The sequence below is a fragment of the Megascapheus bottae genome, chromosome 2 (assembly GCF_031878675.1).
Source record: "Megascapheus bottae isolate mThoBot1 chromosome 2, mThoBot2.hap1, whole genome shotgun sequence".
Lineage (NCBI taxonomy): Eukaryota > Metazoa > Chordata > Mammalia > Rodentia > Geomyidae > Megascapheus > Megascapheus bottae.
The window spans coordinates 81459404-81603582 of record NC_143510.1 but is presented as its reverse complement, the minus strand read 5'-3'; the positions used below and the strand labels follow the sequence as shown (position 1 = coordinate 81603582).

The 144179-nt window shown below is 38.8% G+C and overlaps 3 protein-coding genes and 2 pseudogenes across 8 annotated transcripts; all 5 read right to left on the bottom strand.

The window, feature by feature from the left end:
* Positions 1-3073: 3073 nt before the first annotated feature.
* Positions 3074-3950, bottom strand: LOC150067411 (axin interactor, dorsalization-associated protein pseudogene; annotated as a pseudogene).
* Positions 3951-28434: 24484 nt separating this feature from the next.
* Positions 28435-64122, bottom strand: Slc17a8 (solute carrier family 17 member 8). 2 transcript variants are annotated; one of them, XM_090357732.1, is made up of 12 exons: positions 63960-64122; positions 55041-55297; positions 49914-50028; positions 47578-47692; positions 46976-47063; positions 40482-40568; positions 39969-40108; positions 39684-39833; positions 37804-37936; positions 34038-34148; positions 31012-31139; positions 28435-28779 (listed from the first exon to the last, which is right to left on the bottom strand). In XM_090357732.1, the coding sequence occupies exons 1-12, from the start codon at positions 64058-64060 to the stop codon at positions 28435-28437; spliced, it is 1770 nt and encodes a 589-aa protein (XP_090213858.1). In that variant the 5' UTR covers positions 64061-64122. The 2 variants fall into 2 exon arrangements, with proteins under 2 accessions (XP_090213858.1, XP_090213867.1); XM_090357741.1 differs by lacking the exon at positions 39684-39833.
* Positions 64123-73765: 9643 nt separating this feature from the next.
* Positions 73766-75684, bottom strand: LOC150067409 (myotubularin-related protein 10-like; annotated as a pseudogene).
* Positions 75685-77949: 2265 nt separating this feature from the next.
* On the bottom strand, positions 77950-119924 carry Scyl2 (SCY1 like pseudokinase 2). Of its 4 annotated transcripts, none has more exons than XM_090328480.1 (18): positions 119672-119924; positions 108412-108609; positions 104131-104288; positions 102483-102627; positions 99555-99704; positions 97374-97595; positions 96915-97031; positions 96004-96129; positions 94762-94938; positions 92012-92134; positions 89726-89839; positions 88059-88191; positions 87263-87381; positions 84908-85008; positions 83152-83218; positions 82928-83023; positions 81261-81380; positions 77950-80300 (listed from the first exon to the last, which is right to left on the bottom strand). In XM_090328480.1, exons 2-18 carry the CDS (start codon positions 108586-108588, stop codon positions 79656-79658), a joined length of 2790 nt encoding a protein of 929 aa, XP_090184606.1. In that variant the 5' UTR covers positions 108589-108609; positions 119672-119924; the 3' UTR covers positions 77950-79655. The 4 variants fall into 4 exon arrangements, with proteins under 4 accessions (XP_090184606.1, XP_090184609.1, XP_090184608.1 ...); XM_090328483.1 differs by having other exon boundaries at positions 82928-83020; XM_090328482.1 differs by lacking the exon at positions 119672-119924 and adding an exon at positions 119567-119584.
* Positions 119925-121870: 1946 nt separating this feature from the next.
* Actr6 (actin related protein 6) lies at positions 121871-138550 on the bottom strand. 2 transcript variants are annotated; one of them, XM_090328478.1, is made up of 11 exons: positions 138424-138550; positions 136835-136952; positions 135736-135804; positions 134799-134922; positions 133410-133545; positions 133255-133311; positions 131584-131682; positions 131409-131487; positions 126539-126710; positions 123989-124127; positions 121871-122449 (listed from the first exon to the last, which is right to left on the bottom strand). In XM_090328478.1, the coding sequence occupies exons 1-11, from the start codon at positions 138489-138491 to the stop codon at positions 122320-122322; spliced, it is 1191 nt and encodes a 396-aa protein (XP_090184604.1). In that variant the 5' UTR covers positions 138492-138550; the 3' UTR covers positions 121871-122319. The 2 variants fall into 2 exon arrangements, with proteins under 2 accessions (XP_090184604.1, XP_090184605.1); XM_090328479.1 differs by lacking the exons at positions 136835-136952; positions 138424-138550 and having other exon boundaries at positions 135722-135800.
* Positions 138551-144179: the final 5629 nt, after the last annotated feature.

The window sequence follows — 144179 nt, the reverse complement described above, 5'->3', positions numbered from 1 at the left end:
CTTTCAGTTTTCTGTTGGTTAATTGGAGATAAGTGTCCCATGAACTTTCATACCTAGGCTGGCTTTGAACCACGGACTTCAGATCTCAGCCTCCTAAGAGGCATAAGCCACCAGCACTTAGCTAAAACGCATTTTATTATGTGTCTTTGGAAGTCATCAGGAGAGAATAAGCAGAGATCATGAGCAACTAGTTTAAAAAATGATGAAACCTGAGCCCACTGCGGCATGGAGACTAAACCCGCAGGGGTTGGAGACTCTGTCTCTCCACCCCAACTTGAGTCTGCCCATCTAGCAGCACAAACAATGATGGGGATGCTTTCTGGCCTCAGTTTCCTCATTTCATATGAGATGTTCACAAGAATTAAATAAGCTAGTGTCTACAAACCCTAGATTTCTACATGGCACACACAAAGTGTTTAAAGACACTACTTCTATTAAAACAGGTATATGTACAACAAAGAATTCTGTTCATGAATAGTCTCTGAGCTCAGTTTCCATGGGAGATAAATGAACATTTCTAAAACTTCACATTTTAAATGAATTTTCAATTGTTTCCTTTTGGTCCTGTCCAAGATTCTCGGTCATGTTCCATCACTGCCTCCCCGGCCTTGTCATCTAAGCCCTCTTGTCTAATTATAAACTAACTTCTGGCTTGTTAGCAGGAAAGATTTTCTCAGGCTCTGTTCTATAAACAATACCAGAGAAACCACAGATGCTTTGAAAAACAGAAGGACTCTCCCAGCCTGCAGTCATTTTTTTTTTAATCTAGAAGATACCACAAATGGCTCTGGCTTTAAAAGTTGTGTATTTGCCCTCAACAAGCGCAGCACATTAAGGCTTTCTGTCCAGTAGCGTGTATCACACTGTCTAGTAATTGTTTATCTCCATGTCCGCCTCCACCATGGTAAACGCTGTGAGAGCCAAAGCACGTGTCATTTGTCATCTATCTCCTAGACCTAGCTGGGTCACACACACACACACACACACACAGAGTAGGCATTGCATAAGTATTTGTTGGATCCATGAATAAACCAATTAATAAAAAGCTACCAGAAGGCAAGGACCATATCCAATACATCCTGTTAGCATCTAGCACACATCATAGTAAACAAGTGCCTGAATGAATGAGGGAATGAACGAATATCATTTACCAAATCCACTTGAGAATCAAGCAACTTTTTAAATACTAATAAACATAATTTTGGTCACCTTAAGCCACAAACAATGGCATTTAAAATGCCACCATCAATTTTTAGAGATCTTTCAAGCCATGTTATCATTTAAGAGTCTCCATTTTTCCCCATGACTATTTTCACCAAAAGTCTCAAACACCATTATTAACACAACAGTATTTATTACCTTGCTGTGGCCTTGTAGGTGAGTGGGGAGAGATGACATCCTGATCAGGCTGAATTGAGCAAAACCCACAGCTGGAGCCTGAGCCATGATAGAGGAACAGGTGGAAGAGGAGGGAGGCAGCCTACCAACACCCATCTTCTGTGATAACCCAGGAGACTTGGGAAATAATTCTTTAAACCTGGCTTCACTGCTCGTCGTGATGTTGCCGGCCCATAATCCTAGCATTTGGGAGGCTGAGGCAGGAGGATCACAAGTCTGAAGCCAGCCTGGGCTACACAGTGACTTCAAGGCCCTCTTGGACTCTATAGGGAGATCCTGATTCAAAAAGTGAAAACAAAACTTGAGCTTACAAGCAATAAGCCAGTTTAAAAGTGAGGGTAGTTCTGGGTCATCAGAGAATTAGTTCCAAAATCCCTGCAGATACCAAACTCTGAAAGCAGTTCAAGTCCTTGTATAGAAAGGCTAAGTAATGCTAGGTGCTGATACCCCGTGCCTGTAATTCTAGATAATTCAGGAGGCTAAGATCCAAGAAATGAGGTTCAAGGCCTGTCAGGCAGGAAAGTTCAGGAGGCTCTTATCTGCAATTAACTCCACCCCCCAAAAAAACCAAAGTGAAAGCATTGCTCAAGTAGTAGAGTGTCAATGCTGAGTGAATAAAAGGCCAAGTGAGAGCATGAAGTCCTAAGTTCAAGACCTACTACCAGCACAATAACAAGAAAATAAAAAAAAGAGATAGAGAAAAAAAAGTTAAGGGACAGATCCCAGGCCCCGAGTTTTTTAAAGTCCCAGTATCAGGACACATGTGCATATATGTGTATACACATATACACATACATGTGTACACACATAAACACACACACACACACCACACAAGCAAATCATTTGCATATGACCTCCTGTAGACCTACATCATCTCTATTTTACTAGGTTATAATACCTGATCTTATAGAAATACTGTGTAAATAGTTGTTACACTGTACTGTTTATAGTATAATGACATGGAAAAACTGTATCTACCCAGTACCTATGGTTGATCAGATCCACAGTCATCAGAAAGACAACCACACTTTCATTTGTGGATTGTTCGCTTTCTCAAGTGCTTCCCTTGTCAATATTTGCTCACCGTGGAAACTCCAATCCCCTTTTTATTTCTATACTCAAACTCACATAAACAACTGCAAAGGACCTTTCTCTGTGTGGTAGACTTAATATAAACAAAATCCCAAATTGCTTCAATGACGTAGGCAGGTAAATATCCAAACGCTTTTATTCTGTCTTCATGTTGTTGTTGTTTTCCAACCATCTACCTTGTCTTTTTAGTCATTGTCTTGCTATTTATATTTTTTACATCCAACCTATAAAGATATTCTCTTAAACAAAAGCCCTTTTTTTCCCTGAGAATAATCTCATACCTGATGCTGAAGAATTATGTTTGCCACCTAAACAGAAGTTCATCATGGTTCTGCAAGATCCCTTCTCCACTTTTTCACTTAGAACTAGTGGGTTTTAGGTATGTACACAGACATCCTGATTAAAGGAGCCTTATAGGTCAGTAACATGGTGAACTTTTGAGTTTTGTGGGACAGCTTTGCAATGGGCTCCTTGGTTGGGCACAGCTCACTTCCTGCCTGTCAAGGGAAATATACTACACAGAGCTATGATGGTTTCTACTCAGTGGTAAGCTTCACAGATGTTACAGGTTATTCCTTCAGGATCACTCCTTGTGCCATGTTTGATGTAGATGAAGATAAAGTGGTTTCTCTGTCAATAGTTGTAATTTCTTTCATTTAAAGTCAGTGGGTTTCTTGTATAGTTCTATTACAATTGGTCCAGGTTTTATCTCATCCATCTCCATGAAAGCAAAATACCTGGTGCTGGCAAACCTCTTTTTAGACTTGTAGTGTTTAAATTCAACAAAGATAGGTGCACCTTTGGTTAACTTTTCAACATGCTTCTGGAGCTCGATATCCACATGAAAATGGACATATGTGTCTTCTTTTCTTGCCATTCTATGCCATTCAAATATTTTACACTAACTGTAATATAGGCATCAATGCATTGTCCAGCGTCTTTCAGACCAATTTTCTCAATTCTGATAGTGAGTAAGGTCATTCCAGGTTCCAATGGCAATCTGAGTAATAAAGTACAGAGAACTGGAGAAGGGAAAGAGTCAGGAGACCCTGCTCCAGCTCCACCTTCTTCTTCATTTCTTCAAATTCCAAGTTCTCTTCTTCACCAGGTGCTAAAATTCTCAATGGTACAGGCTGCAGATCACATGGAAATTCTCAATTATATGTAAGAATATTCTTTAGTATAGGTTCTAGCTTCTTCAGTTCCTCCATTTTAAAATCTTCTTGGGACTGTGTGGACTAAAGCTGCACTTCGCAATTCCAAGAGTGTTGCAATTTTGCCTATGATTCTCTTTTGTTCTGTGAATTCTGAATTACTGTGTTGAACTAGGGCCTCTTTTTGTAGATGTCTTGCTAATATTGATCCTTGTCCATGGCTTCCACCAGTGGGCCCCATGGGTCAAAGTCTCTCCTCAAACTGGTGCCCCAGCACTGCAGCAGCATCCAGGTCACTTCTGACATGGCTGGTCCCCACCCCATCCCCTCAGAAGCAAGGCAGGGTTCTACCACCCATGCCCATTTGCTGCCACAGCTAAGCTTTTGAATTTAAATATTTTTAATATTAATTCTTTCTAGTTGTGCTTTTGTCCTCTGGTTAGGAAATACTCTCCAAAAAAAGAGAAATAAATAAATATAAATACTCTCCTGAGCAATGATGGGTTAAGCTGATTGAAGTTACATATGTGAAATACTTCAGAGAGACCTCTTTATACAACGGATACACACTTTTGAAAAAATGAATAAGAATGTTCTACTAGAAGGAAGAAACACTGGGAGAAAGAAGCATGAAGAGAGGTGGATGAGTGGAAGTAGTTTATATACGGGTATAAAAAGAAAACAGAGGCAGGGTGCTGTAATCCTAGCTACTCAAGAGGCTGAGATCTGAGGATCACGGTTCAAAGCCAGCCCAGGCACAAAAGACTGTGAGACTCTTCTCTCCAATTAACCTCCAGGAAATCAGAAGTGGATCTGTGGCTCAGTGGTAGACTGCTCTAGCTTTGAGCTGAAGAGCTAAGGGACAGTGCAAAGGCCCCAGCCAGTTCAAGCTCCACAAATGAAAAAAAAACAAACAAACAGAAACCAGTTGAAATTGTTTTAAGAATGGTGGCAGAGGAGTGATAAGGAAGTAATTTTATCAGAGAAATATCACAATGAAACTTTCCTCTACAACTAATAGATAATAATAAGAATAAATGAAAGAAGCAAGCAAGCAAGAAGGGAGGGAGGGAGGGAGGAAGGAGGGAGAGAGGAAGGGATCTGGGGCTTTAACTCAGGATCTCACACTCTTGATGTCCTTGCATGACTCTCTAGCACTTGAGCCAAATCTGCAATGTGGCTTTTTGTTAGTTAGCTAGAGATAGAGTTTCACAGACTTTCCTAGCATCCAACTGTGATCATCTAGCTTCCAGCCTCCTGAGTAGGAAGGATTACAGGTGAGAATCACTGGTCTTCAGGTCACTAAGCCAGATACTCATGGCCCATGCCTGAAATCCTAGCTACTCAGGAGGCTGAGACCTGAGGATCACAGTTCAATGCCAGCCTAGGCAGTCTGTGAGATTCTTACTTCCAATATATCACAAAAAAAAAAAAAAGCTGGAAATGGAGCTATGGCTCAAGTAGTAGAGCACACAAAAAAAGTGGCCAGGCCCTACGTTCAAGCCTTAGAACATCCCTCCCTCTAGTATGCACAATAAAACTTAAACTTTAAAAACAAAACAAAACAAACAAGGGGCTGGCAGTGTAGCCTAGTGGTAGAGGGCTCACTTAGCACCTGCAAAGCCCTGGGTTCTACTCCTTGAGACCACATACCCAGAAAAAAAGCTGAAAGTGGCAATGTGGCTCAAGTGGCAGAGTGCTAGCCTTGAGCAAAATGTATCCAAGAGCTAGGCACAGTGGCTCATGCCTGAAATCCTAGCTGTAACCTCAGCTGAGAGGCTGAGATTAGAGGATCACGGTTGGTTCAAAGCCAGCCCGGGCACAAAAGGACCTGAGACTGGTATCTTCAATTAACCTCTAGAAAATGGGAAGTGGGGCAGTGGCTCAAGGGCAGGGTGGTAGCCTTGAGCTGAAGAGCTCAGGTACAGCATCCCGGCCAAGTTTAAGCCCCACAACCCACAAAAAAAAAAGGGAAAAAAAAGTGTTCAAGGACAGTGCCCAGGCCCTGAGTTCAAGCCCCAGGACTGGAAGAAAAACAAAAACAAACAAACAAAAAACAAAAACAAAAAAACAAAGAAAAAGATCATTCTGCTATATTTTAACCCAGTAATTTTAAACTTTTAGTTTTCCAAAATAAGTATTCAATTTTGAGAGAAGCAAATAAATATACATAGGTTTGGATTTTTAAAATACCAAAATGATGTCTTTTGTGATATTTGAGAGATTTATGAATAAAAAAACCTAATTCATTCTTTTGAAAAAAGAAAAAAATTCAAGATTCACTGAAAGAATTCTGTATGTGCTTTGGCTTTCCTTCCTTCCTTTTCCTCCAGCGACCTTTCAGGATCCCTGTACCACTCTCTCACGCAGCTATGGTGGTTTGTGTGCTGAGCGGTTTATGCACCACCGCAGTCTTGGCCACTTGCCTTTCTTCCCCGGTGAAGCCAGCACAGAGATGGCACGTGTCCCAGCGACTGTCACTGCTGCTTCTTATCCAAGGCCTTCAATTTTCTCAGTCGTCCCCAGGGGTGAGAACCGGGCTTCCGCATGGAGCTGCGGGTCCAATCTGACTGAACCCCATGGAGAATGATTTTCTCAACCACTGGGTACTTCCCAAGGGGGCTGGGTTCTCAGCCAGCCAGTGAAAGACTGGGTGCCCTGACCAGCAAGTTTTCATCAGAAAGGCACAAGAACAAGCTTCCTTTCCACACTGAACTGCTTGGAGAAGTACCACACGTGAATACTCAAGAGATGTTCCAGGTAGCCAGCAAGGTTTTCTGGAGTAGGTACATCTAAGTTTGGTGACATGTTACCTTGTTTTCCCCTCAACCTGCTGGGTTGTCATCTCCTTTCCTTCCATCTTCTTTCTCGAGCATTGTAACTTTCCATTTCCCCCACCACACATACACACACACACACACACACACACACACACACACACACACATTAATGGCATTTAAATTTTTGCTTCATACTTTCTAGGAAGGATCCAAAACTAAAGACAAATTGTGAAAAGAAATTGATGTATATGTGTATGTCCATCAGTACTTAAAATTCACTTTAATAAAACTGGTAAATAGGGCCGGGAATTTGGCCTAGTGGTAAAGTGCTTGCCGAGCATGCACAAAGACCTAGGTTCGATTCCTTGGTACCACATACATAGAAAAAAGCCGAAAGTGGTGCTGAGGCTCAAGTGGTAGAGCTCTAGCCTGAGAAAGTCCCAGGACAGTGCTCAGGCCCTGAGCTCAGGCCCAGGACTGACAAAAAAAAAAAAAACTGGTAAATAGTTCTAGTAAAGATATTAAAACTATAATCAGTAAAGATAGTGTAAATAATCAGCTCATTGGGAAGCCAGTCATTTTGTGAATGGCTAGCTTCTGTGCAAGGAAAAATAAAGAGGAGTATCATGATCTGAGCCTTATTTAGAAGATATGTGGGATAGGAAATCATTATTGGCTAAGTAGAAGGTAGGACTAGATGATGCTAAGGTATACACAGATTCATGGCCTGTGCAAGGCCATTCATTTCATTACAACAGAAAGTGGAGGTTGGGAGTGGGGGCAGTCTTTAACATCTTCATAAAGCTTGCCAGGCATGGCTTATTCCTGTAGTCCTAGCTACTCAGAAGGCTGAGCTCTAAGTGTCACTGTTTAAAACCAACCCAGGCAGGAAAATCTGTGAGAATCTAATCTGCCATTAATCAACAAAAATTCAGGAGTGGAGTTGTATGGTTCAAGTGATAGAATGTCAGCCTTAAGAAAAAAAAAAAAAGAAACGTCAAGCAAGAGTGAATGAACTTGAGTTCAAGCCCCAGTACTGGAACACACATACAAAAAAATACTAGAAAACTATCAAAACGAACAATTTAGCCCTTAAATTACAAATGTTTTTTTAATTGGTCAAATGTACTATAAAAGAAAGAGGGGGGAAAGATAAAAAGGAAGGAAGAAAGAAAGTACAAGAAGTATAGGATTATTAAAATAATGAAACTGCATACTTCTGGGACCTGTATTTTTGTTTTGGCTAGTCCTGGGGCTTGAACTCAGGTCTGTGCACTGTCCTTGGACACTGTTTGCTCAAGGCTAGCACTCTGCCACTTGAGTCACAGCACTACTTCCAGCTTTTTCTGTGTATGTAGTTCCGGGGAATAGAACCCAGGCCTTCGTGCATGCTAAGTGCACACATTGCTACTAGGCCACCCTCCTGGCCCTGGGACCTGTATTGTTTTATTCACTTCATTGTTCTAATAAAAAATTTTGTTTGGAGCCATCCATTGAATAGATAGAATAAGCATCTTCAAATTCCATGCTTAGAGGAATAAGCATCTTCAAATGCCATGCTTATGAATTTCTGTGCTCCTATGGATCTGAGTCATGAAATTCACTTAGCCTGGACAAATAATTGCTTGTCAGTATGAAGCTAAGCTGGTGAATAATTTTGACAATGCCACAGACCAAATTAGTGAACTGGCCAACTTCACATTTCTCTGTTAGCTGCTGTTTTTGCCAAGCATTTAATTGTGAATGGCTATGATAAGCTATCCCTCTTCCTTCATTTAGAATAAATATTTGTGGGCTCGCTGACATTACACAATCCATATAATGAATGCATCTTTTTCTTTCTTGTGCTACTGGTAGTTTAAAGATAAGATACTCTGTTGGAAGACGTCGTGAAAGTTGAAGTCAGTGGATACTTTATGTGAGATAGTAGGGAATTTTGGAAATGTTCAAGGTAAACTCATTTAGCACAAGGAAGAGAAAATGGCATGGGAAAATCTTGGGAATTAGAGTGATACTGAATTTTAACCCATCATTTACAAACTAGAAACTACATTCCTCATGCTTTCTAAATCATACATTTCCTTCTGTCAGATGGGTATAATCAACTCTACAGAATTGTTATGAGAACTAAAACCATATCTCCCAAGTGCTAGGTAATGCCTAACTCATAGTAAATTGCTGATGAATAACCAAATATTTATTTTCAGATTGTTTTTGAGGGTAAATAAGCACATCTGTATTAACTTGATCAGCCTGTAGTCAATCATATTCTTCTGAACTTTATAGATAATCACTTCTTTGGGGCAAAAAAAAGTTTTATGCAGTTTTATTTAAGATTTCTTTCCTCAGTTTATAAATGGGAGAGGAATACATGTTTGTGAGGCTATTTATTTATTTATTTGCCACTGGGGTTTAAACTCAGGGCCCAGTGTGGGCGAGGCAGGTGCTCTAGCACTGATCCAGGCCTCCAACCCAGATGCTAACATGTGTCACTTACTAGGTTTTTGTCTGTCATCTTGAAGCCTGTATTCCTGTACCTGAATTTGTAATGCTGGGGCTGGAACTCTGAAAATCATATTTCTGCCTTGCCAGATGGCTTGGTACTAGATGATAACAAATTTTTTGTACTGTTTTGTGGTCTTCTTTCTTTCTTTCCTTTTTTCTTGGGTTCATTCCCTTTTGTCACTGTTTTAGACTTGAATCCTTTGTCATATACATAAGATAAGCTTATGACTTGGGGAGGGGAAGTATAGAAAGGATGGGACAATGGGTGAATCATTTCAGCTGTGGTACTCATTAGACACGGTGTTGGAAATGAACTACACAACTTGTGGGGGAGGAAAGTCAGGAAGAAAAAACTGGGAAAGAATAAGAGAAGGGGTGACACTGTTCACAAGGAAATGGACTCATTCCCTGACTTATGTAATTCTAACCCTTCTTTGTATCACCTTTACAATAAAAATTTTAAGAGGACAATAACAATAACAATGATGACAAAGAAGATGAAGAAGGAGGAGAGGAAGAAGAAAAGGAAGAGGAAGGAGGAAGAAGGAAAAGAAGGAGGAGGAGGGAGGAAGGATTTGTGTCTTCCTAGGCCTTCTATAATCTACCTGCTGTTTGCCTTTCCTTCATGACATAGCCCAGCAATGCTCTCCCCTCATGTAGTTACATTTCTCCCATTACAACAACTGAAGCCTGCCTGTGGTTCTCAAACACTTATAGAACCAGCCTCCTGTGCCCTGTCTCCCTGGCAACACAGACAGAGCTGGGGCGGTGCCCTTCCTCAGAGCTCTGGGTTTCAGTTCACAGAGCCCTCCTCCAAACTTCTGTGTTTGTGTAATCTTACCTTCTTCGCTTGATTCCTTATTACCCTGGGCTGCAATGGCTCTGTGCGGCTTCTTCACTCATGCTCATTTAGACTTCTCCATCTTCTCAGTCATCTCAGTAATATCTTTCAGTCTGGTTATCAATTCTTTCCTCTAATTTGGTTATTAGTCCACAGGTGGATTCGGTTTTGTCCACTTCTTCCCATCTTTTTATCTTAGAACATGTGTCTGCCTATTCAAGCGCTAGAAAAAAATTTTCTGTTGCTTTGCTGATCTTTGTTCATCTCCTCCAGAATTCATATCAAATGACTGTTGAAGTCACACACATATAATCACCACTGAATAAGGAGAAACTGCCCGCGTTCGCTCTTTAAATATTTATTGTGCCTTACATTCAGAAACTGTCTTTGTGTACTTCCCTTTTAAATTGGATAAAAATAGATGAAGTGAGGATTTTTTGACATTCGCTAATAGGATTCATTCCAGAGAAAAGAGGAACTAAGAAGTCAGCCTTACAATTAATCTAGTTTGCGACCTAAGTGGACTTTCCAGGATACAGTTCAACAAATATGACTCAAAAAAACCAAAACTCACTCAGCACTGTTTCTGAGTAGAGGGGACAGAGTCTTAATGTATCACTTTTCAACTACCAGACTGACAAAAATTAGAGTAAGACCACATTTCCTGTTGGCAAGATGGGAAGGGCACTGGGCAGAGGCCTCCCACCTATAATCCCAGCTACTTCAGAGGCAGCAGAGGCGGGAGATGGATCTTGAGTGTGAGACCAGCCTGGGAAAAGTTAAAAAAGACCTTACCTCAAAAACAAAAATCAAAGGCAAGGAGTACTGGAGGCATAGCTCAGGAGGTAGAATGCTTGCCTAATAAGCACAAGGGCCTAGGTTGAATCCCCAGTACTAACAAAACTAACTTGCAAAGAAACAACTAGGAATGAATATTGGTAATTTTTTCTTAATAGAAATCTGGTGATATGTTACTAAAATACCTCATCTTCTACTTCTAGAAACCTGCTCTGCAGATATGCTTCTAACAAACACACACACACACACACACACACACACACACTACTTATTGCATCACTGTTTATAATTGTAAAATACTGAACAACCTAAATGCCTTTATTAGGAAACTGGCTGAATTATGATGCATTCATTCAGTGGAGTATGATTGTATTGTACAAAGGAATAAGGAAGATTTCTATGAGCTGGCAAGAATAAGCTAGGGGATGTGTCCCAACCAAAAGAAAACAAACTGTGAAAGTTTACATACAATATGAAATGCTTTATAAAATATGCAGATGTGTTTTTACAAGAAAAACAATCCAGAAATGAATGAAGTTGTTACCTGCAAGGAGTAGGTGAGACTGAGGTGGAAAGGATGAGTAGAGTAGAGATGAGGAGAATTTGTGTATTCACTTCTTGAATATACCTTATAGATGGCCTTGTAAGGGTTCACTATTGAAAAATAAGCAATCAAATTGCAACAAGTAAAATAAGTGTATGCATGGGATTGTGGAGGAAGATATACCCTAAAGGGAATACAAACAATAATAACTTTATCTAACTATATTTTGTATGAATAAGACACCCATATTTTCTGTACCACTGAAAATCAGATCAGATGCCAAATAATATGGCAGGGATTGGACAAGCCTTAGGTGGCCTGCAAGCAGTAGATCCAGCTTCACTCCCATTCCTCCATGTTGGATCCAGCAACTGTCCAAAGAGCCTAGCACCAGGCCTTGACAAATAGGAGACAGAGAGTGAAAGAGATTGGCACAGAAAATTAGTGGAAATGGAGATTCTCCTCTTTTGAAATATAAGGTCCCATGTCAGAGGCAATTTTATACTCCTCAGTCTCTACATGTCTTTCAGATTCTTTTCATGCTCATTAATACAAATTTTTAAAGTTTTAAAAGCCGGGTGAGAAACTGTGTGCATGGTTTAATTCCTTAGTCTTAGGGACTTTTTAAGTTAATCACCATCATAGGTTAAAATATAATACTGAGGAATCAATAACGAAATCATTTTTTAATTTTTAGTCTGTCATGGGGCTTGATCTCTGGGCCTGGGCGCTGTCCCTGAGTTCTTCCTCTCAAGACTACCACTGTACAACTTGAGCCACAGCATCACTTCCAGTTTTCTGGTGCTTAATTCAAGATAAGAGTTCTAGAAACTTTAATGTCTGGGCTGGCTTTGAACCACGGTCTTCAGATCTCAGCCTCCCGAGTAGCTAGGATTACAGGTGGAAGCCATCAGCTCCCTTCTAAGAAGTCATTTTTTATGACAAATATTAACTTAGTGATTTCACATTCAGCAGTTTCTCATGAGGCAATCATCAAACGTATGCACCAATATTTATGCAAAGATTTTAATGGCACAATGATGGAAAGTACCTAGATAACCTAGATGTCTAGTAATGGAGAAATAGCTAAAATAGGACATCATAATTTTACTGCAATCTATTATTTATATCAAAATTATTTTCCAAAACTTTCTGATGATATGAGAAGTTACTCAGAATACCGGCTTTGAGCAAAAGAGCTCCGAGACAAGGACCAGGCTCTGAATTCAAGCCATAGAACCAACATGTAGACAAAACAAATAAATGACAATGGACAACAACTTGGAGAGAGACACAACCAACAGAAATCCTCAGAAAGCTTAAGAGAGTACCCCAAATTTCTCACGGTATGTGTGATGGAGATATAATAAGCCACTTAATTCAATATGAAAAGAAAAAGAACCTCAAAAGTCCGAGGAATGTAAGAGTATATCCACTGGGGATATGCTGAGGAAAAGTATATCCACTGGGGATATGCTAAGGAAAAGAGCAACTGGATGATGCCTTTGACTCTCTTGTTTAGAGGGGCTGCGGATTTAACCTAGTACAGGGTAGACAATTGCTTCCCTCTGAGCTAATTCCCAGACCTCCATGCTGTTTGCTAGTTGATTTCATGTGAAGATCTCATGAGAAGGGGCATTTCTCACACATTTCTATATCCACTATGCCTGCCACAAAGCAGGTATCAGTAAACATTTATAAAATAAGTGGATTAGAGAGGAAAGAGGCAGGAAGGGAAAGTGGGAAGGAGGAAAGGAGAAGGGAGAAGATGGGAGAGAAGCAAGATAGGAAGAGAAAGGGAGGACGGATGGGAGGAAAGGAAAGAGAAGGAAGGAGTGGGTGGGAGGGAAGAAAGAGAGAGGGTAGGAAAATTTTATGGAAACTAAGAATGGCTAGTGCTAGTGCTTTCTGAGTATTCGCTATACCCAGTTCGAAGTGTTTTTGCATATTCTAGAAATTCATTGAGTCAAGATTAGAACTCAATATCTCATCACCACCAGTTTTGTGTCTTTTGGGCGGGGGGGGGTCAGTTGTGGAGCTTGAACTTAGGGCCTGGGTGATGCCCCTGTGTTTTTGCTTTTGTTTTTGTTTTTTTGGTTGGTTGCAGGGCTTGAACTCTGGGCGTGGGCGCTGTCCCTGAGCTCTTCAGCTCAAGGCTACCACCCTACCCCTTGAGCCACAGCCACTTCCTATTTTCAGGTGGTTGATTGGAGATGAGTCTCACAGTTTTAGTGCTCAGTCTGACTTTGAACCTCAATCCTCAGATCTCAGCCTCCTGAGTAGTTAGGATTACGGGCGTGAGCTTTTATGCTCAGGGCTAGCACCCTACCATTTTGAGCCACAGCTCCAATTCCAATCTTTTAGTGGTTAATTGAAGATAAGAGTCTGACAGACTTTCCTGCCAAGGCTGGCTATGAACCTCAATCCTCAGATCTTAGCCTCTTTAGTAGCTAGGATTACAGGTATGAGCTGCCAGTGCTTGGCTTATTTGCTATAGTTTTACGTCAGCTTCACCAGTGATCAGATATATAGTACAAAATCATTCTCTAATTAGACTAGTAAACAAACAGATGTTCTTAATTTTTCATAACAAAAAAATGGATGGGGGGTGTGGGGGGGAGAGTAATGGGTACCAAGACATGTGAAATGGTATCATGTATGTGAATTAATGCACCTTCTATCTGGCAAATATCATGCAACCCTTTTACTAATTACAATAAAAAAAATGGATGGATGGTCCTAAAAGCTATTCTTATATAAGTTGTCCAGGTGCTACTGGCTTCTGAAAATACATATGAACACCAGAGGCTGGAAACTCTGAGGGGATGTCCTCATTATTCTGTTATATGAACAACCAGAGATGACAGCTGATGCAAAGCAATTATCAGTTTAATCCAAGCCTCTCCAAACGCAGCTTGCTTCACTGCCTCCCTAAGTAATAATTAACTTGACTCCGATCTATGGATTTTTCTCATGAGTCTTTGAGTACATTCTATTGCTTTGTTCATCCCACAACTTTTTTATTGAGAGCCTACTTAGAAAGCGTTAGGCACTTTTCTAAGTGCTTGGGCCCAGGAAAAAGCCAAAGTTACTGCTCTCATGGGTGTTTATATCCCTTCAAAATGGGGACTGCAATTTAAAAAATAAATAAAATAAAGTGGGGCTGAAGAACACACACACACACACACACACACACACACACACACACACACCCATTGAAGGTTCTTAAAGGTTCTTAAATTCTCCATTCCTTTGTCACATTGCTACATGACAAGTAGATCCTCAGTCGGGAAGGAATAGATATGCTTCATTCTTCTCTTTCTCTTTAGACCCTTAGCAAATCTTCTCCAGAACCACTTCTTCCACTCTAAGTCTCTAGCATCTCTCATCTAGATTACTGAAATACACACCCATCTGGTCTGACCATTCCTCTCGCCATTCATTTTCCTTGAGACAACAGCAGAGGGATGCATTCAATACGTGACTGATCCTGTCACTACTCAGCACCTTACAAAGGCCCTCTCGTTTCACTCAAAGTAAGAATCAAAGCAGTCACACAATGCATCCTCCATGCATTCCTCTCTTACTGTTCTCTCTTTACTCGCATTGTTCTAGTCCTAGAAATCTCCATATAGCCACCTCAGGACCTTTGAGCTACCTCTTCTCTGTCTCAAATGTTTCACCCCTGAGGTCTGTATCCTCACCTTCAGATCTCTACACCTGGGTTAGCTTCTTCACAAGGATTTTTCTGACCATTTCAACTGGACACCTCTAATCCCACTTCCTTTGCTCCGTTTCCTTTCCTCTTCACACTTAGCATCCTCTAAAAACATTATGCTTGCTCCTTTAATTTCCCCACAAGAGCATGAATTTGTTTTCTTTCAGTTATTATTTATGGATTCCTGGAAAACTATTAATGCCTGCTATTAATATAGGGACCCAATAAATTCACAAATGGCCATAACTACTGTTATCATCATCATCATCGTTGTCGTCATCATCATCATCATCATCAGTCATCATTGTGAATGTCAAGGAAAAGGAATTATAAGATTTTTGTGGTGGGGGTGGGTTAAGATTTTTCTTAAGATTTTCCTACTTGGAGATGTCATAATTCAGAGAAAGGTCAAAGATTTTCATTATCAAAGATAATTGGATTTAAATTCCAGCTCTGTCATTTACTGAACAAATAAGCCTCTGTGTTTGCAGTTTTTTGAACATAAAATTGGGAAAGTGATACCTGTCTCACAAGCTTTCTGTACTGATGAGTTGACAGAATTGATTTTTTAAGTCTATATTGATCAGAACACAATTAATATGAACTCTCTCAAATTAAAAATTTCATCTTACTTTAGCAAGATCTTATTTAACACAGTGGAATGAGCTCACAACTTGATCCTTGGTTGTCTGGGCTCAGTTCAGGCAGTTGTACAATGAACAGAGACTGATAGAACCTTTGGGCCTCCTAAGACATTGCTTCACCCTTCCTGAGGGGTTAGCTAATCTATGGCTATTAGTTACTGAGCCCTGCAAAAGTCAACAGATAATAACAGGAGATAAATAAAACCTTTGTCACTTACTGCTGCCTTGGTTTTATACAAAGGCTGCCAAAATGAGTTGCAACAGGAACCTTTGAACAGACTAGTCAAATGGTATGTGCTGATAAATGTTTATTTAGAATAGAGCTCTCTTTCCTGGAATTTCTCAGTAATGAACCAATTACTCTAAGATCCACTCAGATAGTAATTTGAAGCAGTTGATGCCAAGTTTAAGGTCACTAGGCACCTCTATCTCCCTCACAAACACCTGGGGTTTCCAAAGTATTCTGTAGAACATAATTTGCATAAATAAGGAATAATTTCTATATTTTTATTTATTTTATTTCATTTCACTATTTTGCCAATCCTGGGGCTTGAACTGAGAACCTGGGCACTGTTCTTGGGCTTTCTCAAAGCTAGTGCTCTACCACTTGAACCACAGCACCACTTCCATTTTTTTTCTATGTATATGGTACTGAGGAATCAAACCCAGGGCTTCCTGCATGCTAGGTAAGCACTCTACCACTAGGCCACACTCTCAGCCCTAATTCCTACTTTTTTTTTTTTTTGAGTCAAGCTGAACTTGATTGAAACTTATACTTACCAGCATGAGTTAGACAGTCACCCCCGCATGGCTGTACAAATAAATCTGATGTTATAAAGAGATTGAACAGCTCAATTTAAAACATGTGCACTCACAAATAACCCAATTATTAAAGGGCCAGCAAACTGAACAGTTGTCAGAAGACTACAAATGGCTGACAGGCATATAAAGCAATGTTTAACATCCTTAGAGATAAAGAAATGCAAATCAAAACCCACATTTAAACTCTACCTCCTGCAGGTAAGCATGGCAGCCATCAAGAACACAGACTGGCAAGGATTTGGAGGAAAGGGAACTGTCACACACTGTGGTAGGAGTGTAAGCTAATGCGAAAAACTAAAGATAGACTTCCTTCATGATCCTACCCTACCACACTGAGCAAATATCAGCAAGAGAGTAAAGCAATATATAAGACAGACCCAAATGGTGGAATCATCTAAGGTACCCAGCAACACACGAGTGGATGGATAAACTTACTACAGAATATGATACAACCATAAAGAAAAATGAAATCATGCCCTCTTTTAGAAAAGTGATAGAAATGGAGGACATTATACTGAACAAGTCCAGCACAAAAAACCAAGATTATAATATACACTGTACATCTACACACAACTATATATACACACACATATATATGTATGTTTATATCAATGTACATGTAAGCAGAAAATGTGAGTCTAAGGGATGTTAGAATAGTCTCTAGTTGGAGTATCTAGTTAAACTAGTAGCCTCCTATTTAGAAGGGGAGAGAGAAAAAAGAAAGAGGGAGAAAAAATTGTGGCTACTCTGCTGCATATATGAAACAGGATAAAGAACTTCAGTGAAACTTCAGTAAAGCTTCAGTGGCAGGTTACACAGAGGAAAGAGGCTGTGTTGTAGGGCAGGTACCAGTGACAAGGGATTGTGCTATGAAGGTGGGAGGAGAGATGTCCTTAAAGCAGGTTGTCGGCAAATATAAAAATAGAATAATAAAAGCTATTGAAATCATTTTAGAAAGGGGAAAGGAGAGAAATGGTGGAAAGACTGAGTGAAATACAGTGTCACAATCGGCACCCCCCCCTTGTATAGCTAATATATGCCAATAAAATATTCTAAATACAATATGTTAATTCATTCAACATATACATAATGAACATCTATTATCGGTGGCAGATATAATTCTAGACAGTAGAGATCTAGCAGGGATAGGGACACACAGAAATTCCTACCCTCAAGCCGCTTGCATTCTAACACAAAAGAAAACAACAAGACCAATAAAATATTTGGATGGAATAAATGGAAAGGAACACAGGAAGTATGGTGGGGCATGCAAAGTCTGGTGAGATGCTAAGATGTTCTTTCTAATAGTGAGATCACAGAAGGCTGGACTGGGAAGGTGCTACCTCAGGAATGACTTTATACCAGAAATGAGAGTGGACCCCTGAGAACTCAGGAGAAAAGAGAGCCAGCAGCAGAATAAGGCTGGGATAGGGAGCTTACCTGTGCATTTGTGGGTCAACTGAAGTCCACGGCTACTGAGGAAGAAAAAGGCTGGAGAGATGAAGCTATGAGAATAAATGGAGGTAGTTGAGGGGTCAGCTTTCCCTTGGAGTGAAAAGGGAGCCATTCAAGGGTCTTTTTTTGCCAGTCCTGGGGCTTGAACTCGGGGCCTGAGTACTGTTCTTGGGCCTTTTCAAGGCTAGAAGCTCTACCACTTGAACCACATCACCACTTCCAGCTTTTTCTATGTATGTGGTACTAAGGAATCAAACCTGAGTCTTTGCGCATGCTAGGCAAGCACTCTACCACTAGGCCAAACTCCTGGCCCCTCAAGGGTCTTAAGAAAAAGCATGTTTTAACATTCCAATGACACCATTCTGACTACTGTAGTAGCCAATTCACTTTTTTGCCAGTCATGGGGCTTGAACTCAGGGCCTGGGCACTGTCCTTGAGCTTTCTCAAGGCTAGCGCTCTACCACTTGAGCCATAGTAGCACTTCTAGCTTTTTCTCTGTATGTTGTACCAAGGAATTGAAGCCAGGGCTTTATGCATGGTAGTCAAACACTCCACCACTAGGCCACACTCCAGGCCCAAGAGTCAACACACTTCTGAGACTCTTGAAAATGATTTGAAAAACCATAAAGGCTATTTCAAAGGTATAAGGCTTAAATATTGTTTGTCTGCAGAATAGAAATGACTCAAATGCTCATCAACTGATGAATAAACAAAATATGTGGTTTATCTATACAGTGAACTATTATCTAGAAAATGAGATAAACTGCTGATACATGCTATCATAGGATGAAAAGATAATGCTAAATGAGAGAAGTCTAACACCAGAAGCCATATATTGCAAGATACTATTTATATGAAATGTTCACAAATCCTTAAAAGCAAAAGGCAGATGAGTGGTTGTCAGGGGGTGGTAAAGAAGAGGAACAAGGAGTGAGTGTTAATGGATACAAGGTTTCTTTCATGAGTGATAAAAATTGCCTGGTTGAGACAGTGATATTGTTTATACAACTCTGTGGATGTGCTAATAACTGCCTAATTGTACATTTTAAAATGGAATATTTTAAAATAATTGCATTGTTATTATTAAGGTGCTATACAGGGAGATTCCCATTTCCTAAGTCAGGTAATGAATGAATGTACTTCTTTTCTGGGGGGACAATGTCACCCCTTCCTTTAGTCTCCCCAAGTTTCCTCCTCCATCCTTGCCCACAAGTTGCATCGGTCATTTTCTGCATAGTGTACTGAATAGTGCAATTGCATTTGTTCACCCTTCCTCTCTGCTTTTTAAAATGATCATTTTTTTGCCAGTCTTGGGATAGAACTCAGGACCTGGGCACTGTCCTTAGGCTTTCTCAAGATTAGCGCTCTACCACGTGAGCCATAGCACCACTTCTAGCCTTTTTTTTTTTTTCTGTGTATGTGATACCGAGGAATCCAACCCAGGGCTTCGTACATGGTAGGCAAGCACCTGACCGTTAGGCCATACTCCAAGCTCCTTAAAATGATCAGTTTTATGGTATGAGAATAGCATTTCAAGGAAGCATTTAGATTTTTCAAAACTGGTAACAGGAAATTACTTTACCCTTCTGTTTCTTTATTTGTTACTCTTTTCCTCTCAAGTACCATGTGAGGAGAAATCTATTAAATCAATCAATGTTAGTACTCACTTGGGATTGTTCAACCTAAAAAAGTAAGGTTACCCTTCTCTTACAACTGTGACAATACTAAGCCATTATCATGGGTGGTAGCATTTCTTTTCTCTCTCCTTGACCTTGGCCTGGCACAGTAACCAAGATGATGTACAGTTGACATGGTAAGACATCTGAGACTTGGCCTCAAGCTGCCCTGACATGTCTTCTGCCCAGTCTTTACAAAGCTTTCTCAACTTGTATAAAGACACATACATAGACTCACTGCTGGATGCTTAGAGGTGGTGCAGAGCAGAGCCAGGAGCAAGAGGCATCATCCAATCAATGGAAAACCAACTATCAGTGAGGCCAACTAGCGTATCCAAACTTAGCCAAGTGAAAAAATTACTACAGTCATAGAGTGAGCACAGGACACACCAGCAGATCAACTGACCTGGCTGAACCCAACCAGAACCCATGGGCTGAACCCATGTGTTCTAAAAGCATAGACAATGAATAGTAAATATTACATAAATCCTTGAAGTTCTAAATTGTGAAGGAAATAAAACTTTTTCTGTTCTAATGACCAATTTTTGTCTCAAAATGCATTGATGGATCCATCTGTAAGAACATGGTCTGCCTTCAATCCTAAAACTACAAAGAAAATCTGAAGATTTCCATCAGAGAAAATGTAGCTTACGGGGCGCGATTGGACTACTGGGGCTTTAAACCCTTCACCTCAAAATGAAATCCTATTCTCAAGGAATATTCAAACTATGTGAAATCACAAACATTCCACACATACACAAACACACACACCTGCACACACACAAGTCAAAAATCATTTGACTCTTTGTCTCATTTGAATGAACAATTAAAAATTTCTGATGAAAACTAGGATCATATTTGATACCAGAACTGGTTAAGTATGAAGATAAGTCTGAAGCATCTGTGAACTCCAGGCTGCTGGTTTAATTCTATGATATGTTGTAACAATTGAGGAAGCATTACCTCATTCTTTAAAATGAAGATAACTAAGAGGTGATCTTTAAACATGCACTCTTGGAAATAACTTTGAAACAAGCTTTCTCAGGGCAAAAAAAATTATTATGTGAAGAAATCCCTTAATTAGTAGAAAAGGAAAAGAAAAACATGTTTGTTCTTGCTGTGCATAATTATATAATCTGCAGACAGAAGGAATTGGCTTTGATGATATAAATAGCATTGTTGTTTTTAACAGGTCTTCAAGTAGTAATATTAAACATCTTTTATGGCTATTAATTCTCAGTAACTCATAGTATTTTCCATTAATATTCAAGAATGTTAACATGATCTCCCTAAAGTGTTGTTCATTGTGCTTTATTATATATTAGTCAATTGAGAAGAAACAATGTCAGTACTTTCAAAGCCAACTTAGCTTCTTTTTTTCACCAGTCCCATTGCTTAAACTTAGGGCCTGAGCACTATCCTTGGACTTTCTCAAGGCTAGAGCTCTACCACTTGAGCCATAGCACCATTTTCAACTTTTCCTATGTATGTGGTACCAAGGAATCTAACCCACGTCTTGATGCATGCTAGGCAAGCACTCTACCACAACTTAGCTTTTTTAAGTCACTATCTGGAATGGTAGAAATGTTAGAGAAACTGAATATCCTCCCCTACCTGATTTCCCACCAGATTCCTTTGCTCTGTCACATTAGAGAAAAGAGAAGGAAGGTATAGAGAAGGATGAGAAATAGGACAAGAGGAATTCAGGTGAAGGCGCAAATGTGAGGAAATAAGGGGAAATACTGTTCGCTTTCCTTGTTCAAGTGGCTGAGAATTGAACCTAGGACCTTCCACCTGCTGGATAAGTTTCAACTGCTGAAGTTCATATCCAGCCAAGGCGAGGAAAAAAGAAGATGCGAATTTACATTTAAAAAAAAAGATGCTGAGCCAAGAAATTGGTACTTCAAAGGCATCATAGGCAGTAGCTACACGCCACTGCCAATTATCAGTTTTCCTTTAACTTAGCACACTTTTTTTTAATTTTTATTTTTTCATCTATATTTTTATTGTAATTAATAGAAGGGTTACATGATATTTGCCAGATAGATGGTGCATTAATTCCCATACATTGATACCCTTTCATATGTCTTGGTCCCCATTTCCCTCCCCCCCACCCCCACCCCTCATCTTGTTTTCCCCCTTCCCTATCCAATTTCAAATAACCAAATACAAATACATCCGATATATCAGGTAACAAAGTGAGATACTGTAACAATATGAGATAACCAAGGGACAGCAAAAGAGATGAGAGATAACATAGTACCTTAAGAACACCAATCATTCCTTATATGGCTTATGTTTCTATATCCTAGAGATCCTTTCATGTAGCGTCCTACTATATGGCCTTTTGTATCAAGGTTTTGCTCTATTGCAAATCTGTGTTAGGAGAGCCCAAGGTTTCTACTGATTATGACAAATGAGGGAAACCATTGAGCCTAAGTTCCTTTGAGTCTGGCTTACTTCACTTAATATGATTTTTTCTAAGTCTTTCCATTTCCTAACAAATGGGGCGATGTCATTCTTTCTGACAGCGGCATAGAATTCCATTGTGTACAAATACCACATCTTGTTGATCCACTCATCAACTGAGGGACATCTAGGTTGGTTCCATATCTTTGAACTTAACACACTCTTTAGAGCTCATTATGACATGATCTTAGTTACCCTCTGTTGGGTCATGGCAATGCTGAAAACATCATGACAGCTGGAGACCCTACGAATAGGCCCTCTTCCCCAGGAAACGATGAACTGACACACTGAAGGAGTTCAGTGGGCTCCACCCACAGCCCCAAGCAGAGAAGTGTGGAAGTCTCACCTCAAGGGTCTGGAAGGCCCAGTGGGAAGAGCACAGGCGTAGCTGCTTTAGGATCCTACTAGATAGTCACACCTTTCTCAAGATTCTCTCTCCATGTGAAAGAGTCTGGCGATGTGGGAGCTTCACCAGAAAAGCTCTTTTGCCCCTTGGTTTTGAAAAGGGAGATTTGTCCTGCTGTGCCCTGATGGTGTCAACATCTCCATTGAAGAAAGCTGAGGAGGAAAGGGAAGTAGAACCACCTGGCTCCTCCTTCTGGACAAAGGGCTGATCTGGCTGGAGTTCCTTCAAAGTTGTGCTATTGGCTTAACTCAGATTTTTTTTTCCTGAACCCCTGACATCATGAGGATGTGTTGTATGTGGAAAGAGGGGGGTAGGGAGGAAAGGAGGAAAAGAAAATGAAAGGGGGGGTGGAATCATTATTCCAAGATACCCTTGTGTTGCAGAATATTCTTGTCACTATAACAAATACTTGTACTAAACAACCTAAAGAAGAAGATTTACTTTGGCTAATTTTGCACATAATCCTGCCCCGTGGACCACTGGTCTGCTGTAACTCAGTACTACTTGGCAAGAACATAATGCAGAGGAAACTCTGCCAGGAAAAGGGTACAGAATACACAAGAGACTTGGATCCCATTAGCTCCTAAGAGAGCCAGGTAGGGGGACAGATCTTTAACATACAAGCCCTTGGGGGCTATTCTAAACAGCAATATCCATTAACTGGTGTAAACTAAGTTAGCTACTTCTGAATAACAAACAACGTAGAAATGGAAAGTCAGGTTGATTTTTTTTTTCTTGAAAATATCGCTTACAAAGTATACAGATTTATAATCAAGGACTTTATCACTATTTATAATAGTGAGAAGAAATGGAAACTACCAAAAACTTCTAACCACTGATCTAAGCACCTTATATGAAATAATACTATTCAGTCACTATTAATCATATTCTCATTGGTAAGGAGATGCAAGACACAGTAAGCCAGGCACCAGTGGCTCATATCTGTAATCTTTAATCCTAGCTACTCAGGAGGCTGAGATCTGAGGATCATGGTTCAAAGCCAGGCAAGGCAGGAAACTCTCTGAGACTTATATCGTATCTCCAACAAACTACTCAAAAAAGCAAGAAGTGGCATTGTGGCTCAAGTGATAGAATGCTTATATTGGGCAAAAAAAAAAAGAGGACACTGTGTTCATAGAACTTCTGTTCACAAATGCCCAGTCAACTTGTAAAAAACCACAGCCAGAACTAATCATTTGCTGGATTTAATCACTGATAATTTAGGGTTTATTGCTTCAACACCCTAGGAAGGATAAAAACCTATAAAAAGCCAGGCTCAGTGGTTCACATCTTTAATCCTAGCTACTCAGAAGGCTGAGATCTGAGGATTGTGGTTCGAAGCCAAACCAAGCACTAAAGTCCACAAAGCTCTTATCTCCAATTAACCACTAGAAAACCAGAAGTGGTGCTGCGGCTCCAGGGGTAGGGCAGTAGCTTTGAGCTGAAGAGCTCAGGGATAACGCCCAGGCACAGAGGTAGGGTGGTTGCATTGAGCTGAAGAGTTCAGGGACAGTGCCCAGGCCCAGAGGTCAAGCCCCATGACTGACAAAAAAAAAAAAGATAAAATAAAAAGTGATTTCAGTGTCCCCTAGGGAACTCAGATCAACATTCCTAATAAGAACATGGACAAAATTATTTTTTTAACTTTCTACTTGGAGGTATTAGAGAGACACCAGAGTAGTGGCTATCTGAACAACTATAAGAACATAAAAACCCAGGGCTGGGAGCATAGCCTAGTAGTGGAGTGCATGAAGTTTGATTCCTCGGTACCACATACTCAGAAAAAGCCAGAAGTAGCACTGTGGCTCAAGTGGCAGAGCACTAGCCTTGAGCAAACGTGCCCAAGAACAGTGCCCAGGCCCTGAGTTCAGGCCCCAGGATTGGCAAAAAGAAAAAAGAAGAATAAAAGATAAAACCCGAGAAGCAAGTTGAATATTTTGAGGCATCCCTCGGGAGCATTTGTTTATTCTGACAAAAAAAAAGAAAAAAAGCAGAGAGAGAGAGAGAGAGAGAGAGAGAGAGAGAGAGAGAGAGAGAGAGAGAGAGAGAGAGAGAGAGACAGACAGACAGACAGACAGAGAGACAGACAGAGAGAGAGACAGAGAGAGAGAGAAAGAAAGAAAGAAAGAAAGAAAGAAAGAAAGAAAGAAAGAAAGAAAAGCAAGCAAGCTCAGTGATGTGGTTGGAACCCAGAAGTTCCTTTATAAGTGGAGATGAATTGGAAGCTCAAGAACCTTTAGGTAGCATGTAGCCAACCTCCAATAGCTCTGGGGCCGAGATTATCTCCACACCCTGAGACTTGCAGGACAAGCAAAGGCCTGGGAAAGGGGAGGAGGAGATTTTAAGCCAAAATGTATTTCTTCAAACTATCTTTCCAATACAACATTTGATTCAATTAAAGAAAACCAGGCCGGATGTGTTGACTCACACCTGTAATCCTAGATCTCAGGAGGCCGAGATCTGAGGATCAAGGTTCAAAGCCAGCTGGGCACTAAAGTCTGTGAGACTCTTATCTCCAATTAACCACTAGAAAACTGAAAGTGGTGCTGTGGCTCCAGGGGTAGGGCAGTAGCCTTGAGCTGAAGAGCTCAGGGACAGCACCCAGGCCCAGAGGGAGTGTGGTCACCTTGAGGTGAAGAGTTCAAGGACAGTGCCCAGGCCCAGAGTCCGAGTCACAGGACAGACCAAAAAAAAAAGTAAAAGAAAAAACCAGGCATAGATACAGCTGGGATTATATAAACAAACCCCAGCAAAATAAAAGAAAATAAATAGAAACACAATCACCTGATCTCCTAAAACTGACACTAAGCACACTTTACAGCAATTAGCTTACTCTGTTGCAGGAGATAAAATATGAGGCTGAACATTTTGGCTGAGAATGGAAAAAAGTTTAAGAAGACAGCATAAATAAAAGAGTCAATTTTTTAAATTCTAGAACTGGAAAGAAAACCAAAATTAAGAACATAATGAATGACATTTCTAGGACATGAGATCTTGTCTGAAAAACAAATCAGAAAATTTACAGAATGACAAACTAAGCATGGTCGCGCACACCTGTAATTTCAGCAGTCCAGAGGCTGAGGCAGGAGGTTGTATCTTCAAAGATCAGGGTGGAGAATTTCCAAATCCAGTGGAAAACATGAATCTTCAGATCAAAAGTTAAATTAATGAACTTTGCAAAGAAGAAAGAGGGCAAGTTTTGTAGCATGAAACTGAAATAGTAGGTTTTGATTTTTATTTGTTGAGTTTAATATCTAGGCAAGTCTAACAACTAGTGTATTGTCTTTTGAATACTGGTTATTTTTTAATACTGATCATTTTTCTCCTGTGCTCATTGTTTGAAAGGGACAATCAACACTTTATTAACCCAAGCATCAAACTCCTTCTCTCCCAAGCTATGTCTCTCAGTGGGCAGGGTAGGGGGTGCTCTAGGAATGCATGTTTGCAGGAAAATGTACAGACTTGTCAAATGTATTTGGTGTTTCAACATAATGCCACTTACACAGAGAAGTGCCTATCGTACCAAATATTTTTTTTAACTTTTTAACAGCATGATCCAGGATCCAGTTTTCTCTATGAGGGCAAAGTAAAGGCAAAATGTGAAATTTATGCAAGTGATACCAACTTAAATTGAGATAAATACAACTTTGTGATGCAACCTACAATAGTATCTAATGAGGGATATATATATTTTTAATTAACATAACATACAACAGCAAAAGCCACTGGCTGCCATAAATTTCTGACTTATTTATTTAGAAAACATCACAATTTTCACAATAAACTTTGTGACTAGTGAAAATAATATCGCATGCTGTCTTTACAGCTCAAACTTTCCCCTCAAAATGTTAAAAGCTGGTAACAATGATGACATTTATTAAGAACTTCTATATGCCAGAAACTGTCCTTGTGCATTCACTCATTAAAGAGATTTAAATATATCTGATAACAAATTATTGAGGATATAATAATATTGTTTAATGGAAAGTCAGACAATTATCTTTTAATCTGAGAATGTTACTTTTAGAAAACACATTACAATTCCACAGGCACAACAAGGGATCAGATACATATGTGAGAGAGATTAGGGGATTAAGGAACGCTTTACTATAATAATAAACTACAAGTAAATCTATAATGGCTTTCCATGATACTAATTGTTTTTGAAAATAGAAATAAAAATGTCAAAACCAAAGGACAGGAAAATAATTTTATCTTTGGGTAACCCTTTATGAGCCAGTCTTACATTTTTAAGTATATTTGGAGCGAATCCACCTTATTACCTGGTAGAATCACAGATGAATTTTTCAATACCAACTACCAGTCTGGTTGCCCAGGATGTAGTCACTCTAGCATTCACTTATACAACTATTGCTATATTATTATGCTTCCTCTGAATATTTCAAACAGAGTTATTTGAAGTACTTTCAACTATAAGGTCAAATTCCTTATTCAGCAGCAGAAAAAGCTAAGATATATGTGTACTTTAAAAATTCACAAGTATTTTACCTAATAAAGTGCATGAACATAACATGCTTCTGAAATCCTCACATGTCTTAAGGATTTAGAAGAATCTGGGACATTATTAAATCACATTCTTGATTATTATAGAAAGGTGCAATGTAAATGCCATGGTGGCCATTGGATTCTTAGAAATTTGGTTATTTGCCTAGTTTATTTTTTCTTTCCTTCTTTCTTTCTCTGATTTGAAACTCTCATGTAGTTAGTCTGTGATGTTTATCAAACAACCATAAATTCATAGAACCTCTTGATTCTTCAAGTAATATAGGATCCTAAAGCTTTTCCAGCTCACACTCTTAAAGAATGCTTGAACCCTCTCTGTTCCATCACCACACATAAGCGCCTCATCCCCACTCCTGCTCAGACAGGGAATGACACACCCATTCTCTTTTCAGTCGTCATTCAGTTACAAATGTCTTTTTTTTTTTTTTTTTTGCCAGTCCTGGGACTGAATTCAGGGCCTGGGCACTGTCCTTGACCTTTATTTTGCTCAAGGCTAGCACTCTGCCACTTAAGCCACAGTGCCACTTCTGGCTTTTTCTATGTATGTGGTACCGTGGTACTGGGAATGGAACCCAGGGCTTCATGCATGCTAGATGAGCACTTGACCACTAAGCCAAACTCCTGGCCACAAATGTCTTTCTTATATTGAGCTATCTTCATTCTAAAACTGCCACTGAGGAAGCTTCACCAATCTCAGCCCTAGCCTTGACAAGATGACTTTGGGCAAGCCAAGCTCTTGTGCTTTAGTCTCCCTTGTTGTAAAGTAAGGATAGCAAATTATATTCTAGGAGTGTGGAGATTGAATAAGGATGCACATAAAGCACCTGGCACAACAGAAAGCTTCTGTGAGCGGCAGCATTCATCAGGAAGAGGAAACCCTCTTTGCACAGCTACCCTGGAAGATACAGTGGCAACTCTCATTTACTCTCCTCAAGCCAAATTGCTATCCTTCGATATTTCTTTGAGCAACATTTTGCACTTGTCTTCCTTATTCTCCTAGTCCTTCCTGTCTGAGTAAATTCCGTTCTTTGAGAGAAGGGTGGATTGCCAATTCAATTTTTAAACACTATAATCAACTCTGTGTGTGTGTGTGTGTGTGTGTGTGTGTGTGTGTGTGTGTGTGTGTGTGTGTGTGTGTGTGCGTGTGTGCTCCTGCGCACGGGCCTGTAATGGAGTTTGAATTCAGGGCCTGGGCACTTTCTCTGAGCTTTTGTGCGCAATGCTAGAGCCTTGACTCAAGGCTACCACTTGAGTCACAGCTCCACTTTTGGCTTTTAGATGATTAATTGGAGATGAGTCTCGTGGACTTTCCTGCCTGGGCTGGCTCAGATCTCAGCCTTCTAATCAGCTGAGGATTACAGGCATAAGCCATCAGTGCCCAGCCTATGATCAACTACTGTTTCAGCTGAAAGCAAATTCCATACATATAAGTGTCACTGCAAGATAGCATTTCTCCTTTCTCTATTGCTGACTGGTTTCCTCTCTTCCTCTGTGACTCCTCAGTTATCCCCATACTTGGCTCTCTGGCAAGCTGGGCTATGGAAAGTAATAGGTATGGTTAGCTTTGTGGTTCCAAGGTAAGGAGATGGAAGACGTGCCCCTCCCACATTAGGATGAGTCTGAGAAATGTCCCTCCTCGTTCTGGTAAGATGTGGGCTCTTCCTCCTCCACAGTGGCTCCTCTCTGTCTGCTCCATTCCTTCTTCCGGACTTCACAATTCTGCATGGTGGCACCATATGACATTTTCTTCCTGGGACTCACAGAAGTCTCATGGTTGAGTTCTGTCTCCTCAGCTAATTCATCCTGGTCAATGATTCCACATTTCTCCTCAGAAAGGTTCTCAGGGTCAGCCCATTCCTGCTGCTCCCCGGAGGCGAAGACTCCATAGAAGATGACACCGCTGTAGTGCACCAGGGCGGCTATGAGAAACACATTCTGCCACTCCTCACGGGTCTAAACGAAAGCGCCAATATTAATGTTTTAGCCCCAGATAGAAATCAGTAGTGTGTCATAAGCTCTAGATCTGATTTCCTGGGAGGACAGATGTCTGACCCCACGTTCAAGACCCATTCAAAAGTTGAACACATAAAAGTTAAAGGCCAGGCAGAATAGTGCATGCTTGAAAGCCAAGCTATGAGGGAGGCATAGATAGGAAGCTCAAGGATGGCCCAGAGAAAAAATGTGTGAGATTCTACCTATCACATAACTAAAAGCAAAACAATAAAAACAAAAGCAAAAAGGACTGCAAGTATGGTGGCTCAGATGGCCCTGAGTTCAAACCCTCAATTACAATTCATACACATTTAAAAAATTTTAAGAGTACATTTTAAGATAAATGTAAAACAGGCACTCTTGGCACATGCCTATAATGCTAATTACTCAGGAGGCTGAGATTTGAAGATCATCCATCAAAGCCAAGTCAGGCAGAAAAGTCCTTGAGACTCCATCTCTAATCAACCAGAAAAATGCCAGACTGGAAGCATTTTGACGTAGAATTCTAGCTGAGCAAGCAATCTGGTGAGTATATTATCCTGAGTTCAAACTTCAGTACAAAAAAAAATACTTAAAATTCACAATATAAAATCACATGCCATACCATTGCACAGGTGTGTTAAATGTACAAATGAGGGCTTTCTCTCACATAGTAGACTAAACCAGCATAATTCCTCATTATTTTAAACACCATGGTTTTCCTTCTTACTTGCTGTTAGACACATAGCAATATCCAGGCCACTAAAGTGTTCAACCTTGGAAGTAATGCTGTGACTCAAAGCGATAGAACAGTGGGCTGGAACGAAAGAGCTCAGGGATAGTGTACAAGTCCCCTGTTCAAGCCCTGCGACTGACAAAATAAAGTATTCAACCTTGAAAGCTATAGCTTATTTATAATCATAGTCTACATGTTTTTTTAAAAAGTAAACCAAAATATATTGGGAACTTGCATTTAAAATTAGAGGGTAATAATACCTTGGGGTTTTTTTTATCATATCATAAAGAAAGAGAACACAGATGTTCTGTCTACGAAATCCCCCCAAATGCCATCATTTTTTCTGTCATAAAGCAAAAACAGTCACATCACCTTTTCTTCTTTAAGAAGGAAGAATTTCTGAAGTTGTATTTATAAGTAATCCAAAAAAGTAAGTAGAAACCCATGATTTTGTTAAGCATCATCAGTCAATAATTCTTATTTAAATAAAGCAACATCCTACCTTTTTTCAGTGATAAATCTACAGAAATCCTAAGGCCTGCAATGGAATTCCCCTCTACCACCCACACTAGCCTAAACACACCAAGTTTGGTTCCATGAGGACTGAGTGCCACAACTTTGAGAGTTCTTAGAAAGGTTATTAATGTCTTGCTTCTTCTCTTCTTAACCAGGAAGTATAACAATACTAATGCTTTTATGCTGGAACACACTAAGCCATCGATAGAAATAGGCTATAAAGTTTAAGCACTTTGAATTATAAAACAATCTTGGGTAATTCATTTATCCTGAATTGATCACCTCAGTTTCTTTTTTGTGTCCCTCAACTGTCTCTATGGCCTTCACCCTTTCCCCCCTAACATTTATTTCCCAGCTTATAAAATGTGGAGTCAAATGACATTAGCCCAGATGCCATCAACAAACAATGCCTTAGTCAGGTATGGTGGTGCCTGACTGTAATTCCAGCATTCAGGAGCATCAGGAATTCCAGGCCAGTCTAGAATACATAAGAGCTTTATCGGTATGATTGTTGTTCTTAATGTACTATGTTATTTCTCTTCTTTTTTTGCCCTTTGGTTAATCTCATGTGGTTACTATATCTGACTTTGTTACCTGGTATATTGTACATTTGTTTATTTGTTTATTGATTGGGAGGGGTAGAGGGAGGTAAACAGGGACAAAAACATGAGGGTTATCAATGTTCAAGAAGTAATGTACCTACTACCTGATGAATGCAACTGTAACCTCTCTATACCTTATCCCAACAATTTTTAAAAAAGCAAAAAAACAGATGTAAATAAACAATGACCTAAAAAGTAGAAAAGAAGGTAGAAAGGAGCAGGAGGAAGAAGCAGAAGAGGAAGAGTTCAAGATTGATAAGGATACAAATTTAAGTTGGGGTAGGGCCTTGAGATCTTGAATTTGCATGGTTCTTCTTTCCTATGCTATTATAGCCCATACCACAAAAAGGAGAGCATTACCTTGTGCTTGGTCATTGCCCCAACGATGAGAGGGCAGACCATTCCAGAGAGGGTCCCCACTCCATTTGAGATCCCCATGAGAATGCTGGCATAGCGGGGGGCGATGTCCAGGTGGTTGACATTAAAACCTACAGTAAAGCCAAAACCTCAAAATCAGAGGGAAGCCCAGAATTCCAAATAACCCTCTGTGAAACATGGCTTACCCCAGCTCTCAGCAATCTCCTCAAGCATGACTGATACTCTCCTGAGACAACCCAGTGGAACTATCTGCACAAAGCAGTATATAATATTCATAAGTGATTGGGGAGATCTATATGGACTTAGAGTTAAAACTACAAAAGAAATACAGTGCTGGAAACCAGGAAAAGGGCAAAGCTACAGAGGTGGCTTAAGGCAAAGGAAACTGCCATTATTGTCCCCGAGGTTTGTTTTAAAGTTACACCTCAGCTTAATTAAGATGCAAGTCTGGGCAAAAGATCTAAATTTCCTCAGTTTCTTAAAAAGCTATAAAATTGAGGCACTCGTTCTCATAAATGTGTTTTAAGAATTAATTTAAGTAACATGTTACATTATGCCAATATTTATGCTTTTTTATTTTTTAGCTTTAATCAATTTATTCATTTATTTAGAGATGGTATTTCACTGTTTTGCCCAAGCCCTAATTCATAGACTCATGATTCTTCTTCTACCTCTTGCATAGCAGAGATTACAGATATGTACCACTAAATCAATCAACCCAAAGAATCTTTGATGTGTAATTAATGACCACCTGTCTTGTTTCCCACTACCTTCCCTAAACCAGTAAAGCCTCTACCATATCGTAATCCCTCAGTGAATAAGCTGTTTTTAGGAATTGTCAAAGTGAGCTACTGATTTTACCATAACTATTTTACCTATGTTTTCCTTTGGCTTTAAAAAAAAATTCCTCTGATCCATAGTCAGACGCGTTATCCATTGCGCCACTGATCTCACTTTGTTACCTGATATATCGGATATATTTGTATTTGGTTATTTGAAATTGGCTAGGGAAGGGGGGAAAACAAGATGAGGGGTGGGGGTGGGGGAGGGAAATGGGGACCAAACATGTGAAAGGGTATCAATGTATGGGAATTAATGCACCATCTATCTGGCAAATATCATGTAACCCTTCTATTAATTACAATAAAAATATATGAAAAAAATCTTCTGTACAAAGAACCTAAAAATAGTTTTGAAAACAATGTCTTCTTCTAATCTGACTCATTAGTTGATTATTTTCCTACTTCCATTTAGGGAGAAATTTTCAGAAAATCTTTTTGGAGGTAATAAATATACCTTTTCTGTTGGATCACAGTGCCAATCAGAATATGAAAGTGCTGCAAAGTAATTGATCTTACTGTGATTTGAATGTGATAAGTGCTTTAGTGGAAAAGAGCTCAAAGATAAGAAGCAATTAATATAATCGGTATTATATTTTGTTACAAAGCCAGTGTTCACATCTGTGTTCGGTTAAAGATATTGTAGGAAATGCCATTTAAGTATGTAGCTGCACAATCTTGGTGTTCAATAGGGAAAAATTACCAATAGATTTCTCAAAGCAGATAAAAAAATTATTCACAAGCTGGGCAGATCTGTCTTTTCTACCTAGGACATTTCTCAAAGCAGCCACCAATTACTCAGCCCTGCATCTATCTCACCTCACCTGTCCTGGTCCTGATGTCTATAATCAGCTCCAAATTGGTGCCAATCTTCCCTGATAACCCTACTTGTCCTTTATGAAGTTTGCACACAGCAGATCCTGAGTAATGACTTCTCCAGGCTTGTAGTCCTTTTCAGAGTGTCACTGTTGAATCAGATCTTTATTCCAGTCTAAGCACTCAGAATACTTGGGCAAGTTAAGTCACCTCTCTGAGCCTCCCTTTCCTCATCAGTAAAACTGATGTAGCAATGTCCTTTCCACAAGATGGCAATGAGGATAAAGTGAGATCATAGTTTGAAAGTGGCAAGATAAAGTAAGTGCTTTTAAAAGGCAGATCGTACCCTGAGAGTACTGGGTACCTATCCTTCTGCTTGTGACTTAATTGGCAATCCAGGAGAAAGGAAGCAATATGAACTGGAATGATCCCGTATCTCCAGGAACAGGATATGAATCTCTTTTGCCTCACAGAGTTATCCAGGGAGGAAAGGCGTTCCTTAACATCCTCCTGGAGGCAAGTCATAATTGATCTCTCCTCACCATTCAACATGTGGACTGTCCCCCACATGGTAACAGCTGTCTATAATCCCACCACTCATGAGGCAGACTGGAAGAGCACAAGTTCTATGCCAACCTGAGCTCTATAGTAAGTTCAAGACCTGGCTGAGAGATACCTGTTGAGATTTTTGTCTCAAAAACTCAAGGGTTGGATATGTAATTCAGTGGTAGAATGCACATATAAGGCAATAAATTCAATTCCCAGTAAACACACACACACACACACACAGACACACACACACACACACACACACACACACACACAATAGTATCACTCGGCAGAGCTTGTTAGAAATGCAGAAGCTCAGAATCTACACTGAACCACTAAACAGAATCTGCCCTGGTGACCAGCTCGAGTTATTTCTCTTATAATAAGTAATCGAGAAAGGTCTCGAATCCACTTCTATGAACTTCCAAATCCAACTTCTTACCTGTAAGCTACTTTGAAAATAGACATTTTTCCCTCCTAAAAGGAATAAATAGCCAGGGTCCAGTGGCTCTGGAATCCTAGCTACTCAGGAGGCTGAGATCTGAGGATGGTGGTTTCAAGCCAGCCCGGGCAGGAAGGTCCATGAGACTCTTACCTTCAGTTCATCCTCTAACAGCCAGAAGTTTAGCTGCAGTGTAAGTGGTAGAACACTAGCCTTGAGCGAAAAAGCTAAGTGACAGTGCCAGGCCCTGAGTTCCATCAAGTTCTAGGACTAGCAAACTACTACAAGCAGGGTCTTGTCTTTCCTTCCCAGTAATATATGATAAACTATAGACAAGATTCAGAAACACAAGAATGCTTTACCTGAAATAGCAAAGCCACTAAATCCTACAGCAAGCACCAGAAAGGAGATAGCCACCCCTTTGGTGTGGGAAAAACCAACCACCAGGAGCAAGGTGGCCTCCATGCCAAAACCTGCAAATAGAAAGAGAAGAGGGCAATGTTATTCTCAGATCGGTCAGCCCAATGTTGTTTATCAAGTAAGCAGCCATCTTTCTCCTGTCCTAAATTGATACAATCTGAGACAGTACTTACAAGGTTACCCAGGTGCTTCAGGGCTACACGACTATGTTCATATTACCAGGATGTTCTGTGATCTTTCTAACTAGTATTAGAAATACCAAATGGTCCCAGTCTGTTCCAGCAAGGCTTCCAGCATGAGGAATGCGATCAGTTAATCCAGAGATGGTTGCTCTTTCCATTTCTAAAGACTAAAACTCTCACATAAAGCCAGGTATTGGTGGCTCATGGTTGTAATCGTACCTACTCAGGAAACTAAAGATTGGAGGATCAGATTTGAAGCTAGCCCAGGGACAGTGACCAGGCCATGAGTTCAAGCTCCAGAAAGAGAAAGAAGGAAAGAAAGAAGAAAGAAAGAAAGAAAGAAAGAAAGAAAGAAAGAAAGAAAGAAAGAAAGAAAGAAAGAAAGAAAGAAAGAAAGGGAGGGAGGGAAGAAGGAAGGAAGAAGGGAAGGAGGGAAGGAGGGAAGGGAGGAAAGGAACTTTCACATAAAACATAACCTCTCACATAAAAACAACCTAACGTTCCTCTAATACTAACTGCTGAAAGCAGCCAGATAGCTGTAGTGATCACCTGAAACAAAACACAGTATCTTACTGCTTGGAAAGCATAAGAGAAAATTCTGCCCTTTTATAAGTTCACCAAGTTCTCAGGCCTCTTTTTTTTAATGGGATAACTGCACAAAACAGAAGGACAAAAGTATTTTCTGTCCCTTTCATTCATAACAAGTCAATCTAACACAATAAAATATGATGACAAAATTATGAATAAGTTTCTTCTCACCAAAAAAAGAAAGGAGGGAAGACAGAAGAAAGGAAGAGAGAGAAAAAAGAAAGAACGAAGGAAAGAAGGGAGGAAGGAAGGAAGGAAGGAAGAAAAGAAGGAAGGAAGGAAGGGAGGGAGGGAGGAAGGAAAAGAAGTTCAACTAACAGCAGGCAGAATGATGGTATAAACACTATTTGCAGTATGTGAAGTGAGGGCAGAGGGGATAATTTGCAGGGTTCTATTTTGGAGACTGTGTGCTGAGTCCAGCTATCTCTGTGTGATTGAACTACAGTTAGCTCTAAGACTACATGCCAGATTAAGTCTTAGTTCTCCTTAATTCACTCCTAAAAAGCCAAAGCAAACCAATCACCAAGTTCTTTCTTTTTCTTCTTTAGGTTAGGGCCTAGGTTTAGACCCCAAACCATAGGCTCAGACATAGCTGACTTCAGATCCACTCAGAATCACTATTGTGTGACCTAGGAGAAATCATATCACCTTTCCAATTCCTCACCTAAAAGCATAAAGGTTAGGTGCCAGTAGTTCATGCCTTTAATCCTAGCTACTCAAGAAACTGAGTATCATGAATTCAACGCTAATCCAGACTACATAGTAAGAACCTATCTAAATAATAGTAATAATAATAAACCAAAATAGTAGTAGTAATAGGCCTAAATGGTTCCTGCTGACAGTTAAAAATTTGCAAATACGACTGTGTGTTTTAAGAGATTAAGGATAAAATGTAAACCCAGGTAGCCAATGCATCCTCAAATGAACCTAAAAGAAACGTTTGTAGAATTTTTAAACCTAAGAAAACTCATTTCATATTTAAAACAGTTTGAAGCTCACACAGGCAACTGATTCAACAAGATTGTTTTTCTGTCTTTTTCTTTTTTACTTTAGTCATACTTCACACATACTCTAGCAAGGCACTCAAGAATATGACATTTGTCTTCAAGGATCTTGGAGCTGTGCCTACAGAATATCATGTCTTAAGGTGATGCATTTGTGCTAAATGTTGGTAAACTCCTAGATTCCTGGACTATGGGAAGAAAAGAAGGATGTGATAGGACACGTGTGATTCTCCTCAGATGACAAGTGTCCTCTATATTTGTTCTTATGAAATGGGAAGTTCCCTAGATCATCGGTATGGCTTTGCCTCAACTTGCTGGTTTAGAAATACATAACTTTAGCCACTGAATAGCAGGCATTTATTGAATGCTTCATTTGGAAAACTTCTGGTATTTTTGTTTGGTTTTGCTTTGTTTGCTTTCCTTTGCTTTGCTTTCCTATATAGCCTAGGCTGGCCTCAAACTCAAAATCCTCCTCTCTTACTCTCCCCAGTGGGGACTACAAGCATGTATAATAATGTCTGGTTATTATTCTAGATCATTAGTCACACTGTATTTCCATGATGATGTAGGATCAGATTGTACCTGCTCCTGAATCTCCCCCTTTATATTCTTTACTTCCAAATAGATTTGACTTATCTAATTTGGAGTGAGAGCAATGAGTAACTAAGAGCTCTGGCAATGGGATCAGTCAATCCTCACGTCTTATACAGGATCAGCATTTGTCTGTAAACTACATCTAGAAATAGCACCTCTTCTACATGATAATTCTGTGGGTTAAATTAAATAATGTATGTAAAGAACTTAGTTAAGGTTGGACACAGACAGCACTCAGTAAATACAAATTTAAAAAGGAAAATAAATGAGTTAGGAAGAAAAGGAAGAGGTTAGAAAAGGTAAACTGCCATGAATACTATGGGAGTTTATAACTAATTACACCTTCCTCATTTAAGAAATTGCCTTTCACTGCGTCGTTATGAAATAAAGCAGGAACTACCCAAAGCAGGGGAGTGGTTGTATGAATTTGTGTGTGTGCGTGTGTGTTTGCATGCACTACCCATGCACAGCATAGAAGAAATGTAGAGAAGATAGACAAAATGCTTTTCTTCTGTGCCTCTTCAAATTATACATATGTGCAGAACAGGAGAAAAAAGGAAATAAAGTACACAAACAATAAATATGGCTGAGTGTAGGCAACTCATGCCTGCAATCCTAGCTCCTTAGGGAACTGATATCTGAGGATTGTGGTTCAAAGCCAGCCTGAGTGGGAAAGTCTGTGAGATTCTAATGTCCAATCAACTACCAAAAAGTTGGAAGTGGAGCTGTGGCTCAAGAGGTAAAGTGTTAGTCTTGAACAACCAAAAAAACCCCTCAGGGATAGTACCCAGATGCTGAGTTCAATCCTAGGATCAGCAAATAATAATAATAATAATAATAATAATAATAATAATAATAAAGAAGGAGGAGGAGAAGGAGAAGGAGAAGAAGGAGGAGGAGGAGGAGGAGGAGGAGGAAGAAGAAGAAGAAGAAGAAGAAGAAGAAGGAGAAGGAGGAGAAGGAGAAGGAGAAGGAGAAGAAGAAGAAGAAGGAGAAGGAGAAGGAGAAGGAGAAGGAGAAGAAGAAGAAGAAGAATGATGCATGGAAAAGATAAGCAATAAACAGATATATAACTGGAAGTCATTTTATTTGGGCTTGAGGATAGATAGAAGAAAGATTTCTTGGGTTTTAAGTGTGTCCTGATTTATTAAACTGTACTGCCTTGGGTTAAGTTGGGTATAGGCTGATGCCAGGAGTCTAATATAACAGATAAGCTGGGAAGATGGACTTAGGGGTCTTCAAGATGTGTTCCAATAAATATATCCCGCCTCTAAAGCATGTTCTGAGGCTCTTCTACACTCATTCTATAAAAGCCACAATGCCTCTGAAGTCCACCATACCTCCACAGTTCATGATCTTCCTGACTGCAGTTGTGGTCAAAATTTTCCTGCTTCTTAAATAATCAGCCAGTTGTCCTCCAATGGGCACAACGATTGTCATCACCATGTGAGGAACGGCTGACAGAAGACCCACCTGGAGGAAAAGAAACAGTGAGCCATCTTTCTTGTCTCCTTACTTTGTAGCTTCATACTTCCCTGCTCGCCCCTAGGCCAAAGCCGTGGGTCACTGCTAAATGTAATCATCTATAATGGCCTCAAGGAGATCTGGATTTTCTGATGAAGGATCAGTGAGTGAATGATGTTCAGCTTAGACGTATCTGTCTCCTCCACCAGACTGGAAGTTCCCAGAGATGACTTTCACTAATCACAGAAGCCCCAAACACAAGCAGCATGTGGAGAGTACAGAATTTGGCCCAGCGTGCTCACTGCTGGCCACCAGCATCGTGTGGCTACGATCCCTTCTGACAGTCTCTGCAGCTGTTCTGACATCTACCTCTAGTCTACTGTTCTTGCCCTAAGAAGACGGAGGTTTCATTCTCTTATGATGAGAGTTCATGTTTCCTCATTGTGAAAGCCTGTCTTCCTCAAACACATTGACCTGACAGCCATGGCTGGGAATGTTAAAGGAGTTCTTTCTGAGCCATCATACACAATGGTTAATTCTATAACCTGCATTGTGGAGTGAGGAGTTGTCTAAAGACTGAACTTTAAGGTTCTTTAAACTACTCAATAAGTAATTTGTAAGGAAGGCAAAAGCCTACACTATCAAAGCTTGTTTTTTTTTTCCTTTCATACACAGTCTTTGTACAAACTTTAAAAAATACTTTAAGGTGAAGTAAGCCAGACTCAAAGGAACATAGGCTCAATGGTTTCCCTCATTTGTCATAATCAGTAGGAACCTTGGGCTCTCCTAGCAGGGATTCACAATAGAACAAAACCTAGATACATAAGACCATATAGAATGACACTAAATGAAAGGACCTCCAGGATATAGAAACAAAAGCCATATAATGAGTGATTGTTGTCCTTGATGTACTATATTATCTCTCATCTCTTTTACTGTCCCTTGGTTATCTCATATTGTTACAATATTTCACCTTGTTATCTGATATATTTTATATATGCTTAATTGGTTGTTTGAAAGAGGAGAGGGAAGAGGGGAAATCAAGTTGTGAGGGGGGATGGGGGAAGGAAATGGGAAACAGGACATGAAAAAGGGTATCAATATTTGTGAAGTAATATACCTTCTATCTGATGAATATAATGTAACCTTTCTATTAATTACAATAAAAATATATGGAAAAAAATAATTTAAGGGCTGGGAGTTTGGCCTACCCATAGAGTGCTTGCCTACCATGCACGAAGACCAGGTTGGATTCCTCAGTACCACATGCATAGAAAAAGCTGGAAGCGGTGCTGTGGCTCAAGTGGTAGAGCACTAGCCTTGAGGAAAGCCCAAGAACAGTGTTCAGGCCCTGAGTTCAAGCCCAGGACTGACAAAAAATACCTTAAAATTGGGTATAATTTAAATTTTTAGAAATAGCTTAATGAAGCTTTGATAAGAAAAATGAGAGAGCTATTATACTTTGCAGAGAATATTGTACTTTTCTGAAAAGAGGCTATTAGGTGTCATAGAACTATTATGAATTATTAAAAGCTATTTATTTCATTATATAAAGATATTCTTGGCATATAATGTATATATAAGCTTATATGCTATAAATATGTATATAACATATAATACAAATAAATATAATAAATCATGTGATACTTAAACATAATGTAATAAACACTGTATTATAGGATTATATAACATATGATTATATGTTTATTTCAAGAAAGCTAAAGTTCAAGAATATTTAAAACATCTTTGTGTTTACCTTACTTATTGCAAATCCAAAGACCTCTTCAAAATAAGCAGGTTGACTTATTAAGAGTAAATAAAAGGTCCAGCTTCGGCAAAAATTTGCCACAATGATTGCATAAACTGGCAATGATGTAAAAAATCTTTTCCATGGTGTATGAAATTTCTAGGGAGTAAAAAGAATGCCATGAGATTTTTTTCAGTAAAAACATTGACTTTTTTTAAAGAAAATAACACCATCACTGAGAGAGATACCCCAAGAAAAAAAATGCAAACCCTTTATCCCTCCATTTATACTTACACTTAGACTAACCAAGTTGGTTCCTTCCCCTATGCTTGTCTCTATATAAGTCTTCTCCTCACTGGAGATGGTCGGATGCACTGCTGGACATTCATAGGCCTGTAACAGCCAGAACATGTACCAAATAATCCCAAACATACCTGCAGTTTAAAAAAAAAAAAACAACAAACAACGAAAACCAGGATGATAATGTCTCACTTTCTTTCATCTCTAAATTTTTCACTTTGTGTGATATTCCCAAACAGTGGTCTGTTTCAGTTGGGACATAGAATTATGTTGAATTTCCTGTTGTTATGAACTAGAATTTAAAGGAAGATAATGTTCTACTCATTTAAAACAATAGGCTCTAATATAAATATTAAATCAACCACAAGTAGACAAGGGTTGCATTTACAAAATAATCTTGTCTTTGTGATAACAGTTTTCAGAGGACAAACTCACAACCAGACCTTTGTACAATAGAATACCATCTCTATGCCTCACTTTGTGAACTGGTAAAGTCAGATCACTCACCGTAAATATAAAAGACGGAAGCCCAACCAATGTACTGCACCAGCACCCCAGCCAAAGGCATAGCCACCACTGCCCCTGCATAGGAACCTGCAGAGAAGAAAAGAGGAATAGAAATTGGCCCACTGGCATACAAGCCTTCTAAAACCATAGTGAGTTCATGTGGCACTGGAGGCTCACCCTTACAGTCCTAGCTACTCAGGAGCCTGAGATCTGAGAATAGGGGTTCAAAGCCAGCTCAGGCACAAAAGTCCAAGAGATGCTTATCTCCAATTAACCACCAAAAAACAGGAAGTGGTGCCATGGTTCAAGTGGCAGAGTGCTATCCTTGAGCTAAAGAGATCAAGAACAATGCCCAGGCCCAGAGTTCAACCCCCTATGCCCCCTCCAAAAAAAGAACAAATCAGAACTGAGTCCAAACCAAACTATCTGAATGAGAATAATCAGGAAAGCTCCCAGTACATCTTAAAACAAAGCTCAAAGTAGAAGCTCACCAACATGCCCTTTCATTCTACCTGAGGAGCATCCAGATGTTAGACAAAGATTTCAAGTACCATAACTTGGAAAGATATGAGAGAACAAGTGGAGAAAATGTAAAAAAAAAAAATGGATGACCCAATATTGGGTGACAAAGATCACAAGTGAAGGAACCTATGGAATTTAGTGTTTAGAGCTCATAGATCAAAGGATTAGTACTACTGAAAGGATTATGCACGGCAGCAGCTTGATTATTTTTAAAATAATTAATCAGGAACTGAATTACAGGAAAACACAAGGAACTGTTTTCTCCATCTATTTCCTAAATATGCATCCTTTTATTTCTAGTAAATAAAAATTACACAGGGCTACTATCTTAGATAAGATTCTTGCACTGATTCCCAACAGACCAGACTAAAACTCAAACTGTGGTCAGTTATGTGTAAGTTCCACAAAAACTGAGCTGTTTGCCTCACTTTTCAAGAATACAGGTATATCAGTAGACTTCCCTCTATCTTATTCCTTACACACAAAAACTTACCAATCAGTTATTTTTCTTTTGCTCTGTCTTTGTCCCTGGTACCATACAAGGAAAAGTAACTTCAAAATGAGCAATTGGCTTTATATTCTGTTTCTTTTTTCTGTATTCCTGTCTCTTTCTGTTTGTTCTATCCTATCCTATTTATTTTTTTCCAAATAAGATTACCATTTTATTTCTTTACTTTTCAAGTATAGGGCTTGAATTCAGAACAGGGCACTGTCACTCTTTGTTAGCACTTTACCATTTGAGCCATAGCACCAGGTGCAGTTTTTTGTGTGGTAAATTGGATATAAGAGTCTCATGGGGACTTTTCTGCCCAGAATCCTTAGATTTCAGTCTCCTTAGATCTCAGTCTCCTGAGTAACTAGGATTACAGGTGTGAACCACTGGCACCCAGCTCGTTCCATTTTTTTATGTATTATATTTTATGAAATGAACTGTTGTGGGTTCTCCAACTGAAAACAAGTCCAGTTGCTAGGTGTGGTAGTGCACATTTGTCATCCTTCCTGCTCAGAAGGTAGAGACAGGAAACTAGCAGGTCAAAACTCACTTAAAACCCAATCTCAAAAACAAAGGAAACAAAATAAAATTACAACAAAAGCTAATGCTGTAGTTCAAGTGGCAGGGCCCTGAGTTCAATCCTCCAGTTAAAAAGAAAAGAGAGAGGGAGGGAGGGAGTCAAGGAAGAAAGGAGGAAAGAAGGGAGCAAGGGAGAGAGAGAGGGGGAGAGAGGGAGGGAGGAGGGAGGGAGAAAAGATCAATTAAGGTTTTTAAGTTGTAATTGTATTCTTTGATATTTCTTGCTTTGTAAATACTTACCCTTATGCAGAAGATGTTACTCTTGTCTAGACAAGATAATAAGATCAAGAGGCAGTGACCTGGCCTCTCTGTCTTCTGTAGCTATAGGATATCTAGTAGGGAAACACAAACCCTGCTGAACTCCCAATAAATCTTAACTGAAATGAAACGTTAACATCAAAAACTTCTTCTTGGCTATTGGTAATTAAACTGTGGCTTCAGAAATGAAGCATGAAAGGAAATTCTGCATTCTATGATCCAATGTTAAGGGTAGACTTGAGGCAAGAAAAACATTGGGAGTTTGGCCTAGCAGTAGAGTGCTTGCCTAGCATGCATAAAGACCAGGGTTAGATTCCTTGGTACCACATACATAGAAAAAGCCAAAAGCAGTGCTGTGGTTCAAGTGGTAGAGCCCTAGCCTTGAGAAAGCCCAAGACAGTGCGTAGGCCCTGAGTTCAAGCCCCAGGATTGGCAAAAAAAGAAAAAAAATAGGGGAATCATCCAGAGAAATAGATGAAATCACATCTTTCTAAAACTAGGCCTGCCCCCAAGAAAGATATGGCCTTGGATCTGAGATTTGAACCTAACATCTGAGGAAGTTGATTCAGAGATAAGATAGGAATGAAATATTTATCACCTTAGGGATTAGTTTGAGGGCAAACTAATTTTATCTGTGAAGTTGCTTTGTAAGCTAGCTATAAAGATTTACATGAATGCCAACCGTTACTGCTATATCATAACTCAGAATAACAAGGCACCCTTCTTGGGACCTCAGAATTACTTAAGTAATCAGGGTATATCTTAGTAAAGAGCTTCAGATCAACTCTGTTGTGTATGGAGAAAATGATCTGCCAGCCAAATTTCCTGGAAGGGGACATGGGAAAGAAATGTGGCTTAGGTGATGTAGGAATCTGCCTGGAACAGAGAAGATGAAAGCTAATCAGCCCACAACAAAGGAGATGCTTTTTTTTCTCTTTTTTTCTTTTTTGGTCCATTGTGGGGCTTGAACTCTGGGCCTGGGTGCTGTCCCTGAGCTCTTCAGCTCAAGGCTACCACTGTACCCCTTGAGCTACAGTCCCACTTCCACTTTTCTAGTGGTTAATTGGAGATAAGAGTCTCAGGTCCTTCTGTGCCTGGGCTGGCTTTGAACCTGGATCCTCAGATCTCAGCCTCCTGAGTAGCAGGATTACAGGCGTGAGCCACCAGTGCCTGACCTCTGCACCTAAACTTTTAATTATCCTATTTACCTGATAAGGTAGTTACCATGTTAGCCATATGTTACAGGAAAGGGCAAGTAAATGATTTGAGGTGACTGAGGAATAAGGCCATGTTTTCCTTAGAAGAACTCAGGTTTGTGAGAGTCCCTTGCACTACAATAATTCAGTCCTGCCTCCTTCACCACAAAAATGACAACAGTGCCTCATTGTAAGAAGCATTCTTCCAGTCAGGTCTATTGATGCATATCTGCAGGTGTGGAAGAGCAGCTAAGCTAGGAGTGGGAAAGAGTCCGAAGTTCTAGCTTCACGAGGCATGAGAATTTACTTTTTCCTTCCCAAGCCTCAGTTTCTTCAACTGTAAAACAATATGGTGTGACTAAGTGATTTATGGAGTCCTCTTCTCACACCAATATCTTTTCAGATTAAGATCTGATTAGCTCCCAAGCTAGGGCTTCCTTCTGATGGAAGGCATTTACTTGGACTGGTCTTTGAGCTGAGGCCACTCCTTAGCTGAGACATGTAATAAGGCATGTGACCTTGATCGTGTAACTTTTCCTTGAGAGTCAACCTTTTCTTAAATCAGTCCTTTTAGAGCTATAAAAACATAATATGGATTGGGAGTGTCCATTAGGCATTCTCAGTTTGCTGGCAAGTCAAAATGAAAGGCCCTACAAATAAACCATCCAGAGAAAATAAGGCCAAGGATCTAACAGCCCATATTCAGCAGGCAGTCTTAAACTCTCCTAGAGTTGGTATGAGCTCAGTCATATCGAGGGGGATATTTTGGCTGAAAAAAAAAGGTTTTTCAGAGAGGAGAGGCTAAAGACATTTTGGCTGTGCATACAATTCTCAACTAGGCACAAAAGCAGGGAACATTTCATAACAAATCCCCAGGAATATTTCTGGTTATTGTCAGTGGTATTGTTTAAGGGCTGGTGGGTGGCTAAATTGGTAGAGCAACTCTCTAGCAAGCCCAAAGCCCTAAGTTCAAACCCCAGCATCACCAAAAATAAAAATAAAGGAGAGAATAACAAAGAAGGAAATTAAAACACAGAAATGAGGAGGAAGATTTATAAGTGAGGGCCAGGAATTGTGGCCTAGTGGTAGAGGGCTTGCCCAACATGCACAAAGCCCTGAGTTTGATTCCTGGGTACAATATACAAAGAAAAAGCCAGAAGTGGTGCTATGGCACAAGTGGTAGAGCACTAGCCTTGAGAAAGCTCAAGGACAGTGCCCAGGCCCTGAGTTCAAGCCCCGGGATTGGCAAAAAAAAAAAAAAGTATAGGTAAGCTGGCCTCAGAAAAGACATGCCAGGCCAGGCAGGTGGCTAACACTTGTAATCCTAGCTACTTAGGAGGGTGAGATCTGAGGATCAAGGTTCAAAGCCAGTCCAGGCACTAAAGAATGAGAGACTCTTATTTCCAAATAGCAACTAGAAAACGGGAAGCAGTGCTGTGGCTCCAGGGGTAGGGCGGTAGCCTTGAGCTGAAATGGTCAAGGACAGTGCCCAGACCCAGAGTTCAAGCCCCATGACCCACAAAAAGAAAAGAAATGACATCCCATGCCATCCTCATAAATGAGAACTATGAAGAGAGGCAGAGTAAGGTGACATGAGTATAAGATTTCCTCCAAAAATCATTTCTCTACAGAGATGCCCATTTGAACAGCTATTCAACTCTCCAAACCACCTTCACAATAGCTGATGAATCTTCCTTAGCAAGGAAGAGGAATAATAACATGATTAAGAATAAATTCTTTCGTTATGAAAAATATAAAAGCAATCATTTGTGATCATGCTATGAAAATATTGGCCTACATGGACAAAGACATGAAATGAAAACTCAGAGATTTCCCAAGACCAGCTCTTCAAGAACTGAAACTGACAAAAATAAATAAAGATTCTTTTTCAGGCAGAACTTACTTTTAAAAACTCATATTATTTCTTTCATGACTGTACTATAATGCGTCACTAAAGATAATAGTGTAAAAGATAATGGGACAAATCCAATCCTAACAGCCCAGACCACGTTCTGACTTTTAGAGTCTAAAGCACATTTATGTTCAGGGAACCTTTGCTCTATGAAAACATTTTAAAATGCAGTTTACAGCTTACAATGTCTTCTTTTTGTTCTTATTTTTGTTTGACAATACTGGGACTTGAAGCTCAATGCCTGGCACTTGTTAATAAGCAAGCTCCCTACCACTTGAGCTATGCCCCCAGCCTTTTTTAGCTTTTCAGATACGGTTTCTCACTTTTGCTCAAGTCAGTCTCAGCACCTATCCTTCTTCTTTTTTTTTTTTTTTTTTTTTGCCAGTCCTGGGCTTGAGCTCAGGGTCTGAGCACTGTCCTTGGACTTTCTCAAGGCTAGAGCTCTGCCACTTGAGCCTCAGCACCACTTCTGGCTTTTTTCTATGTATGAGGTACCGAGGAATCGAACCCGGGTCTTCATGCATGCTAGGCAAGCACTTTAACCACTAGGCCAAACTCCCAGCCCCTATCCTCCTTCTTTCTGTGTTTCCTAAGTAATTAGTACCTCAACAGTACACAACCTCTCCTGGCCTGTTAACAAGATGAAGTTACACTTTTTAGAAAGGCTAGCCTCAAACCAGACACGTTCCTTTCTCTACCCTCCAAACATCCAGAATGGCAAGCAGGGACCTCTACATGTGGCTATGTTATTGTGTTTCTTACGTTAGCAAAATTTGGAGACCCAGGAATTAAAATTGCATCACTTCTTGGGAGCCACAAATGTACTTTGAGTAAGATGTAAAGTTGTTACAGTATGAATTTAAATATCTTTGTGCTGATGTCCATATGCTAGTAGTAAGAGAAGTGCCATATCAAGAGAGTGGTAGTCTCATTGCAGAACCTGTATTACCTTGAGTAAGTAATTGCACTTCAGTTTTAATGTTAAAAAAAAAAAAGGTCTTGATAATCCCATCTCTTTCACTTTTGGTCTTAGCCAATGTCATTTGTTGACTCATCCAACAACTACCTCCAACTGCTTATCTTTTCTCCTTTGCTACTATAGATGCTGGAAAAAGCTAGGTACTTGTTCCTAACCTTCTTAGAATGTGATACAATGAAGACCAAGGAAATGCAAATGGAAGTCTAGTTGGAACTGTGGAAAGATTTTATTTTCCTGATAAAATGAACAGAGGCAAAATGAGGACTTGTCAAACAGAAAGTATGAACACACTAGACTCTAGATGACCCAAGAACAGAAATTAGTCACTTTGGGACTCCTATTATATAAAAAAGAAGAAGAAGGATGAGGATGAGGATGAGAAGGAAGAGGAAAAGGAGGAGGAGGAGGAGGAGGAGGAGGAGGAGGAGGAGGAGGAGGAGGAGGAGGAGGAGGAGAGAAAGGAAAAGAAAAAGACTTTTCAAGGTTCTTTGAAAATTTTTTTCTTTCCCCCAAAGCATTCCTAAATGAAACTTGTTATGATTCTAACATACTTACCACAGAAAGAAGTTGTGGCCAGTCGGCTTCTCTCCAAAGGTGGTGCCCACTTACTCCACATCCCGTGGCAGGCTGGATAGGTCACACCCTGGCAGAAGGGTTGAAAGTCAATCATCTGCTCAAGTAGCAGAGTACCAGGCTTGGACTTAAAAAAGCTAAATGACACTACTGTACACGGCTCAAATTCAAGCCCCAGTACCAGCATACAATTTAAAAAAAAAAAAAACACAGTTTTGAAATTGAAAAAAAAAGTCAATCATCACTCCCATTTCATTTCCAATCATGACTCCCATTTCTCTCTGTGCTTTAAACTCAAAATCATTAGAAGATGAATGGTCCTTTATTGTATATAAATGTGAAATCATGTAAGACAATGTAATTGAAGTAGTCACAATCAGAGCCATCCCCAGAAAACTGAGGTGGCAGGACATGATGGAGATTTAAAAAAAGAAAGAAAGAAAGAAAGAAAGAAAGAAAGAAAGAAAGAAAGAAAGAAAGAAAGAAAAAAGAAAGAAAGAAAGAAAGACTGAGTCAAAGCAGTTTTTTGAGAACCATGCTGTTCCGGGCAATGTGAAAACCTTGAAGGAAAGTCTCTCTCCTACCTCCACTAGGCCCTGCAAAATTCTGACACCCATGACACAGCCATAATGCACTCTGGCCGCAGAAGGAATGAACATGTTCAAGGTTGATGTTAAGAAAATGGCAGCTCCAAAGACCCTAAGAAAACAAAACATGGTGTTATTGAATCGTACAATGAAGAATGAGGTTCTCCAGTTAAACCAACCTAACAGTTCATGAAAGTTCACCGTAGAAATTACAGAGGCATTAATTGTTGGGATCCAATATGTTCAAGCTAGACTCCTGGGCTGCTTTGAGCTCCAAGTTTAAGTCCATGGACCAATTAGGAACACCTGTATAGCAATGCAGGGATATCCTGCTTAGAGGATGCCTCGGATTGGTACAGAATGACCAGGTTGAAGAGAATTCACTGGACATCCACCATTCTACATGCTTCCATCCAACTGAACATCTCTTTTACCTCTGACTTCTTTATGTTTGGAACTATGCCACTTGCTCTCCACTCTGCTTTCAGTAGACCACAAGGGGAAGTAATGACTATCTAGTAATCATCTTATAACCTAGGACCAGCCAAGCACCAAACAAGTTGTATGCCTGTCTCAACACACCAGTACCACCAGCACCCTGCCAGTAACACTTGCTTTTTCCTCCCTCCCCTGCCCAGGGTTCACTGGTGGTCAAGAGAAGGAGGTAGCATCTTGCCTCTTCCCACATGCTATCGGCAGTATGCTGTAAAAATCACATTATATGTAATTTTATTTGGGCAGAAGTGTAACCGAGACAAAAGCAACCCATATTTGATTTCTTTAAAAAAAAAGAGTACAATAGGTAAGTAACAATAAGAGATACAAATTAGAGAAGAACATAAGGTAGAAGGAGTGGGTGAGAATGTTGAAAAAGGTGGTATTGGCCAAAATGTACTGTGTTATGGAATGAGGAAGTGATGGATGACTCAGTGAATGGCAACTCCTTTGTACAACTACTTAAAGATATTCAGAACGAACATAGGAAAGGCAGTTATAGTTCTTGCAGTTTTAGATCTCATGGTGGTGGCTTTCAAATGCCTTGACCTTGACTTATAAAATAGAGCTCACTTCACAGCCCAGGCTATCCTTACACACAAATGAAATAGAAATAAGTTTCAATAATACTTCCCTTTATGTTTCTATCTTATTTTCTGTCTCATTTGACTATTTTCTCTTCCATCCCTCTCTCTTGAAAATGTTTATTGGTAAATCACTATGTTGATTTCACAACCATAGAATGAATTTTTTTCTGAGTTTAAAAAAAAATCAGTTTATGTAAAGCCATATGAGAAACATATTAGAAAGGACCTGAAAATATTTGAGGTGCATGATACATTTTACAACATCTCCCCCAAGTGGCCACCTTCTTGTGCTTGAATATCTCTAATGGCAGAGGCCTCACTACTTTTGAGACAACTCATAATTATTAAAACACTCAACTTCTCAAACCCCTTTTATGGGCAAATCTTTGGCTGGAGACAAGATTCAAGTGGTAGAGCCACTTGCATCTAAAGCACTAAATTGGAACTTCAGCCCCCCAAAAAGGCATATTTTATTATCTAAAAGCCAGCCCTTAATGAACACAAGGTGGAACCTTTGTGTTACTTAGCATAAGTACTTAGCATAGGTACATAAATTCTTAGCATAAGAATCACAGACCATCATCAGTGAGAGGAACAAACACAATTTATTCCAATGTTTCCTGTCATAGATGAGAAACTAAGGGTCAGAGAGGAAAAGAATGCAATTCTATAGCAGTAACTCAACAAGCTAATGAGGAGCCAAGAATGGTTTTTCCCTGGCTCAAAGTTAATTTCTCTTTTGACCAAATGAACAGTGAGTTGCAAGTAACACTGATATTTTTTGGAAGGCAAGAGATTCAAGAGCAGGTTCATTTGAGAGCCACATCTCTAACATATATCTATCTGAATAGTTCCTGTTTTTTTCTCCCTGAATCTCCTAAATTGAAAACCAATTGTGCAGATTTTTTTTTGCCAGTCTGGGGCTTGAGCTCTGGGCCTGAGCACTATCCTTGGAATTTCTCAAGGCTAGTGCTCTACCACTTGAATCACAGCACCATTCCCAGCATTTTTCTATGTATGTGGTACCAAGGAATTGAACCTAGGTCTTTGTGCATGCTGGGCAAGCACTCTACCACTAGGCCAAACTCCTGGCTCAATTGTGCAGATTTATTTTAAAGTACAGATTACATTGTAAAAAGATTTATAACAGTCTCAAATATGAACCATTTCAATGGAAGCCAAACACTCTACTAGGTATTGTGGAAAGGTGAAATACAGCCTGGTAAGCACTCATGTCAATATATGTCTTACCTGTTCGCAGCAAACTTGTTTGAAATGAAGCCACCTGGAATTTGTGTTACTATATAACCCCAGAAGAAAGATCCATGGATAAGGCCTACTGTCTCCGGATCCCAATTAAATTGTGCTATCTGGAAAAAAGAAATGAGATCCAGATGTGTTGGGAAGCCAAAAATAAAGCAAACATAAAAATAAAAACAGTCTCAAGCAGGAACCATGATGAAAGTAAGCCAAATACTCTACAGGATATTGTGGAAAGCTGAAGTATATCCCCAAAAGATATCCCCATCAAATTTCTGAAACCTGCTACTTCTGCTTCATTTAGAAAACAGGTCTGTGTGGATATAAGTCAAGGATCTTGACATAGGTATCTTGGATTATCCAACCAGGTCCTAAATCCAGTGAAATGTTCTTAGAAGAGAAAGTCAAAAAGGGAGGGAGGGAGGGAGGGAGGAAGGGAGGAACAGAGAGAGAGAGACAGAGAGAGACAGAGACAGAGACAGAGACACAGAGACACAGAGACAGAGAGACACAGACAGAGGCAGGGGAAGGATAGAAGAGAAGACACACAGAGAAGAGAAAGGACCTGGAGTGATACAGTCATAAACAACTGGGCTCCTGGAGCCCTGGAAGCTGAAAGAGGATTTAAAGCACTATCAACATTTGATTCCAGACTTCTGGTCTCTGCAACCACAAGCAAATAAATTTCTGTTGTTTGAATCCATCAAGTTTGTGGTCATTTTTTTGGTAGTCATGAGGAACTAAAATAGGTACTTCATATAAACAATCTCATTTTGTCTGCAAATCAGTCCATTTATTTCCATTTTACAATGTGGTAAAGGCAATGAGCACAATTAAAATGTCAGTCCTGCTCTCCCATTACACAATTCACAGTTCCAAAAGGATTCTGTCACCCTTCCAATCAGAAGCATATTTCTCCCGGCTGACCACCACGGTTGACTGGACAGCAGAGTAGAGAGAGCTAACTCATAGGCTAGACTCACTCAACACCTCCCTTCTCTCTCTCTCTCTCTCTCTCTCTCTCTCTCTCTCTCTCTCTCTCTCTCTCTCTCTCTCTCTCTCTCTCTCTCTTTCTCTCTCTCTCTCTCTCTCTCTCTCTCTCTCTCTCTCTTCTATCACACACACACATACACACACACACACACACACACACACACACACACGGAGATCAGTCAATTACTTAGAAACTAAGATTCTAGTTAAACAATAGCAGGTACTTGAACTGAAGTCCCAAGGAACATGGAATCAAGACTGAGTAAATCAGCCAGCTCTCTGCCGAGGCAGGTTGATGGAATTCAGCTCTAGCATGGAGAAGCCAGAGAAAAAGTCAGAAAGCAGTTCATGGAGAGATCCAGAAAAATGGAGCAGACATGGAGAAGCAGGTGAGAGATGGCAGGTGAGGACTGGCTGACCAGAGACTCTAGCAAAGCACTTTGTAGACCCTCTGAGAAGAAAGCCCCATTCTGCACTTCTCTGTTCCTACTGAAGGAAGATTTACACAGACTTGTCTTCCTTCCTCAGTGGTACAGCGGACTTCAGTGCCATCGTAGGCTGGGTCTCCCTGTCCAGGCCACAGCATACACTGACTTGCTTTCTGCACACAGCTCTCATGAGACTTCTTCAGCCCTGCAGTAATCCCTTGTCAATCTGTGCTTGTTTTGCTGCACTTCAATTTTCATAATCAGCAGTCCTTGATCAGGACACAAGGGCAATATGCTAAAGACTTCAAGGCTAAAAACAAGTCCATTTTTATTTGTGCCCAGTATTAGGGCTTGAACTCATGGCCAGAGTGCTCTCCCTCAGTTTTTTTGCCCCAGGCTGGTGCTCTACTACTTAAGCCACAATTGTGTTTCTGGCTTTTTGCTGGTTAATTGGAAATAAGAGGTGTACAGGACTTTCCTGTCCAGATTAGCTTCAAGTCACAATTCTCAAATCTCAGCCTTCTGAGTAACTAGGATTACAGGCATGAGCCACCAGCACCCAGTTAATAGTCAATTTTGAAATAAGTCCTGACCATAATAGGAAATAATATCAAGATCTCTTAAATCCTAGTCTAAATGGACATAAATTCTAGCCTAAATGGATACGTGTTTATACACACACCAGTTAAAATCAGCCTTCTTACCACTTTTAGGACATATATCAAGTGTGTGTGTGTGTGTGTGTGTGTGTGCGCGCGCGCACATGCATGTATGTTTGAGCTGCTAGGCATTAAATGAACCCACTAGGCAGATGATGTTACCCATAGCCCATAGACCACATATTTCAAAAGATTTATCTATCTGTGTGCTGGTGGTGTATGCCTGTAATCCTAGCTACTCAAAGGATCGAAATCTAAGGATCATAGTCTGAAGCCAGTTCAGGCAGGAAAATCCATGAAACGTTTACCTCCAATTAACCACCAAAAAAAGCTAGAAATGGAGGTTTGGTTCAAATAATAGAGCATCAATCTTGAGTGAGAAAGCTAAAAGACAGCATCCAGAGCCACGCCCTGTATTCAAGCCTCAGCACCAGCACAGGGGAAAAAACATTCACCTAGTCATACTGAACATGTCGCTCCTTTTGAGAATGAGGATTCCAAACTATTTGAGTGCTAAGTGCCTAGGTTTTTCCTACATAAAACCAACAAAAAAAAATATCATTTGGGAGCACTTTGTCATTCTAGCAGGCATACCTAGCTGACACCTAAGTTTTGTCCTATTTGAACAGGAGAGAGAAATGACCGCTATAAACTGGAGTTAATGCAGGAGCTACTAAACTACTCTTGAAGCCAGACACGATGGCATAAAACATAGTTCCAATTTTAATCATTTCTTCTAAGACTCCAGAGGACAAAACCATAGAAACTTGAAACGACAGACTATCATTGTTCCTTGGGTTTATCAAAATGTCTTTTCTATATGCCTCAAAGCCAACTCTATTGACCTGGGCCTATCTTTTCAAGCAACAAACAAATGCAAAACAGCATCTCATTTTGATCTGGGCTTCAGCAGACATGCTTTAATTAGCTGGCCTTGCTCACAAAAGGCTGAGAGAATGCACACGATACACATCTGAAACCTCACTAATATACATCATTCTTTATTTAAGAAATACATGATAAGCTCCTCTACCACTATCCTTCCCTCCACTTTAATCCCCCCACCCCCACAAATAAAAGACAGATTCTGCTGTGGCATCAAAAGGAAACTGGTTAGAAGAATCTCTATGGTGCTATTTTTGTTTGGCAGAATAATCTTTTTTTTTTTTTTTTTTGTGGGTCATGGGGCTTGAACTTGGCCTGGGCGCTGTCCCTGAGCTCTTCAGCTCAAGGCTACCACCCTAGCCTTGAGCCAAGCCTTACTTCTCATTTTCTAGAGGTTAACTGGAGATAAGAGTCTCAGGTCCTTTTGTGCCTGGGCTGGCTTTGACCTTGATCCTCAGAGCTCAGCCTCCTGGGTAGCTAGGATTACAGGCATGAACTTTCTCTGCTTAGAATAATCTCTTAGTGAACAAACAAAAATCCTGCAGCCCAGGGCCGGGAATTTAGCCTAGAAAAAAGCCAGAAGTGGTGCTGAGGCTCAAGTGGTAGAGCTCTATCCTTGAGAAAGTCCAAGGACAGTGCTCAGGCCCTGAGCTCAAGCCCAGGACTGGCAAAAATAAATAAATAAATAAATAATCTATTAAAAAAAATCCTGCAGCCCACCAGGAGTTTGACCTAGAGGTAGAGTGCTTGCCTAGCATGCACAAAGACCTAGGTTCGATTCCTTGTTACCACATGCATAGAAAGGACTGGAAATGATGCTGTGGCTCAAGTGATAGAGGTCTGGCCTTGAAAAAGCCCAAGGACAGCACTCAGGCCCTGAGGTCAAGCCTTGGAACTGACTAAAAAAAAAAATCCTGCTGGCCAACTAAAGACTTCTTTTAATGGACCAATATCAAATTGTCCCAGGCCTATGTTTGGCAGGAGACTGGTTCAGATAATGCTAATAGATGTGGCAAAGAGAGCCTGCTGCCATCTTTTTAGTCCAGAAAAGAAGACATCCTACAGCACACGCCTTGGAAAGTCATATAGGATACAAAACAGTACAGGCTTTTGGTCACGTAACACCTTTCAAGCACAGCTTGTAGAGTAATAACTTCCTTTATAATCCTCTGGACTTTAAGAATTTATTTTTTTGATTTTATTTTTTATTATCAAGGTAATGTATAAAGGGGTTGCAGTTACATTCGCCAGATGGTAGATGCATTACCTCTCACACACTGATACCCTTCTTCTGCTTTTGTCCCTATTTCCCTCCTCCCATCCCCTCCTAATCATCTTGTTTTGGACTTTAAGAATTTAAAATGTGCGGAGTATGATGGCTCAACACTTGTAATCTCAGCTACTCAGAAGGCTGACATCTGAGGTTCAAGGGTCAAAGCCCAGGTAGTAAAGACCCTAAGACTCTTATCTTCAATTAACCAGCAAAAAAAAATTTTAAAGCCAGTATTGGAGTTGCAGCCCAAGGGGTAGAGTGCTAGCCCTGAACACAAAAGCTCAGGAACAGTGCCCAGACCCTAATTTCAAGCCCCAAGGCTGGTACACCTGCCTCCCAAAAAAAGAATTGAAAATGTTCATTTTAATAAAGGGTTCTTATGGTATCAACAAGTTTCCAAAGAGGTTCGTGCATGGCTGTCTGAGGTCCTGAAACATATTATGTATTCTTGTTCTATTTCTCTCTCTTCCTCGCTTTCTTCCCCCCCCCCCCACAATAACACACATTCTTCAAACATTCTTCTTCCCACCTCATCAAATTCCTCTTCCTCTAGTCCATCCATCATTTTCTCTGGGAATTCTTTCATGACATCAGGCTGTGCGAGATCTTCACATGAACCTGAGGATTCTGTGTACCCCAGCAATGGAGCAATGCAACCCCCAAATTGTCATCACTTACCACTGAGCTGCAACCTCAGCCCTAATTCCTAATTATTAAATTAAAAGTGTAGACATATTTTTTTGTCTCCATGAGGACAAGGGCTCAGTCTGTGTTGTTCATCATCTAGAGCCCAACACATGATTGTCACTCTACATTTTCATCACAATGAATGACCTGCAGTCCTGTCTTTCATGCAGCAAAGTCTGCCATAAATTGATACCAACCTGAATCTCTGGTTTCCCATCCACATACACAGTGCTATTGTTGACCATTTCCACAATGGCCACTCCAAGATTGCACCGAATCCCAAAGGAAATGCAGAATCCTAGCCCACTCATGATGGCGATGATATAACGCTTGGGGATGCCACCGCAATGGCAGTCACACCATGGGGGGCTGGGCAGGGCTGTCTGCACGGGCCTTCCCTCTTCATTCAGCTCAATGTTATCCTCTCCTTCACTGGTCCCATCAATTTTTCTACAAAAGGAAAGAAATGGACAGAAAACAAAAGCCAAGATTAGAGGAATAAAACAGGTACTCCGTGAAAAGAAAAATTATACTGAGTGGGATGCAGCCTACATTTTAAGTTATTATTATTATTATTGTAATCATAATGGTCAATATTATTGATGTACCAGATATTATGTTGGGCTTTTATGATATTAAATCATTTAGATCGCATAACACCCCCACAAGTTAATATATCATTTTTTTCAACCCCACCCCAATATATCATTTTTATAGGTGAAGAAACTTCATTTGAAATGGAACATAAACCCAAATTCAGAGTTTATGTCCTGCATTGAACTTCCACATGGAAGATCCAGCCGTTTTCTTTGATCTTAATTGGAGTCACTGGAAACTTGCTGAAAAGATACTCAGAAAAACATCAAATAAACGAACTTTCTTGACTAAGGTTTAATAAAAAAACAAGTTTTAAGTCTTCTGCTATGTAAGGTAAGGAGGCATATTTTTTAAATCACAACGGGCTGGCTAGCCTTTCTTCTTTGGGTAGATCTTTTAAAGAGGTGATCCTTAAGAAACATCTTTCATTCAAGCTGAGTTCCCTTCTAAAGGGGATGTAATGGTCCTTCAATGAATTTAACTTTTCTTTTAATTTTTTTTATTTTTTGCAGTAGTGGAGTTTGAACTCAGGGTCTCAAACATAGTAGGTAGACATTTCTTTGTGTTGGTTGTTTTCAAGACAGAGTCCCCATCCCCATCTTTCAAGTGGGCTAATCATAGTCTTATTTCATAGGGTTAATGAATAACATTTAAATGATTTAGTGCAGAGATTTATATTAATAAACAGTAAGTACTGTTATTTTTGCTACTAATAATATTACTTGTCCTAAACTTAGCATGAGCATGCAGATGCTGTAAATGGAGAGTAATAAATAGTGGTATTTTCAGGCACTATAGGGCTTTTGAGGAGCTTAATTGAAGCCAGCCCCAGCTGCTGCACTCTGATTCTACCACAGCTTTGGCACTGGGACAGGCTTTTCTCAAAGCAAGCAGCCTTGCTTTCTCATAAGGTTTGCAAGAACTTAGGAAAGCCCTTCCCTGCAAGAGGCAAGACTCCACTAAGGCAACTAGTTCCAGGACTCCCCACTGGCTTTGCTAAAACCTCTTAGTACTGCCTCAAACTCTTCTACCTAACCTTGTCTGAATGCTCTCCTTGCTCACTCTCATCTCCATTTTCCCTCTGTAAGTCTCTTATGTACCTAGTCCAGTCTTGCTATGCTTCTTAGATGGCCTAAGCCCCCAATTCCCTGAGAGAAAATACAACACTCTGGGGCAGGGGCTGGAGAAAGAAGGAAAGTAGTGAGAAAAAAAAAGCTATCCACAAAAAAAGAAGAAGAAGAAGAAGAAGAAGAAGAAGAAGAAGAAGAAGAAGAAGAAGAAGAAGAAGAAGAAGCAGCAGCAGCAGCAGCAGCAGCAGCAGCAGCAGCAGCAGCAGCTGTGGCTCCCTGGTTTCCAGGGCCTTGACTTACCTGATCTGAAGCCACCTTCTCTTAGCATCTGCCCAGTGGGAGATCAGATATGAGGAATAAATATGGGACTGCATATGAGGACTGGGCATCAGTCCCAAATCTCCCTTACCTGCTGTGAAAGCTAAGCCACCACTTCAAAGAAATAAGAGATCAGGAGAAAATGTGGATGAACAAGTGGAGATACTTACTGCCCCAGTTGTCAGTGAGTCATGTAGACCCTGTCTCCATGAAGCAACATGGGAGTCACCCAGACAGACTGAAATTTACTTCCCAACAGCCAGAGCCTCAGAATCAGATTCAATTGTTTTTAAAAAACATTTTACTAGCATATATTAGTTGCCCAAGGGTTCCATTGAGACATTTCAGTATATGTTTACAATGTTAAGACTCACCTCCTCCATCTTTCTCCATCACCTCCCACCCTTCTTCTTATGACATTTTGAATAAGTCTTCTTGCTCCAATTTGTTAACTGTATAGAAAGTACCATGACCACATGCATCCTCCTTCCACCCTCTCCATCCTCCAGCCCACCTCCCACTAATAGCTACCCCCAAACAGGACTTTTCTACACTCCTGCCATTCATTTCTTGAAGTGCTTTGCTTTAGAAACATTAAAATACTGGCAGTGAAGTGAGCTTGCCTACCATGTTCAAGGGCTTTGATCCCTAATAAGGCAAAACATGTAAAGTAATAATGGCAATAATAATATTTTATTTCTTGCAGAGGCAAGCTTACGGAAGAAGACTGAGAAGTAGATTGCCTGTATAAGGAAACACACAAGGCTTTGGGCAGTCAGGTAAGCTAATGTGATTCTCAGCTCTGCTGGCTCTGAGTTTAAGACAATTAACTTAGTCTTTCTGACCATATTTCCTCACTTGTATAATAAATACAGTCCTATCTCCCAGAGCTTCTTAAAAATTTCATTTTATTTGAACATGCTAAAAAAAATAGAGGGGTTACAGACACGTACGCCAGGCCAAGAACCCTTCTTTTGAATAATCTCACCCTTTTTCCCAGAGTTTTTGTTAAGATGAAATGTGGCTATGCTACCAAGAGTAAACTGTTACTGCCAAAGACTAAATGTTAGAATCGACACATCTTTGATATTTTCCTTTGGGTTCTTTTAGTTTTCCATTTCAGGGTCCCTGAAATCAGTCCACGACTGCAGGCATGCTAACCACATACTCCACCTTGAAGCTACACCAGCAGTATTTTACTATTTATTACATTCTTCCATTATAGCACTTAGCAGTATTTTACTGTTTGTTACATTCTTCTCTTATAGCACTTGTCATATTCAGTTAGTTTTCATGAGGGTAGTAGGTAGTAAGTAAATACTTGCTGATTCTTATACACAAAGATTTCTCCCACATTATGAATGTGCAGAAGGCAAGAGCCATCTCCTCATCATCTTTATTCTCTGGGCTCAGTAGGGTTTCTGGACATAGGGAATTCTCACTCAGCTGAATAGAAGAATCTTTCAGGTCAATCCCAGCCATCATTGTGGACTTGAAAAGCTTAGAAACAAGGTAAAGATCTATTCATCCCTGCCCAGAAACAAACTTTATAGAAGGATGAGAGAGGGGAAAGTTAGTGAAGAATAAGAAAGTAAAAAATGAAGTCTTTTCTAAAGAAATAGAGGACTTTAATTATCTATAATAGCTAGTTACCCCATCCAGTGTTCTCTCCATGTTTGCTTGCGTTGTCTTTTAGATCAGAGAATCTTCATTCTTTCCAGTGACTGTCATTGTTGTTTCTCCAAAAATAGAAAGCTGCAGATTGTGGGTTTCCAGCCCTTAACACAGGAGGGGAGGCTCCCGACTACTGTCCTCATGTATCATTGTCCAGTAAGTGTCTGAACCCCATGACCTAATTCCTTCAGATATGCTAAGTAGACCCTAGGCCCTTCCAGAACTAACCCAAATGTTCTCACCAGTTCTGGAGAAGATTTGGATTTATTTTTAGGAAATAAAATCAATGTTTGGAGTACAAAGTGAGAACTTTGCTGATAATTTCACCAGTTTTAAAAATCTACTTACTTGCTTATTTCTGGTATTCATTACAGGATAGATTCTGAGCTATAAGACAGATATAGCTAAGGCGCAGTGGCTCACACCTATAATCCTAGCTACTCAGGAGAATGAGATCTGAGGATCATGGTTCAAAGCTAGCCCGGGCACTAGAGAACCTGAGACTCTTATCTCCAATTAATCACTAGAAAACTGAAAGCGGAGCTGTGGCTCAAGTGGTAGGGCAGTAGCCTTGAGCTGAAGAGATCAGGGACAATGCCCAGGCCCAGAGTTCAAACCCTAGGACCCACAAAAAAAAAAAAAAAAGATAGAGATATAGCCTCCATCTCAAGACTATATAGAGGGGGAAGGGAGATCAAATATAATTAATAAAACCAAACAAAAACCTCCACAGAGTGCCCAGAGAGGAGACAGTGGACAAAGTCTTTTCATCTCTTTCCTTCTTCCAGTAGAATAGCAAGTCAGTGACGATATGAGGAAAACTCAAGATTTTTTTTTTTAAGTAAATATGACCCTACCAGAAGGCTGCTTCGAAGAGTAAGCTTGCTTACTGCTACAACAAAACACTACAGACTGGGGAGCTTAAACTATAAAAGTTTCTTTTGTGAGTCCGGAGGCTAAGCATCCAGGAGGCAGCTATCATCAAAGTTGGCTTTCCCGAGGCCTCCAGTTGTCTTCTCACTGTGAGATCACATGGCCTCTCACATCCTGATGTCTCTTTGATTTCCTCTTCTTACCAGGACATCAGTCATAAGCCATCCACTCTGTCACTCAATCCTGTATTGGCTTTGTTTTCCTTCTGGTAATTTTGTTTTATCCTACCTCCCCCCTCCCCGCTTTTTTGCCAGTCCTGGGGCTTGAACTCAGGGCCTCGGCACTGTCCCTGAGATTCTTTTGCTCAAGGCTAGCACTCTACCACTTGAGCCACAGCGCCACCTCTGGCTTTTTCTGTGTATTTGGTATTGAGGAATCAAACCCAGAACTTCATGCCTACTAGGCAAGGACTCTACCACTAAACCACATTCCCAGCCTCCTGCCCCAATATTCAACCAGATCTGGTGTTCCTTGCCTCAGCAGATAGTGTGAGAAAGATTCATTTTGTCTGTTGTTTTATTCATTCCCAAAGCCTGGATCACTGGTGACAAATCTGCCAACCTCCAGCTCTCTGTGAGTGTATATGTACATATAGATGTAAGACATCTATAATGTCAATATATAAACATAAACATTTTGTTACGTACACATGAACTTCTATATTATTCTGTATGAATTTCGAGGTTTTATGCCTGAGCAGCTACTGGCTGTAGAACATCAGGACTGTTCCTCCCAGGTTACTTGAGCGCTTCCTGACATGATTTCCTAAGTTCCAATCCACTGTAGCTGAAATGGATCCTGTTGATTACAGCGAATACTTTGATGAATGCAGCATATTTGTCAATAAACGTAGAGAAAAGTATATTATTTCAAAAACTATAATGTGGCTTCTGTTACCCTTACGCTAAGATATATTTAAGAGATCATATTGGGCCTCGAAGGCCACTCAAAGGACATAGGCTTCAACTCTGGGTGAAGTGACCTGTAGGTGAGGTGCCCTTTGGCAAAGGCAGCTGACTTGGTTAGAAAGAACCATGCTGCCTTCAGCCAAATGATCTGACATCACACATGCAGGGAAATAAAAGATGTCAGAGCAACTGGAACCCAGGGTTGCAACATGCAACTGTTTGTGTAAAAAACAGTTTGTGTAACAAATGTATTAAACTGCCATGGAACTAACCTCTGCTTCCTGACTAGCTAGAAATTCAGGCCTGAGCAGCTTCTCCCAGATTCCCTGATTGAATACTTGCAAGTTGCATACATGTGTCAAATTATTACACTAAACTTCATAAGTATGCACAGTGATTATGTGTCAGTTAGGAAAGCAGGGCACCAGTGGCTCACACCTGTAATCCTAATCAGGATTGAGATCTGAGGATCCCGTTCAAAGCCAACCTATGCAGAAAAGTCCATGAGATTCTTATCTCCAATTAACCACCTGAGAAATATAAGTGGCACCTATAGTTTAATTGACAGAGTGTTGGCCTTGAGAAAAAGAGCTCAGGGACAGCACCCAGGTCCCAAGTTCAAGCCCTAACACTGACAAAATTAAATTAAATTAAAAAAAAAAAAGATGAAGATGGAACTCATCTTTGGTTTGGGATCGAGCTCTGCAGTTTAGAAGATGTGTGACCTTGACATCTCTGTGTCTTGGTTTTCCCATCTATAAAAGTGTAAATATAATAATACTCTACTCTTTCTGGGGTTCTTAATGGAATTAAATGAATTTACAATGCCTAGACTATTATTACTTTTAGGTGCATGCAATCTGAAGAGAGCCACGTTGTCACTGAAGTCAAACAATGTACACATCCATTTCCAGATATTCATCTTCTAGTTTACTGTTGCTGGTGGAGGCAGCAGTGGCCCCTCTCGCCTATCTTAGCTTGCTCTTTCCCTTGGCAGTACCAGGCCCCTTTAGTAAATAATTAGATAGTCTCTTGATGCTGAGCTCTAACCACACAAGGCAGCAAGGGCCCCCTAAACTCCACAGGTCATGTAGATCGCCTGGGATGGCATTCCTTGGGTCAGCCATGACCATATACAGTAGTAAAATCTCCTAAAAGGTCACCCAACACAATAGCTGGCACCTTCTTCTGTCTCATGAGAAGGGGTCTTGCTGGTCCCTTTGCTGGCAATAAATCTTTTCTTTGTTCTCTGCACCTGGATGTCTGTGTGGTTTTTCTGGCCAATTTCTCATATTTTATAACAACTGTTATGTGAATATAGTCCAAAACTAAACTGTAGGTGATGATACTTCCTTCTTACTAGATTCATCAACTTTGGCATTCTTTTAGTAGAGTGATTGTTCAGCTGGGGTTTTGGGGTTTTGTTTTGTTTTTTTTTTTTATCAATGACTGTTCTCCAGGAAACCAAATAATAATGCCTGCCTGTAATCAACCCCATGCGTGAACTCTCAAATGCTTCCCTGTGGAGCTGTCACTGCCCTGACCAGGAGGTACATTCTGTGATTAAGAAGTAGCTCAAGAATTCCACTGGAATGGGGATCTCAGCCTCCAATATGATTAAACATCTATGACTTCCACTGCCTGCTCAGGTGGAAAGCAGGGGTTCTAACTTCTCAAGGCCGTTTACAAAACAAAACACAGATCTTTATATCACTTGACCTGTCCACTGGTATAACATGAACATCTATAAGGTAAGGAGCAACTGCCTATCTTATCAGAGGTCTTTTACATACAGTTATCTCATAGACTTGTGATTAACACCAAAGACAGGGCAGGGATGGTCTCTATCATTCTGATGCTCTGCTCACAGACCACTAGAGCTGAGGACCAATTTGGATACCTGGTCAAGCCATGGCTTTCTCCTATCCCCTTCCTTTGTCAATCATTTCTAATCAGTGATGCCTGAAGAAAAATAAAAAGAGGCTAAAGTTTGGCTTTTTTTTCTAGAGCTATTGTATAAATTATAAGAGTTGACAGTACCTAGCATTTATTTCGTTTATTATCTGCCTCAAACATTTTGTTAGCTGATCTATTGTTTATGATACACTTCCATGAACTTTTCAGGGGAATGATTCCATAAAACATAGCAAAATCCATTCTTAGGACCAGTATCCTATTGGAAACAAACAAACAAAAGGTAATAATATTTCCCCCAAAAAATGCAATGAAGCTGAAGTTTAAAAAGACTATTCCTTATACCCAAGATATTATAAATGAATACAGAGTCAAAAAAAAGACTATTCCTATGTATTTTTTTAAAATATTTCCTGAGTTGAGCCTTTGATGATTATAATGTCCCATGGTCCAAAGATTTCCTTTGTACCCCTTGAATGAGCCAATGAAGCCATTGTGTCTTCTCTTTGTATTTCTTATCAAATACATATCCGCACAATAAGAGGTTACCTGGGGAGTTTGCATCGGAAGGATAAAACACTTTTTAAACTGCTTTTATAATCATTTTCTGTATTTGGCTGGCTTTGCTGCTATCACAAAGCTAGGTTTCTATCTATCCATAATTTTCCATGGCTGATTGAAACCCTTTTGTTTTCAATTACTAAAGGAATAAAAGTGCCCAACCTCACCTCTTATTGGGCATGCTTATCAAGAATGATCATGAAAAACAACAACAGGAGCATGCATATTTTCAAACATAAGAAATAAACTGATTAGAGAACTACAAGGAGTCTGGTAACATAAAACTTAAATTTAAGAGATGACAGAAAAGTTCAAAGAAGATGGCATTCTCATTCACCAGGATTAGAAATCATTATCTCCACACTTAGAAGGCTTACAAAGGGTATTTTTCACATATATTTATATGAGATTTTTTTAAGTCATGCTACTGCACAAGAAATGTACTTTGTTTGCAAAAATTAACAAATTAAAGTGTCACATCAATGCATTCATTTATGGCAAACTTTTGTACCAAGATTTTTTAGATTAAAAACAGTCATGTTAGATTTAGACTACAGCCACATCCAATTTTACAATATATTGAATGTTTCACCCTGCTACTGGGAGAAAAAAAAATGTTTTCCTTAAGGAATATTAATTTCAGGCTACCTTCTGTTTAAAAAATAGGCAATCGGAAAACACTTTGCCTACTTTATATAATGAGCTAAAATTCTGCCAAGATTTTGCTTTCGTCACAGTGAAAATGAGCTCAAAATTTTGAAATTGTTTTTCTGCTCAAAGCATAATCATATTTGTCTTCAATATTGAATCAACATGAACTATTCTTTTTCTCTCTTCCTCTGTATCTTTTTTCATTCAGTGCCAGCCATATCATATACAGTAGCACCAGAATCAATAACTGCTGATAATAGAACACTGGTCCCAGGAGTTTCCTCCTTTGATCTAATTTTGGTACATCTTTTCCCCCTCTCCAGTCATACACAGAAATGGCTCCAAAAGTCATCTACTGGACTCACCCACTCCCTCCTCATTAAAATGGAGATTTTATAACATAATTTTATAAACTTTCAAAGTCTCTCCACGGTGGCAGTGGGAAGTTACTTAGCAATCACCCCAAAGTTGGCATTTAAACTTTACCTTCGTAAAATGCCCAGTGAATCTCCCACCGCATTCTTCACTCCTTCTTTTCCAGGTTTCAGAATTTTTTCTTTGAAGGTATCAAAAGCTTTGAAAGGCATTTTGAATGAGGCACCTCCAAGCCTTTACCAGTCGCTCCCAGAAGCTCTCATCTTTCCTCACACTTCCGACTCCGGGAGATCACTGTTTTCTCCTGCTGAACACCTGCAAGTCAGTTCTCAGGAAGGGAACTACTTAAAATCAAAAGGAGGCGAAACCCAGCCCAGATCATACAAAAAGAGGCAACTCTCTCCTCTCCCGCCAGGGGTCTGGAGGGGAAAGAGGCTGGAGGTTTTGTGGCTGAGAATTCAGCTCCTAGCAAAAGCTACAAGCCTAGCAGCAGCCTGTGGCCGCTGTCTCAGGCAGCCAGTCTCAGACTGAGCACAGCCTGGCTCCCTCCCTGGCTGCAGCTGGAGAAGATGAAGTGGGCTGCAGCCCACCAAGGGTCCTAAGACCAGCAGCAGCAGCAGCAGCAACAGCAGCAGCAGCAGCAGCAGCAGCAGCAGATCTGTGGCCAACTCCAGCCCTCCTGCTTTACCTAACTGGCCTGTGCTCCTTTCAAGAGTGATTCTTGCCCAGGTAATGCCACAACCCCTGCCCCACTGCAGCCTGAGCTTTTTAATGAGCTCTCAGCCAGGGCCAGCACCCTGAGGGAAGTGTATGAAACATTTACAGGCCCTCTGCTTTCCTGAGGTCTGGCCCCACAGACAGGCACTCGGCCACTATTTCATGCCACTCATTCATTCACTCCACTTGGGGGACTTGTGGATGTTTTTCACAGCCAGCCACTAACATGGTGTGGTTCCTGAAGGAGCCCCTACATTTGAGTAGGCTAAATGCAAACCCCAGGCCACAGCTTTCAAGGAGGCCATTTATTTGGGCCTCATCATCCAAGTAGGCTCTCTCCATGTGTGGTCCATCCATGCCATTAAGATCATCTACTTGAAAAGATCTGAGTCCAGTTCGAGCACTTGCTTGCACATTCATCACTGACTTTTCATTTGACTCGGGATAAATAAAACCCTTTAGTATGGAACCCAACCCCAGATCCCTTCTTGAGAGGTGAGATACCAGACCATGCTTTTTGTCCCACTAGTCTCCATAATAACAACGTCTCTGATCTTGGCAAGCTTCCTTACTGACTGTGGGCTTTCCTGGAGTCATTCTTCCTTCCCCTTGTTAGATACTTCCTTGTCCCTTCACTGAGCAGCTTCTGAAAATTTAAGGCATCTTTTCTTCTTCAGAGCCTCATAACAAGGTAGCTGTCCATCTTCCGTGTTTCCAAATTGCCTATCCTCTGCCCTAGCAAGACCTGGATGTCTGTGGAGTTGAACTGAGGATGGAAGAGAACGTTGCTCCCACATTTATGGCGATAGGCAGTAATGTTTCCATGAAGAAAGAGCATGGATGCAGGATGGCTTCAGTACTCCAACCCCTTGGCCACATGCGAGTAAGAGGCCATGTGCTATAGGCACACTGATTTTCCAGGAGCCATTTCCACAAAGCTGGCCTTTGCCATATGCAAGCCACAGTCCAAATCCTTCTCCAAATTTTGAATTAAGCTAAATCAGAGCTGGTCCTCAGTAGGTGAATAAAAACTATTAATACCTATTAGGCTATTTTTTCTTGGCTAAATTTTGTGTTAACACTATCTTCTCACCATTGATTGTAGTTAGTAACATCTTATTTTTCTCAATTTTACTGACAGGAAATTGAGGCCAAGAGATTAGATTTGCTAAGATCACACAGCCAATAAATAACAGAACCAGATTTCAAATCCAAACAGCCCTGTTTCTCTTCTTTCCTCTCTCCCCTTCTTCCCTCTATCCTCCCTTCTTTCTCTATCACATCCCTCCCCTCTCCTATTCTTTCTCCTTCATTTTTCTTTCCTTCTTCCCTTCCCTCATATTAAGGCCACAGGAAACATACATCTAATCTCTCTACCAAGTCTTTATCTCTCTCCAGAAAGCTTGTTAAAAGGAAATACAATCTGAATAAAATAAAATCATGCTCTCTTGCTACAGAAAGTTATCACTGCTGAAACTTCTAATTTATTCCTCCACCCCCTCCACCAGTGATTTTGGTTACCTAACTCTTGGGGCATTATTAAGGAAGACTAAAATCAGTCTCTAAGGGTCTTTGGCTGCTAAGAACACTAACCATTCTTGCAGAATGTATTGCTTATAGATAACTGGATTTGCAAAGTCTCATGGTGGTACATTGGATGGTTGCTAGCAATAGTCATTCAAATTTTAGGAGTATTTCCAGGCATCAGACTTTAAGCACTTAAAATGCATTAGCTCTTTTAATCCCCCAGTGATCCTGAGACAGGTTACTGTAATTGGTTGATACAATAGCATCCATCGATATGAAAACCAAGACATGGAAAAAATGAAGTAAACATTTAAGGTCACACAGCTAAGAAACAAAACAGAGATGGGATGTGGAACTAAAAAGTCTGACTGTGCAAAAAAAAAGAAAGTCCTCTTAAGTTCTAGACTAGAGCAGTTGGTGAGAGAACAGAAAATACGAAGCTTAGTGCTATGGTTTGGATATGTGGTGTTCCCCCAAAAGTTCATTATAGTTTGATCCTCAGCGTAGCATCACTGAGTGGAAACCAGTGGGACCCAGTGGAAAGGCTTTAGGTAATTGGGGGTATACCTTTCCCAGGATAGTGGGATCATGTTCCTTTCTCCTTCCTTTCACTTTCCAGTCATGAGATGAATGATTTTGCTCTACTATGTGCCCTTACCGTGATGTACTGTGCTGCTACAGGCACAAAGTAACAGAGCCATCTGATTTGGGACTGATTCTCTTGAAAAAGAATTATTATCCAAAACAAATATTTTTCTAAGTTGTAAGTATAATAATAAGTTGTCATTATAATAATAAAAGCGAATGTAACAAGGCTTAATAGAACTGAGGCTCATTCAGTTTATTGATTCATTAGTTCCTTAAGAGTCTACTGGGGTGGAGGGCAGAAGAGGCCCTTTCTAGGCATTATTTCCCTTGAAGAAATCAACAACAACAACAGAATGAGTCCATCACATTACAATGAGTGCCACTTTAGAGGGACATATGAGTACAGGCAACCATGCCAGCCTTCACCTGCAGATTAAAGGTGAAAGAGCATTCTCTAGAGGAAGAGATGGTAGTATAGGCTTTCAGATGAGAAAGAATGAAGCAAACAGCTTTCATCATTTGTGCTCTTAAAGTAGAATGGAGAAGTAGATATTACAAAGTAAAATGATGAATAGATATCATCCTCATTTTACTTATGAGGAAATTGAGGCTAGCTCAAGAACTTGTTCAAAATTACAGTTCATCTGTGAAGCCAGGATTCAAACCCACCTGCCACAAACACTTATTTTAGTCTACTACACTGCTCCCACAAATTTCAGCTGTAAATCAAGTACTAGAGTATAATTAATTTGGCTCTATGTTTCTTGTCAGTTTTTTGCCAGTCCTGGGGCTTGAACTCAGGGCCTGAGCACTGTCCTTGGTCAGACTTTCTCAAGGCTAGTGCTCTGCCACTTGAGCCACAGCACCACTTTCAGCTTTTTCTGTGTACCTGGTACCAAGGAATTGAACCCAGGGCTTCATGCATGCTAGGCAAGCACTCTACCACTAGGCCATACTCCAGGCCCTCTAGACTATTGTATTTTTATACTAGTATTAAATATCTCTATTTTATTTTAATTAGAGTACTAGGCCATGACTCGAGTGGAGGGGTCCAGTGCAAGGCTGTGAGTTCAGTCCTCAGTAATGTCAAAATAAATAAGTGGATAAATGAATTTGCGTTACAATACTGAAATAGTAGAAAAAAATGAAGATCAAAATAAATTTTGGAGTGCTAATAGAACTCTGGGCATGGAAGATCATTTCAACATATAGGGAACAGGATTAATACCTAAGGTGAAAATAAAACCACAAGCCCATACAATACATTTTCCACACAAGTATTTCTATCCATCATCATCTTATTAATTCAATACCTCAAGACAGATATATTTATCAATAATTTCTCCTATTTATACTCAAAAGTACCCCTAGAACCTGGCTGGTGAAATAACTTGGGACATAGTGACACCTTCTGGTTGATTTTAGACTAACTCTATTCCTGCCAGACATTGTCCTACCAGAAACCAGCCAGTTTTAATATTTATCCTACATACATTTATTGAGCCCCTAAGTGTGGATTCTTAGATTTCTACAATATTTAATGTCTAAATGATAAATATATCAACAGCTCACATATTTTGCTCTGGGTTTTGCTGTTCTACCAGACAATATTTTTATCTGTTTACAAAAGTGACCTTCAATGACCAGGTATGATAATTCACAGCTGAAATACCAGCACTCAGAAGACTGAAACAGGATTATGGCTAAGTCTGAGGCCAGTCTGGGCTGCAATCTGAGAGACCTTACCTTAAAAAATATGGTATAATGTATCAACTGTTAGAAGTAAAATTTTCTTAAAAATGACTTTCTCCCTATTCCAACAGATGAACGAATGAATAAAGCACTCTGCACTGTCTTCTATCCATTGAGCATGAATGCGCCATTAGTTACATACATATGGAGAGTTTTGTGTGGATGAGAAAGAGTGCAGTATGGACCAGTGGCAGAATTGCCTTAGAAGTGATCCATTGGGGCTGCCCCACAATGGCACAAGAACTGGGAAGATGCAACAAGGTAGTTGGGCACTGGTGGCTGATGCCTGTCATCCTAGCTATTGAGGCGGCTAAGGTCAAGAATCAAGGTTCAATGCGAGCCAAGGCAGAAAAGCCCATGAGACTTTTATCTCCAATAAACTACTCAGAAAAAAGCCAGAAGTTGATCTGTGGTTCAAGTGGTAGAGTGGTAGCCTTGAGCACAAAGACAGCACCCAGGCCCTGAGTTCAAGCCCTAGGATAGGAAGAACAAAATAGATGCAACAAGGTGCAGCTGGAGCTTGGGCTTGGGCTGTTGCACTCACACTGTGAATGAAATTGGGGAGCCAGAGCAGAAGCTTGCTATTGCTTTGTGGGTGTTACTCGAGTGCCCTCTGCTGATATTCACTAATTAGTGAAGCATCACTCCCGCAGCATAAAGAATGGACTTTGGAGTCTGGAGCTGGCTGGTAACTGCCATTGTTCACTCCTTTCAACTTGAGTAGTTTCCACATGTACCCACACTATCTAATATATTACAGAAGCTACTAGTCATATGCATTATATAGTACTTAAAACAGGACAGTCTGAATTGAAACATTCTATGTAAACATAAAAAGTACATGTTGGATTGCAAAAGACTATGTGCCAAAACAGTAATATAAAACATCTCATTCATTTGTATCAATTCCATGAGGAAATTATATTTTTATAACAATTAAATAAATCATATTTAAGTCAGGTGCAGTGGCTGACACTGTAATCCTCGCTACTCAGGACACTGAGATCTGAGGATCATGGTTCAAAGCCAGCCTGGGCACTGAAGTCCATAGACTCTTATCCACCAGAAAACCAGAAGTGGGGCTGTGGCTGCAGGGGTAGGGCAGTAGCCTTGAGCTGAAGAGCTCAGAGACAGTGCCCAGGTCCCAGAGTTCAAGCCCCACGACCAAAAAAAAAAAATTAAATTAATAGGAACAACAGAAAATTTCAAATATGGGGGGTGTAGGGGGGGAGAGAAATGGGTACCAAGACATGTGAAAGGGTATCAATGTATATGAATTAATGCACCTTCTATCTGGCAAATATCATGTAACCCTTTTACTAATTACAATTTAAAAAAATTAAAAAAAAGAAAATTTCAAATATTTGGCTTGCAGTCCAGGGAATTTACTCTGAGCACTGGAACACTTTGCCTGAGATTGAAAAAATTTTAAAAAGTGTTGAATATCCAACACACTCCACTGGGTGAAATGGCTTTTCCAGGAGCACTTCCTCTTTCCCAAGTTTATAAGGTTTGATTCCATTATATATCTGGGTGCTGTAAGTACTGTAGTCCTCAGTAGCCAGTAACTTCATTTTGAGCACGTATACTCCTGTCATCTCTTCTCCCTCCTCCAACATTTTTTAAAATAGCAATAACCAACATTAATTTATTTTATGCTAAAATTCATTCCCATGCCATGAGTTTTTGTTTCTTCGGTTGCTTCTGGGATACTTGTTTCTTCTGCACAACTTCCTCTTCGGATTTGGGAACCATTAGCTCTTTTCCATAATGGTCAGTGTGGCAGGGAGCTCATGTATCCCTCCCAGAATGGGCTCTGAAAGCATGGCAGTGCACCTTGTATGCTTTGTTCACCTGGATATGTTCAATGACCAGAGTCTACATCTAAACCTTCCATTCAGCGGGGCTCTCTGCAATCTTAAGCAGAAATTTAACATGCTTTCTGGACCACCAACCATGTCCAGCCCCACTGTTTGGTAAGCACACACCTGCTAACTCCACCACTGAAACACATTGCTTCCCCTCCCCGTATATTTTTATTGTAATTAATAGAGGGGCTACAGTTATATTCACAAGATAGAAGATGCATTACTTCACACACATTGATATCCCTTCTCATGTCTTTGTCGCCATTTCCCTCCCCACCCCTTCCCCTCATCTTGTTTTCCCCCTTCCCTTTCCTATTTCAAATGAACAAATAACCATATATACAATATAACATAACAAGATGCTGTAATAATATAAGACAACCAAGGGAAACAAAAGAGATGAGAAATAACATAGTACATTAAGAACAACAATCACACATTACATGGCTGTTTCCATATCCTGGAGGTCCTTTCATTTAGCCTCATCCTATATGGCCTTATGTATCTAGGTTTTGAGCTATAGTAATCCTCTGCTAGGAGATTCCAAAGTTTGTACTAATTTTTACAAATGAGGGAAACCATTGAGCCTGTGTTCCTTTGAGCCTGGCTTACTTAAGATTTTTTCCAATCTTTCCATTTCCTTATAAATGGGGCAATGTTGTTCTGATTGTCAGCATAGAATTCCATTGTGTATAAATATCACATCTTGTAGATCCACTCAACTGAGGGGCATCTGAGTTGGTTCCATATCTTTGCTACAGTAAATAGCACTGCAATGAACATAGTTGTGCTAGTGGATTTAGTATGTCCTTGTTTCTGGACGATTGGGTAAATGCCAAGGAGTAGAATTGCTGGGTCATAGGGGAGCTCTATGTTTAGTCTTTTGAGGAACTGCCATACTGCTTTCCATAGTGGATGAACGAGCACATTGCTTCTTTAAAGTGACTTCCTTCAGATACTGCATACTCTTTTGGATATGCATACCTTTCATGGTCTGGGCTATATCTCCGGTGTTCTTCAAGTGAACACAAAGATTTGAACCTCTTGACTTGCATGATTTTGTGGGATTTTTTGGGTCAAGAGAGTAGCGAACCATTTTTTTTTTCTCTAGAAATTTTATTCAGCAGTCAGTGCCCTTGACATCCATTCTGTTGAACAGCACCTCTCACCTTCCCGCTCGTGCTACTCAGCTCATGAGCTCTAGCACAATGGTTTTAGTTTTGTTGTAGAGTCAAGTTTTAACAGGAAGGTTACAGCTACGGCAAAAGCTTGTTGAGGGGTAGTGCTGAACAGTTTTCACTATCTATTACTACAATCACATCTTTTACTTAAAGTTAGACATTTTTTGGTTCTAAGATTGGTTCCCATCATGGAAGAATAACGCACGTGTTTTTCGTTCAACACTAGAAAGTCTGAGCTCTTTGCTCCACTTCACGTAGCCACACCTCCCGACCGCTGTCAGTCACCACGGCCCAGACTTAAGGCTGTTATTGTTTTTCATATTATGCACGCTGAGGAGTGGCACAATAATCATGATATAACAATTACCCAGCAAAAATAAAAACATCTTAATTGAATTTACCATACAAAAATATGCCCATTTTCTATTTTAAAATAGCATTAACAGTACCTAATCTTTTAAAAACTGGTCAGTGAACAGCAATAACAAAAAATTGCCTCAGAGGTTGAAAAGGGAAGAAATGCTCAATCAAAAAATAAACTTAGAACAATTTGTATATATGTATTTTTTTAAAGCAGCGTAATGAAAAGGAAGAAATATAAACACACCTGGAGTGGTGTATCTTGAGAGGTTCAGGGTTGGCCTCTAATCAAGGTCTATAAAATATGTCCCGGCAATAATGCTAATTTGTAGTAGCTGGAAGTAGCCCTTATTTTCTAGGCAATAACTTGGCAAAAACGCTGGGTTTATGCCTAAGATGAATCTCCTAGGACATTTTACAGCAACCTCTGTTAGAGACATCAACTAGTTTTGACAAGGCAGGTAATTGATGAAGGATCACTAGTCAGTACGCAGGCATGTCAACAGACTATCGGAAAAAGCAACTATCTTGTTTTATAAAAGGACATCGGACTGTAAAACATTTTTAAATCTTGAAAGATGGCAATGTAATGTCAGGAGTGCACTCTCCTCCCCCTGAACTATCGGCGCAGGAATGTGCCTGCATGGGTCCCACACCCCAGGAAGCACCGTCTGACACAGTCTGATAGAAGCAGCAAATTCTGTGCTTACACAGACGGTTTTCTTTATCTGGTGCAAACATCCTACCACCCAGACCTTACCCAAGCAGTTCCTGAAGTTACTCATCTACCCTACCTCCCCTCCTGCCTCTCCTGAATGAGGCATATAAACCCCTGTGTGAAAAATAAAATTTGCAGCTTGATCAGAACGCTTGTCTTGCTGCCTTCTTTGTGTCTCCTGTCCCTTTCATTCCTCCCTCTAGGTTCTTGGCCCTAGGTTATGTCCTGCTGGATGGGACAATGTAAGAAAGTGATATTGTCAAATGTGAGATGCCCACCCTCTGGGCAGGGGTCCGGGGTCAGGGGTCAGAGGGCGGGGTGGGACTGGCCCCTGCAGTGTCCACCAGGCTCCCAGCACAGTGGGAGATGGAAGGAATCTCAGACAGGAATGGGGTGGCACTTGTGGGGCTTTTGATAACAGCAGTATTAATAAATGGAAATGTTGGGGAGGCCCAGAAAGCCCCCCACATCCCTTGGCTCCTGCCCCAGCTCGGGAGCAGGATCCCAAAGCCTTCTGTGTCCTTGGCACCTCTCAGAACGGTGGCTCTGGGGATTCCTAGGGCTGCTGGTAGGAAACTTAATATGAAAAACTGATTTTCAGTATGTGGTGGGATTGTAATACAGGAATGTTAACAAATGAACTTCTATTTTTCTGTGATCCGTAGCTTAATGGCAAAGGCACTTCTACATTGAGTCATACCACCTACAGCGAATGATTTAACGCTGCAGTGTGTATCACTGTATAAAGGCAGTCCTATGGCACTAGAAGCAAACTCCTGACTCCAATTCACAGTGCTCTAAGGCCCCAAATGGAATATCTAAAATAATCAATTCCCCAGCACTGGACCCTGGTCAGGAGAGTTCCTGCAGGGATCCCAGGGCATGGGCAGGCCAACACAGGACTATTTAGCGGCTGCTCATGTCCCTGGAGATGTCTCCTTCCCTGGGTTGTTTATCTGGCCGAGTATTGGGTAACCTTTAGTAAGTATTAGGAAACAGATACAAATCACGGTGGTCAGTCTGATCAAAGTTATAAGAACAGGGGAACGTGTGTCTATAGAACACACAAAAATACGTCAGGCTGGTAATGACAGGAATAAGACATCAAAACAAAACTTACTTTTCTAGGGAAGAACTGTGGGGAAGAAGACTCAACATGGTTTTCAGGATTAGTGCAAATTTCGACTATTATTCTTAGGTATAAAATAATCTGTTTTAAATGCCTATGTTAGCAATTCTGATGGGGAGGGAAAAACTAAGAGGTTTCCCTCAAAATAAATGTTCAGGAAGAACAGGACAATTCAGTCTTCGTTTGCTAGCGTCTCAGTAGATAACCATATTTTTTGGCCCCACTTAAAAATTTGCTTAGTGGTGTTCCTAAGATGCTTCGTCTACACAAGTTCCCCACGGGAGAAAACGGGAAGGACGAGGGGAAGTCCGGCGTGGCTGAGGCTTCGTGCGGGGCCCCAGGCCTGGAAGTACATCCTGCCCTGGTCTGTAGCAGGCTTCCAGCAGGCCACCGCGCTGCTGCTGCAACCTCTGCGGAGCATGTCTATCTTGTCAGCCAGCAGGGAGTTTGTAGAAGGCCATGATGGAGCCCCCGAGGGAGATCAGAGCCTCGGGCACCCAGCGGAAGTAGGACAGTTTCCACAGCTTTATGTGGGTTCCAGACACAAGGGAGACTCCTTTTCTGATCTCTTTAAGTGGTTGCATCTGTCCAGGAACTGGTACCCTGCCATGACCCATTCCTTCTGGACCAGACTCTGAAACCCAGTAATTGTCCGGAAATAAGGGTCCATCATCACTTGAACCAGAGAAGCTACCAGACAGCTCAAGTCTCTTCCCTCTTCCTCTCCTAGGACTACGGAGAGATGTTTACTTTCTAGCATGTACAGGAGTTCTGCTGAATGTTTAAGGAAGGCCCTGACATATTCTAGCCACCGAATATTTTCCAGTGAAGATAGCCATTTCTCTTCAGTTTCTTCAAAAGGCTCATTAACACAGAGTTGCTTAAGTCTTACAAACGCTGCCTGTATTTCTTGAATACTGGGCAAGGTCTTGTCCAAACCTGATTTGTAAACATCACTTCTCTGTGGATGACTTTTAGTTATTGCATTACAAATCCTCTGGTCGATTTTCCTCTGCTGCAGCATGTCTTTAATCAGGGCCATTCGTACAAGAGCACTGCCATTCAAGTGACTCCAGCACCAACCAGAACGGCATCCTCCTTCCAACAAAAGAATGGGAAAAGATCTTCAGATCTTTTCTTGGTCAGCTAAAGAACTTGGCACTACTAAGTATTCTGGAAGGCAAGTGGATATCATGCAACCCTCATTAATGGAACACACAAGCCACCCCAAAGCACCAGTCCTCTTGATTTCTCTGTCCCAGTCTGAGGACATTTCAAACAGTGGAGTTTTCTGGCTGCTGCCACTGCCAGTGGTGCTCCTTCTTCCTCCTCCTCCTCCTCCTCCTCCTCCTCCTCCTCCTCCTCCTCCTCCTCCTTCCTCCTCCTCCTCCTCCTCCTTCCTCCTCCTGGTCCTCCTCCTGCGGGCATTCCATTAATGTTGTTGACTGAATTGTGGCATTTTTTCCCAACATATTCAAATGCAAAGAGTAGCTGGAGGTCTGGGAATAATGAGCTATTGCAAGGCATACCTTTCTGGCACTTTCAGGACCTGATTCATCAAAGGGAAATCTGACAATTCTGAAATCTTTACAATAAATGATTGACTCTGTTGGGTTAAATTTCACTTTCTGGTTGGGGCCTAGGACTTTCTGCTTCCTCTTGTGGTCATTCACTGTTACAATTTGCTCAAGACACGTTAAGGGAACATCACATTCTCCAAGAAGGTTTCTATAATGGAATTTCTGTAATGGCATTGGGTCATCTGTGATAAAGGAGATTTTGAAATTGCTCCCTATCAGCATTCCCCACAGATCATACTGGCTCGTGTCTGTTGCAATGCATTTTCTTACAAAATTGACTTCGTTCACAATTTCTCCTGGCAAAAGGACCGGCTCCAGTTTCTTAATCTTCGGTTCCGAGCTAATCTGGTCATCCATCTGGGGAGGCGGCAACAGGTAGGACCTGAAGTGGGTGGGGGCGGCTTGAGGGAGAACATGGCGCTGCAGCCGCCGCCACCGCCGCCTTCCCGCCCCGAGCCTCCCCAGCCGCGGGGCCGGCCGCCGCGCGGATGCCCTGCAAGGGTTCAGAGCTCCCGGCGCCGCCGCCCGGGCCCTGTCTGCGGCACGGCCCGTCGGGCGGCCTGGGGGGCGGAGACTCCGCCGAGTGCCCTAGGAACCATTTTTACAGGTCACCTCAGGCCACTTACAGGAAGAGCCAATACAAATGTATTTGTGGTACACGATAACCTGTGAACATATATCTGCTACATAGATTGATCTCAACAAAAGCATCTCTGGAAGTGGAAATTCCTATAGAAACAGTTGTAATATGATAAAGAATACTTGACTATAGACTGGGGAGGGGGGTTTCTCTCCCTGATTCTGATCTCTTTGGGTTAAAACTGTTTCACCAGGCACATGTGACTTACACCTGTCATCCTAGCTACTGAGGAGATCTGGGAATCACAGTTCAAACAAAGCCAGCCCAGGCAGGAAAGTCAGTGAGACTCATCTTCAATTACCATCAACAAACAAACAAACAAAAAAGAAGAGCAAAGAAAAAGAAAGAAAAAACCAGAAGTGAAGGCATGGTATTAGCCCTGCCCTGAGAGAAAAAACTAAGGGCACCCCCAAAAAAATAAAAAACAAAAAAGAGCTCCTCCATACAACCTGCTCAGAAAGAGACAGGGATTTCTGAATTACTTCATTTTGAAGTCCTAAATTCTTTTAGGCAGGAGTAAAATTAACTTCTGAAAATATTACTAAAATAGCCAGTGGCTAAAGGTTCATACCTTTAATCCTACCTACAAAAGAGGCTCAGATCTGAGGATCACAGTTCAACACCAGCTCATGCAAGAAAGTCTGTGAGACTCTTATCACCAATTAACCATTAAAAGCTAGAAGTGAAGCTGTGGCTCAAGTAGGATGGCGCCAGCATTAAGTAAAAAAGTTCAAGGATAGCACCCAAGCCCTGAGTGTGCGCACACATAGAGTTGGAAAATATTTCTAAAATAAAACATAGAGCATACTACATTTACTAAAATCAATTTCTCAAACTTTTATTCTGGGAATTTACTTTATATACTGGTTACAATACAAAAGATATCTTAGTTGGGTGTGGTGGTTCACATGTTAAGAAGGCCAGGCAGGACAGAGATAAGCCCAGGACACCCTAGGCTACATTGTGAGATCATGTCTCAAAACAAATGAAAAGATACATGACTTATTACACTTTCAAACTCAATGTTAAACATTTCTTAAAATCTTATATAGTTTATGTTGTCACAGATTCATTTGCCTTAAAATTATTCCAAGACAAGTAAATCACAAAGTATGATATCACATAATATGGACAGGTAGAGCAAAGCTAGAATTTATTTGGTGCACATTGTTTGCTATCAGGATTTTCACATAGACTTTTTCCTTTAATAAGTAAAAGCAACCCATGTGAGGTATTTTACAGGTTATAAAAATGTAGCACCACCATTACCTCAATGAATGGCAACATTTTTTTTTTTTTTTGGTCAACAAAGGGACTTGAACTCTGGGCCTGGGCGCTGTCCCTGAGCTCTTCAGCTCAAGGCTACTGCCCTATCCCTAGAGCCACAGTGCCACTTCTGGTTTTCTGGTGATTAATTGGAGATAAGAGTCTCACAGACTTTTTAGTGCCCGGGCTGGCTTTGAACTGCTGAGATCCTCAGATCTCAGCCTCCAGAGTAGCTAGGGTTACAGGCATGAGCCAACTTGCCCAGCAGCAACTTATAACAAGTAAAAATTACCTAAATTTTACATATTATGGTTTTCAAATAATTTACTGTCAAATTTAGAAGTTCAAGTCATATAAGCTGTTGTATGAAGATTTCCTTCTAATTAGAAATTCAACACTAACATCGAGTCATTTTATAAGAGAAAAAGATCATTTTCCCAAATAATAGCTACTGAACTATTACAAAGACAATATCCTCAACAATAAATACATATACCCATATGTAAACTTTCCCCAAAAGAAATAGTTTTAAAATAAGCTGCCTGCTAGGCAAGGAGGCTCATGCCTGTAATCCTAGCTACTCAGGAGGCTGAGATGTGAGGACTAAGGTTCAAAGTCAGCCTGGGCACTAAAGAACCCAAGATTCTTACCTCCAATTAACCACAAGAAAATGCAAAGTGGGGCTGTGGCTCAAGGGGTAGAGGGTAAGTAGCCTTGAGCTGAAGAGCTCAGAGACAGAGCCCAGGCCCAGAGTTCAAGCCCCATGACCCCCCCCCCAAAATAAGGTGCTAAGTTGGTTGTAAATGTATTTGATAAGAATGTTTTCGACTTCTCTAGGTTGTTGGGTTTTTTTGAATGTGTATGCAAAAAAAAAAAAAAAATCTCCCAAGCCTTTCTTAAACCATGCCACAATGTACAGCTCACAGGTAAACTACATGTGAAAATGGCTTATTTATAGGCCTTCTTAACTGAATTCTGGCAGCAAGAGTAATAATTACACCAAATTATATTTTATAATCAAGTGCTGTCTGAAACACATTGCGTGTGCAACTGTGTGTGCACTGTTTTCAGTGAACATTCACAGTCAATGAATAGAGTACCAGCACACAAAACTTCTTATGATTTATTTTAAGTGATTGCTGGTTCCAGATAATTAAAAACCACAAATGGTATGGCAGCAATTATAACACATATACAGTTCTTTAAAAGGTAGTTGTAAAGTTATCACATAGCAGTGAAATATCACTTTTCAAAAACAAATGACATTTATACCATAAGGCTTTGTGGTTGAAAAATCTGAAAATTAAAACAAAAACATAAAATTTAAAATAAACAGGTTTCCTGATATAATTTATTCTTTCCTTTCTAAAAATGGCTGGTTTTGAATTATAATATTCAAACAAAAGGTTGTGGAAATTCCTAGAAAGTAAAGAATTAAAACTTTTGTAGTAGTAATTAATGAGGCCACATTATCTGGCAATCTGAAAATCAATCTGTTGGTAGTCAGAAGATACAACTGTTTATTTTTCAAGAAGTTTATTACATTTGAAACAATACAGAAATCTCAAAAGTTTACTCATTAAATATAGTTTAATTATTACAAATCTCTTCTTGAAAATGTAATTTACATATGCTGAAACTTCCAGAAGTATGAATTAAACTAAAATATGAAGGTAATAGGGAAATCACATCAGAGTGTTTTGTCAAATATCTGTACAAATCAAGTACATAGCTCTTCTGTGATATAGTAGGAAAAAAAAGTGATTCTAAATATATTTCAAGTAAATGCAGAAAAATACATTGCTATTTGAGGCAGATCATGCTAAAATAGAATTTACAATGATTAGTTTGTATTTAAGATGAGCAATAATGTTTTTTAAACAGATGAAATCAAGGTAAGTTCTGCAGTATTTGCTCAGTCTTTTGTACTAAACATTAGTTCATTTGAAAAGTTAAATAAAATTGGAAAAAGCAAATGACCCGAGCCTCCTCGTTACATGTATCATTCTCACTCAGTCATACTAAATGCAAACAAGCCAATACAGCATCAAGATTTTTCACATATTAAAATGAAGACTCATAACTTATGAAGGTAGACTCTGCAGCACATAGTATGTAGTAGATGAGCCTGAAATTACCATCAACTCCATGTTTTAATAACACTAAGATTTACAAGCTAAAATAAACATTTGATTCAAAAATTCTTCTATTCAAGATTAACTCAGATGGCCGAGATTAAGGATTAGGTCATTAAAAACCTGAAGAGGAATTTGGGAGAGGAAAAAATCCTCAGTGCTTTAAAAAACCCAACTGGTTAGGAGTCCACTCAACTGTTATGCTGGCTGGCATGGAAACAGGTGCTTTCTTTCACAGAACTGTTGACTTCCACAGTAGTTTCTTCAAGCCCACTACACAAAGACATAAACCAGCTTTCTCATGATTAAAACTGGAGTAAACCCACAAAAATAGGAGCAAGACCCCTCATCCAAAAAGATCTTTTAAATCATTGCTAGCTGAACTGCTATTGGTCATAGGAGGTGGTGGCTGTGCAAAGTTCTGTGGGTTAAAGAATGGATTCCCCTGCACACCAAAGGCAGACTGTCCCACCATGTTCACCTGTGCGCCCATCACTGAGCTGCCCATCCCTGGAGAGCCTTGAGGAGGTACAAACTGATTGAGCCACTGATTTGGTTTCTGTTGTGACAGTTGATTCATACTAACTTTGGGTTTCTGAGGACCGAAGAGATTATTAAGGGCAGACATATCCGTGGGTCTTTGTTGGGGCTGCTTTGCCCCAGGAGGAGGAACACTCAGAGCACTGAAGTATGGCAGAGTAGGCGGTGATCCCACAGTCATCTTGGTCATTCCAGGTGTGCTTGTACTACTGAAGAAGTTCTGGTTTGTATTAATTGGCATGCTGAATCCTGAAGTCTGAAAGCCCATGTTGCCATTTAGGCCATTTGTCAAATTTCTCTTTGTATTATCCATTGGTGTAGAAAACATCATGCCAAGGCCCGTGGGAGGAACGGAAGTGAAGGTACTGGAAGCAGGAAGTTTAGGGGTACCAACAGAAAGGCTCGACAAAGATGACATATTATCCATCAGTGTGTCTGTCAAGTCCTTCGTCTGAAAAGCAGGGGAAAATTACTTTATTTGCCAAGCAACCCCAAGTACTTTTTAATTATGAAATATTGGTAGGTTCAATTTTAAAAGACAAGTTATAATTAAGTTGTCATCTGTTTTTATACAGTTTTACAGATGAATATTTACAATCAGTTTGGTAATAGTAAACCACAAACTTCAATTAAGTGAAATGTTATTCTCCCAAAACAGAACATCATCCTTCTCACTAGTATATCTATATTATAAAAGAAAAAAATGCCGTGTTATCTTCACATTTTGAAAATTTCATGACAATTCTGTGGGAATTGGCTTTCTTTGTTATCCCAGATTTTGCCTATTTCTCTGAAAAGATTTTTTCCCTCAGAGAGAATTTTATCAATCAAGAGGTAACAACAAAATATTTCTAGAAAGCCTTTAAGCTAAAGTCATTTATTTTAGAGAATGTAAGTCCTCTAAAATCAGGGTTTTTATTCATAACTATAGCACAGCATTCAAAATACTAGAACACAACAAGAAGTAAATACTATTCAGGTGATACAAATACATCTCCCTAAATAAAGATACAAACTGAAAGGCCAAAATCAGAAACTACTTTAAGTTCAAAGAAATATATAAGCGCATGAATATAATATTCCTGGGTCATTTCAAAGTAAATAGTGCTGTGGTAATATAATGGTACCTAATCTTAAAAAACAAAATACAAAAAACAAAAAACAAAAAAAACCAACTCCATATTGACCCAGCTTCCTCTTTAACAGTAACAAGTCTGTTACAAAAGATTCTATATTAGGTAAGTTATGAAGCAGTTGTTAGAAAATTCTTATGTTTATACTTTTAAAAATTAACACTTAAAGAAGTATTCTTTAAAATATATTTCCTGCAAACACTAGTAGTTTACTAGTTTATTTTCCTTGGTAGAAGTACAACTGAATTATACAAATAAATGAATAAATGAAGCCTGACCTGTTTGACTGGAGCAATGGGCATGTGTACTTGGGGTTTAAGAGGCTGCTGACTTTTCAACTTCTGTGCTTGCTCCTGTTCTTTTGCTAATTTCTGTTTCTCTTCAAGTGTAAGTGATGCCTTAAATGAAAATAGGAGGGGGGAAAAATCAACTGGCAACTTCATAAAAAAAATTCCATTTGTTTTAAAAAAAAAAAGATTTCATCTCTAGCAAAGCAATGTTTCACAATCCTTACTACTTCATGGTGATTTCCACAAGTATATTTCTAGTTACTACTATAACTAATTCTAGGTATTAACTCACAGGATCTATGTTAAACTATCTCTAGTATAAAGCAAGTAAAAAAGATTCATTAGAGTCATCCTTTGAACCAGACACTAGTGACTCATACCTGTAATCCAAGCTACTCAGGAGATCTAAGAGTCAAAGTTCAAAGCCAGGATGGACAGACAGATGTGAAAGACTTATCTCCAACTAACCAGGAAAAGGCCAGAAGTAAAGGTGTGGTAGCTCGCACACACACACAAACACCCACACGCGTACGTGGGCACACACATACACTCCCATACACACAACACAAGGCAAAAAAAAAAGCTAAATAAGAGCATGAGAAGAGCGCAGTGGGACAAAAGGCCGAGTCAGGCAGTCTAGATATGTCACCATGTGAGAAAGGCCATGTAATAAAGGAAGCCAAAAATCTTAAGTATGTTTATTATCAATATGGGTAAGGCCATGTTCCACTGATAGATATTTCAAAAAGATAACTACAGAATAATTTTTTTTGCCAGTCCTGGGGCTTGAACTCAGGGCCTGAGCACTGTCCTTGGGCTTTCTCAAGGCTAGAGCTCTACCACTTAAGCCACAGCATCACTTCTGGCTTTTTCTATATATATGGTACTGAGGAATTGAACCCAGGTCTCTGTATGCTAGGCAAGCACTCCACCACTAGGCCAAACTTCCAGCCTACAAAATTATTTTTTTTAATTTTATTTTATTCTCAGTTGATTGCACAAAGAGATTAGTTACATTCATCAGTTAGTAGGTATATTACTTCTCCCACTGATACCCCTTCTCATGTTTTTGTCCCTCTCTCTCTTCCCCCACCCCCTCACAATCGTCTCCACAAAATAATTTTTTGTTGTTGTTGTTGCTACAGTTCTGGGCTTGATCTCAGGGCTTGAGCACTGTCCTTGGACTTTTTTAAGGCTAGAGCTCTACCACTTGAGCTTCAGCACCACGTCCGGCTTTTTTCTACATATGTATCGAGGGATTGAACCTGGGCCTTCGTACATGCTAGGCAAACACTCTACCACTAGGCCAAACTCCCAGCCCCAACGAAATAATTTTTGTTTTTTTGTTGGTTTTTTTTTTGCCAGTCCTGGGCTTGAGCTCAGGGCCTGAGCGCTGTTCTTGGACTTTCTCAAGGCTAGAGTTCTACCACTTGAACCTCAGCACCACTTCCAGCTTTTTTGTATATATGTGGTTCCAAGGAACCGAACCCGGGTCTTTATGCATGCTACGCAAGCACTTTAACCACTAGGCCAAACTCCCGGCCCCAACGAAATAATTTTTAAGACACTAAACTGTATTTCCAAACAAATACCTATGGTTTAAAGAAAGTATCACAATATACATAATTACTAAAAAAAATGGTAAAGAAACTCACTTTTTTATGTTTATTCTGTATCCCATCTTCTTTATTTTCTGATTCACCACCAGTCAGAAGATCTGTTCCAATACTGTTAAAAACCTTATCAATCTGCTGACACAGAAAAATGTCCATCAATTAAAGCAATTTCCATAAAAATGTGAGTTACTGCTTAAATATTTAAAAAGACTTAAATGAAAATACTGTCAAGCATTTTTCTAAAAATTTAAGCATCTTCTCACCTGATTCCCAGTATGTGTAACTTTAGTGTCCTCAGATGGATTCATTTGATTTCCTATGTCCAAAGATCTATAGAAGAGAATAATAATAACAAGACAAGGGAAAGGAATTTTGATCTCATTCTCTAAGGAAAGTTATGATCTTTTCATTATTTTCTACTGTAAGTGCCTGCTCAAAAAAATTATATATGTCTTATTTAAAATTAAACAGTTGAGATTTATAGTAGAATATACTCAGTGCCATAAAACAAAGCAAGCACAATACTGTCAAAGAAATTATAAGCTGGTGGCTTATGCCTATAATCCTAGCAACTCAGGGAGCTGAGATCTAAGGATCACAGTTTGAACCCTGCTCCAGCAGAAAAGTCTATGAGACTCTTATCTCCAATTAACCATCAGAAAATGGGAAGTGGAGCTGTGGCTCAAAGTGGTAGGGCACTAGCCTTGAGCAACAAAGCTCGGAGTTCAAGCCCCTGACAGCCACCCCCCACCACCCTCCAAAAAAATCCTCAACCACTTATAAATATCACTGAGAGACAAAATATGATGTGGAAAACTGAAGACTAATTTCAGAATGACTCTAACAACAAACGGTAATCACTGTAATACAAATTTAATCTATGCCTGAAAAAGTAGGTAAGATTTAGAAAGAAGGAAGAAAAAGAAAAAGGGAAAGGTCTTTTCACTCAAATATAAATAACAAATACTAAGAGTGTGTTTTCAAGGGTAGAGATATAACTTAGTGGTACACCCTTAGCAAATGCAAGATTCTACATTTAACCCCCAGCATTAAGAAAAATTCTCTTTATATTTTATTAGCATAATTTATGTTAATAAATTTAGCTACATGGGGAGTGTTCATAATAACATTGCCATTCATAATATACCTTATCAAACTTACGCTTTTGTAAGTCTCCTTTACTCTTCTCCCCCTTCAAAACCAATTTCAATAGGTTCCACACCATTCTGTTCTCATATATGCAATAAACTACTTCAACCATATCTTAAACATATTCTTCTAGATTCTACCTTAACATAGCCAGTCCATCAAACTTCACATACATATATACACCACAGAATACTCAGAGCCTCCAAAGGACTCTTTCACCTTCTTCTATGGTACATGTATTTATTTCCATAAGTCTTATCTCATACTGGAGCAGAAGCTAAAGAGTTTCTATTTAGGGAACTTGCTTATGGTTGAAAAGCAATTTTGCTGATTTTTGGATGCCTTTCGGTTTACAATTTTAATACTTTAATATATATCCTAGAAGTGAATTTTTGACTAAATAGCATTCCCCAGTGAATTATTTCCATCATTACACTAGTATTGTACAAATAATTTAGAAAATCACCCTTAAAAACAAAAAGAGGTGGATGTTGCTAAATTATAAATGCTCTTGGGGCAAAAGAAAGCAAAAGGGAAACCAAAACACAAGCAGCTCATATTCTGAAAAATATTTATATGTGATGTTCCTCATGTTCAGCAACAGTGTTTATAATACTAGTGGCTGATAACAAAGAAACAGAACTTTCTTTATGTAATATATCTTATTAAACATTTGTTTTCAAAGATCAGATCAGATTTTCAAAAGTATCTTACTCTAGCTGATTTCAAACTACTAACATGCTGGGGATTTTAAAAAATATTTTACATATGACAAAATAAAATCCCCAAAAAATTCTATTCCATTTTTCAGAAAAATCAATCATGATATAATTTTAATTTCACTCCCTCAACAATGTGTAACCTACTCACTTTTGCTGCTCTTGCATTATATGAAGTTGCTCCAATTTGGTCTTATGTTCGGACTCCAGTCGGCTAAGCATTTCTTTTATGACGGAAATGAAAGAATTGAACTGGTATAATAAGAAATTGATATGTTATAACATTTCAAGTCCAAAGTAGATGTAACCAATTAAAATAATTCAATAAGCTAAACAATATTCTCCATTTTTTGAATTCCAGCATCATCGTGCAATGATATAACAATTAAACTGAAAATATCACAGAAGCCTTTTCAGTCTTAATAGTGACATGATAGTTAATGAGGCTTTAAATTCCAAAAAACATATTTGTGCTTATCAGAAAATAATTCTTTTAATTTATATAAAGAAAATTTCTATTTATTCAGATTGTTATACATATGACATCTCTGACTAACTTTGTTTTAGGAAAAGCCAGTTGAATTATTAAATATTCATAATGCAACTGGATCTGAGACTCTTAAATCCAATTAACCTCTAGAAAATGGGAAGTGGGACTTGCCTCAAGGGTAGGGTGGTAGCCTTGAGCTGAAGAGCTCAGGGACAGCGCCCAGGCCAAGTTCAAGGGACATGACCAACCCCCCCCAAATAATAAATAAATAAAATATACATATATATATATATAATACTGACAGGAACACATATAAAGTAGAATTATGGATACTAAAATAAACTTGAAAATATTTTAAAGTATCTTAAATTACAAATACGTACAAGAAATAAGAACAGAAATAAAAAGTTGAAGACTTCTAGGTATATTATTCTATTCCTCCTCAATATTTATTCTCTCAATCCCTAAAGCCAATCCTGCCACCCATGATATAAGCAAGTATTAATCTAGGAACAACCCTCTTTTGTTTATCATTTTTCCTAGCATAAATTAATCATGTAAAGTTGTTCACTGTGGTATTTCCAGTCCCTAATTCTAAATGTTTCTTGCCTGTCCCTCTGGATAGTCTCAGTTAAACTGAACTCTTCTCAGTCTTTTACATTATACTTCATTAAACACTAGCTCTCATGTGGACAAAACCAGGATTTTTGTAACTCTATACATCAAGTTTCTGTTTCTAGAACTGCAGTAGGGCTAGTGCTAAATAAAGAATAAGCTGTAATAGCCAACATTTTTGAAGGGTTCATAATCCGCAGGAAGAATCCATATAAGCACATAGCTGTGATAAGTATAACAGAGAATACAGAGACACAATTCTGTAACAATTTATTATCCCTTTGCTCAATCATCTCAAGTTCAAATATGAAACAGAAAGGAATTTAAAGTCTACCTACTCTGGACTCACGTATATTATTGCATTTTTCTCAAATTATTATTTTTTTTTGCCAGTCCTGGGGCTTGAACTCAGGGCCTGACACTGTCCTTGGACGCTTTTGCTCAAGGCTAGCTCTCTGCCACTTGAGCCACAGGGCCACTTCTGGCTTTTTTCTGCATATGTGGTACCAAAGAGTCGAACCTGGGGCTTCATGCATTCTAGGTGAACACTCTACCACTAGGCTATGCTCTTGGCCCCTCCTCAAATTAAGTTGAATTATTCCTTCCCTACAGTGACAGGGTCTTTAAAATGGTCCCTGATGATGCCCTCCTGCCATTTAAGTTCCTGTCTAATGTCCTATCCTGGACTTGTGATATACTTCTAGGCAATAAAATATGACAAAGGTAATCAGATACTGATTCCTTGATTATACTAAAAGAGACTGTAACTTCAGTCTTGTTAGCAGAACTCTTTCTCACTGGCTTTGATGAAACAAGCAACCACACTGGAAAGGCCCAAGTGACAGGGAAATGACAGTGACACCTGTCTGACATACAACTAGGACCAAAACCTTCAACCAAACAGGCCAAAAGGAGTGGAGTGCAACTAGTTAAACAGATTATAAGCAGACAGGTCCTTGGGAGAGCTCAGTTCTTAACTGCAGCACTATGAGAAACTGACCCAAAAATCCAACTAATCCAACTAAGCCAAGACCCAGCAAAGCTAACTCTAGGAACTTGGAGACAAAAGTATGTTGCCCTCAAAACACTAAACTTGTGGTTATTTGTTATATAATGATAATTACCAACATATTCTGACTTTGTGTCAACTTTCTAACCCCAAAGCAATCCAAATCTTGCTCAATTTTTTCCAACATCCTGCTCACTCATCATTCCCATCTCCCAGTGGAGGCCTCTAATATCTATCCTTCTACTCCAAAAAACTTCCTTCATTTAGTGCTCTGGCATATTTTACTGTTTTAACAACTGCTACAGGTAATATATTAACATATTTACTAAAAACATATAATGCCAACAAAACAGCAAACTGAATAAACTAAATGATCACAAAAATGTTTCCACCTGATTGAGATTGAGATTGTTTTCAATACTCAGAGGAATGAGATGAGGCAATACTTTTCCAGCCAGCTGTTCTTTGGTGATTCCCAACTTCTTATGAGTAAAAGTACATTTGTAAATACCTGACAGAGAAAATTATAACCAATTTTATAAGTTAATACCAGAAGAGAAATCTTGAAAACAGTGTATTTACATGTAATCTTTTGGTAACTCAGTGAAGCAAAAAATTTTCCTAATCAGTGTCATAAAATGGGGAGGCTCTTACACAGATCAGAATGATTTTAGCTTTCACATCAACACAGATTTATTAAACACTATGACAAAATCATCTTATGTTCTTTTGGTTAGGGAGCCCATTTAACATCAAAAGCTTAATCCCATCCAGGTTCAGTTATTATATTGCAGCAATGAGGTTACAGAATGCCCCCCTGGAAATTTAAACCTCACACTTAAACCTGACTTTAAAACATCTAAAAGTATACACATGGCAACAGTACAGCATCTACACTGTTGCTCGCTTTCTTAGTAAGAAAACAAATGGCTGTGGTGCCCCCTCTTATTTTGTACTACACAGAGAAGATGATATGTTGTATTTGTGAAGGTAGGACCCTCAAATGTCTATTACTTTTGCTAAAATCAACACAAAGAGAAAAGTTATACTAAGGCATTTATCCTATCATTCTTCAATTACTAAGTGGCTACATACATGAAAAGTACAATTGCTTTACAGAATGGGAATCTTACTGACAGAACTGTGAAACAATGAAGTTGTAACACATAACATTAACTTTTTAGCTACCTAAGATTCCCATGAGGACAGCTGGTTCCTTGGATGGAATCTGTTGTAAGAAGGGTAGGATATCATCAAGTACAAACCACTTATCCAAGTATTCCAAAATCTTTCCTAAGCACACTAATGAATTCACACGAACCTATTAAAAGAGATAAATTACATTTGTCATACAAAGTCTTTGTAATCTAAAACAAAATACTCAAATGTAAATTTAACCTTAATATATGCATATGCTAAAATCTAAAGGATAAAAGTACACTTTGAAGTAATAAGTATAAAAGCAAGAAATTCCTTATTATTTTTCCTAACTAGTTCCAAAAAGAGTTCTGATCAGTTCACCAAGACACTACTGAGCTAAGTTGAGGAAAGACTTCAACTTTTTTAATTAGTTAGTGGCTTTGGAAATCAAACCCAGGGCTCTCATCACTGAGCCACATCCTCAGCCCCAAAAGAATAAATAAACCTTTCTCTGGGTAGAAGAAAGCAGTGCCCTGGATTGAAACCAGATCCTTATGAATCCTAGGCAAATGCTCTATTGCTGAGATATATCACTAGACTTCATTCTTTTCAATATTTTAAATAAAGTTCTTAGGATTTAGGAAGCTTTTTACAATATATGTGTTTCGATATTTAAATTATTTTAAAAAATACACACCAGTGATTGTATATAGAGATTCCCTTCTTGAACACTTGTTTGTTAAACATGTCATTTGAAATATGATGTAAAAATCAATGTTAATAAATTCTTTAATTAAAAAAATTAATTATTGCAAAAAAAAAAGAATACATTCTCCTTGTAAAGTGATCAATTTCAGAGGGGGGGACTCTTATTTTATTTTAACTTGATTCAACTCATTCTTAAACAGTTTAAAAACATATGCCAGGGGCCAGGAGTTTGGCCTAGTGGTAGCATGCTTGCCTAGCATGCAGAAGACCCAGTTCAATTCCTCAGTACCATATACATAGAAAAAAGCTGGAAGTGGTGCTGTGGCTCAAGTGGTAGAGCTCTTGCCTTGAGAAAAAAGTCAAAGGACAGTGCTCAGGCCCTGAGTTCAAGCCCCACAACTGGCCAAAAAAAAAAAATGTATGCCATTATCTGTAGTTGCCTAACATTGTCTATTTTTAAATATACTTAATGCAGTTATCAAAACTTTCTACACGTTAGGCTTTAAAAACTATTAACTACAAAGGTTAGTACATTAAGTGTACTATACTATAACCAGTGTCCTAGAACTATATAAGAGAAATAATTGATTTAATTTTACTTTCTATTATAATGTTTTTTATTAGTCCTTTAAGTCCTAGCACATGTATTTTACTTAAGTCTGTGTAGAATGTCTTTTTTCTTATTTTTAAGTAACAGAATTAAAATACAATTATATCTTAGGACTTACCTTTTAAGAATTTTCCTAGTTAAACTCTTAAAACTTTAGATTATAGGTTTGATCCATATTCTAACTACATATTGGAAAAAATTATTGCTCATTTTCTATTGGTACATATGTACAAATGTACACACATACATGCGCACACACGCGTACACGCACGCACACACACACACACATCACCTATCACCAAGACAATGTGAACAGACTGTTATGGGGTTGAGAAATGAGAAAATGACAAACTACTGAGAAGTGAAAGGAAATAAAAATCAATCTGCAATTACTCACAGCAAGGGAAGATGTTTGAAGACAGGCATTTTTAATTCTTGGTATCAGAGCATTTTTCATGGATGGGTAGTCTATAAGATTTGCAAAAGTTGGAATGATGTTTAGACAAAGTTCCTATTAAAAAAATAAATCTCATCAATTTAGAGAAAACTCATTTTTTCACATATTCAAAAGCATGTTGCCTTTGTATGGCTAATTTATCTATTTTAAACAAAATTTTCCTATTATTTGTCCTCACAACTCTGAAAAAAAAAAAAACAGTTACAGTCACTCTATAAAACCTGTTTGGCTGCACAGAGCCTGTGTTATTGTGTCAAGAAGTTATATAATTGCTACTATTTTTTTTTCCTTTAGAGACATTCTGACTATATAGCACAGAATGGCCTACCACCAGAAATCCCTCAGGCTCTGCCTCCTAAGGACTGGAATTATAGGCAGCAACCACTACACTTGGCTACAACTCCTTTAGGAACAGCAAAGAAGTAGAGGTAGACACATCTCTCCCACTCAATCTACTTATAAGGGGAAAATTAACACCAACATCACACTCTTGAATAAATTTAGAAGAAAACTGAAATGAGTCAACAAAGTGACTTAAAAAATATGTCATTTTAGTTCTAACAAACTAGGCCAGTACACATCTATAATCCCAGCACTTAGAGGTTCTCCAGGCCAGCATAGGCCACAAAGAAAGAAAATCAGTAAATCATGTTTTCAATATTCTGCTTTTCTTTATACGGATCTGTTTACTGGCAAAAAGCCTACAAACTTTTAAATATTAAACTATTTTGCACAAAAGATGTTCTTAACATACAGTATATTTTCCACTAGGGCATGCTGAAATATGGCCCCAGATACTCAAGAGTCAGAAATTGGGAAGATCAAGGTTTGAGGCCTACCCAGGCAAAAGGTTGGTAAGACCCATCTGAAACAAGTTGGGTATTATAGCTCATACATAAAATGTCAGTTATGTAGAAAGCATGATCTGAGGCTAGTCCTGGATACAAAAGACTATCTGAACACAGCAAATAAAAAGCCGGGGTGGCAGAACTGGTTGAGCAGCTGCCTTTTCAAGTTCAAGAGGTCCTGATTTCAAACTCTAGTACTGCCAAATAATAATAATAATAATAATAATACTAATAATACTAATAATAATAATAATTTTCCAAAGTGAAAAAATATAAAATTAATGTCTTTTTACTTACTTCAGGATGGGTGCTGGGCCACACTTCTACGTTCTAAAATTGCATTTTTTTTTTTGCCAGTCCTGGGCGTAAGCTCAGGGCCTGAGCACTGTCCTTGGATTTTTTTCTCTCAAGGATAGAACTCTACCACTTGAGCCTCGGCACCACTTCTGGCTTTTTCTAAGTATGTGGTACCAAGGAATCGAACCCGGGTCTTTGTGCATGCTAGGCAAGCACTCTACCACTAGGCCAAACTCCCGGCCCTAAAATTGCATTTTTAATAGTAATCCAGAATGATTTTCTGGACAGAACCCAAAGAACCAGAATTTTAATAGCAAAGACTACAAAGAACTTTTTGACAAGGATATGCTGTTTTAAGATTGTCTTTGTGAGACAAAAGCCTGGCAATATGCTCCTTTATCTCCTTGGCATTCAAATTAAACTCACTGCAGAACAGCAACATTCTGGTTTTCTTTTTTTTCCCCTGTGGTGCTGGGGTTTAAATTTAGGGCTTTAAGTAATAGAGAGGTGCTCTATCAACTTGAGTTACAACCCCAAGTCTTAGGAACAGAAATTCTAAATAGAAAACTGAATTAACCAACATAAAAGAAAATACTTAATGTTTTCATAAGAAAAGGGCATAGATGCCTTTTAAATTTTTTCAATCATAATTATTCAATTAGAAGTAGAAAGGTATATAATAATTTAAGCTATAAAAAATAAAACTTTTCCCATAATAGTACATTACTAATGAGAGCAATAAGTCTACTTCATGACAAAAGTACCTATCAAGAATAAATTCCTTATGTGAAAGGGTATCAATGTATGTGAATTAATGCACCTTCTATCTGGCAAATATCATGTAACCCTTTTACTAATTACAATAAAAAAAAAGAAAAAAAAAGAATAAATTCCTTTATGAATCATAATCATTTAATTTAGCTAGTAGACATATTTAATAACTGTCAAAAATGTAATTTGATACACACACTACTGAGTTCTACATAAAATGCTACAACTTAATCTTAAAATATACTTTGTCTCTTTCTTCTGCTTTAAGAATCAGAGTTGGTTCTAAACAATCACCAATTGAATGCAGTACCTGGATCTGAATGGAAGGAGCCTCGAGTGCTCTGTACACCATCGGTAGGACACTGTTCTTGATCTCATCAGGAGGGGTTTTGGTTAGTAGCAAATCCATTTTTTGTAGGAAAATTAATAAAATCTGTTTAGAAGGGGGAAAAAAGAACATATGCATTAATGTCTAAATCCTTTAAGATTCAACATAAGCCAAAATTTAAAGTTGTTTTTTTTTTTAAAGAATAAGATATATTTTGACACTCACCATGTTGCTAGCCTGAAGGCGTGGAAGACAAAAACATACAAATCAAGCCTCTGACATTTATGGAAGCATACCACTTAGCATCTGCTCTCAGTCTAATTATTTAAATAAAGACTGGTTTTCACTTATCTACATTAATACATCGCCTACAAATACCCACTGTCTAGAAAGCTTCTGGGGAAAATAAATGCCTTAATACAGTAAAAAAAAAAAAAAGTCCCAAAGAAGTAAATTTCAGGTGCCATGAATATGGTCTAGTGCTTTACCTAGCATACATGAAAACCCCAGTTTGATTCCTCAGTACCACATACATAGAAAAAGCCAGAAGTTGTGCTGTCACTTAAATGGTAGAGCTCTAGCTTGAGAAAGTCCAAGGACAGCACTCAAGCCCTGAGTTCATGCCCCAGAACTAGCAAAAAAAAAGTAAATTTTATCTCTTTGCATTTGCACTACATTTAGGAAGTTCAAGAAGAAGAGAGGCCACAAGTTGGGGGCCGGGGTGGGGGGGATGACCTGTAAGGAAAATGTCTAGAAAACATTTTTAACTGACCCTGGCTTCTTGCTTTCTTTGTTATCAAGCTTCTTCCACTTAATCCAGTAAAAAGGAACAAACCAGACCTTCTATTAATGCAGAATATTTTTTTTTGGCCAAGACTCAGTTAAACATTTTCAAAAGAGGCTACAGTTTCATAAGTCAGTTAATGAGTACATTTCTTTTTGTTAGCCATTCCTTTACCTTCTTCTAGTTTCCCCCTCCCATCCCTACCTACAAGTTATATAGCTCATTTTCAACAGTGTCTACCAAGTACCACTGCTGCATTTGTTCCCCCTTTGTTCTCCATTTCTGTGCCCCCTTACCCACCCCAAAGACAGATATATGAACAAACAAGATTTTTAGAAAGAAGAAAATAAACAAAAAAGAAACCTCATTTCCATTCCCTGCAATTCACTTTGATAAATTTTATTTTGAATGGTCAAGAGGAACAGAGGGATTGCTCCTTTGGGTTCCTCCCCTAACCATATTCTCAGGAGGAATTTTTAACTGGAAACCAAAGGAGAAAAAATGAGAATTAGAGCGGGGTGCCAGTGGCTCATGCCTGTAATCCTAGCTCCTCAGGAGGCTGAGCTCTGAGGATCACAGTTCAAAGCCAGCCCCAGCAGGAAAATCTGTAAGACTATTATCTACAAGTCACCATTAGAAAGCCAGAAGTGGCACCATGGCTCAAAGTGGTGGAATACTAGCCTTGAGCAAACCCCATGACTGACTAAAAAAAAGAGAGAGGAAGGGAGGGAGGGAGGGAGGGAGGGAGGGAGAGAGAGAGAGAGAGAGAGAGAGAGACAGAGAGACAGAGACAGAGACAGAGACAGAGACAGAGAGAGAACCAAAGAATGGGGGCAACATAGAATTCAGGTCATGAGCTTCTCAGAACACTATGTTGACTAATTCCTATCTTGGGGAATATGTGACTACCAACTTCCCCTCTCTGTGCTTTGGGTATTGGCAAGAAGCCCTGCTTCAATGGCTGCTTTCACCTTCCTTGATCCTTTCTCAAGTCCACAGGATGCACACTATATACTACCTTCTGTATTCCATGCTTCTAAAGGACTCACAAAGTCACAGCCATTACATTAGAGAGTAATAAGCAATTGCCATGCAGAGGCAGAACAATAATATTTACTATGTGCCAGAAAATGTAATTACAGTTCAATAACCTCTTTTGTTTTAGAAAGGTGGTAATTAATGATGAGCCTAAGTCATATTTCAAGTAAAGAGATTCAAACCCAGCTCTGTGTTCCTGCTGAACTTGAATCAGAGATGATCATGAATCTGGCAAGCACACATTACAACAGGCATTTTCTTTCCATTTATATATACACATTACATATGTACATTATTTCAATGGTACTCTAAGCATTTTCTTCCTTTAGTAAAAGTATTTATTACCAAGAAAATAAAGAGGAACAGTTGGAGCAAATCATTTGCAAGCTAAAGACTGGAATAATAATACAAAAATACCTAAAAGTACAAGAAAAAATGGATACTTCTTTAACCTATAACTATTAATAGAGTCAAATGAGAAAAGTATAATGCATACAAAATTCTCTTACAATTATTGCCTGAGATGAAAATTTATAGAAAATCAAATACATTCACCTACAAAGTTTAATTATAATTTTATAGTTTAAACATATATAACATAGCTAATGAAAAAGGGTCATACACTTACAATTTTTCAACTCATATATTTATTTCTTTTGTTTCAGTGCTCAATACCCTTATCATATAAATATGCAACAAGCCAGGGACAGTGGCTCACGCCTGTAATCCTAGCTACTCAAGAGACTAAGAACTGAGGATTGCCAGATTGCCAGATTCTTATCTCCAATTAACCACTAGAAACTCATAAGTGGCACTATGGCTTGAGGCGTATGCCTTGAGCTGAAAAGCTCAGGGACAGCACCCAGCCCAGAGACAGGCCCCCACAAAGGCAACAATACCTACAACATACCTGGATTGGCTCTTGCTGCTTAAATACAGGACCAAGTTCAGGCAGAATTAATTTGACATATTCTTCTTTGGTACATTCCTCAGCAATCAGTAAAACATTGGGCAAAACAAAAGGTACCATGTCTGGGTTGACAAATTCTGAAGTCAAGCAAGGCAAAATTCTCTGTACAATGACTCGCTGAAAAACAACAATGATTTTTATAAAATCTATTGATTTCAGATCTTTAATATCATTAAAGTATAAAACGTATCTCTTCAGGTAAAATGATCATATAATTTATGGCTGAAATTAAAATACATTTTAGTAAAAATACGTTGCTACTGCTAAAACCAAAGGCATATGTTATGAATGTCTGGGTAAAAGAAGATATATGGTCACCTTTATTTAGAAAACCTTTATCACTTAAATCTTCACTGATGCTTCTACATTGTTTTTGTTGTTGTTGTTTGTTGATTATAGGGCTTGAATTCTGGGCCTGGATGCTGTTCCTGAGCTCTTTAGCTCATGGCTACCGCCCAACCCCTTGAACCACAGCCCCACTTCTGCTTTTCTAGTGGTTAACTGGAGTTTCACAGTCTTTAGTGCCCAGGGTGGCTTTAAATTACGATCCTCAGATCTCAGCCTCCTGTGTAGCTAGGATTACAGGTATGAGTCACCGTGCCCAGTGATGCTTCTATTCTTAATTCCTTTTTTATGAAGGAATTAATGTCACACAGCTCAAACACTGCCCTATATTTTTAATTGCTGCTTCATGCGTAATAACCTACCTATATTTACCATAATGGCCTTTAGACTATTATCTTCATTATCTTACCACTTAAGATTAGACAATTATCAAATGACCACTGGCTATGTGATTGATTAAAACACGGGGAGCATTTCTGCAGCCAGGAACTAATTTTATAAACAGTACCTTTAAGACTGTTTTACATTCATGGGTTGGAAAGTCAGAGGAGAGAGTTAAAGGAACTAAACAGCTAGCATCAACATAGAACTACATCTGTAACTCACTACTGGACAGTGATCTCCATAATGACAATTTGATGTGCAATTGCTGGTTTGACATGGGTTAGCACACTTATAATTTTTAAATAATTTTCTGTATCATAACTGAACTTTCAGCTATAGTCCACAACATTTTATAAACACGTAGGTACTAAAGGTAAAAGTTTTATTACTTCTGGAAATAATTTTATAGTAAGTTCTTTTAAATCTGATACAGTAAGAAATTGATGAACAAACCTTAGGCAATTTTGATAGAACCTTTGGCAGTCCTTTAAAAAACTGTGATTTTTGAAGATTATCTCTTTGGAATAAAGTATCAAAATATTGAAGTGTTACTGCACCAACATCATCAAAGAAAGGAATCTAAAAACATGGAAATAAATTATTATGAAACATATTACGTTAAAAGTACTTCATATAACTGAAACAACCCTAATAAAGTGAGGAAATATTCAGAAACATTCAGCATAATTATAACCATTTTACTAAATGTTATATTTTTTAAAAATCATAGTAAAAAAGCATTTTTCAAGTTCTTCAAAATCCGTTATTTGTTATCAAATCTGTTACCAGTTAGCAAATGCTGGGCAATAGCATTTGCTAATAAACTCAAGGCTTTTGAAAAACTAAGTAAAATATATTCTGTGGGGACTATGATACTGGACATTTGGGGGGATCATTTAATGTGCCACTTTGTAAAGCTCTAAGAAATAGATTAGGATTAGGATAAGACTCTGTCCGTGACAACTCCTGCTATCTAAACTACTTCCTCATAAGGGAAACAAAAGTAGATGGTCCTCAATGTACAAAAGGGTTGAAAGGGTTACTACAGGCTTATTAGCTGCTAAGTAAAGCAGACAACCTTCAGGAGAAAGCTTCTATCAAGATTTTGAGAGTATAAAGAGTATTATTTCCAAAATCTAGATGAATTATGAGGCTATGACTTCTCAGGGAGTTCAGAATATTTGCATATGTAATTACAACTATTAGAGTATATTTAGCTATTTAAAATTTAAAATTCTATATTCAATATTCAAGAACAAAGATGTCATGTGGGACTACATCTTCCTTTAGAAAAACCATCTTTTTAAATCCTTTTTTTTTTGGGTCTATTCATATAATGCAGAGAATCTAAGCATACTTCTTACCTTTGTCATTTGGTCTGCATCAGGTCTTACAGTTGGAGTTACATTTAGCAACAGTTTCACATGTTCACGGACTTCTTCAGGTATATTTGTGAGTGAACTAGATCCTAAACGACTCAACTATTCAAAGAGCAATAACAGTATATAAGTATTAACTATTTTAAAAGATACACATTTCAATAACCTAAGAAACTACTTAAATTTCAGCATATTTATAGACTAAACAAAACACTAGGTCTATTGCTGCAGGATAATTAAAATTAATGTCTACTCTTTTACAGAATAATTTAATTTTCACTCTAGCATATGTCAAGATTAAAATCTTTAATGTTCATTATTTATAGAAATTACTTTATGCAAACCTGAAATTTGACACCTATCTCAAGAATTCCTGAAAACATTATAGAAGAAAAATAGTGCTTAGCAAGTTTTGCATGCAAGAAAATATTGATAAGCAAATACCTGATCCAACTGCCTACTGAAACTCTTATAAATATCTTGCTTGTTGACTTCAAATATAGGTTTCCCTTTATTAAATACAGCATATATAACAGTTCCTAAGGAATACATATCACTGGCAGTTTCACAGCTCACAGAAAGTATGTATTCAGGAGCCAAATATTCAGGATTTGGAAGACACAGTGATGGTAAATTTGGGTCCCACTCTTTACAAGGAAACTTGGGCTGCAATGAGAAAGAAAAGAGATAACACAGGTCAAGTATTTCTTTTTTTTTTTTTGCCAGTCCTGGGCTTGAGCTCAGAGCGTGAGCACTGTCCTTGGACTCTCTCAAGGCTAGAACTCTACCACTTGAGCCTCAGCACCACTTCCGGCTTTTTCTATATATGTGGTACCAAGGAATCAAACCTGGGTCTTCCTGCATGCTAGGCAAGCACTTTAACCACTAGGCCAAACTCCCAGCCCAGGTCAAGTATTTCTAAAGAAAGAAAACTATTATCAAAGTTGTAGCAATTTACTTTTAAATTCCTGTTAACTTCATGCAACCAAGTAAAAAGGTCACTATCATCTTCAATTTTAAAATTTCCCCAAATTTGGAAACTGTACACCTCTTTTTTTTTTTTTTTTTTTTTTTTTTGCGGTTATGGGGATTGAACTCTGGGCCTTGGCTCTTCAGCTCAAAGCTAGCATTCTACCACTTAAGCCACAATACCACTTCCAGTATTCTGGTGGTTAACTGGAGATAAGAGACTTACAGCCTTTGGTGCCCAGGCTCCTCAGATCTCAGCCTCCTAAGTAACTAGGATTACAAGTGAGAGCCACCAGCACTGGGTTTCTGCAACTCATTTACCTCAGAAACTACTTAAGTCTCTTCTAGAAGATACATGATTACAATATTTACCTCATGTCATCCACAGACTTCATGTTTTACAAGGCTAGGATAGACTGTTGTTTGAAACCCTATACGTTCACTTAATTAGCTGTATGACTTAGTTAATAGATTCATAAGACTAAAGCAAGAATAAAAGTATGTTAGTCAAACAGTACAGTGCTGAGACCATAGTATATAGTCAATACCAATTATTTCTAAATTCCTTACTTACACATGGGTTTTTTTGTGTTGTTTTCTCGCCAGTTCTGGGGCTTGAACTCAGGGACTAGGCACTGTCCTTGGGCTTTCTCAAGGCTAGTGCTCTACCATTCTGGCTTTTTTTGTGTATGTGGTACTGAGGAATCAAACCCAGGGCTTTGTGCATGCTAGGCAAGCACTCTACCACTAGGCCACGTTCTTGGCCTCAATTATGGCTGTTTAAATGGATAGCTGTATTCAAATTCCCACAAGGAAAATCACTACAAAGGAAAATAATAGTTTGCTAACAACATATCCCAAGGGAAGTTATAGTTAAAAAAACTACGAATGTACTTTAGTTTCTCTAATTCCTTTAGTAAACTTGTTTATTAAAACAACATAACAAGGGGCCAGGAGTTTGGCCTAGTGGTAGAGTGCTTGCTTAGCATGCACGAAGACCTAAGTTCGATTCCTTGGTACCACATACATAGAAAAAAAGCCGGAACTGGTGCTAAGGTTCAAATGGTAGAACTCTAGCCTTGAAAAAGTCCAAGGACAGTGCTCAGGCCCTAAGCTCAAGCCCAAAAAATAAATAAATAAAAATAATGTAACAAGGGGCCGGGAGTTTGGCCTAGTGGTAGAGTGCTTGCCTAGCATGCACAAAGGCCCAGGTTCGATTCCTCAGTACCACCTACATACAAAAAAGCCGGAATGGTGACGAGGCTCAAGTGGTAGAGCTCTAGCCTTGAGAAAGTCCAAGGACAATGCTCAGGCCCTGAGCTCAAGCCCAGGACTGGCAAAAACAATAACAACAACAACAAAAAAAATGTAACAAGAAACTTTCCCTCTATATAGCCTCATATTTATTTTGAAAAATATGACAAATAATGGTCTTCAAAATGTAATTCTTGGAGACAGAACTTTCTGTCTATACTGGCTTTGAACTGTGATTCTCAGATCTCAGTACCCTGAGTAACTAGGATTCCAGGTATGAACCATCTGCTATAACTATAAACTTAAACATACCAGTGTACTACCAAGCCTATACACACATTTATCTGGGTTACACTGAATTTTTTACTCATTCCAGATGCAATCACTAATTTCTACAATTACCTCTTGTTCAGAAGGATTGGTCGATGACACAGAAAAATCAAAACCCATTATTTTCCAGGCTCCACTTTTATTCAAAATTATATTTTCAGGAGTAATATTTCCATGAACCATTTTGACACTGCTATGCAAAAAGGACAATCCTTCAGAAACCTTTAAATAGGAAAATAGGCATTTTTTTAATTGAGTAAAAGTCCTTCAATTACAACATCAAAATGTCTCATTAAAATCTTAATTATTGCTGGCTCTACCCATAAAGAATCTTACATATCAAGTAGCAATCAAATTTCATCAGAAAAGCAAAAGTGTCAATATTTCCATTTGCAGGACAATCTAGGTATTAGTGGGAAAAATCCTGCTGGGCAAAACAAAAGACCACGACCCTTCACAATCGTGGGAGTGCCGCTCCATCCAGAGACCCCTGTGATAGGTGAAAACACACAAAGTAGCAGCAGTAAATAGTCATCTCCCACCATATCGCAGTTTAGTCATTGCTACTTTGCAATTTTCACCCACCTCATAGTCTCTGGAATGTAGCTCCTGACATAGATGAGGAATAACTATTCACATATTCTTTTAAAAACCCGGGCTACAGTGAAGCCATAATAAGTAAACCATGATATAGCAAGGGACAACTATACTAAGTTCCTTTTTATAGGCACATAAGCAGGAGAGAGAAGTAATTTTAGTTGCCAAGATTTATTCATTTCCAGACTCTGAAACATTAAGGAACAAATTTTGATTCATTAATGAATTGATTCTTTAGATACAGAGTCTGAATATTAAAATTTTTATCTACTTCATATTGAAACTCACTTTTCTGAATATCATGCTTAGTATTCATATATTCAGTTGATATTTACTTATTCTCACATTGGATTGATAATTGGTCATTTTTATATTTGTACTGGAGATTATCATCAAATTTGCTACCCAGAAGAAAAGGCTGGATTTTGTTTGTTTGTTTGTTTGCAGGGAGAAGTAGGTTTTGGCAAGCTAGTAATCCTGACTTCAGGAACACTACTATTCCTGCTTTTCCTCAAACTCCTGTTTTGCTAGTTTCCCTCCAGGTCTAAATTCCATGTTTGGAGCATAATGATTTGCCATCTCCTCCAACATTCTGAGTTCTCACAGTTTTAACTATCACCTATGTGCTGACTATTTCCAACAACTTCATTCTAATTATGTCCAGACATAATTATCTATTTTCTTGCCTTATCTCCATCAGATGTCATATCTTAACTTCTGAGGAATTCAAAGCTTAAGTTTCTCCCCAGAATTCAATTTTCTCTTCCTGTAGAGAACCTCATTTTTCTATATGACTAGGACAAAAACCTTTTGAGTTATATTGTGCTTCTCTATTTTCTTAACTAGAAAATTCTGCCAGCTACCCAGTCCAAATACACAGAATGCTCCAGTCTTGCCACCTCCCTGTTCTGGACCAGGAATGCAGAGTGTTTCTGCTCTTGTCCTATTATACAACTTAATTCTCACCACAGAAGTTAATGTGATCTGTTAAAATGTAACTCAGGGGGGTGCTGGGAGTTTGTCCCAGTGGTAGATTGCTTGCCTAGCATGCACGAAGACCAAGGTTTGATTCCTCAGTACCACATACATAGAAAAAAAGCCGGAAGTGGTGCTGAGGCTTAGGTGGTAGAGCTCTAGCCTTGAGAAAGTCCAAGGACAGTGCTCAGGCCCTGAGCTCAAGCCCAAGACTGGCAAAAAAAAAAAAAAAATGTAACTCAGATCATCATCACTTTCTTACCCTCCAAATTTTTCTTCCCAGAGTAAAATCCAAAGTATTTTATACCAATTCTTCCTCTGGGTATCCATATAACTTGCTTTGACTTTTCCAAGTCTTTTCTAACATTGTTACCTTTTCGATGAGATGCCTCATTTAAAAGTGCAAGTTTTCTCTCTCCCTCATTCAAACCATTCCTTTTAAAATTTTTTATAGCATTTATCAAAATTTCATTGTCTATAGTCTCACATGCAAATTTTTGCAAAAGGTGGAATTTGTTTTGTTCTTTACATACAGTAGCCAGAATTGTGCCAAACAGATATAGTCCAATATATATTTATTTGTTTCATGAACAAATACAATGAGTTATTTTTAAAAGTTCCTGCTAGGTGCCTGGGGGGAAGCAGTATATACCTTGCAATTCTAGCTCTTTAGGAGGGAGGGACAGGGAGAATTGTAATTCATGGCCAGCAAAGGAAAAAACAAAACAAAAACAAGACCCTGAGCAGAAATGTCAGAGACTTTTCTCTAATTAGCCAGAAAAGTAATGGACTAGAAATGTGACTCAAGTGACATTTGAGCAAGAAAGCTGAGTGAAAGCATGAAGCTCAGAGTTCAAGGCCCAGTACTAGCATAGAAAGAAAAAAAAAAAAACATGATCTGAAGATCATGGTTTGACACCAAACCACAGGGCAGCAAAGTCCCTGAGACTCTTGTCTCCAATTAATCTCCAAAAAGCTGGAAGTAGAGGTGTGGCTCAAGTACCAGCATTAAGCAGAGAGCACTGAGGTTACAACACACATGAAAAAAAAATAATACCATTTAAGACTAATAACCTTCAGGAAAAAATCTGGACCATAGAAATGACTGCCAATTTGCTACAAAGAATCGAAGGTTTATATAAAGTAGTTTACACAGCTAATAAATAACCAGAAATATACATATATATTTTTTGCCAGTCCTGGGCTTAAGCTCAGGGCCTGAGCACTGTCCTTGGACTTTCTCAAAGCTAGAGCTCTACCACTTGAGCCATTGCACCATTTTCGGCTTTTTTTTCTATGTATGTGGTGCCAAGGAATCGAACCCAGGTCTTCGTGAATGCTAGGCAAGCAATCTACCACTAGGCCAAACTCCTGGCCCGCAAAACTATTTTTTTAAAACCCTTTTACATGTTGAATAAAAATACATACCTGAAGCAAACCATATTTAGTTTCTACATCATATAGTTTATAGTCCTTAATGTCTGGAGATACAGAGGAAGGTAGATTTTCCCAGTTACCAAGAACATTGGCTAAACTGGCAAAAACTGGTTCTGTACAAAATGCCAAGCAGTCTCTGTTTTGAAAAAACAGATGTATTACTATCATTTTTATATATTATTAAAGTCAAATATACATGAAATATCAGAGATCTTATTAAGTTATCAATAAGGTAGGCTTGTTTTGATTTGTATAATTTAGCATAAATGTAATACACTTCAATCAACAAAGTCAAGAGGATTTGTAAACCATAGTGGATAAAACACTCAATATTTTAATCTAAGTATTATAATAGTGATTTCTTTTGATTTAAAAGAATGATGAAACATACTATTTCAACTGTACTTCTTCAAATGACTTTTAAAAGGAAACCAATGAACTGACTTAAAATATTGCTACGTTATACCTATGATATCCTCATTTCTAATTTTCAAAATATGCTCAAAGAAGCCTGCAGGCTTTCTATAGAAGCTTCAGAAGCAAGGGGAGTGAAGAAGAGGGAAAGTCAGGTTATCTATTCGTTATCCAACCCCTATTCTTACTTCAGTCAAAGCAGCTTTGCTTTGATTTTAGACATGATTTTGAAGTGTCAAAGTATTTTAAATATTTCTGTCTGTGTTTGTGCGCGCGCACACATGCACGCACACCTTTTTGCTCAAGCCTAGTGTTCTAACACTTGAGCCATAACTCTACTTCTGGCTTTTTTTCTGGTTAATTGGAGACAAAAAGTCCCATGGACTTTCCTGCCTGGGCCGGTTTTTTGAACCATGATCCTCAGATCTCAGCCTCCTGAGTAGCTAGGATTATAGGCGTGAGCCACTGTGCCCAGCTTTAAATCTTGCCTTATGGTATACAATAGATTTACAAATTCAAAAATGTTAGATATTGACATTCAGAAAACAAACATGTAAAACAGATAAAAGCAAAACTGTCCTGGCTGAATAAGATGGGAAGCTTAGAATCTTTCCAGCTGTATCCTATACTTCCTGTTCCTCTGTTGTTAAAATTCAGAGAAGGGAATAATACAGTAACTGGTTATAAATGTAGAAAAGGTTTATAAGGCTAGCTGTTTAAAACAATATTAAACAATTGAAGGCTTGAGATCATGATTTCATTGCCTAGTGATTTTCATCAACAGTTCCTAAACTCTTCCTTCAGAAAAATAGAGGGTGAATGCAGGTCCACCTTCATAGGAGACTGAATGTCTAGAAAAGCACTGACTCACTGTGTTCTCCAATAATAACTCACTGAAAAAGACAAGGAATACTAGCAAATGAGTAAGGACTTCTATACTAGCAAATGCAGGAAATGACTATGTTCCACAATTCTCTGACATCTTCCCTTCTGATTACTATAGATGCGCATAAAATCAGCATATAGACTCATGGCCAATGTGAAAAGATACTGATATTTCAAAAAAAAAAGTACACACGCACAATACAATACATTATATTTTAGGGAAATTACCAATCCATACAAAAGTTTCTAAGAATTTTTCACTGATAATATTTAAAAATATAAAGATATTTTAAAATATTAAGTCAGGACATCTGCTATATACATTTCTGTTGAACTTTACCTGGATTCTTCCAAAGGATGTTGAACAGTAAGAAGTCGAGGGTGTCGAAGCCGTGTTAACTGTTGGACTCCTCGTTTTAAAGAATCAATGATTTGATCCTTCTCAAATTTTTGATACTTATCAATCAGCTTTTTGTCAAAGACAAAAACAGCCACTTCCTAATAAAAGAATTGTGGAACTAATTTAATAATAAAAGCACAAAGATAATATTCAACTGTCTACTCAAATTACATATACCTGTACACAATGGGACAGAAACTAATGTAATAAAATTTTTAGCATCAAATCCACTAGCATGATGTTCATTGCAGCACTATTTACCATAGCAAATATATGGAACCAACTCAGATGCCCCTCAGTTGATGATTGCACCAAGATGTGGTATTTATACACAATGGAATTCTATGCTGCCATCAGAAAAAACAACAGCGCCCCATTTGTAAGGAAATGGAAAGACTTAGAAAAAAAATCATATTACGTGAAATAAGCCAGACTCATAGGAACATAGGCTCAATGGTTTCCCTCATTGTCCTAATTAGTATAAACCCTGGACTCTCTTAGTGGAGGTTTACAATAGGGCAAAACCTAGATACATAAGGCCATTTAGGATGAGGCTAAAATGAAAGGGCCTCCAGGATATAGAAACAAAAGACATATAACAAAGTAGTTGTTGTCCTTAATGTACTATGTTAGCTCTCATCTCTTTTGCTGTCCCTTGGTTATCTCATATTGTTACAGTATCTTACCTTGTTATCTGATGTACTGTATATATCTTTGTTTATTTGAAATAGGATAGGGAAGGGGGGAAAACAAGCTGAGGTGGGGGTGAAGTTATGCACCTTCTATCTGGCGAATATAATGTAACTCTTCTATCAATTACAATAAAAATACTTTAAAAAATTTTAGCACCATTGTGCAACTTTTCTGATCAATGTCTGTTTTCTCATGATTAGTAAATCGAAATACTTTAATGGGTGAGTCCCAGAGTCCTCATCTAAAGAGACTGTAGGAAGACAACATGGTGGAACGTACCTATAATCCCAGTACTCACAGGGCTTAGGGAGGATGGTGTGATTCTCCAGCAAAAGTCCATATCAAAGTAAATAAATAAGCTGGGCACGATGGCTCACACCTGTAATCATAGCTACTCAGGAGACTGAGATCTAAGGATAAAGGTTCACAGCCCAGGCACAAAAGGACCTGAGACTCTTATCTCCTATTAACCTCTAGAAAATGGGAAGTGGGGCTTGGCTCAAGTGTTGGGTGGCAGACTTGAGCTGAAGAGCTCAGGTACAGGGCCCAGGCCAAGTTCAAGCCCCATGACCCACAAAAAAAAAAGTAAATAAATAAGGATAACTAATTTATTAATTAACTAAAGAGGAAAAGAATAAAATCTCCATTTTAGAACTGTGGTGACATTAGCAGTATATGAAGTTGTGTTTTTCATTTTCCCATACATAATAATCTCTTATTTAACTAGAGTTTAATATAACTTAGAATGGTTAAACAAACAAAATGTATAATAACAATCCTGAATACTAAAAAATCCTGAAAATGCTAGAAAATCCTTTGAAACATAGGTTGAATGGGGTCATGTGTCAGGTATCATTTTATACAAAAACCTGATTTATAAAAACCTAATATAATCTATACTATCATCCTAGTTCTCATCATAACATAGGCAGAACCTAATGGTTGCTATCACAGGAAGCTGCTCCCTACCACTTCTTTTTAAATCATTTACAACTTATTTTAAACTGCTAAGAGGACACATTTTTTCTTCACTATCTTTGGTTCATTCTCTCAGTTACCCAAGAAAAACAAGCTCTCATCCAGTTATACCATCTTACTAAATCAGTTATTTACCCGTCATTTCATAGGTGAGGACATTATGAAGAGAAATAATGTATCTAAGATCTTAAAAAAGATGAAGAGGGGGGGTAAGAGTTCGATTCCTCAGTACCACATACACAGAAAAAAAAAAGCCAGAAGTGGTGCTGAAGTGGTAGAGCTCTAGCCTTGAGAAAGTCCAAGGACAGTGCTCAGGCTCTGAGCTCAAGCCCAGCAATGGCAAAAAAAAAAAAAAAAGATAAAGCGGGCCTAGTGGTAGAATGCTTACCTAGCATGCACAAAGACCCAGGTTCATTTCCTGGGTACCACATACACAGAAAAAGCTAGAAGTGGTATTGCATGAAGATTCAAAGCCTAATTTGGCATAACACAAATACCAGGACAAATATTCCATTCTGTCTCATCAGAAAAACAAAGGAAAAGCTAGAGCACCCACATGGTACATGCCTTCAGGAAAAAATCATGGAAGTTGACACTTACAAAGAGAGTATACATTCCTTATATAACACGTTCCCATTTTGGATTTTCTTTCAGATTCTGAAACTGTGCATATACATGAGATCTCCTGGGAACAATACTCAAATTTAAACAAGAAATACACTTGTATTTCATATGTACCTCACAGCCACAACCTTAAGGTAATTTTAAACAATATTCTGGCACACATGTATTTTGACTACAACCTATATCAGGTCAGATGTGGAATTTTACATTTATAGCATTAAGTTGACACTCAAAAAATTTTTGGATTTTATATACAGGTCTCTAGGCATTCATATACAGTGAGACTAAAGGAAGATACCCGTAGGGGAGGAATCTAAAGCCTCGGCTCAACACTTAAAATACTTTACCCAAACGAATTCCAGAAAATAGAAACATGCATTTTTGTGTTGTTACTGGTGGTGGAAGTGTCATCTGTTTTTGCTTTTAGGTTTTATTGTTGTTTTTGTCTTTTGAAAGGGATAAGCATGGGAGCAGAAATGGAGGAAAGGTAAACATATTCAGTTATAGTACTCAACAGACACTTGGAGAAAAATGAGCTATGCCACCTATAAGCAGGGATGGGGAGGAGAAATTAAGAGGAGAGGGAAGGAAGGGATGACATCATTCAAAAAGAAATATACTCAACTGACTTATGAAACAGTAGCCTCCTCTGTACAACACCTTAACAGTAACTATAAAATTATATTTTTCTTAAAGTTTGGACTTTAGAGAATTTCAGAAATATTTTGGGAAACTCAATCTATACAAACACGTTAATTTTGATTATTAGAGATGCAAGACAATTTTGCATAATACTAATTTGAACTAAAAACAAGTGACCTAAAACTTTATATTCGTATCTCACCATTCATGTGCAAAATCTTATTTTAGTAAGTGTTCTGTTAGAACATATTTTTTAAGTGCATCTAATTTAAATGTGTTTATTTTTTCAAGATGTCTTAAAAAAAAAGATCACATGAAATGACTCTGGAGCTCCTGCAATTTCACCACTCTTAGGGAGGAAAACTATAGTCCATAAACAAGATAAATTCATGCAATTCTTTCAGTGACTCTTAGTCATTTTAGGTCAAAGATGACAGATACATACATAGCTCAAAATACATTATCCATTTTTAAAAATATTTCCCTTTAAAGGGGGGAAAACAAGATGATTGGAGGGGGCAGGGGAAGGGAAATGAGGACAAAAATATGAGAAGGGATATCAATATGTGAGAAGTAATGCACCTGGAGAATGTAACTGTAACCCCTCTATACATTACCCTGACAATAATAATAAATAAAATATTTCCTTTTGTTTTAACTAGTTAATTTAACCAATTAATTTAAATATATTATAAAATAATTTCCAACTTTTAAAAAATTTCTTGCTGTCAGATTAAGTATTGCTAATATGAAAATCTGAAATTCAAAATGCTAATAAACAGAAATATGAAGGGTCAAAAATCTTTTAAATTTCAGGTTTTCAGTTAGGAATACATAACCAGTATTTATTTATTCATTTATTTAATTTCTTATGCAAGCAAGAAAGCAAAAGTAGATCATGACAATCACAATAACAATGTTATATTTAACTAGAGATACAGGTTTTTAAAAGTTCTCATCTGTATGATTTCATCAGATGAAATAAAAACTTAACAACTCACTTAAAAATTCAAACACGGCCATGAGTGTGGCTTAATGGTAAAGTGCTTGCCTAGCATACACAAAGCTCTGGGCTCAATTCATCTGTACTACATACATAGTAAAAGCTAAAAATGGTGCTATGGCTCAGGTGATAGAGCACGGGTCTTGAGAAAACTCAAAGACAATGCCCAGAGTTCAAGCCCTAGGACTGGGGGAAAAGAAAAAACCCCAAAACATCTGAAACACATACTTAAAGGTAATTAGTATGCATGATTTATTTTCCAATTAGGCTGAATAACTTACCTGTTTTGTTGACTTCTTTGTGCCATTAAAAATCTTCCAAGCTAGGCCATTGCCACCACTCGCAATGTGTCGACCAACATCAAATTCTCTAGTGACAGGATTGCCCATAACAGCACTAGTGACGTCAGCTGTTACTTTTGTAACAGTACTCTTCAATTTATTAAGCATGGACTCCATGGCTGCAGTAGTTATAGTTACCTAAAACAAGAGGACATGGAAGAATTAATTACTTTCTATTTATCTAAGCACTCATATTTAACCCCTGAAGAATGACCAAAACAATGTTACTTATATATTAGTTTTGTCTTCAGAGAGCTCAACCCACTTGAGTGAAAATTTAATCTTAGAATTGAATTACCAAACTGTCTTTGCCACATTAGTAACCCCTCATAAGAAAAGACATACTTCACACTTGACAGTGACATGAAAGAAGAGAGGGAATAAATATTAAGGTTCAAAGTAGGGCTGGGAACCAGTGTCTCACACCTGTAACTCTAGCTACTCAGATGCTAAGATTTAAGGAATATGGTTCAAAGCAGAGTCCTTAAGACTCTGATAAACCACCAAAAATACCAGAAGTGGAGCTCAAGTGGTAAAATGCTCTTCACACTGAAAATAACCACATACAGTCTAAGAACCAATGCTACACTAAGCAATGGATATGCATTTTAGTTTTTTTTTAAGTTTTACTCACTGGGTGCAGTGGCTCACACCTGTAATCCTAGCTACTCAGGATCTGAGGATCACAGTTCAAAGCCAGCCCAGGCACTAAAGTCCATGAGACTCTTATTTCCAGTTAACCACTAGAAAACCAGAAGTGGCGCTGTGGCTCAAGGGGTAGGGTGGTAGCCTTGAGCTGACAAGCTCAGGGACAGTGTCTAGGCCCAGAATTCAAGCCCCATGACCAATCAAAAAAAAAAAAAGGTTTTACTATTAAAGTAACTATTGAGTTATAAAATTTTCAACTTGTTTTCTAAGAGAAAAACACTGCCAAAAGCAAGAATACCCGTGACATTTACCTATAATAACTATATTGAAATAGTATAAAATCATTTAAAGCTATAATGTAGTAAGTTCAAAATACAAGCTTGTGAACCAGGAGTTTTGCCTAGTGGTAGAATGCTTGCCTAGCATGCACAAAGACCTGGGTTTGATTCCTTGCTACCATATACATAGAAAAAAGCTGGAAGTGGTGCTGAGGCTCCAATGGCAGAGCTGTAGCCTTGCGAAAATCCAAGGAAGTGCTCAGGCCCTGAGTTCAAGCCCAGGACTGGCAAAAACAAATACAACAACAAAAAATACAAGTTTGTATTTTTGTGCATGGTCAGCTTGGGCTATATTGGACTCAAAAAAATTTTTTAAAAAAATGGCAACATAAACAAAACTTGGGTTTACAAGCAACAGGTAAATATGTGATTCTAAAGTAGTCTTCAGGAGATTGGCTCCAGGACCCTTGTGGATATTCATGTTCTTTGTATAAAAAGTAATGCTAGAGGTGGTGGCTCATACTTGTAATCCTAGCTACGAAGGAGGTTGAGATCTAAGGATTGTGGTTCGAAGTTAGACCACCAGGCAGAAATGTCCATGAAACTCCTATAACCAATTAAGCAGCAAAAACTTGAAGCAGACCTGTGCCTCAACTGGAAGATCATTAACCTTAATGAAAAAGCTAAAAGAGAGTGCCCATACCCTAGTGCTGGCAACCAACAATACAAGTAATAAATGGGCTAATAAGCTAAGGAGAGTTTTTCTCAGAAGTTAAAATATCCAGCAGACACATAAATGCTCAATATCTCTGGTCATAAAGGAAATGAAAATCGAAACCACACTGAATTTCCACATCAGTGTTAAAATGGCCATTATTAAGAAAACAAACAGTAACATAATGCTGTCAAGGATGTGGCCAAAAGGGAACCCTAATATACTGCTGGAAGGAATGTAAACTTGTTCAACGACTCTGGAAATAGTGTAAAAGATCCTTAAAAAAAAAAATCAGACATAAAACTAACTGCCCTATGATCCAGCAATTCCATTCCTGGACATTTACCCAAAAGATTACAAATCAGGATAAAGCCATCTGCACAACCACATTTATTGCAGTCAAGACAAAGAATCAGCCCAATGTCCCTTAGTGGACAAACAGATCAAGAAAATGTGGTGTATATACAAAATGAAAGGTTAGTCATCCATTAGAAAAATGAGACTGTATCATTTGCAAAGAAATGGAAAGACCTGGAAAAAAATATCTTATGTAAGTTCAGGCAGGCCCAGAGAGAGAAAGATACAATGTTTTCCCATCTGTGTGGAAGCTAGATTTAGCTGATAAACTTAGAATTGAAAGGGATGACATTGATCAAAACATATTGTATTCACAAACTGCCTTCTTTTTCTTTTTTTTTTAAGTCTGGACCTGAGCACTGTCCCTGAACTCTTTAGTTCAAGGCTAGTGCTCTACCACTTGAGCCGTAGCACCACTTCCAGTTTTCTGGCAGGTAACTGAAGATAAGAGACTCATGGACTTTGTGCCTAGGCACAAAAGTTTTCTTTTCTTTCTTTCATTCATTTACTTTATTTATTTATTGCCAGTCCTGGGGCTTGAACTCAAGTCTGAGCACTGTCCTGGGCTTTCTCAAGGGCAGAGCTCTACCACTTGAGCCACAGCACCACTTCTGGCTTTTTCTATGTACGTGGTACTGAGGAATCAAACCCAGTTTTTCGTGCATGCTAAGCAAGCACTCTAGCAATAGGCCAAACTCCTGGCCCCGAATGCTGCATTCTTTGCAAGCAGCTAGAGAATATTGTTCTTGGAATTGTGAAAACATTTATTTGCTATGGCAAATTGATCTCCATAGGTATCTGCTGTTGATTTTGATATAGTGGTAAAGAGAAAACAAATCTTAATTACAACCTATCTCTGTTCCTCAAAATACTAAACAAAGAACTACCCTAGGATGCAATAATGTCACTCTTAAGACATTTATCACAAACATTACAAACCATGAAATAGTAAAGGTACTTGCATGCCCATGGTCACCATAGCTAAGTTATGGAACTGCCCAGATGCCCTACAATGGATAAGTGAAAGAAGAAAATATGGCATGTATACATACATTTAAATGCACACATATATACAATTATATATACATGTATACACTCACACATATATATACATATACAGAGAATGGAATTGCACATATCTTTCAGGAAGAATTGTGTCACTTGCAGGGAAATGTATGGACTTGGAAAAATTATGATAAATAAGTCAGACTCAGAGAAACAAGTGATGCATGTTTTCTTTCAGATGTGGAAGTTAGGTATAAATTATAAACATATACAGTATCATATATGCATGAGTGTGTGTGTATATATATGTATGTGTGTATGTACAGATAAATTGACTGAAGTATGGTGTAAGCAGGGAGGTTTACAATGGTTTAACAACTTTGAACAACTAACTTTCAGTTTAACAAAATGCATACCAGGGGGCCGGGAGTTTGGCCTAGTGGTTAAAGTGCTTGCCTAGCATGCATGAAGACCCGGGTTCGATTCCTCGGCACCACATACATAGAAAAAAGCCAGAAGTGGTGCTGAGGCTCAAGTGGTAGAGCTCTAGCCTTGAGAAAGTCCAAGGACAGTGCTCAGGCCCTGAGCTCAAGCCCAGGACTGGCAAAAAAAAAAAAAATGCATACCAGGAAGCTGGAACATGCGTTGTCAGGGGAGGAAGATGGAGGGGCAGATGAATGGAGAGAGGAAATGGGGCAAATATTGTCCTATTTCAATGTACATATGTAAAAATGGAACCAGGTAACTTGAGATGAGCGAAGCTGGAAGAGATAAGAGAGTACCATGAACAATGGAAAGAGTGACACTGATTAAGATGAATTGTCATAAATTCACACTCATGTTGAATTGAAATCTCTTCATATAATCACTTAAAGACAATCTAAAAAGAAAACACATCTCCATTCCTGTAACTCTACCTAAACAAATACTATATGCCATGTACCTCCTTATAAGTTAGTACTACAGATGTAAATGGAAACATGTTTGTTCTTCAGGGAATAAGTCCAGCAGCACTCAGACTGAAAGAGTCCCATCACTAAGAAAAATGAATGTATCATGCTACAGAAATAGTAACATGAAGCCGGGCACAGTGGCTCACTCCTGTAATCCTAGCTACTCAGGAGACTGAGATCTGAGGATCAAGGTTCAAAGCCAGCCTGGGCACAAAAGGATTCTTATCTACAATTAACTCCTAGAAAATGGGAAGTGAGGATTGGCTCACGGGTTGGGCGGTAGCCTTGAGCTGAAGAGCTCAGGGACAATGCCCAGGCCCAGTTCAAGCCCCATGACTAACAAACAAAAAAAGAAATATTAATATGAGTTGAAAAATAAGTTTTGCAAGAAGGCAAGAAAGGGGAAGGAATATAACAGAAAGGAATATTACCATTTGCCAAGATATGAAGAGAAAAAAAAATCACAGTATGTTGCAGAAATGACAGAGACCTTTATCAATTAAAGAATATATAGTTTTGCTAAGGCTGGGAGGTTAGCCTACTGGTAGAGTGCTTGCCTAAGCATGCACAAAGGCCCGGGTTCGATTCCTCGGTACCACATACATAGAAAAAAAACTAGAGGTGGTGCTGTGGCTCAAGTGATAGAGCTCTATCTTTGAGGAAAAAGTCCTGAGTTCAAGCCCCATCACCGGCCAAAAAAAAAAAAAAAGAATGTATAGTTTTGAGAGTCAATATGCAAATCGGAGATGCCAATCCATATCTAAACAGAGTTCACACTGGTGTACACAAGGTGGGAAGAAACATGGAAATTCATCTGGTAACTTAATTCTGAGTACACACTATGTACCTGATAGTGTAAGAAATTAGGGAGAAGAAAAGGAAAATAAGCTATAAGGAATCTACCATTAAGAGAGGAAGAATGATGAAATACTAAAGAACAGACATGCACAAAGTGTTAGAAGAGAAAAAAAAAAGAGGGACAGAAAATTGTTTTGTTTTGTTTTGTTTTGTTTTAGATTGGTCATTGGACTTTGATTATGGGCCTGGGCACTGTCCCTGAGCTCTTCAGCTCAAGGCTACCACCCTTCCCCTTGAGCCACAGTACCATTCCCCATTTTCTAGTAGTTAAATGGAAATAAGAGTCTCATGGACTTCAGTGCCCAGGCTGGCTTTAAAAAGAGATCCTCAGATCTCAACCTCCTGAGTAGCTAGGATTACAGGTGTGAACCACTGCACCTAGCTCAGAAAAGTGTTCTCTAAGAACGTAATTTGGAGATGCTTTCAAAGCATCTTTAAAAAGTGAATAGATGTTAGGCATAATGGTACACACCTGTAAATGCCCCAGAAGGCTGAGGCAGAAGGATGATGAGTCAGAGGCTACTTGCACTGCAAAGATCATGTCATGAAAACAAAGAGTAGGAGTAAACCAAAGAATGGGACAAATATAAGAGTAAAAACACAAAGTAACCTGCGCACTGGTTCTCACCTACACAGGAGGCTGAGATCTGAGGATCATGGTTCAAAGCCAGCCCAGGCACTAAAGTCCCTGAGACTCTTATCTGCAATTAACCACTACAAAACCAGAAATGGCACTGTGGCTCCAGGGGTAGTTCTTGAGCTGAAGAATTTAGGGACAGTGCCCAAGCCCAGAGTTCACAAGTCCCATGACCAACCTCCCTCCCCCCACCCAAAAAAAGTAAAACAGTAGCAATTTTAGACAAAAGGAAAGGAAAAGAATAGATGTGGCAAAGGAGTCTATAAAACCCAGAATACAGGGGCCACTCTAGTGGTAGAGTGCTTGCCTAGCATGTACAAAGACCTGGGTTCAATTCCTCGGTACTATATATGTAGAAATGCCAGAAGTAATGTTGTGGCTCAAGTGGTAGAGCCCTAGCCTTGAGAAAAAAAACCCAAGGACAGTGCTCAGGCTCTGAGTTCAAGCCCCACGACTGTCAAAAACAAAACAAAACAAAAACAAAAACAAAAAATACCAGATTGCCAAGAGAAACTAAAGAAGTCAAGATATGAGAAGCCTCAGAGGGTTTAAGACTTGAATAGATGACATTACTCCACTGAGCAGAGTGAAAGATGTCCTAGGGATGGCAGGAGGGAATATAGCAATACTCAAGAGAACTGTAATATATACTGTAGGGATAATATATACTAGTGACAGTGTAAAAAAAACAAGAAAATAAAAGGACACCTAGAAATAGAGACATGGAAGACACAGAAGAAGTGATGGGTAAAGGGAATGTTTCAGAGGTGCCAGGATATTTATTGCATCACTACATAATCATATTTATAATTATAGCTATAAAATATCAAAATATAAATATAGTAAACTATACTATTTAAAATGCTTAGTAATATACTACCACAATTATAGTTGTAATATTTCCTATTATTTAGGCAATTTTATGTTATACTTCATATTTGTAACAACTTTTGTAATTAAGTTATTTTCCATTTATTTTATTAATTTTTTTTATGTTTATGTGGTATGGAGGAATTGAACCCAGGGCAGCCTCATGAATGACAGGCAAGCATTCTACCACTAAGGCCACCTTCCTAGTCCCTATAACAAATTTTTTAAAAGCTAAATTAGAGAAGTATCAGTGAAGGAAAATAAAAAAAATATGAAACCAAAAAAAAAAGGAAAGAAATGAGTATGAATTAGAACTAAAAAACTTTGTGACCAAATGAAAGAGAAACAGTGAGTAACCTATTTCTCTTATTTTTCCAATTTCAAAGCCAGAGTGGACATAAAACACTTTACATAAAGGCAGACTATGTACTGCTTTGTGGAAATAAATTTTCGATAAGCAGAATCTGAACTGTCCAAATAACAATTATATGGAGCTTTATAGTAGTGTCAGTAGGTAAATCTGTAACACTAGAATTTATATGCACATTGCAGAAAGCGGGTAGAGTATTACAGTGCAAGATGTTGTTGGCAGGTAGCTAAAAGAAACTGGCAATTCTTTCAGTTCTGCCTGCTTATGAATTCTAGATACAGGAGAAATATAATAGGCAAAATTAATTTGAGCTAAAAAAAAATCTTGAATTTCCAAATAACACAACTGCAAAGAATTCTCCTTCTCTAAGAATACTTAAAAGAAGAATTAGCATTGGGCCAAGAGTGTGGCCTGGTGGTAGAGTGTATGCCTACCATGCATGAAGCCCTGGGTTTGATTCCTTAATCCCACATACTCAGAAAAAGCCTGAAGTTATGCTTGGCTCAAGTGGTAGAGCACAAAAATTGCATCTTTGTTGAAAATAATGCAGTATAAATAATACAACTTTGGTTACACCTAACAATAAAATTGTATCTGATGATTTTCAGCCTGTCAATAAGCAAAAAATATATAGACTACTGAAAATATCAAAATACAGAATAAACTCTAGTTTGTTTCATTCTTTAAAAAGGAATAAGGGTCTGATATTTCTTTCACTAAATGTCTGACCGATAACACCACTGAGACAATCATTGAAGTATTCATAAAGTAAAATTCTGTAATTCTAAGTAAAAAATATTTTACATATATACTTTTAGTAGAATGCATCTCAAAATTTGGGGCGCTGGTGGCTATAGCTGTTCAGAAGGCTGAGATCTAGACCACTGAGATCACAGTTCAAAGCCAACCCAAGCAGGGAAGTCTGTGAGGCTCTTATCTCCAATTAACCACCAGAAAACCAGAGGTAGAACTGTAGCTCAAAGTGGTAGAACCCTAGCCTAGAGCAAAAAAGCTCAAGGCCAATGTATGAGCCTGAGTTTAAGTTCTACAACTGGCAAAAATAAAATATAAAAAAAAATTTGAGCTGGGCATGGTGGCTCACACATGTAATCCTACCTACTCAGAAGGCTGAGATCTGAGGATAGTGGTTCAAAGTCAGCCTGGGCACTAAAGATTGTGAGACTCATCTCCAATTAAACACTAGAAAACTGGAAGTGGCGCTGTGGCTCAAAGGGTAGGAGCTGAAGAGCTTGCTGACATCGCTCAGGCCCAGAGTTCAAGTCCCACAACCAACAAAAATAAATAAATAAATAAATTTGGGACAAAAATGTTGTACCCACACTCCAGTGTTAAAAACTTGAACGTTCTATCCAAAGTTCTTATCTGTGTGTGGCGGGGGGAGAATTTGTTGTTATTCTGGGGATTGAACTTCAGGCCATGCTTCATTTATGCCACCCCTCACCCCGTCACACCATGCACCCAAGTTTTGGGGGTTTTTTGGGGGGGGGTCGGTTTTTTTTTTGCAGGGCTTGAACTCTGGGCTGGGAATTGTCCCTGAACTCTTAAGCTCAAGGCTATACCTTGAGCCACAGTACCACTTCCAGTTTTCTGGTGGTTAATTGGACATAAGAGTCTTGCAGACTTTAGTGCTCGGGCTGGCTATGAACCTTAGTCCTTATAGCTCAGCCTCCTGAGTAGATAGGATTGCAGGTGTAAGCCACTGCACCCAATCTATCCAAACTTTTTTAAAGGCATCTGCAGTCTATGTAATTAGTAAGCTTTACTTTCTGTAAGAAGTTAATTGAAATGTTGAAATAACTGCGTTTTTTTTTTAAAGAAAAACCAATAGAAGTGGAGTGGTAGATTCTTGCTTTTCAGCCCCTTCAGGTGGAGAGAAGAGCAAATTATGCTAAATGTTCATTAAGGTTATTTCAGTAAGTCTGTAGTTCTTGAGTTATGAAATCTGAAACACTATATAACTACAATGTGTGCAAATAAACTAATCAGACATTTATCTAGGACAAATGCTTTTCAGTTCTTGTAGCTATTTAAATAATCTAAGTAGCTTGTTAAATCATATAGATTTCCATGAATATCTCAAACATTTGGAATCAATCTATAAAGGTACACTTAAGGCATTTGTAGCTGGAGTAAGTTCTCCAGGTGAGTCTGATGTGCAGCAATGCATGGGAAGTATATAATCTTGGGTGCCACAGAAACCTGAGTTCAAATGACAATTCTAACACTTATTTAGAGCTGTTACCACCATAGCCTGCCTTACACAATTTCTAATCTCTAAGGTGGAAAGTCATCCACATCTCAGGTGACTGCTGTGATGATTAAAGGTGAAAATGTATGGAGCATGCATAATACAATTGTTAGCACGTCCATGTCACAAACATTTATTAAGGTACTTACATGGTATCCAGACATGAAGACATCTTCTAAATTTAAGTATAATAAATATGGCAACCCTGCAATAGTATCTTGAAGCAGGAAAATCTATCTAGGTCAGGAAAAATCTTCCGTGAAGTGAATTGTATGATCAACATTAACTGAATGAGGAGAAAAGGAAGAGCATTTCCAGGGTCTTGTAGATGCTTCCTGGAAGTATAACCAAAAGCCATTCACCTGAAGACCAGAAAGATAGACCAGATACAAGGAAGAGAGATAGTCCAGAAAGGATTCTTGAGTTGAAAGGGCAAACAGAAAACCACAAGACAGGGCCTTATAGGGCATATTAAGGATTTCAGTTTATCCTAAAACCAATGAGATGCCACTGAAGGATTTTAAACATTGAGAAAATGTGATTAGATCCATATTATGAAAAAAAAAATCACTCCATCTAGTGTGGAAAACTACTGAGAGGACCACAGTAGATGCAAGTAGACCATAATCAGGGAGCTAATAAAACAGTCCAGCTAAGAGATGATGGCTGGAACTAGACTAGTGTTAAAGATGAAGAGTAGACTGTTTTAATCAAGGTAGTAAATCAAAGAGCTATAAGAGACTATGTGACATGAGAACTGTCAAATCTCAATTCCTACAGAAATCAATGGAAATACAATAGGATATACAGAACATGGATTTTCAAGTAACTGTGAATTATTTCGAACTGTAAAGTGTGTAAAGCAATGTTCCATTATATAGAACTACAATATATCTTTGTTTTGTTGTTATGTATCTTCTAGACAAAAAAAGTACGTTTCTGCATTTGTGCAAAGGAGGCCTGAAAAGAATGAGGGCCCCCACTTGGTTTGTTCCTTTACACAAGCCCCTCTTCCTCAAGCAGCTTTTTTTTTTGGGGGGGGGGGATTGAGTGGGGAAGGAAGGGAAAGGAAACATAAAATCCGGAAGGAATTCTTCAAGCACCTTTCAGTATCAAGTTTTTTATAAGCTAGTTTTGAGCATTTTTGTCTATTAACTTTTCACATCTGAGACATATTATTTAGAAAATTCCTGGATCTTAATGCACCTTCTATCTGGCAAATATCATGTAACCCTTTTACTAATTACAAAAAAAAAAAAAATTCCTGGATCTGATATATATCCAAAAGAAAATCTAGTTGATGGCGCTGAGAGTGTGATCTAGTGGTAGAGTGCATGCCTAGCATGCGGTACCACATACACAGAAAAAGCCAGAAGTGGTGATGTGACTCACGAGGTAGAGGGCTAGCCTTGAGGAATGCCCAAAGACAGTGCTCAGGCCCTGACCCTGATGTCAAGCGCTAGGACTGGCAAAAAAAAAAAAAAAAAAAAAATCTAGTTGACAACTTACAACTGAGTCCCTTATGGCACAGTACTTTAAAGCCACTTCAGTATGGCCCATTAAACCTGTTAGGTAGATTTGATAACACTGGTGTCCTTAATTACTGATCACGGGTATGTATGATCACAGTGTGTGCAAGCTTTATCGGTCTAAGCTTCATCCTTTTTCGGTTGTTTAGAAAACCAAGGAGTACACTGAGGGAGATTTCAGTCTTAACAAAACACCTGCCCCACCCACCTCACACACACAATAACCTTCCAGTGGAGAACTATAGCTACAGTCGGAGAAGGACGACGGGAGGGCAGGGCCCTGGTCCGTGACTCCAGTCACCAGAGCCAGACCTCAGAACCGACAGGGGCTGCCTCACCCAGTCCTGGAGCAGTGTCCAATTTCCCAAAAGAATATCAAGATTCCCCCACCGCAGAAACCCGAGCTCCCGGGCGACGCGGGGCACTCTCCCTTCACAGACGACCCGGGCTTCTCCCCAAGGCCTCTTCAGGGGACTCGGGCCTCCAGCTCTATGGGAGCTCGCAGCTCCTCCGGCCCAGCGTCTCACCGACGCCCACCGTCCCTCCCAGTCCAGAACCCGGTCACTAGGCAACAGTCGCCAGCCTCGGTGGTCCGGCCAGGCCTACCCCCGCGCGCGGATCCTCCTCCTTTCACCCTTCACCGCCCAACGGGAGCCCAACGACGGCGACGCCACCGCGGGAGGTCGCGGGAGTCCGCGGTCCGCCACTCACCTCCCGGCGCTGGTCCCAGGAGGGGCGGTGCTGAGGCGCCTTCTCCCCCGCCCCCTAGATGCCACCAGGCTGCGCTTACTCAGCCCTCCGGGCACTTGGCCGCGACAGTCCGCTTACTCCATGGCCACGGCCGCCCGCGTAGCCGCCCCAGCTGGGACGGGAGGAGGAACCGGGCAAGGGAGGGAAGGGAGTGGGGAAGAAGAATACCGGAGGGGGAAGAGCGAAAGACCTGCCTGCCCTGGCATGACGTCACTTCCTGCCGTCTCGGAAGGGGCGGGGCATCGTTTTCCCCCCGCCTCCAAGAAGCTGTCTCCAAGGGGCGTGGCTACGGAGCCGTGGGAGGAGCCAAAACTTCAGATAACAGGGTTACTTTTGACTCAGCGGTTCCCTTTCTGCGACCAGAAAGAGCTACCGGACCCAAAGAGGAGCAGATCGAGTTTTATGAACTCTCAGAGATGTCTTATGCATGAAAAGGAAGGTATATCCCTATAAATCCTAACCAAATGTACACTAAAGGTAGAGCAACAGGTGACTGGACTTCGTTCATCCGGGCTCTTAAAAAACCCGCCCCATTCTCAGGCCACTGGGCCTGTTCCAGATCCAGGCCTGCGGAGCCCCGAGCTTGTCCTTTTCCCGGATACTTTCATAAGTTTCCCCTGGAGGGGCCAGGGAAGCTATGCTTCTCAAATTTTAATATGCATACTTATCACCGGGAGAGTTCATTCAAATGCAGATTATGATTCTGAAGTAGAGTCCCACATTCTGTATTTCTACTCCCAGATTTGCTGTTTGCTGTGCTGCATTTAGAGACACAACCAGTAAGCTAGCCCTTCTTTAACGAAAGTTAGGTACATTGTCCTGGGCTGAACTACTCAGTCTCCCAGTCTCCCTGCTACCCAATCAGGTAACCAACCCCTCTTCAGTCCTTGCACCCCTCCCTCTTGCCTCTGCCTACACACTGCCTCTGCTTTGCCTGCAATACTTGGGGCTAAGATTTCTAGGACTGACAGATGGACATTATCAAAAGAATTTCACATAATGGACTTTTATTTCTGTCCTTTGTCATAACACCTTGCATCTTATTATGTTAAGTGACATCAGGCATAGTTTCCAGTTCTTCAAAGAAAGCAAAGAAATAGCATCGATTCTTAGATTTTTATTCTCCAAAAATAACTAGAAACAATATTCCTGACACTTCAACTTACTCCTTTGTCACTCAATTTTTTTTTTATTTAAATATTGCCGGGTTGGGGGGAAGTCAGAGCTCAGACTGGTATTAGATAATAGTGGTGGCTGTAAATTTTTGTGCATATGCTAAGGAGAAAAAAAACACAAGAAGAATTTGTATGAATTTGAGCTGTGTATGAGACAGAACATCATAGAGACTGATCACCTCATGACAGAATGCTGAGAGGGAGGGATTGGCAGGATTAGGAATAATCTTCAAAAACACATTCCCAGTGACCCACTCCCACTAGTTAGACCCCCTTCCCAAACCAGGTGGAGAACAAGTGTTCAACATGTGAGCCAGTCGGGGGACAGACCCTTCATATTCTTACCATAACATCACCATCCTTCACCAGAACGGTTTTAAAATCTATTAACAAAACTATGGTCTCCTAATGCCTATAGTTTACATTACAGTTCACCCTGTGGCATGTTACTATAGTAATAGAGCAAAGGATATAGTTGGACTTTGGTTTTTTCTTGCTGGTGATCTAATTTAGGGAAAGTCTTGAGTCCCCCTGGAAGATGCTGATTGCAAAATCTGTAGTGTGCTGGGCTGGGTCAGGGCAGGTGCCTCCTGTGGTTGTTGATGGTTCCCATGCTCATGGTCCATGAGCCCAATCCATTCTTTCTGCCTGTCACACCTGCAGTCCAAGAAGCCTATCTGATATATCCATGAACGCACTACTGCCATTATCAGCTCTTTCTTTAAACTGGAAAGCTGTGGTGATTTTATTTGTTCATTTGTACTGACACTTGAGCCCAGGGCCTTGAACATACTAACTAGGTAAGCTTACTACCACCAGCTATACGCCTGGTCCAAAAAACTTAAAGCCTTTAACATCGTATGTTTATTGTAGATCAAATAGAAGAATTTTTGGTTACCAAAACAGTAATGATCAGAAAAACTTCAATGAACTGATTTTAGTTTCCACTCTTTCAAACTAAGTGAAAAACATTATATGCACATAGTTAAGGTTAGTCTTTTCAGCTTTATTACATAAAGGTAACAATGACAACTTTTAAATAAAATACTTAGTGCTAAGAGACAAAGAGGAATTATATCCACCTATAAACACACTGGCGAGTTCATAGTCAATCACACAAAACCATACAAAATGTGCTTTCAACTATGAAGAATCAAACTGCTTTCACCTTAAGAAGAATAGGCTTCTCTTCAAAACAGTGTAAGCACTGTTGTAATAGTTTAGCTCACAAATAAAAAAATGAGTTCAAGTCTACTGTAATAACTCAGCTAAAAAAACCTTGAAAAAATAACCATGGAGCACGGTATTTATGTGAGTTTCAAGGCTTTATCTTAGGGTGAAAAAAGTAACACAGGTCTTTAATCTTGCTTAAAAGAACTATGAAATTAAACTTTTCAGCTACTACCAATCAAGGCTTTTATTGAGAATTGTCTTTTAAATATCAAACTTCTCTTCACAGATGCTATGTCCATTTTCTTCATAATCTTCTCTTGTTACCACCATATCTTCAAAATCATCATTCTCGGATATCAATTTTCCACCTTCCCAGGAGTATGTAATAGGGCTAAAAATACGGTAAAATAAACGACAAATGACTTTACAGACATGAACAAATGAAATACCTCAAAGTTGCGAGTTCTACCCAATTTAAAGGAAAATTGGAGAAGGGATAGAAATAAGTTTCATATGGGTAAACTCAAAAAGAAGGGAATCTTAGTCACCACTACAATATAGTGGGGGGTGGGGTGGGGGTTCCCTCTATTCCCTCAATTCATGGATCCTCTACTTCTCATATATGAAAAAAAAACAAAAAACAAAGAATACAAGTAAAAGACCAAGGGGCCAAGACCAAGAAAAGCAGGATCATAATAGAGCTGAACTTGTATTGGTGGCAGATTTATCATCTAATTCTGTCAGCAAACCATAAAATAATTATTATACCTCCTATAGTTATTATACCTCCAATTTTATAGACAGAAGAATGATGTTCAGAGAGGTTGAGTCTAGAACTAGGACTCAACTGAGAACTGTGTTCATGGTCTTTGCTTTCCCTAATAAATGAAACATTTAGAAAATAATTCATGATAACCAAATGGAAGGATACAGACAATACATAAGAGTAGAACAGATACAATATTTACTTTGGCTTTAGTATCTACAACCAAAGTTATACTTTATGCTATGATGCAATTATATTTCTATTGTTTCTTTTTTCCAACTCAGAGTTTTAAATCTGAGAAGATAAAGAACGTTTTCCTTATATTTATTTTATTGCCTAACCTTTTTATAAAATAGCTTTATTTGTAACTTATTTTTTGCCAGTCCTGGGGCTTGAACTCAGGGCCTGGGCACTGTCCTTGAGCTTTCTCAAGACTAGCGCTCTACCACTTAAGCCACAGCACACTTCTGGTTTTTTCTAGATGGTACTGAGGAATCAAACCCAGAACTTGGTGCATGCTAGGCAAGCATTCTACTACTAGGCCACATTCCCAGCCATTTATATATTTTTTCTTCTAAGAAAAACATTGAAATATTTAAATCAATAGATTTACTATCAATACACTGAACAGTAAATCTACTTCAGTAATTCTCCTGGCTGTTGATATGTATCTGGAAGATTTAAAATCTAATATGCTTCCTATCTAAAGAGAACATATGAACATTATTGCTTTAAACATACATACACACACACACACACACACACACACACACACACTAAAACAACAACAACAACAACAAAACAAAAAACCTCATTCCTGCTGGGTGCCAGTGGCTCATGCCTGTAATCTAGCTCCTCAGGAGGCTGGGATCTGAGGATTGCAGTTTAAAACCTGCCCAGGCAGAAAAGTCCTTGTGAGACTCTTATCTCCAGTTAATCATCAGAAAACCCAAAGTAGCATGGTGGCTCAAAATGTAGAGTACTAGCCTTGAGCAAAAGAGCTCAGGGACAACACCTAGGTCCTGAGTTCAAGGCCCATGACCAACCAATAAAATAAAAATAAAATAATAATTCCTATATTTGAAATTCTGCTTTAACTCAAATCTTTCTACAGACCACAGTATTTATAATCCATGATTTTCTTACATATAAATCAACACTTACTTTTCAGGCAGCACTACAGAAACCTCATAATCTGTTGGAGTGAGACATCGAACTTCTGAGTAAACTCGATCTCTAAATCCTGGGAAAAGTGAATTTCCTCCCGTCAAAACAATGTTCTTAAAAAAATGTGGCTGCATTTCTTTAAAAGAAAGAGGACATAAAGGAAAAAGGAATTAGAAAAAAATATCTTTCTGGAAAGACTTTCTGGATGAAAGTTTAGAGATCACTATTACTGGCTAGGAAGTCATATGATTACGATTTGTAATGAGGTCATACTTAGACATTAAATAGAATAAAATATGAACTCACAGATCTTTAGCAGAAAAAGCTAAGGTTAATAAACTATCAACATATGCACATATAAGCTATTGTAAATGAGGAATATTCCACAGCAGGTGTTTCAGTTATTTATAATCCATCTTCCCTAAAATGGAGTGACTGGGGTTTTTGTTTGTTTGTTTGTTTTTTGTTTCAATCCTGGGGCTTAAACTCAGGCCCCAAGCACTGTTCCTGAGCCTCTTTTGCTCAATGTTTACACTTTACCATTTTGAGCCATAGCTCCATTTCCAGCTTTTTCGTTTATGTGGTACTGAGGAATCAAACCTAGGGCTTCATGCATGTGAGGCAAACATGCTACCACTAAGTTTGCCAACAACGTATCCTGAGGGAAGTCATAGTTAAAAAACTATAAATGGGGCCGGGAATTTGGCCTAGTGGTAGAGTGCTTGCCTAGCATGCATGAGTACCCGGGTTCAATTCCTAGGTACCACATACATAGAAAAAAGCTGGAAGTGGTGCTGAGGCTCAAGTGGTAGAGCTCTAGCCTTGAGAAAGTCCAAGGACAGTGCTCAGGCCCTGAGTCCAAGCCCAAGAATGGCAAAAAAACAAAACAAAACAAAACAACAAAAAAAAAAAACCTATGAATGTAGCCAGGTGTGGCTCACGCCTGTTAATCCTAGCTACTCAGGAGGCTGTTCAAAGCCAGCCTGGGCACTAAAGAACCTGAGACTCTTATTTCTAATTAATCACTAGAAAACAGGAAGTGTCGCTGTGGCACAAGGGTAGAGTAGTAGCCTTGAGCTGAAGAGCTCAGGGACAATACCCACACCCAGAGTTCAAGCCTCACGACTGAAACACACACACACACACACACACACGCACACACACACACACAAAGTTACATGACAGCAAACATTAAGTAACATAAAGTTAACCAGCACTGAAAATCTACAGAGCAACTGGGAACTGGTGACTCACACCTACAATCTTAGCTACTCAGGAGGCCAAGATCACAGCTAGAAGTCAGTCCAGGCATGAAAGTCTGGGATTCTTATCGCCAATAAAACAGGAAAAAGCCAGAAGGGGAGCTGTGGCTCAAGTGGTACAGTGCTAATCCTGAGCAAAACAGCTCAGGGACAGCACCCAAACCCTGCATTCAAGTCCTAGTACAGGCACACACAAGCAGAATCTACGGAGCATCACAGGAAACTTATCAGGAATTCAAAAGTACTGGCGAGACCACCTCAGAGTTCTGTTCAACACAAAGTTTCTTTTTTTATCAACATTGTAAAATAACACTAAATCAGTGTAGTATAAAATGTTGAGTTCATCATGTTGCAAATTTATGTCAAATATGAAAATATTTGCAGTGTTAAAAGCATTATATAACTTCTTTTTTTTTACTCTTATTAGTTTGTTTTAATGAAAGGAAAGCACATTGTAGATGCTAGATTTCCTAAGTTATTTCATACAAACTAGAAAGAGAACAAATGAAAAAAAAGTACTCTAAAAATCCTAGGACATTGTTTATTTAAGTCGTGCTTCATGATAACCCAGAAACGATCACTTCAAGCACCATACTCCAGTCTTATGAAATCAGTTTTGTATGTTATCCAAATACAACAGAAAGGTGAAATCAGTCCCATCAATGGCTGAGAAGCATTAAATTGTTAAATTATAAATTTCTACTTTGTACTATTTGAGTTAAAAGTTTTTGCTGAGTCTTGTATGCATCTGTAATTCTAGCTGGCAATTGAGGCAGGAGAATCATGAGTTCAAGGCCAGCCTAGACTGCATACAAAAGACACTGCCTCAAACGGTACCATTTGTTCATGCTTATAATCCTAGCTAATTAGGAAGCTGAAAGTTGAGAACTGAAGTTCAAAATATACATTGAAGTTCAAAGCAGACATATTCATGAGACTCTCATTGTCAACTAACCCGCAAAAAGCTAGAACTAAAGGCATGGTTCAAGTGACAGAGCACAAGCTATGAGTTAAAAAGGAGAGATTGAGGCCCTGAGTTCAAGCACCAGTATAAGCAAACTGAATACAATTTAAGATATATTCTTTCATGTTTAAATAAACCATGAAGAATTTTCAAAAACATAATTTATAATCTAGGACCAAACAAATAAGAATTATTGTTCTGAGATTTGGAAATCTCTACTGTTATCTGCTATTACTGGAAGTGATTCTAAAAGAAATAGCGTTTATAGGGTTTTAGTTTTTAGAAATTACTCTTCAATATTTAATCTAATTACTGAGGTACCTTCAGGTAAGTTTTGAATAGAATAGACAATAGCTTCTGGAATTCCCATTTCTTGAATGCCAATATCAGACGGATTAAACAGTATTTCTGGAACAGCAAATCTCTCATTGGCCAGACGAAGAATCTGTTCCCCAGACTTATATTTTCCACTCAACACCATCTCTTCCCTTGGCTTAAAGAAAAGATAAAAAGTTTAAGCTACATTATCTAGTTCACATGACTAACAATTATTATCAATACATATTTAATACTAATATAGTAAACAACATTTCTTTTTGTCAGTCATGGGCCTTGAACTCAGGGCCTGGGCACAATCCCTGAGCTCTTTTGCTCAAGGCTTATGCTTTACAACTTTAAGCCACAGCTCTACTTCCTTTATCAACCATTTTCTTAAAAGTTCAAGGGTTCCCAAAGGTAAAAAAAAAAACATGGCCTCTCCTACTGACAAAATCATTCCACTGAAAAATTACTAATGCTAATGTGGGTATCCCCCCAGAAGGTAATCTAGCAACTTTAATTCCAAACTTTTTTTTGTAGTATTGGGGACTAAACTCAGAGCTTTGCATTTATTAGGCAGGTGCTCCACCACTTGAGCTACTCATTCAGCTTCTTTTCGAGTAGCCAGTTTTCGAAACAGGCTCTGGCTTTATGCCCAGGCTACAGTGGACCATGATCCTCCCAGTTTTGCTTCCCTCACACATAGCTTGGATAACAGGCATGTGACACTACAGTTCCAGATCAGCATGGGCACAAAGAGGAGATTCACAGTCCAGGCACTGTGGCTTAACAGAGGCTGAGATAATCAGGATTGAGATTTGAAGCCTGCCTGAGTAGACAAATCCAAGAGACTCTTAACTCCAATTAACTACCAAAAAAGCTAGACGTACTAGACCTGTGCAAAAAAGCTCAGGAATATCATCCAGGGCCTAAGTTCAAGCCCCAGGACTAACTCCCCCCCAAAAAAAAATTATCTTTCTAGGAGCCAGGCCCTGATAGCTCACACTTGTAATCCTAGCTACTCAGGAGGCTGAGATCTGAGGATCAAGGTTTCAAGCCAGCTTGGGCAAAGAAGTTGAAGTCTCTGAAACTTATCTCTAATTAACCACCAAAAAGAGCTTAAAGCCATATACTGGTGGCTCACACCTGTTATCTCAGCTACTCAGGAGGCTGAGATCTGAGGATTGTGGGTCAAAGCCAGCCAAGGCACAAAAGTCTGTGAAACACTTATCTCCAATTTACCACCAGAGAACCTAAAGTGGTGCTGTGGCTCAAGGAGTAAGGTGGTAGCCTTGAGCTGAAGAGCTCAGGGACGATGCCCAGGAAGAATTCAAACCCCACAACAGACAAAAAAGAAGGGATTAAGTGAAACTGTGGAGTAAGTGGTAGAGCAGTAGCCTGAAACAAAAGGAGCTCAAGGGACAGTGCCCAGACCCTTCTTGAGTTCAAGCCTCGGGAACAGCACACACAAAAGAATTCCTGGAAATTTCACAATATTCTGGGAAGAAAGGTATACTATAAATTTCTTTTAATTCAATTAAACTATCACTACAGTAACAAAAAGAATAGTCTTCCTTCTTATGAGGGATAGTATTTCCTATAAATTTACAAATGCATTTTAAACTGTTATTAGCTTGAATTTAAAAGATATAACTTGCCGGGCGTGGTGGCTCACACTTTTAATCTTAGCTATTCAGGAGGCTGAGATCTGAGGATCAAAGTTCAAAGCCAGCCCAGGCACAAAAGTACCTGAGACTCTTATTTCCAATGAACCTCTAGAAAACGGGAAGTGGGGCTTGGCTCAAGGGTAGGGCAGTAGCCTCGAACTGAAGCTAGGGGACAGTGCCCAGGCCAAGTTCAAGTTCCTTAACCCACAAAAAAATAAAAATAAAAATAAAAATTATAATTTATTTTGTTAATACTGAAAAATGTGAGACACATGCAGACTTGGAGAATTTCAGCTGATCAAACACTAGCTTATCTAAATCCTTGAAGAGCCAGCACTAGTTGTCCTTTTCGAATGTCAGCACTGAAGCCATTAAGTGTTAATCTGTAACCTAGTGTATAACAAGTAGAATTTTGGGTTTTTTTGCTTTGTTTTTGAGGGAGGATCTTGCTATGTAGCCTACGATAGCCTCAAACTTATGATTCACCTGCCTCTGTCTCCCATGTGCTGGGTTACAGGCTTATACTATCATATCTGGACATATATTCTGTTTTTAAAAGTATAATCCCCAAAAGTTCTTTTTCTCTTTTATAGACATGGACAAAGAAATTTGTAAGGGCTGCTAAAGTTGTTATTTTAGTTGACATGGTCCATAATTACTGAATAGTACTCATCGATCTACTTCTAGTACCATTAAAGAAATGACCAGGCCAGAAGTTTGGTCTAATGGTAGAGTGCTTGCCTAGCATACATGAAAACCCAGGTTCCTCAGTACTACATACATAGAAAAAGCCAGAAGCGGTGATATGGTTCAAATGGCAGAGCTCTAGCCTTGAGAAAGCCCAAGGACAGTGTCAGGCCCTGAGTTCAAGCCCCAGGACTGGCCAAAAAAAAAAAAAATGACTAGTTTGTTGTTACACTTCCGCAGAAAGTGGTAATTGTTAATAATTAGTGTAATATTCTCAATTTAGGTCAGGCAGATAATTAGCATTTGGTAGACATTAACTTTCTAATAAGAGATTATAAAGGAAATTCTATCAGTTATAGTCTACAATGATATTATAGACCTTATTTTTCTTTATTACTACTATTACTACTATTGACACTAGAAAAATCAGGCTGCAAGTTTTCCCCAAAATGTTTTATATGCAATGTACCTTTAGATGTGAATACATATACATTACATAATGTCTATATAATGCATATGCATATACATGTATATATATATGCATACACACACACGCACGCACACACACACACACACACACACACACATATATTTGTCTTGTCCATTTTTTTTTTTTTTGGCAGAACTGGGGATTGAATTCAAGCCATCTCCCATGATAGAAAGGTACCAAACCACATGAAATATGCCTCAGATCTTCTGTTTTCTATTTTTATTTTGTGATAGCGTCTCACTAACTTTGCCAATGTTTGGCTCTAACTCATGATTCTCCTGCCTCCACTTTCTGAGTAGCTAGGATTATAGAAGTGTACCAAAATGAATAGCTAAAATTATTTGAGTTAATTCCGAAAATATGAATTTAAACAATATCCGAAACATAAAGCCTCTCAAGTATTTTTTTTCAGTTTCTGTAAAATTGGTTTTCTAAATTCATAAATATTTGGCTCATGTCAAAGTTAGCGAATAAGCTGCACATGGTGGCTCATGCCTATAATCCTAACTACTCAGATCTGAGGCTTGAGGTTCAAAGCCAGCCTGGGCACTAAACACGGTGAGACTCTTATCTCCAATTAACCACTAGAAAACAGGAAATGGCGCTCTTTCTCAAGGATTAGAGTGGTGGCCTGGAGATGAAGAGCTCAAGGACAGCACCCAGTCCCAGAGTTCAAGCCCCACAACCCCCCCCAAAAAAGTTAGTGAATATCAGCTAACAATTCATACAGTGAAATATTAACTCAAAAATACATTTTAGCATTAATCTATCGATATGCAAAAGGCTACCTTTCATGCATGAGTTAATATGGACTGAGAGTGAAGAATAAGTCTTAAATTAAGCCAGTGTCTTATTTTGTATTTTTGCAGGTACTTGGGTTTGAACAGACATACCAAGTATAATTACATAAAACACAGACATCAATCGGCTTTTAATGCACGTTAAAAACAAGATTCCTTATCTTCATTTAGTGTTACCATTTATATAGTCTTCCACTTTAATTTCATGTAATTATTCCTTATAGACTCATCGTATATATGGCTTCTAAAACATGTTTCTGGGATTTATTGATGCTCCATTTCATTTCCTTATTGTTTTCTTATATGGATGAATAAAACATTATTTTCTTTCTATTACTGGATATGTAGACTGTTCTTGGTTTTTCACTGTTCTATGGTATATTCAATAAGTAGTATCATAACGTCTCTTTAGATTTTTTTCACTTTTTTGTGCTGACACTAAGGTTTGAACTCAGGACTTGGGCACTATCCCTTAGCTTTTTTGCTCAAGGCTAGAGCTCTGCCACATGAACCACTGCTACAGTTCCAGCATTCTGCCAGATCACTGAAGTTATGAGTCTCATGAACGTCCCTGCCTGGTTAGTTTTCAACTGTGATACTCAGATCTCAGCATCCTGAGCAACTGGGATTATCAGCATGAGCCACTGGCACTCAACTCCCTTACATTTCCAATGAAACATTTTTAACACTCCAACAGTCTTCATCAAGCCAGTAAGTAGAAGGGAAAACTTCGCATTCATTAAACATAGACCTGTCTTCACCTGAGCTGATCAAAGACAAAACAGAATTACTTAACTTTGAAATACAAAAGAAGCTGTTTCTCAACACTGAGTACACTGGATTTTGCCCTTTATAATTTACATGTTAATTCTATCTGGAAAACATGACTAAAATTCAGTCCTGGGTCAGCTTTGTCAATCATTTTCACAATAGGAAAATAACCTGGATTTAAAATAATGCTTAAGTAAATAGAAAAGGCTGAGCCATGATATAGGTAACAATCCTATTATCTCCAAGATTTATCCCAAGTGCTGTGATTTGGCTAACAGTTTTTTGTCTAAATAAATTTAGTAAGAAACCTATTAATCAAACTTACACACTTTTATCTAGAGAAATGGCCAGTAGGAAGGCAGTCAACAACAATCACGTTAGGCCTGTCAATATCCGCTAGATAACATATGCTGTTAAATTCTGACTGAGGTAGTCACTTGAAGATTTTCAAAAATTACCTTACAAAAGCCCTTTTTAATGGTACTGAAATCAGGCAAAACATAGTCAATCATTACTGTATTATCTTCTCCTTTCAACCTGTAAGACAAAAATAAGGTATTTTTGAAATATTTCAATTATATGCAATATCACCCAATGTCAATATTCTAATTCTTCGATTCCAATTATACATACTTTGCAATATCCATGTCTCTATAAAAATCTTGAGACACATAGCATACATCTTCTTTCACCTGATTAATCACATGTGTTTCATCCATAACATGTAATTGCCTACAAGAAATAGTAATTATAAAATATGAAGTGAAAAAAATTTGATCATTTAAAATATTTTCATATTTTCCCTCATTTGTAATAATTAGTACAAACCTAGGACTCTCCTAGCAGAGGACTACAATAGCTCAAAACTAGATACATAAGGCCACATAGGATGAGGCTAAATGAAAGGATGTGTTGCTCTTAATGTACTATGTTATTTCTCTTCTCTTTTGTTGCCTTTTGGTTAATCTCATATTGTTACAGTATCTGACTTTGTTGCCTGGTATATTCTATATACAATTATTTGTTTATTTGAAATAGAAAAGGGAAGGGGGGGAAAGAAGATGATTGGGAGGGCGTAGGGAGAGGGAAATAGGGACAAAAACATGACAGGGGGTGTTAATGTGTGAGAAGTGACCCCTGATGAATGTAACTGTGACCCCTCTATACATTACAATAAAAAATATTTTTTCCTGGAATTATATTTCCAAGTAACTTTTTTTGTTTTGTTTTGTTTTAAATATTGTACTCTTGAATGTGTAAAACACTTTTAACTAAAGGTCAGGAGTGTAGCCTAGTGGTAGAGTGCTTGCCAAGCATGCATGAAACCCAGGGTTCAGTTCCTTGGTACCACATATACAACTGGAAGTGGTGCTATGGCTCAAGTGGCAGAGCGCTAGTCTTGAGCAAAACCATGTCCAAGGACAGTACCCAGGCCCTGAGCTCAAGTCCCAAAACAAAAACAAAAACAAAAAACAAACAACAACACACAAAAAAAAACCCTTTTAACTGTATTTATTTTTTTGTCTTTTCCTTTTTGTTAATAAGGATCAAACCCAGGACACTGTACTTGCTAGGGAAGTGATTCATCACTGACCTACATCACAGCCCTAAAATATTAATTCTTTTTTTTTTTTTTGGTGGGTCATGGGGTTTGAACTCTAGGCCTGGGAGCTGTCTCTGAGCTCTTCAACTCAAGGCTACCACCCTACCCCTGAGCCACAGCCCCACTTCCCATTTTCTAATCATTAATTGGAGATCTTAACAATATAAAAATACTCTACTGTCTTATTTGATATATATATATTATTCCTTGAAAGAAGGTTATTAGTTCATTTTTAGGTAAATAAATTGTACATAAAGCCAGGCACTGGTGTCTCATACCTGAAATTCTAGCTGAGTTACTCAGGAGCCTGAGAACTGAGGATCACAGTTCAAAACTGGCCCAGGTAGGAAATTCCATGAGACTCACCTCCAATTAATCACCAGAAAACTGGAAGTGGTGCTATGGCTCAAAGTAGTAGAATGCTAACCTTGAGTGAAAAAAGCTCAGGGACAGCACCCAGGCCCTGAGTTCAAGCCCTAAGACCACCAATAGTAACAACAACAACTTTCAACACCTATCTAGTGTATACTAGATCTTAGGAAGGGTTTGGGATAAAGAGAGTCTTGTCTTGGGGATGCAGTTGGATAAGAGGAGCAGTTTGTTTGGATTTCTGTTTTGCTTTTTGTTTGTTGCTTTGTTTTTGCTATGCAAAGTTCATTCTTAACCTCATACCCTTGCAAAGAATCAAAGCCAAAGAATACCTGTAAGATATGATCTCCTTTAGATGGTTGGTTAAGAGTTTACCTCCTACATTTATCCTATAATGGGAGAATTCAATTTTAGTTCAGTTATCACACAGTTCACCTTAAGAAATTATATGAATTAAGAAATAACATGAAAATTACATGCAACTCACCGAATAATTGCTTCTTTTTTCTTTTTACTTCTACAATAAGGAACTATATGTGTAAAGGAATATCCACTGTCTACAATGATGCAACATAATTCTGAAGGATTATCTCGGAAATACCTATGTGCACTGAGAGCTCCAGCTATTAAGAAAATTTAAAAAGATTAAAAAATATATAAGCAACATTAAGTAAATGTATATACCATTAACTTATAGACAAACGGCAAACTAAGGCAAGAGCAAAAACAAAACTGTTCCTTAAACTTATGTTCACAAATCTTACAATATCTTTATAAGGTTAAAAAAAATTTAAGTCACATTTATCTGGTGAACCTAAGAAAATTTGTGATCAGTTTTTAAATGTAAATTTCATAGCCTATAGCAGTTATTAATGATTACTGAGCATTTATATACCAAGCTCTATTCTAAACTCTAAATAAGTCAGGAACCAGAGAGTCACATCTACTAGCTACTCAGGAGGCTGAGATCTGAGGACTGAAGTTTCAGGCCAGCCTGAGCAGATAAAATTAAAAGACTATCAAAATTAACCATCAAAAGCCAGGAGAGGTATGGCTCAACTGGTAAAGTGCCAGATATAAGGGAAAAAGCTGAGAAGACAAGGCCCTTAGTTCAAGCCCTAGTACACACATACACACACATACACACACCACACACAAATAAACTCTAAAACTTACAATTGTACATGTATATAAACATATACACGTGGGGCTTTTTATGTTATGTTTCTGTGGGAATTGAACCATGAGCAAGCCAAGTTAAAAAATGTGTCACACAATTAGGAAGTAGCAGAGCAAGGCAGTGTCTTTGGAGCAGGATTTCTCCACTTTGGATCCACTGACACTATGGGTCAACTAACTCCTTTATATTATTCAATTTTAATCTATTAGACACCAGTAGTACTTTGCCAATTAGCTAATATCTCCCGACACTGCCAAACATTTCCAGGATGCAAAATCTCGGCTGGCTGACAACACTTCTGGAGATCTACATGACTTGAATTCTACACGTTAACTAAATACTTTCATTGTACATGATCAGATAATATAATCCTTGCCTTTAATATACTTGCTTCTAGACATTAAGATTCTTTTATTTACATTGGCAAAGTGGTTAGCATTAGTTTAAATAACAATGGCAACCTACTCATTGACAAATAACTAGTTTAGAATAATCTTTCAGAGATTAGAAACATGTGGCTATTAACTTCATTTGAGAGAAATATGAGTAAAAAGCCAAATTGATAAGCCTGATTATATAATCTCTATGGGTCTAGTTTTAAAATTCCATGTTTAATAGTATTTGGGATTTCATGTTCCTTCACCTCTTTAATATCCACAGTCACAAAATTCAATTTCGGCAAAAATTTTCACTTACCATTTACTCTTAGTACTGCTTGGAACTGATATTCTTCAAACAGAATTTCATTCATTGATTCTTGAATTGAAGTGAAGTTAAAATATGGTTCTGTGATAATAATATTAGTATCTAAAAAATCAACCTACAGGAGAAAAAAGGATTTTCTAATTTGCCATGTTATATGTATTATAGTATATCAATACAATATATCTCCACAATATATATATATACATACAAACACACACACAAAATTACGTTTTAAAACAATCTTAGTGATTTTTAGTCTGATTAATATATGACCAAATTGAGGCATAGAAAAGTTGACTAAGTTACACAGGTCCTATAACCACTTAGGACAGAGCGTCTGATTACCAAACCTACACGCTCAAGTAAAAATGCAAATCTTTCTCTCATAACAACAGCAGTAATAAAATGAAACTGTCATATTGTGGAATATAATTACACAAAAGTAACAAATGATGTCACCTACAGTGTAGCCACTGTTATTTTGAACCCTGAATATCATCATACAGACACATAACTAGTCCTGATAGCTTCCACCAGCTGAGCCAGAGCTCCTTTGTCTTCCAAGATAACTTATGTGAAAGATGGTTGAGATCTGAGGATTGCAGTTCAAAGCCAGCCTGGGCACAAAGTCAGGGAGACTCATCTCCAATTACCCATCCCCAAACCGGAAGTAGATCTGTGGCTTAACATGGTGGAGCACTAGCCTTGAGCTGATGAGCTCAGGGACAGCATCCAGGTCCAAAGTTCAAGCCTCACAACCAACCAAAGGAAAAAAAAAATTCAGAATATCAAGTCTAGGCAAAGCTATATTTAAGTGACTTAAGTACTAATAACATTGATAATTTTATAAATCTAAAAGTATAAATTCTTATTTTTTATTGGAATTACACAAATAGAAGCCTTTGAATACATACTCTTAATTTGTTACCTGATACATTTCTTTCCCAAAAAGGTAATCCCAAACTTGACGTTGAACATCCCAATTCACCAAATAGCCCTAAAATTTGGTAAATAAACTTAATTATTACAATTATTTGAAATTAACATATATTCTAAACACTGAATTATGGCACTTAATAGATACTAATTCCAGTCTAATGCTATTTGACTATCAAAGTAATTACAGTTGTTTTTCTTCTTTTATAAGTCAAAAACTTACTTGAAAGGGGAGACAGAATGATACAAGTTAGAGTCAACTTGGCCAAAAGATAGCAAATTGATCTATCAGTGCCCACTAATAATCCTAGCTACTCTGGAGGCAGGGTAGGAGAATCATGGCTCAAGGTCAGCCCAGTAAAAGTAAAGACCCTATCTGAAAAAAAGAAAAAAAAAAAACAAATGAAAACAAAAAAAAAGGATTATGGGGTGATCAAGCTGTAAATACTTGCCTCACAAGTATGAGGCCCTGAGGTTAAACCCCAGAACCTCGAAAAATAAAAGTAAAAAAAGTTCAAGCATGAAAAAAACTAGCAAACTAATTAAACTACTGGTTCAAAAGGCACAGAGGAATGACTCTCTATACCTCTAAATTAATATGGGCATACCATTTAGCATAGGAAAATTTAGTATTTACAAGCAATAAGTGAATCATAGTCATTTATTTTTAACCAAGAAAAAGTAATTTCAATTTTAGGTTTCAATTAGATATTAGTTAACATTTAATAGTTATTTTAGAGAGATAAAATATAATTTTTATAATATGCCATATTAAAAAGTGTCTTCAAAGCTAGGAACCATTAACTGATGCCCATGATCCTAGCTACTCAGGAGGCTAAGATCTGAAAACTGCAGTTCAAAGTCCATGTGACTTTTATCTCCAATAAACCACCAAAAAGCCTGAAGTAAAGCTGAGGTTCAAGTGGTACTAGCCTGGAGCAAAAAAGCTCAGGGACAGCACCCAGGCCCTGAGTTCATCCCCAGGACTGTGCTCGTGTGTTGCACGCGCGTGTGCATACACACATACATATACACATTGTCATCAAATCAGGTTTATAATACTAACATGACAACATCATTACACTGATTACCTTTTGAAAAGGAAGGATATAAAACAGTCCAGAAGGGTCTTTTATTTCATCTATCTGGTTAGCAGTAAACGTTTTAAGACGTGCAGTTTTCGACCTGAACTGACAGTTAGGAATAACCCTGGAAACAAAGAAGCAATGCAATTATCCCTTAAATATTTAGTTACTAACATTACCTTCACTTAATTACCACTCCAGTACCAAAAGATCACTATATACAAAAATAGTCATTCTCATTCTGCCTTTAAATAAGTAGTAAATGTCGTGTTTTGTTTTTAATTTTAAAGTCCTCATATTTAACAGGTTCTATACTGGAGCATTTCTTTCCCTCAAATAATCTTAAATCATTAGGGGTGGGTTTAGTTTTGCCATTTCACAGTCTGACTGCCAGAACTCTGAACAAACATCTTAGTTTTTCCAGCTTTTATGTGGAAATACCATATGTCTTATACCATTCTTATATGGTTACCATCCACTATGAGCTTGCAAGCTTAGCAGGAAGACAGGTTAGAGCCATTACCATATACTGGGATAATAAAAATGTTTTTCTTATTTCACTTACTGTATTATTGGGTTTCTTTTTTTTTTTTTTTTTTTTTTTTTTGCCAGTCCTGGGCTTGAGCGCAGGGCCTGCGCACTGTCCTTGGACTTTCTCAAGGCTAGAGCTCTACCACTTGAGCCTCAGCACCACTTCCGGCTTTTTTCTATATATGTGGTACCGAGGAATCGAACCCGGGTCTTCATGCATGCTAGGCAAGCACTTTAACCAGTAGGCCAAACTCCCGGCCCACTATTGGGTTTCTTTACATGTTTAAATATTCTATGAGGACATAATTTATACAAATTCCATGGCAGGGAGTTATAATCCACTTTTTGAGAAGCTAAATCAGGAAGACAGCACAGACAACAACAACAAAAAGAGCTTGAGGTGTAGATGGGTAGTAGAACTTCACAAATCAAAGAAGCTACATGATTGCCAATCTCATAATTGCACATCAATGTACTTAGCCAATTTGCTACTGCTTATTATTTAGGCGGCATCCTTTAAAAAAACTAATGTATAAATTGTCAACAACAAATCAGTTATTTATTCAAACATATGCTTTATAGAAACCACTGCATTTGTTTGTGTTCAATCCTGTAAAGCCTGTAGACAATGTCTTTTAGACTATTGTGGGTCACAGAACCCTTTTGAGGATTCAAGGACACACTATAATCGCCTTGCAGAAAATGCACAGCCACCCAGCATGTTGCCCACAATCTCTGAAGGGTCATGAAACTCTGCTGCTTCTGGTTTCCTCTGCCAGGAAAAAATATATATGCACATATATTATATATGCTCATATATATGCACATTTGTGATATATACATATTTATAATATATATATATATATCCCACTTCCTAAGCTGCGCAGCCCCCGGAAACTAAAAGCACCATCCATTCTAGTTCAAAGCATCACAACCCAGAGAGCCTCCCTCCAGCTTGGGGCCGCCTAAGGGCGTGTGCAACAGAAGTCCGGAGACCAAGCGCAGTCCCCCCTAGTATATATATATGTATGGCACCTGGCTCTTCCCACGAAGTTAACACTTACGACACATTTTCATGGCTGTAACCGATTTTAGCGTTGTAGGCTCCGTTATCCAGCACTAAAGTCGTCATTTCGGTGCAAACCACGCCACACACCTGCGGGGTATCTGGCTCCTTCCGATCGCTCTGCTCAGTCCTTTTCCGGTACTCTATGGTTGTTGGTTTTTTTTTTTTCCCCTGAGGGGGCGGAGCTACAGAGTACGCTTCCGGTTACCATAGCAACAGAAGACGCCGGAAGCCGAGGCGACAGAGTGGCGTAGGCTGTCGGGCCAGCTAGGGTCCACTGTTTGCAAGTCAAACTGTTTAGAAGGGGGGAAAACTTCCAGAAGAGAAGAAACTGCTAAATGCTTTTTCTTTCCATTTCGGTTTTTCTTTCTTTTTCTTTTTTCTTTCTGCCAGTCCTGGGTGTTGAGCTCAGGGCTTGAGCACCATCCTTGGGCTTTCTCAAGGGTAGCACTCTAGCACTGGAGCCACAGCACCACTTCCGGCTTTTTTCTATATATGTGGTACCGAAGAATCGAACCCGGGTCTCCATGCATGCTAGGCAAGCACTCTACCACTAGGCCAAACTCCTGGCCCCATTTCGGTTTTTCTTTATTGGGCAGATGAAGCCTACAAGTTCCCTATCCCTGCGTGTGTCTTTGAACAGAACCCAATGAAGCAGCGTGACATTGGATATGAGATGTCCCTGGCCTCATTTTTTTAAACCCTGCTCATCCAGTTGTAAATTAGCTACCATGACTTGTATACGTGCTTTTCCATTGGCCATTTTTCTATGGGGTGGGGGTGGGAGGGTGAACCTAGGGAAGTGCTCTTCCACTTGAACCATGCTTTCCAGCCTTTTGGAGCATATTTTGTTCTTTGTTTATACCAGTACTGGGCTTGAACTCAGGGCTTCACACTCTCACTTGCAGCTCTGAAACTGCTTTTCTTTCTTTTTTAAATTTTGTGTTTGTACCAGGGCTTGAATCCACGGCCTCAAAAATCTCACTTGATTTCCCCCCCTCCCCCCCCCCTCACACCTGGCACTCTACTCCTCGAACCACACATCCAATCTGGCATTTTGCTGGTTAATTGAAAATGGAGTCTTGCAGATTTTTCTGCCACAGCTTCAAACTTTTAAAAGTCCAGATCTCAGCCACCTCCTTCCCCCTCACCACCTTTTCTCCCCCCACTTCCCGTCCCCCTCCCACACACAGTAGCTAGAATTAGAAGCATGAACTACCTGGCATGAGCTTCCTGTTTGTTTGTTTGTTTGTTTGTTTTTTGCCAGTTCTGGTGCATGAAGTTAGGGCCTGAACATTGTGTTTGGACTTTCTCAAGGCTCGAGCTCTACCACTTGAGCTACAGCACCAATTCTGGCTTTATTCCTGTGTATGTGGTACCTAGGAATCGAACCCTGGTCTTCATGAATGCTAGGCAAGCACTCTACCACTAGGCTAAACTCCTGGCCTTCCTGTTTGCTTTTTAATTCACACTCACTCATTTCCCTTGTTTCACTGTTCTTCAGGACTTAGTTTTTGTGTCTTCTGTGAAGAAAGCTTCTCACAGCTAACATGTTCCTTCTTCATCCTGATTCATGGAATTAGATGTTCTTTTGACATGTTTCTTTCATAGACTGGTTATTAATAATGGTAAGTGAATTTTGAATTGTAATCCAGTCTACCACAGAATTGCTGTGTAACCTTTAACAATGAAGATGATAAAGATTAGTACTATCTTAGTATTTACTATGAGAGAGTAAGCTGTTCCAACAGCTTTACATTCGTTAATTTCATCATTAAATTATATGAGATAAACAGGTGCATCCTCTAAATTTAAACTGCTAGTGAAATTCTGTAGTGTTCTCTCATTCATTTTATATTTTTCTTTACTGTGAAGAATGATTTATGCCTCTTAAGTTTTTTTCTAATCTCTGTAGCAAATTGCCTGTGTATGTATGTCTTCAAATGTTATTGTTCAATGATATTTCTTGGAGAAATAAAGTGCATTTATTAGATGGCTTATAAGAGTTAGTAAACCACTGTGTCCTATGTTACCTTAAATGTAAAATTAAATAAACTTAATCATATTCCCTTGCAGAATTTTTTATTAGATGGGATTAAGGGGGAAGGGAGAATGATAGAGAGTGAGATTGATTGGAGCACATTGTAAATATGTGGAAATGTAACAATAAAATACCCTTCTGTATAACTATTAAAGTAATACAATTTTAGCAAGAATTGTTTAATGAAGAGTAAATGATAACAAGTACTTGTCAGTATACATTATCATTATCCTCATCATTCTCTTTTATCATACAAATATTCTCTATTAACTTTCCTAAATGGAAAATTCCTTAAAATCAAGAACACTAGTCTACTGGCATCTCCATTTGTATCAAAAAGTACATTCTGGGCTGGGAGTTTTGCCTAGTGGTAGAGTGCTTGCCTGGCATGCAGGAAGACCTGGGTTCGATTCCTCGGTACCACAGACATAGTAAAAGTTAGAAATGGTGCTGTTGCTCAAGTGGCAGAGTGCTAGCCTTGAGGGGAAAAAGGCACACTTTATAAGATTACCCAGAAATCCACAGAATGCTTTCAAGCTGTGAAATTAAACACTATTATCTCCAGAATTGCTTGTTCCATTTGTATTCTTTATCTTCTAAGATCTACCTGGTGCTCCAAGCTAGAAACTTCAATAATCTTCTATAATTGAGTGTCTGGAATCTGTCATTGACCTTCCTCCATTTTTATAAATACTGCCTTGTCTCACACCTAAAATAATGTAACAACTTTCTCCAAGTCCTTCCTGCCTTCACTCTCCATCCTCTATACAGAAAGCATAATTAAAAGTCAACTCTTTTGTCAAATAAGAAATATTTTGGCCTAGGGGTAGAGTGCTTGCCTAACATACACAAAGACCTGGGTTCGACTCCTTGGTACCACATACACAGAAAAAGTCAGAAGTGGTGCTGTGGCTCAAGTGGTAGAGCTCTAGCCTTGAGAAAGCCCAAGGACAGTGCTCAGGCCCTGAGTTCATTCCCCAGGACTGGCAAAAAAAAAGAAAAGGAAAGAAAAAGAAATATGATCTCTCCATTTGTGGTCTGTTATTGCTCATGAAAGGATGTTATAATTCCATCCCTTTCCAACTCATCTTACAGAATGCTGGTAAATGTTTAACCACTAGATCTCCAAGGGAAATAACCTGTAGCTTATAATATTTTTCAGTTTTTGTAAATACTGCCATCATGGCTGGTTTCAAACCTCCCTGACAAGCTGTTTTTCTTCTTTCTTTTTTTTTTTTAACACAACCTAGAACTGAAATAGATGCACAAAATGTGTTCTTATGAAAAGGTTGTTCCACTTAGGCTCAATGGTTTCCCTCATTTGTCATAATCAGTAGAAACCTTGGGCTCTACTAGCAGATACTTGCAATAGAGCAAAACCTTGATACATAAGGCCATATAGTATGAGGCTAATTGAAAGGACCTCCAGGATATTGAAACAAAAGCCATATAACGAATGATTGTTGTCCTTAATGTACTATGTTATCTCTCATCTCCTTTGCTGTCCCTTGGGTATCTCATATTGTTACAGTACCTCACTTTGTTATCTGATATATTGAATTTATTTGTATTTGGTTGTTTGAAATTTGATAGGGAAGGGGGGAAAACCAAGACGGGGTGGGGGGGGGTTGGGGGGGTAAAGGGTACCAAGACATGTGAAAGGGTATCAATGTATGTGAATTAATGCACCTTCTATATGGCAAATACCATGTAACCCTTTTATTAATTACAATAAAAAATATAAAAAGAAAAAAAAGAAAAGGTTGTTCCAGCTCCATGAGAAATTTGTGCAGTAAAATATCTGGTTCTCTTCATTTTCATACCATAGGCATTCCAGGTTTTAGGGCAAGCAGTTTCAAGTGCATAATACTACTCTTCAAATACATGTGTATTTTGACAACACGAGTTTAATAGTGTCTAAAAATAACTCTCATACAAATTCATAATGAACATTCAGTAGACTTATTTAAGTCATATGAAGGAATGAATCAGTTTCATAACTTAATGATTCCTGTATTAATATGTTAATCTTTGATGTTCCTAATATTTAGATATCATTTTGACTTTTTAAATGTTTCGCAAGGAATCATTTTAGTATGGCAAGGCTAAATAGGGAGAAATTGAAGGGAGAAATTTCTATCTCCATGCAGGAGATAGAAATGAAAGATTGTACTATTTTGACTATTTAAAAATTCTTTGGGGCTAGGAAGGTGGCTCAGTGGTAGAGTGCTTGTCTAGCATGCACTAAGCCCTGGGTTTAATTCCTTAGTACCACATAAACAGAAAAAACTGGAAGTGGAGCTGTGGCTCAGGTGGTAGAACATTAGCTTTGAGCAAAGCTCAGTTAGCTTTGAGAAGCTGGGGGACAGTGCCTAGGCCCTGAGTTCAAGCCCCAGGACTGGCAAAAAAGTAAGTTACCCTTTTACCTAGATATGATGGTGCACAACTGTAATTCCTCAGCCTCAGGTGGCTGAGACAGAAGGATCTCAAGTTCTAGGCCTGTCTGGGTGACATTGTGAGTTTAAAGCCAGCCTGGGCTACATAGTGAAAACATATTTCAAAATCCTTTCTTCAAAATTTTTTCTTCTTTTGTGGTATTGGAGATGCACATGTTATGCAAGTACTCTAACCACTAAATTGTACTCTTGGTCTGGAAATTATTCTTTGATAATTCAATGGCAATTAATAAGTAAATAAACTAAAGGCACTACTAAATTTATGTTGATTTGTGGTATTATGGGTTCCCAACCCTCAGTACAATGAAATAATTACCATTTCTTTTCATAAGGAGAAGGATAATTATTAGTGTGTGGAGACTTCTTTATATTTTTTACTTTGAGTAGGAACCCTTGTTATTCTGACCACAACAGTAAGTCATCTACCATTTACAGCCACTAACTTTCACAACTCTGTCCCTTTTCACAATTGTACTCCACCTAAAACATTTCTTCCTTAGTGAATTAATTACCACTACCATTGTATTATGTCAGGTATTTTTTCAAATGTACTTTAACTTTATGAGCTTGGTTAATCCTCACAACAAACTCATGAAAGCTCAAAAGTTCAGTACTTTTCTTATGGTCACATAGCTGAAAAAAAATCTGCAGACCTAGGTTTGATTCATGAATTTTGCTTTTAAACAAATTAAGGTAACATACAGCTGAGCACTGGTGGTTTAATCTGTAACCCTAGCTACTCAGGATGCTAAAATGTAAGAATCTAAGTTCCAAGATGGCCCCAGGAAGGAAACTCCCTAAAGCCAGAAATGAAGCTATGGCTGTAGTGGAAAGCACCCGCGTTGAGTGGAAGAGCTAAGCAAGAGCTCAAGGACCTAAGTTCAAGCCTGTATGACCATACCAAAAAAAATTACTTTATTATTCCCTTTGAAATACCTCCACCACAAATCTGTCTCTGAAAGAAACATTCCCCCTCACTGTTTTCATTTACACTTTGTTTTTTTCTTAAGTAGCAATAATAATTAGAACCATTTAGTAGGACTGAGTACATTGTTAAACATCTCATTTAGTTCTCTTTTGGTATCAGGTTAGATTTTTTTAATGTTATCTCTAATTGATGAGATAACTGAGGCTTGAAAAAGTTTTTTAAAATTGCCCAAGTTTACATACCTACAAAGTAGATGAGCCAGCACAAGAACTAGAGTCAAATGATCTGCTAAAGGTCACTGTTAACTCTTTGATGCTAGGAACAGGTTT

Bases quoted from the DNA above. Each gene is read 5' to 3' on its own strand.
- Actr6 (XM_090328478.1), bottom strand. From the start codon at position 138,491: ATGACGACTTTAGTGCTGGATAACGGAGCCTACAACGCTAAAATCGGT. The intron at 133,546-134,798 runs GTAAGTGAAAAT...TTTTCTTAATAG, and splicing joins AGCAGTACTAAGAGTAAATG to CTGGAGCTCTCAGTGCACAT. The intron at 131,488-131,583 runs GTATGTATAATT...TTTGTCTTACAG, and splicing joins AGAGACATGGATATTGCAAA to GTTGAAAGGAGAAGATAATA.
- Slc17a8 (XM_090357732.1), bottom strand. From the start codon at position 64,060: ATGCCTTTCAAAGCTTTTGATACCTTCAAAGAAAAAATTCTGAAACCT. The intron at 40,569-46,975 runs GTAAGTATGTTA...TCTTCTCTGCAG, and splicing joins GGCCACAACTTCTTTCTGTG to GTTCCTATGCAGGGGCAGTG. The intron at 37,937-39,683 runs GTAAACACAAAG...CTTTTCCTCCAG, and splicing joins TTGGATTTGCAATAAGTAAG to GTGGGTCTTCTGTCAGCCGT.
- Scyl2 (XM_090328480.1), bottom strand. From the start codon at position 108,588: ATGGAGTCCATGCTTAATAAATTGAAGAGTACTGTTACAAAAGTAACA. The intron at 94,939-96,003 runs GTTTGTTCATCA...GTTGTTTTTCAG, and splicing joins TTCTATCAAAATTGCCTAAG to CGAGTCATTGTACAGAGAAT. The intron at 89,840-92,011 runs GTACTGCATTCA...TTTTTTTAATAG, and splicing joins CTCCTTCCATTCAGATCCAG to GAACTTTGTCTAAACATCAT.